Genomic DNA, 144,179 nt, shown 5'->3' with positions numbered 1-144,179 from the left:
TGATTCCTTCTTGTGTAGAAAGTAATGTATTCAATCCACTGAAACCTCAGATTTCACTTTGTGTTACTTACGGTAATGTAATTGCCTCATACACTTATACTGGGAAAAAAATCATACATATCATTTGTTTGTTTTAATAAATACATATATATGTATATTGCATTTTCAAGGGTGCCAAACTATTACTAACTAAATTTATGTTTGGTGGACTGACAGTGCAGGTCACTGTTCATTTTCAGCTGCAGAGACATATTTGTGTGCTCACGTCATGATTAGATAAGAAAATATATCAATAATATTCTTTATATTCAAAATACAAACTGCCATATGGAGCTTCTAAGTTCTGCATTACTTCATTCAGAAAATTAATGGAAATTTTCCCACTCTGGTATTTTGAAAAAGATGTTTTGATTTGATAGCATTGTAAACAATGGCCAAGCCCATGAGCTACTTATTGCTCTCCTATTTTGTTGCCGCACAGGAATTTGATGTTAAGGCATCTCTAGACCTAAGTTACTGATTGATTATACAGCAATTTAGCCAGTCCCCATCCAGTTTGATAATTACCCTGACTATCTAACTGTGGTCAGGCCATCACTTGTCTGAGCAATAGGTTCATTTCTTAGCGCTAGGCTTTAATGTGTGTTGCTTTCTGCATTCTTGTTTCTGCTGTTTTCAACTTCTGCTTGTATCTGACTATGCTTATTTACTGCCTTCCCTGACCCCTTGTCTGTTCCTGATATTGCTTGTCGATATGTACCACTCCCTCATCAGATGGCATCTGCACAGCTGGGTCTGAACACCAAAACTTGGGGCTCCCACCAGTAAAGTTCATCATGCAGGGTGCTGTGGTGGAGATCTTGGTGCATGTGCTTAAACTTCGTACCTGTACCCTTTTAAGAGTTCACATCCTTTCCAACATTCAGATAGCACAGAGGATCCACTATTGAGTCTGTTCTTGACTGATTGGCAGGAACAGTTCTTTTGCTATATATATGCATTATAAGGAAAACGTACTTATAACAAAGACAAACATTTTTTTCAAAAAAAGTGCAAAGTTAAGAAGGTATTACCAAAACGTTTCCCACCAAAAAAAATTACAATGCTCCCAAAGAAGTCTCTATGTGGATAGGCTTAAGACCTGCCTGCATAGACTCAAATACTCTATTGATCCAAGCAATATGTCAATTAATGAGCCATTGAGCCAAGCATACCAATAATGTGGATATTTGGGCTCCAGTGGTGCTGCTAGGTGGTTTGTCACAAAGCTGAGCTGATGTAGCTTAGATTTATTTTATTTCAATTAATACTTGTAAGGTACTATAATAGAAAGTAATTCTATTGTGTTAGCTATATTAAAATGCATATAAAGTAAATACGTTAAAATAACATAAACATATTACTGATTTCTACGTGCAATTGACAGACTTTCTAATTTGCTAATATATAAAACATAAACGTCTGTTATTTGGCCTGACTTCTAATGAGCTCCTAGAAGATTCACTGACTACTGCAGGGTTAAATTAAACAAATGTAATACACTTTGCTTTGGGGGGTTGATAAAAGCAGAAGTAACTGGTATGTGATGTTCGAAGCAGAAACCAAAATCCCTGTGGGCACCAGTGGGCTGAAGTTGACATATCTTGCAAAAGATTAAATAAAAAAGAAAAATATTCCACATACTTGTACTACAAATGCTTATACATTTTGACAGGATACCTGAAAGAAAAAGTAATCATGGAAATCCTGTTACAATAGTTCTTAACAGACAAAATACCGTAGGAAAACATTGGGTGGTTGAGGGCATGTAAGCTTCAAGATGCCGGTTTCAGAAGGTAAGTTTATATAAAATATAGATATAAATTATACAGTAACTAACAATTCAGCAAATGTAACTAACTTTTCACAACTGCAAAAGTAATTCCAGGTGATAAATAAAAGAAATGTAATGCAAATAAAATGTAATAATAAATGCAGTCAGAATGTGAGAAAACTAATATAACCTCAAGAAACATCTAAACATTGAATTTTTTAAAATGTAATAATAACTAAAGTCAGAATGTGAGAAAAGTAATAGGTAACCTCAAGAAATTTTTTAAACATTTCTGCTGGGAAGGGGGGGATTATATCCTGCATGGCATAATGTTACTTAGATGTTGTTCAATGCTTTATACATAGATTTCATAACAAACAAAAAATAGGAGTAATTTCCACATTTTGCTAAATGTTATGTTTGAATGGCACTGCAGAATATTTAATAAAGTATATGTAAACACAGTGACAAACATTTCAAACTTTTTCAAAAGGTAGTTTCAACATTTTTCTTGGGCTTTCATTGAAATAACACCTGGTGATCAGGCCATATATATATATATATATATATATATATATATATATATATATAATTTTCATATTTTTTAGGGTGTTTAGCTTATGTTTCCCATTTTCAGGTCCTTCTTTAGGCACTTCCTGGTTTAGAGTAACAACACTTTATCCATATCGGGAAAAGGGCTTCTGATGGACACTACAAGGAGCTGACAAAACACACATTATACAGGTATGGTCCCCACCTGTTAGCTGGGAAATACAATTTAGCTATTAGTGGAGGGCATTCATGTAGAAAGGGAATGGCTGCACAGAGACTTTGGGAAATTTTTAAACAGTGGTCTAGCATAATAAATGTGATTCTGTTCTCGGGACCTTAAGCAAGCTCATGATAACCAATATTCTGACATACATGACTATACTTTTATATACAATTTATATGTATTAATAAATGTTATTATGACAAGTGCTAATATTTGTTTGTGAATATTCCATAGTCAGCTGTTAACAATTATGCAAAAAACCTTAAACTTGTGAGGTTATTGTACATTGTTGGATTTAAGGTATTATTGCCTTCTGCTCTGGTTCTGCTCTAGTTGGCTTTTCAAATGTTGGACAAAGAGATACCCATAGATCAATGTTTCTCAATCAGGGTTCTTCCACAGGTTGCTGCGAGTTCCTTGAGCAATGAGCAATTTTGCCTCTCATGCCAGTTTACAGATACCAATGATCTTTTTGACTATCTGTAAGGATGGCATTCTTCTTACTAAGCAGGAATGTAACATGAATTGTTCCTTTTGATCACCATGCTAATGTATTATGAGCTGTGGATACACAGAAGTAACTATAGCAGGGGTTCCATGAAGACCTGAAAGTTATTTCAAGGGTTCCCTCTTGTGTTAAAGGTCAAAAAACACTGCTATAGACTATCCCATACTAGTCCAATGCACACGCCCTCTAAAAAACTACAATGTGATACAAAGATTTTTGTATTAGCATTCTTTGCATATTTACCACTCGTGTCATTGTACTTTAACATTCTGTAGTTTGTAATAATTATAATACCAGTGATTCTCAACCCCTCTTAGTAGTTTATAATGGAGCAATTGTTATGAGGGAAATTGCACAAAATGGCATTACTACAGTGATATGCATCCAAATAGAATGGATAATAGTGGGTTATTGCAGTAATTGAATTTCGGCCAATGCCTGTGTTTTCAATAAAGAAGAAATTATTCCTGATAATTTGCAGCACTGCCATCCAGAATTCAGTCATAGCCATGGTTTTATCTAAATAATTTGCATATTTTTTTAGGGTGTTTGGCTTATGTTTCCCAGTGCAGAAACATACAGGTAGTGAACTGCACCTGCATCATCAAAAATGGACCTAAATCTATTTATTCTGTTTGTAGATACATTATTGGCATTAGATTGTAAGCTTTCTCACAGCAAGGACTGTAAAAGGGTATATTGGCACACTATGGATAATAAAATATTAAAGCTAGATTGGACCTTGAAATTTGTGAAATACTTTACTTGCTTAGTATTTCAGTTTTTATATATTTATTGCTGGCATCCTTAGTGCAACACAGACAAATTTGTAGGTCATCTGATAGTATGTGAACCTCAATTTGAAATGGATAGAGATTCAAAAATCACAACCACTGCAGACTCCTGATAATAGAAAGGCCCACATTTTATCACATGATTAACAAACCTGGAATCCAATATTTGAAAAGAGTGGACCAAAGAACGATACTGGTCATTTTTCAGCTACAAAGTTAAGCTTTTCCCCGACTACAGCTTCCAATGCACAATGTGAGAAGCTGATGTCAAATTACCCTTTGAGATGCTCTCTGATTTCATGGTGTAATGGATTATATAATATTTTGGTTATTGCATATATTAAGAAAATTATCAAATTTTTGCATAGATGCTCTAGTGGCAATAGATAACTTTGCTCACCATTAGTTTATTGTAATAAAAAGTGCACAAGGTAAATGTATCCATGCACCCTTACCAAATTCAACCCTGCACAAAAAACAAGCCATGACCAAGTCTGGCTTCCTAGTTTACTGCTTTGTGTTTGTGTTCTTTCCAAAATTTGTAGCCACCTGTCACTTGCAATGGGGCACCAGTTTCATTAACAACTGCCTTAGAATGTAATTCCCTGCACTTTGTAAAGGTTTCCTTTTGCTTCCAGCTGCATCTTTGTTGAAGAAAGGGCAAATCTACCCATCAGGACACAAGCACAAATTAATTTAGCTGAGAAGGTGTGAAATCTTTACTATAACTATCTTTAAAAATGGCTGTACATACACTTTATAGTTCATGTCATGTAACTGGTAATAATGATCTAAAATTATTATTAATTATACCAACACATAATCAATTAAACAAGACAAACATGGATTACTATGCTAATGATTAATATATTACAGTGTTCAGCCAGTATAACAGTTTTATACAAAAAAAAACAACTCATACATAAGACTCAAATTGAGCCATTCTCAGTTGTAGGCGGAGGAGGTACAAAGTGCACCACTGCCTTTGAATCTGATATGTTTATGCTTACTATATGTGACCTAAACAAACAATGAATAAGGTGTTAAAATCCATGTCACAACATTGGAAATTGTTTTTGTGCATTGTCAGTCTACTAAACATAACAAGCTAAAAGCATATTATCATCCATGAAAAAGGCATATCCTAAAACCATTGTTCATAGTCTGATCATTTTCCAACTGTATCAAATCTATTTGTACGCTGCTTTGTGTGCAGTCAACATCGTTGTTGTCTTTAAGTTTCACACATCCTTTACTTGCCTTCCAAAAGGAGAAAGAACAGACTGCCCCGGTATAATTTGTTCTGGCAATTACTGCACAGCTCCTACTGTGAGGGAAGCCTCTGCTTGCTGATGCATAAAACCACCCAGCCATCCAGGGTCCAAACAAAAGCAGTCTTCTTTTCGGTGTGTGTAGTGAAGCATGTATTGACATATTGGCTGGGGTACCAGCCCATTACAATCCTAGTGGAGGACAAAAAGAGATATAGAAACTGAAAGACGTAAAATGGAATCTGACAAGTCATGTGGATGAGCTGTTTTGACTACCTGGTCACATAATTCATCACAACATCTTTGGTCTGGTGGGTTTTTTAGGCTTTTCTCAAATAGGAGATGATTCACTTTTGCAAGACATTCTCAGTAATGTGAAACTATTTCTTTAGAAAGTCGAAGAAAGAAATGCCAGAGCCTCTGTATTACAAGGATTATTGAAAGCGTACTGAACTGTGTAAAAATAAAAACAAGAAATAAATAGCTAGTCCTGAGTGACAACTAACTTTTGTGCCTGTTCATTTTCGTGACCACTGGCACATGATGTACCGTTTATTGTTCAATTCAAATTTTTAACTCCTACAATATTTATTCATAGGCTTGTTAAAAGTAGTTCAAACATGCCTCAGTAAAGGGCATTGAATGCTTTATAACTTGTTCAAACTATGCAAAGAAATAGAAAACTCCCACTATGTGGATTTCCAAGGTATACTGCTTTACTTATCTGACTGCGACCTAAGATCCAATCTAAGTGCACACAAAGGACAACCAATCAAAACATCTAAATGACTGGGTGCCTTCCTGAATGACTGTATTTGAATAGAAGGGTGCCTGATAAAAAATGGAGGGCAGTATGACGTCTAAACACAGATGGAAAATGCCCTAAAGCTACGTACACGTGTGAGATTTTTATCGCCCGATAATCGGCATCGGCCAATTATCGGGCGAAAATCTGCCGTGTGTACAGTCGGTGTCGTCCATCGTCCGGACGACCGACCTGCCGGATCCACGGACGATGGACGACAGCCGATCGTAATGAAAGTGAAGGGGAGAGCGCGCAGCAGGGTGCCGCTCCGTCGCTCTCCCCCTCCCCTCTCCATAGAGCATGAACGGTGCTGTATGTACAGCATCATTCATGCATCTTGCAGCCCCTTGTCGTTGGAAAGGATCGTGAAAGATCCTTTCCAACGACAAAAATTGGCAGTGTGTACGCAGCTTTACTCTCTGGGTAAGTATAAAATGTTCTTTCAGAACACTATGGGCTCTATTTATAAAAGAAGGAATTTGACATTCCCTTAACCATTTATTACTGCCATTGAAACCCATGGAACTGGAAGTTTCCCACCAGGGAATATTTGAGGGAATGTCAGATTCCCTGTTTTTTAAATAAAGCCCTAAGTGTTTATTTACATGTACATGTTGCTGTATACATAATTCATGTTGAGCTGCCATTCACTTTAAATGGCACCCCAACACAATGCCTTATGCCTTAATAAACACATATTAATGTGAAACATAATGCATGCTAACACAGGTACATTAATGTCCTGCATAAACCTAAATGCCCTAAATGTTAGTGGCTATCAGTTGGAAATATACTAATTTGTAAGCAAACAATATGGAGCAATAGTAAAGGCCATCAAAAGGCCACCACCAAAAGTCATGCCACTCTACACAACCCTGACACCCTATTTCTATGCTAAAATGTTCCCAAAATGAAAAGTACCGGTACCTACAAGCAACAAACTTTTGCCTGGTACAATATCCTGAAAATGTAATTTTCCACACACAGCACTGTCTTATTATATAAACTTTTACTGAACTAGTACACTGTCAGAATATATTTTACCATCGAATTAATAGTACCAGACAATTTGTTGGTATTTGCAAAAGAACATTCAAGGCTTACAATATATGGAAAGTATGTGGTTATTACTGTGGCCTGTATTTCTGTTATTATAAGCCACTGTTGCCTGTCAATGCACATAGACCCCTGACTTTTACTAAGGTATACTCCTCAGTGCTGGAGGGACATGCAACGCCACAGCGCTCAACAGTTACAGCAAGACAAAATAATTTCTGACAATGCCCCCATTTTGCTATCCTTCTATGTTTTGTGGCCGTGGGCAACATTATTCTTTTTTCTAAGATATATCATAATTCCATAGGACTATTGTGAGTTTTCAGATGAACTAATCATAAGTACTTATCACGCATTGCTTTGAAATACGTTATTAGCAACTTACTGTCAGAGACAGAAGAAACATAAATTTGTTTTCAGATGTAACAAAATAACAGAATAGCAATAAACACCACAATCAATACCAAATTACATGAATTCATAGTCACAATAAAAAATAAACATGGTCATCAAACACAACATAAAAGAAATATAATATTATATTTTGCCATTTTCCAAAATTCTAGAACTTTGTTAAATCCCATTTTAACTTTAAGTTTGTTTCCCTAAGAAAGCAGCCAGTGGGCACTGCCAATATGTAGTAGTTGTTATCTGTAAGAAAACAGAGGTCTCTCTGCACATGTCCCTAAAATATATTGAAAAAATGACAATTTAATATAATCAATAAATGACAGGGACAGTGAGGCTAGGGAGGAAAGGGCTAGATCAGTGTTCTATGGTGCCTTAGGGTTCCTCAAGAGGTTGCTAGGAGTTCCTTAAGCAATGAGAAGTTTGTGCTACTCATCATCATTTTAATTTTAAGTTTTAAGAATTTTAAGATCATTTTAAGTGACACCAATGATCTTTTTGGCTTTTTGTAGTAGTGACATTCTTCTTACTGGCCAGAAATGTCTAAGGCATTCTTCCCAACGACCACCATGTACTGTGAGCTATGGATATAGTAATTATAGCAGGAATTTGTTTAAGATCTGAGCGTTATTTCAAGAGTTCTCCATGCTTAAAAAAAGTCATGATAGGGTGGTGTAGATGATGCTGAATGTGCATCAGCCAGGAAATTAGGTGGACTTTATCTAACTTGCTGCACATTCTAATGCACACTAACAGAAGCTTACAGTGTGTAAGCAAAGTGATTTCAGTACAGGCAACTGTGCAAAATGGAGATTCTCTGGTTCTGCTTTAATAATTATTTGGTTGAATCTATACTAGGGCAAGCAAAAGAGTATGTAACACCAAAAATACAGTTGAAAATATAAAATCTAATATACTGAATAAGAGTGATACAGTGAAAAAATGCTAGTAGTCGGCAAAAAGAGAGCAAGTACCCTACTTGTAGCTTACTTGTTCTCTATTAGGACAGAATATTGATATCAGATGGTCTACCAAACCACTCATTATTTTGCAGGAGCACTTTTGAACATTGTGAACACATATTGCTCTCCCACCATGGAGATTACCAAAATCTTGTTGTACCTAATGGGGTGCATATGAACTAAACATGACCATTGTACCCCAAGTCCACCAGCATTCCATGGCAAAGCATTATCCAAAGGTGGACCATATGTGGACATCATGCTGCCCCAACCACTCTTGAATGGTAATACAATTAGCTACAACTTTTATGACAAATAACAATTTTTAATCAAAACTAACTAGACTGTGTTAACATATGCAGCATGTTGTTTGCGTGATATGCAAGAATACTTTTCTATTTTACAAGCCACCAAACATGGTTTCATGCTTCCTGAACACCACTTCATTCTGTAGTTCTCTTGATATAGTCAAAGATCCAGAGGTGGACAGAAGAGGAAACACAAAAAAGAAAAAGCCTAACATACTCTGTAAAGTTTATAACTAACCTAACTAACCCTTTTGCCCTAAGCTCCAGCCCACGGACATAATTATAGTAAATATGTTGCTGATATAGGCAGCAACGGGTCCATTTTACCATCAAGCATTACTGTTTTTGAAACAATGTTCCTTTTTGTAGATATCCCAGTCTTAAATCACACCCAAGTGCTGAAGGGCATATGAGCATGGCAGGGGACCTCATCATTTCTGCACTTTGACATACCAGCCTACACACCTCATGCCTTTTCTGAGAAGGAAGGGGAGCTTATTCTTCCTTTTCTCATTTTGAAGGTATAACTTTTGGCTGCATTCTGATTCTAATGTGTAATCAGCAGCATGAGGTTGTATGGACTATCTACTTAGCTGTATATAGTGAACATAAACTCCTTTCCTTTTTCAAGTTGTAAAACAAATAAATGGATCCCACATATCTAATGTAATTTTATTTTAAGACCAGCAAGTTGCATGGAAACGCTGAGAACAAACAGCACACTGCAGAATCATCTATGTATCAGATTATTTTATAGACTTGAGATGAGCAAGAAAATACATTCCTCTTGTGTAAAAGAAGCCACTAATTACGAAATATAATTAATTGGTGGTATATTAAATACTGCACAGCAAACAAAACCATCATGTTTCTTCTCCCTAGAGCTCCAATTTCAGAAAAGAATAGCACAGAGAGATATCCTTGTGTCCTTGTGACTCATCAGAATTAAAGATCCAATAAGTTTCCTGAATATAACTTGCTGCTCAGATGGCAGGGATGTACATTCATCTACAATATAATATCTCTACAATTAGTAAACTGCCAGCAATCTAAAGCAAACAAAAAAATGTAACTAGCTGCTGCTAATAATGACAGCATTCTCCAGGAGTACTGTAATTCCTAATTAATAATGATTTAAAAGGCCAGCCCAGATGCATTGTTTATTTGCATAAAAGGATATGCGACATTAAAAGACTGGAGCCTCTAATTAGGTACAGAGAGCATCCAATTAATCTCAGAAATATAAAGAAAGGTTACAGGGCTCGCTTATATCTACAGTTTATATGCATGTTGTTTGTCAGCCTAATGAAACAAGCTACCTGAAGCAAGACAGTCCAAAGAGAATTTGTAAACTGTCCTCTTTATTTGATTTTAAGTCTCCACAAGAATATGTACAACATGGTCTTTGATAAATATATAATTCATTTAAATATGAGAAGATTGAGACAATTTTGCCTTTTTTATCATAATGGAGCACAGTGAATGCATCCTGAGATTTTCACTTGTGAATGACTTCTTACATAAGTCTCAGAGGGCTTGCTCAGTGATTTAGATAGGAGGGGTTGGGATGCAAGAGGAGAGAGAATAGCAGATTGAGGCACAGATGCTGATTGGTGTGTCTTTTTGAAATTCTCTTGTTCAGTTCTCAGTGAAAGTTGCTTGCCCCCACAAGTGACAATTCAAGTTTTCCTCATTTAGGAGACTGAAGAACAGCACAGTTGTTTTACAATAATGACAAGGTTTACATCACAGGAACCTTAAGTGGACTAAGCAAGACTTGATAGAAAAAAATCTGGACCAAAGGAGAAACAGAGGTATGTCCTTATTAACATTTGTATGTCATTGGTGTTATATATAAAGCTGTTAAATCTTTTGATTAAAAAGTCACTTATGTCAATAGACATATATGGAGATTGGAATGTATATATTTTAATGTCATGACACATAGGTTGTTTAAAAATATATGAAAACAAAAGATTTTAAAATATATACATAATACTACTGAATTTTGATAAACTTTCTTCTCTTTAAAGTTATCATTAGCACAAACTGACAAACATGAAAGTGTGCAAAATTTAACAATTCTCCTTAGCTATGCATGCAAAAAAAATCCCAATGACCCAGAACTTTTGTTGTGTCATGGTCATTTGTCTTTTAGTTGTGTAATGTAATGCATGCCACGTACAATTGATCAATAAGCATATGTAGTGAATATTCATGCTTACTATGGTCCATTAACACAATAATGACAAATTATTTTCCAATAGAATACTATAATTGTAGAACATTAACTACATGCTGTATATGTTTGTCACTTAGAGATTTAATACGTCTTTTGGGGTGAATTTTGGATGTGTTCATCATTTGGAGGAAAGATCTGTACTCCCATTTTTGTAGCTCAAATGTACATGCAATTTTTGCAAATACAATGCAAAGTTAAGGTAATTAAAATGCATCCATCATTGACCTGTATGTAGTAAACTTAATGGTTGAACTTTGCATATCATCACTTTTTTCTGTACTGCCTGGGTCTATAATGGGGTTAGGGGCTCGAAAATTGCTGTAAAACTTTCTACTGAACTTTCAAAGCTGGAATGTAAATGTATGACTTAACAATCTGAGGACAAACTGAACTTCCACTTAAAATAAGTAATGTGCTGGCAAGTCATGGACAAATGATGCTAAGCTGACTTTATTAATACCTAGATTACTATGCATCCCTGACTTATTTAATAAGACGTTAAGGAGACTTCTCGCCACATTTTTTCCTTGGGTTTAATTTCCTTCTCACCTTTTGTGACAGTATGATGGAAAAGGTTGTTCCAGCTATCTTTACCAAGTCTGAATAATGAGGCTGATTGTTTTCTATTCATGTACACATAATGTCGATTTACCATGCTGAAAGGGGAGAAAACACTTCTTCTGAAATACTAATTGGGATTAGAAATGTTGCATTGCTGGAGGGAATGTTATAGAGCAGACTTCCCACTTACATTACACCCTATTACTTTGGAGATACAAATATTGTAGAGTGGAAATGCTCTTTATGTGTGCACTGTACTTAAATCAAATAAGCACTTCATTACTTTCTTTTATGTATATATGTGCTTTTGACTATGAACCCAAGCTCCAAGGCAGAAATTAATGAGAAATCATTTCTTCACTCCTATGCAGAATTTCAGTTTATTAATTGGATTCATTTCAAATAGCTGCGGGGAAATTGCGATGGGTGTCTGTTTTGTATTTTCCACTCACTCCCTAACAAGGTATCAATGAGGTTGTCCCTTTTCATTTGCAAAAGCAGAGGACCCAACTGAATACAGTACAAAGCAGCAGTGCTGTTGGCAGTGTGAATAGAGGAGCAATGGGTACTTGCTAGGGGTGATCATGTCACAGCATCTCTTTGAAGCAGATCCACTGTTCTAAAACCGGCTTGTAGAATAGAGAGGGGAACACATCAAGTTTCCATGCCAAGTGCCCATTCACACACTGCTGCCTCTGCTGAGCTCTCACACACAACTTAGAGAGTGATTTTTTTTCCTACAGAACAAAGACTTTGGAGACTCTAGTGCTTTGAAAAAGAAAGGGACTGTTCCTTGTGTTGCTATATTGGGACAAAGAAACAGAGGATTCTACACATATACTCTGAATTTCAAATCTGGCAATGTAAAAATGCTAATGCGATAAACCTTTCATCTATTTTAAATTTAATTTCTCCTACACCACATTTCTTGTCAAGATTAGTCTAGTCTTTTTCTAAGAATAATTACCCAGAGATGCTAATGCTTTCCAGTGCTACTTCATAGAGTTGTGCCATGTAGCTACTTGCTGCCCTAGAGGAAAGAATTCGATATAAGAAGACCAAGGCATTCATGTATCTTACCAGCTTTGTCAATGAAATATATTGGAAATACATTTTGCATATACCGTTAAACTATAATATATATTATATGCCACTCCAAAATCAGTGGCTTTTTTATTGGGTTTTTTAGAGTTTTTTATAGAGTTAAGGTATGTTGCTTTTACATCTCATGATGGAAACATGTCACTTCAAAAGCTTGTTGCAACTCCCAGAATGATTTGGCTTAACATTTTCAAGGATGCTGAATTCTAGTAGACTAAAGCTACGTACACACTTCCAATTATTATCGTTGGTAAACGAACGACGAACGATCCTGCACGATATCTGCGAACGATCGTATAGCACCGATCCTGTACATACAGATAACGACACGATCGTTCGTAGATATTGTACACACAATAGATGCGATTGTTTGAGCGATACAGGAAGTGACGTGCACGACAGGAAGTGAACGAACGTTCGTTCATCACGCATGCTCAGACCATGGACGATCAATGAACAATCGTACACACGAACGATGGTCAACGATCGTCGTCCAATCCGATCCGCCTGTCCGGTCGTTCATTTCCAACGACTTTCCTCGTTCGTCGGCGTCGTTGGTTACTTTTTTTACGAACGATTTTTGCCCAATCGATCGCTCGTCGTTCGTTCGTCGTTCATTTTGAACGATAAAAATTGGAAGTGTGTACGCAGCTTAAGTTGGCTGTTTGGAAACAGTGTTACCAGCAAAAGATTACAATGATATCCGACCCCTATAAAATATTAGGTGAGTGGGGTATCATTGGAGCTTACATTTGAAACTACACTTTTTGATTCATGTCTCTTTTAAAAGACGAGAGTAAATTACATTTTGATTGCAATTTCAAGTGTAGACAGTAAAATTAGTTGTCTAATGGCATAAAGTTTGTCTTGCAACTGTGTCTCTAACATAGTAATGTGGTATGTAAAGTAAACCATTATGCACTGCAAGGAACTCATTGTATCTCTAATTGTGCACAGGGAGCAACAGTAAGGTCTTGTTAAAATGTTCAATACATTCCCCCAAAGTCTTTGAAAAGCTTGTAGCCAGAGTTGAAAAGCTCCCTAAAGTCGTTTTAGTACATTCTATTCCAGTTTGAGGATATTAACAAACTTTTTAATGAAAGTATTGGATGTCACTTTAAATAAGTAGCCTACAGATGGGCTTGAAACTTGTCAAAAGCCTTTAACAGTTTTAAAGTGCCAACCAGCACTGCCAAATGTTATGTTACCATACCCAAACTGGAACTGAAGGGTACATTAAAGTCTCATAGAAAGTTTTTTGAAGCTGGCTAAACACTTTGCTAATGCTTGGTAAAGTCTACTGTATATACTGATCTGAATCCCCAGCGAACAAGACTTTACTTCCAATAAATATCCATAGGCTCCCTTATGATGATATTTAATTCCACTCTATTGTAGGGAGAGGAGACGCTTGGGTTAATTTACAAAAGGGCATATAAAGCAAAACAACAATGGTCAGATGTACCCTATGCAATACGGTGATAAATCAGACTGCTGTTATCATGAAGTCCTGGCCTATACAACTAAGCACTTCACCCCTTGAAATTAGAAATGGACTCTGACCAGTCAACTAATACAGTCGGTTTTAGTGAACCTTCATGGAAATGGCAGAGATGCCGGTCCACCGGCCTGGGTCTGCCATAAAACAATCCTGGTGTGTGAACTGAATAATGGGACATGCCATGGGGTGACATCACATTTTCCTTTGGATGCTAGACAAGCATTTATTTTAAATCAGTGTAATATAGTGACTTTGTTGATACAGAAATTGGAATATTACGTATTCATTAGAAGAAAAATTCTGTAATATCTTGGATTTACAGTATAGGTAGCATCCTATTAGCAAACCCATAATCCACTGCTGGTTATTCAACTCAGAAGAGATAATTCCTTTTTAAGCCACTTTATACAGTTTTATTTGAGGATTATGGATGTAGCTCTTGTAGAGGCATGGTTAAAATATTGTTAATTGTCACAGTTTAACACTTTTCTTGGTTGTATTAACCATAATCCTCTTATCAAAATACTTTAAACAGCAATACTACCAAAACACATCATTTGGACTATTTTATAATGTAAATGCAGTACTGCTGACAAAACAGCACCTTTGCAATGTTCATAAATCATCACAGTATGTGTTCCATCAGCTGCAATGTTTTCCCATTTTGCCTAGAAATCCTAAATTATTAGTAGTCACAGGTTTAATTTGATTTTTTTTTCACTTACTTTCAGAAAATGTATAGTTTAATAAACATATTATTAATTTGACCTGAAAATATTTAAAAACTGGAAAAGGTGTCAGGTGTGTCTTATATGACTATTTAAACATGGCATGTTAATCTAGATAAAATTTGCTTATAGTCACCTTTTAAATTTCATCTTATTTCCAATGCAGGCTGAAAATGAAAGGCACCATCCCTTCCATTTATTTTCTTCCTGAACAGCAAATATATAATACTGCTTTTTATATACATTTTCTATAGTGAAAACCAAGTGATTAATGATTGCCAGTGTGTGGTATGGAAATACACATAACTTGGTTACAGAGACCACCAGCCTGACTGAGTTCATAGAGGTCTTCACGCTGCCTTAAAGAGCCAAAAGCCACATTTGTACCTTTTGAAACAGTTCTATTCACTTTCAGAGAGCTACCGTGAGATTGGGGTTTTGTCTGGACAGTTAAACTAAAAAGCAGTAATTTGTCCCATAGCCGTCGTTAACACACTATTTCATGCTTTCTCTAAGAGGAGGTTCTGGTAATTTTTGGTAATGTTGGCCTGGTTTTGTATCTGTGTTCATTATTAAACTGATATAAACATATGACAAAAAGATTATATACTGTTCACTAAGCAAAGCAAATTGTAACTCTTCACGGAATAATATGCTTATCTTAGTAAATTTGGTGAAAATGAATCTTAGATAGGCGTACCAATCTACCAATTTTTTTTTATTTACAAAGTGGTTCCCATAATTTGAAAGCTACATTTGTATCCTTCTACATGGAAGTAGGATCTGTTGCCATACCAAAAAAAAGTCTGAAAAAATAGGGTTCTTCTGACACCAATCACATTATCCGACTTGCTTGTTCCATGTTTGTTTGAAAAAAAGCTCACATTAATCAACTCAAAATAAAAAATCTGGTGTTAACACAGATGCCTCCTGTATCGTTTTGTACTACTCATGCTGGATTACTAAATGTCCAGCACAAACAATAGTTTTTTTTTTTTTTTTGTTCTAATAGGTTACATTGGGTGCTTCCCATTCATCCTACCCCCTTCTCTCTCAATAAAACAAAGTCTGCCTACTTTCCCTCTAAACATTCATTAGCAATCATTTTGGTTGACAAGTGTTTGCTTTAGAATATATCTGGCCCTGCTTCAGCTAAGTAGCAAAGAAACCCTTTTCCAAGATTAGGTGCTCTGTTCAAAGATGATGCTCAACAGGAAGTTCTGAGCAACTGCTCTACTTTTGTTCCACTTTTTTTAATTAAAGCCACAAAGTTTTAGCAAAGACTTTATTCCTTTACTGTAGGTATCTTTGGATATTGTTAAGTAATAAAATTAGAAGTTACGTTTCATTAAAATACACATCTAAACGTGTTTAAGTAGGTGAAATGTTTGCAGATATTAACTATTCCTGTAATCGTCCAGCTTGGCATTGTCTATTTAACATTTATTGACTCCTTGTTGGTAGGGGAAGAGATTCATCACATTAGGAAAGCTTTGGACAGACGAGGACACCAGGAAAAGTCAACAACTGAATATACCTTTAGAAACCTCTATCTCTGGTTGTACTAACCTTGGCAAAATCAAGAGCAGATTTGTTTAAAGTGAAGTGATAGCACACTCTGACAATTGTTACAGGAACATATTTCCCCATAGAGTGGGCAGGGATTAGTTTCTGTTATAAAGTTTTTATTGCTTTCTGTGTCCCTTTTAGGGGTATTCATTCTTTATTTGTGCAGGTGATCACAGTCGACAGGACTGGTAAGAAAAGTAGAGAAAATCGAACATTTTAAACTGTCACACAAACAGGCAAAGTGTACATTCTTTATGGCAACATTGTCTAAGAGGGATATTTACTTCTAAAATGCTTACTCCTTTTTTATGTTGTTTCTAGAGGTCAGGAAATAAAGTAAAAACATTTATTGGCCCACAGATTACAAACAAGAATCTTGACATTTAATATATCAAAAATTAAAATAAAAAGTTTAACTTTAACTTTTAATATTGAAGAATATACACCCAAGTAGAAAATTATGTTAAAGTTGCTTCAGCCCCAGTATTGTTTTGCACTCTACAGCATTTTCAACAGTTCACCCTCTGACTTCAGCATTTGATCTTTCTTTCTTTTGATCAACTTAGCTTTAGAAACCCATCATTTGATCTTAAAATAATGAATGATAAAAGAAAAAACATAACTTAGTCAAAAGTATGAAGTACAGATTCCAGCACATAAAGACGGGGGCTGGCATTCGTAGTAGAATTAACCTTTTTTTACTTTCTCAAAGATTTTTTTTTTTTTAATTTAAGCCGTGGTATCATCATCAATCATATACCTTCCAATCAGTAAAGCCTCTATTTCTATTTTATATATTTACATATTCACATTAATGTGTCACAAACCTAGTATACACATACCACTATTTTCTGATGATCTGGAGAAATGAGCCTCATTTACAAAGGGGCGTTATACGGTGCCTTTTTTCATGTATTTTCTATGTAGTATTTAGTGTATCAACCCCCATTAAAATAATCCTAAATGAATGAAATGCAAGGGAATATTATCATGTGGGGGACAGGGACGAAAAAAGTTTTTTTTTTAAGAAGGCAGACAAGAAACGTTTGCTGTTAAAATTAGTGTTTGTACCAGCATATTATTTTCCAGGACTGCCTTGGTCTTAGAAAATACAACATTCACAGTGAGCTTGCAATTGAAAAAAATATACATAGCAGTATATGACAAAGTGAATTTTTACTTTGCAGGGGATTTTTTCATTTAGCTTATCACATGAGATGAAGCTTTACTGACTTCAATCATTCAATCATGTGTATCAAAAATCATGTTGACTTGCATTTCCTTCTTTATATTTTGGTATTCTTTACAAATACCTTTTTACTAGGATAAATTGAATTGTTATATTAAGGTGACAGTTTGCTTTGCAAAGTGAACACCCTAAACTTTTTTAGTAAATTATGCTCAGAGTGTTTGACAAAGGCACTGCCTAGCGAGTAATGTTCAGTACTCCATTTTTGATCCTTCCTGGGTGGGATTCTTTAAATGCTCCTTATAAATGCTATTTGATAACAGTTTGTTATTTATAAATTACTAAAAAGTAGCACGGATATCAATACTTATAGGTGTTGTTGATGCAAGTAGACTTTCTTCTGGTGTTTACAAAGCTTCATGTCCTCCTTTTAAATTACAAAATTTTTTAAAAACAGGATACAACTAGAAAACAGGATGTAAAATATAAAGGGACATCTTTGATGATGCAGTAGTCAGGTCTGAGAATGATATTTATGTGCAACACGAGTCATTTCTTTTGTGAATGGCATCAGGAGGTTCTACACGGATCAGCATGGAACTGTAGGTGTGAAAGTGTGATGGCAGAAACTACTGTGTGCTAGAACTGTTTATGGTTGGCCAAATATGAAGAACCATATTGTTAACTGCTACACAAATTTCAAGACATGCTCCTAGCAACCAGTGAGACCAATACAGGCATCTGTAGAGGATAGGGACACTTTTAGTTGAGTTCTACACTTACACAATTAAAAACGTTTTGGGGCGCTTTATATCTCCTCCTATTGCAGACGGAGTATTCCTACTTTCCCGGCTTCAGCACACTCTTTTTACCTAGTTTAGTATTTGTTCCCTGGATATGGACATTAGCCTTTTGGCCCCATATGTACAACACAGGCCTAGACCTTTATATACAAGCCTCAGTATATATGCAGATATTTTATGCTAGTGCTTACTTGATAAAGTGGATTGTGTTCCAGGAAATTTGTTATATTAATATAATAATATCTGTGCAAATGCTTTCTTGGGAAATACACACCAACAAATAGATCTGATCTCCTTTATCTATTTTGTATTTCAGCCACCACACTATTTGCACCCTTATACAGTGATTCAGCCGGACAACTTAGTAATACTCTTGGAGTCCCAGATAGGATTATCAGCTAGACAGACAGAGCCTTCAAGACTGCACATTATTTTACTTCTTTGAAATATCTCATCAGTTCCCATATTTGTGGTGTGTAGTAGAGACTTGCCAACAATCACTAGTATTTGTATAACATTCTGTGTATAATAAGTACTGTAATCAACCAATGACTATATTTAGTATTTATTTCCATAACTTTGATTTTCCAGTACAGTTTTGAGTCTAACTGGTTGCCGTGGGGCAACACAGACAGACACACATTGATAAATGGGGCCAACTGTGAGCTTTTACATTTATGTATCATGCCACAGAGCAAATTGATAGGCAGAGATCAACAGCACAATGCTGTTTTAAACATTTTACAGCTCAGTTGATTGTTTTTACCACACTTAGCAATAGCACGGAATGCACCATACTGAGATGTGAGACTAGGTATCAGCAGGTAAGCAAGAGCATCAAGAGCTGGAAATGTATTTTAAAGAGTCGATGTGACAAAAAATTGCAAAATATTATTGATCAGCACATTGCCTGGTTCTCTGTACTTGTCACCACTGTGTCAAGTGACGCACAGATGCTAAAAATGCTTTTTTGTGAACTATGGCTTTTTAATAATATATGCTTTCACATGCCGGGCCATTGTAACTATCTTCTGGTCTACATTAGTTGCATTGATTTTACAGGGTTCTGACGGCAAGTTTAGAAGTTCATGTTAATACGTTTAGTGGTTTTCCAAAATGTAAATGCTAGAAAAATAATTGTAAATATGTGTAAAAGAGAGTTTAATTAATTTAAAAGCCTCCCAAATAATTTAGATTTATCCTACTTATACAATCAGTGTTTTCTAATTAGTAAAATTTTAGTGCCATGGTTGTATTTATTATCACTGCTTAGTCCTGATTCTGTTCCCAGCAAATCAACATCCCTTCTTGCCTATCCACATTGGTCACACACATCCTATTAATTTCCAGCTCTGCACTTTTCTCATTGACATAGGCAATTCTTCTGACCTCTTAATCCAAGAAATAGAACCATCCAGTCTGCTAGTTAAATCAACATGCTCCTTAGTACCGGCCAGTGGTAACAGTGCCAACTTTCACTGTAGCAAGCCTATTCCCTCATTAGTAGGGATGAGCACCTCTGGCATTCTCACAAAACTTTCCTCAAACTTCTGATGTGTCTGCGAAATTTCGGCAAACTGATTTTGTGGACCTATCAGAAGTTCCAGGAAATCATTACAGGAGGATTACTAGGGCTGCATTTATTCATTCAGCCCTGGAAATCCTCCTGTGTGCGATCCACGGCACTAGAGGTTAAATGGGGACAAGTCTCCCCATTCAAAACCTCTAGTGCTCTCTGATTGGCTGAGGAAAGGAAAATCCTGATGACACTTGGCATGACCATCTGTATTTTTTTACCAGCTGTGGATATCACAAATGTGAAATTGCAGGAATACAATTAATAGACAAGGGCAGAATACTGTTATCGCATAATGGAAGATTCTTTTATATCAACCCTTTATAGAGAGAATGTACTTCTTCACTGCACAATATACAATGGGCCTGATTTGGTAAAGTTATCCAAGACTGGAGAAGATATTTTTAAGAAATCCATTCCAGTTTGCTGGATCACACAGATTCGCCCATAAGAGTCTATCTTCTTTAGTCTTGAGGAACTTTAAATAATCAGGCCCTATGTATATCATAAAAGAAAAGTCTGAATGTATGTTTGTATGACCTCTAGCTTTTAGCTTTACAGATATAAAAGAAATACATTTGCATTTATCAGCTGAAGTGTTTCTATTTCATTGCTGTTTATCACATTAAGGAGGTGTTAATAATTGCTTACAACTGGGTATTGGTACTATTGTTTAAAATAATACAGACAGTACTTATTACAAAGAATAACTCACATTTAATGTAATTTCCCCCTAAAAGTATAGAAATAGGCACATCCTTAATGAAACGAGGCCTAAAGCTGTAGGACATGAATATCCGTATCTATTTTGTAAATCCACTTACAGTATGCCGATTTATAGAACAAATGTGTGCGTCTTTTTAGCAACGTGTTCCTTATTTGTATTTTAAACCCTGTGAGTCCTTGCCTTTGTAGGTCTCAAAAGACATTCATGCATAATAACTATATTACTTCTGACATTGCCTTAGACATTGCTTGCAAAAATTATGACGATCATGTTAACTACACAGCACAGGAGACTAAAAAGTTCATCTTTCAGTGTGAACAAAATTACATCTGCCACTTGATTTCTTCTGAATAATGAACCAGTAACTGGCCCATTTGAATCTATATTCCTTTAATGACAAAACACACTATAAGTAGCTTAGACACAGAATACACTTGCATAGTTGCAAACAAACATAAACTTGCAGGGATTTTTGTGCTTCCTGCTGAGCTGGTTTATTCAAGCGTCATTTACGAAATTCTTCTTTGAAACACAAAGTAATTTTTTTCAATACTAAAAAGATAAAATGATTTAGGCTATGTACACACGTGCAATAATTGTTGTTGGAAAGGATCTTTTATGATCCTTTCCAAAGACAAACGACTTCACGTTGCATGAACGAGCGCTGCACATACAGCACCATTCTGCTCCCCCCACTGCACTCTCTCCCCATTCACTTTCATTACAATTGTTCCTCGCCCGTCGTCCGCGGATCCACCAGGACGGTCATTGGGATGGCGAGCGTTGTACACAAGCCAGATTCTTGCCCAATATCAGCTCTGAGGCGATTATCGGACGCGAATTATTCGACGTCTTTACGTAGCCTAAGTAAAGTAAATATAAAATATTTATTAAGAAACTTTGTGTTAACATTTTGGGTAAGCAGATGAGCATAAATTATTATTGAACTTGAGAGAAGCTACCGTATGGATGTCAAAATATTTTTCTATATTTAGTTTTTTGATTCAGAACAGTGGGTAGCCAATAATTAGGCGTCATGCATAGTGGAGGCAACAGAGCACCTCTTGTTTAATTATCTTCCCTTTCCTTTTTCTTCCCTGTTGTGCATAAAGAATGGGAACACATAAGGACCTGACCTAAATTTTTGGAAATACCTGAAAGAAAACTATTTTTTTCCACTTGCTACTGATTTCTGGAAATCCAAAATTGTTTTTCAGTCTACATAAAACAGTCATAGGTCTAAAATGTAGGTGACATCACTAAATTCTCTTAATTCACTAAAGTATGTTTAAGCAGCCCAGAACCCTACATCCTAGGATTCTCCAAAATGCAAATGTCAATCTTCCCATGCAGTCAAGACCCATCTGTCTCTTCCTGACTTATGGCCCCTTTCAAATGGCTCATCATTATGGCAGGCTTAATGTGAGGGCGAGGACCAGCTCTACACAGAATGCCCCATCAAATTTGCACCACAATTTAGGAATTTAGGCAGTTTGGAATGTGGAGGTACCACTATCTGTATTATAGTTCTGTGCACATTTTGAAGAGCTTTATATCAACATCAGTAAAATGACTGAACCTGAAGAGTACGTACGGTCATTGTATAGGACCAGTATCATTTCAACCCTCATGAAAAAAATAGTGAATGGAATATACATTAAGAATTTTTAACAGAAGGAGGTGAAGGGTACAATACATACAAATGCACTGCTTATCAGGGACCCTGAGGCTAGCTCTCACATAGAGAAATAGACGTGTTTGAAAACCTAAAAGAACATGCCTACATAAGTCACAGTTGCATAATTTTCCAAATGAAAGTCTATACCAATATAAGAGTCTATTTCCAATTATTTGTTTAAAAACTTGCATTTGTATACTTTTTTTAGTAGTACACATATGCATGTGATTTCTGTATGTTGTTTCTGGAGAATACATTTTCTGTTTATTTGTGCCATAGCATGCATTAGCCAGGTAGTATTTTTTTTTAAAGTGTAGGAAAACTTTTTAAAGAAAATAATAATGTGTATATATGGATATATATATGGATATATTTACTAAAGGGGTAAAGTCTATACACTTAGCGAAGATAACTTTTAGTTTGCAAAGTAAATTCCACTAGTCATATTCTTGGGTATGCAAAATAAGCACAGCTTCACATTATTCATTAACATTAACGTTGCAGTACTTTGCTAAATTACTAGTCCTTACTACCACTGAATCATCCACATAGGTTTACTTTGTAAACCTAAATTACTTTTTATATATAACACTATGAATTTTGGAAATCAGACTAAGAAACACAAAGATGTTGAACCAATTGAGTTTTTCTCCATTTCTCCAAATTTTGTTATGCAATCTCAATGAGGAATAGACAGGTGCAGGGCACAGACCTCCACGCCCCTTGGTTCACTATAAACACCACATTGTATTGGGAGGGATATTATGTTCCATTCAGACTCCCAGAAAAGGTCAAAGGTTCAATGAACACCAGTACATGTTCCCAGTTTTTTAAACTCTTATACAAAGAAACTAATCCACAACATTATTATCTTTACCCACTACCCCAAATCTGCACAACAAAAGCAAGTTTTCTTTTTTTTTAGAATCTTGTCAGTTAATGTGATGCAGAAACTCACTGCATTGTCTTAAATGAATAACAATGAATTCAGCAAAATGTATAACGCCTGTGGTATAGCCTGTCTTCCTTTATTAGACCTACATTGAATTTACTTAAGTGTGACTTTTTCCCAAATGCAAGACAAACAACCATTTAATTATTCTTTGTTAATTACATGTAACTAGAACAGTGTAATGTGATATTGATTTTATGAATCATCTCGAAGGGAATGATTTACTAAAGGAAAAGAATGCTCATTTAGCCCAACTGAAGCTTGGGTGACTTCAAATACCCATTCAAGTCTAAGGACATTTTTAATAAGATATTTAACAAGATCTCCCTTGCACATGATTGTGTGATTAAAGTGACCACAGCTTCATTAGGACATTTGAACATGGAACTACTATTTGTCACTCTTACTGCTAATGAATGGCTTGGATTGCTGCCAATATATTGTATTCTTCTGTAACAATTTCATGAAAGATGACTGACCTTGAAATATACACCAGTGTGACTGAGTGAGCTAGCAGCTTTCAGATTGGACTGTATAACAAGCAGAGAAAAAAAGTAATGTTGTTTGTAAACTTTTTTTGGGGAGCATTATAGAAAAAAGTGCCCTCTCCAAAGTACCCCCTTTCCTTTAAATGGCAATCATACCCGTAATGTGCGTCAAAGGTAGCAATGCCTACACACTGTATAAAAGGCGCAGCAAAGCCCAGGTTTGCTCCTGGTTTGATTTACAAAATGTTTTCTTTCCACATTTCCAGCCTGAGCTGTAGCCCACAGAGGTAAACACACCAGGGCTGATAACATCGCTTTGAATTTCAGTGTAAACCTTTGCGAAATGTACATACACGTATTTATTCTGACATACACTTTTAAATGTAAACATCCTAAAGTACACATTTATGCTCTTGAAAGGTACCAAATAGATTAATTGTAAGCAAGTAAAACAATATATTGTGTAAATGATCTAATTGCTCAGTGATGCTTGTAAGTATTAATTAAAAATGTAGTTGTTTAAGGCTATGAAATCATGTAGCATATATACTCAAAAAATCAGTAAGCATTGGAAGCTGAAACGTAATATATGTTAAACATTAAGTGGTTCAAACAACTAGGATAAGTGGAGATCTAGAATTGGATGTATCCATTTATCACCAATTTTCTGCTTTGCTGGTGTGACGCACATAATTCAAACGCATAGACGCCATAAGTGAGCTGTAGCCATTATAGGTCAATGTCTGAAGACGGCTCAGCATGTGGGTGGGAATTCTCTAGCTGAACTGTACAAAAAGTCACTAATAGATAATGCCCACAGTACAATGCTTTCCCTGTCCCAGCACTGTGACATGCAAATAACTTGATTGCCTAATTTAAATCAAAGAAATAGCTACACGCAGCATGTCATTGTTAAAGTAACTGCACTGAAAGCCAAGTTCTGTGCTATTATATGTTGTCCCAACACTGCAACATTTGTATGACCAGAATGGAGAAAATGCCCAAGCATCCTTTCTGTTCAACTTTGCCACAACATACTTAGATGCCCGTTCTTCAATGAATACTTTCATTGTTGCTTTTTCTCTTTACTTATCGCTAATGGTCTAAAACCCAACTCTAGCCAAAACATTTTTATTTTGAAAGGTTGGATTTCTCTACATTTTCTATTTATTTGGTGGATGTAAAAAATAACCCCATGGCTGGATGGATGGAAAGATTGGAAGTTCTTTGTGTTCCAGATACTAGTACACATAGACTACTGCTTCAAGAGGGGTTAAAAAAAACTGAAAAGCCCCCTTTCAGGCATCTTGTTCTTTTGTGCTACTTTTGTCCCAGGATCAGTGTGTGAAAAGCTTTATTCTCAACCTTTGTGCCCCGTGTGTAAAGCAGGCACATTTCACCTTCCTTTGCTTTCAAATAAATAAGATGTCCATTTAAATGAAAACACTAAGTAGCCTGGGGCATTGCTTATCTGAAAAATATGTAATAAAAAAGCTATTACAAAACCCCAATGTGTTCGTCTATTTTAAGTATTTCATATGTAATTCCAAAAAGGGCCAAAGGAGCCAAAGGTGAATGAGTTGCAAGTTACAGAGACAAGCAATGCACAGACTTACATGACCTGGGCCACCACCAATAAAACTAATGGTGTGCTGTGTGCTCCTTAACACTGTGCTTCTTAACACTGGGCACCTGTATTTCTAGATGGAATTCCATATTTCTGGGCCCCACACTTGAAGTACTCATTGATGTTGAAGGCCTGTTAGTATGGGCTTGCAAAACATAATATGTGGAACATGGATGGAAATAGTAATAGAACCATTGGGCTTAATATAATAAAAGCGCAATCAGTTATCATAGAGACTGTGATTGCAAAGTGAACAGGCTTTAGTAAATCAGGTCCATTGTGTTTCTTTAGTATCAGTGAAGGAAAATACATTGTAAAGGTGTGTTGATGGGTAGATGACTATTCAGTGGTGTAGCTGGAGAATACTGTGTTTATTTCTGAAAATAGTAATTCTATAATAATGCTTATATATAATTTTGTAGTAGTAAGCACTCCACTTGTCACGTCTGGTGTTGAATCCTTTCATCAAACAAATTATGCTTTGCATACTTATTTACATACTTTAGCACGCTCTGTTTTTCATAGCTGTGAAATGCTTAGAGATTGAAAAGGAAAGAAAAGTTAGTATATTCGATTTTTTTTTTGTTAGATGCATGCAAGCTGTTCACTTGCTATCATAAATTTAAGGTAGAAAGACCCTACAAAAGGTATTATCATGGAATTGTCAGATCATAAATAAACAGTGCTGCAATTGCTTATGGGAGCCAGATGGAATGAGGACAAGGGAGAAAGACAAAGGAAAGAAGAGGGTCTTTAAATAGAGCAGCTTGAGCACTAATGTTATAAAAGATGTTCGGAGTGTTTTGACAGAGTAACTTGAGTGCAATGCCACCTCATTAAGTCCCACAAAACTGTGAAAGAGAAAGTTTTTGTGCTCAATAGCACAGAGTGAGGTCACCAGCTAATCTGACTTCATGACAACAAAAGACACTTGACTGATGAGAAAGCTCCCTCCACTGGATGTAGACATTCCTTTACCTAAACTGAACATTCAGCCCGAAGAAAGACAATCTGTTCGTCTGACCGGCACATACATCACACAATGGCATGTGACTATCAAACCCCCAATCTTCCATGTGTATCACATAATGATTAACTGACCATTGAAATCCTTGGCTATGTCACATTAGCAGCACCTCTATGCTTTTCTATAAAACTGCAAAATACCCGTGACAGTTGAATGCCTCAGCCAGCGTAAAATAATAATTAAGGTCAGTGATGATACAGATTTTCCTTAAAAATAACTATGTGCAACTGTGTGGCAACAAAATATATATTTAGAAAAAGAAAAAAAGCATCTGTCCTTGGAAATTGCTTGGTAGGTATTCTATTTTCTGGAAGGCAATGCTTATATTCAGCAGTTTCAAAGGGCTTCTCAGATCATAAATACTGTATTTTTGAAAGCTTGCTGTTAACTACAGCAAATCAATAACACAGTGGAACCCTGTTGTAATCAAAGTGGCCAAAGTGAAGTAACCCTCCCCACTAACTACAACCCCCAATGTTTCTGTGTTCATAGATACTTTGTTATATATAAGAAGATAAGAGATCCCTTTGTTCCTAAACACACTGTTCATATTTTATTATCATGCTGCCTTTGCAAAGAATCCAGCAAAATGTAGCAGAAAATATTATTCCAACTGAAGACATCATATTAACTTTCTGTTCTTTTTTTCCCCACTGCCTAGGAATCCGCTGTTAGAACAACTATCAAAGACTAAATCAAGATCAAAGATATTTTTACTACTTCTTATATTTATTTTACATCACGGATTACACAACTTTTTTTTTAAGTAATAAGAAAAGAATAAAAAATGCAACATTTGACGAACTATGCCCAGCAAGGGTTGTATATCTATTACATGGTGCTGTTGGATTTTGCAGCTGGATTTGGAATTCCAAGTCAGCTGATGAATCAAATGGATGAAAAAGCAGAGAACAAACCATTCCCACATCATCGACTGAAAAGAAGCTGGGTATGGAACCAGTTCTTTGTTCTGGAAGAATATACAGGAACAGACCCTCTGTACGTTGGCAAGGTAAGATGCTTAATATAGCATGAGACGTAAATGATGTAGAATTGGCAACATAGTAATGGAAAACAAAGAGGATGCTATATATATTTAACCATCCTGGCGGGGGTGTTCTGAAAGTTTTGCTTATTACATTGAAAGAGATATTAAAGTGTATCTCTAGTTCTAATGTTTTTTCTTTCTTTCTGTTGTTTTCTTTACTAAAACAAAATGCAACTAAAACAAATGAAGAAGAAAAAGTTGTGTCTACAGATGCATTTTAACATTTATGTTACACCTTGTATTATCAATTGCCCTTGCATGCATAGCATAGCAAATATGGATAGTAGATAGTTAAAGGAGTTAAAGGTTAGATCCATTATCAGTTTATTTATCTATTGATGTCTTTGACCCATTGGAAAACTTTTTTTTAGACATTTTCCTTTTTTTTCCAATTGTAACAACACTTCAAAGAGTAACTGGACAAATTTTCAAAGCAAAGGGACCCTTTTAGAGAATTTTACCTACTCCAACTTTACCTACTCAAATATATTGTCCTTTGTAACTCTCCTAAAGTGAATAGTTGGGAGGAGAGTTCTCTATATGGACCATTTATATATTTATACAGGGTGATCATATCCCCCCTTTAAACGTCTCTTCTCAAGGGAGAATAGATTCAGTTCAGCTAATCTCACCTCATAGCTGAGCTCCTCCATTCCTTTTATTCGTTCAGTCATTTACTGCATATTCCAGATGTGGTCTGACCAATGCTTTGTACAGGGGCAGGATAATGTCTCCATCCCTGCAGTCTATTCCTCTTTTAATACAGGAAAGTACGTTGCTAGCTTTAGATATTGCAGCTTGGCATTGCACACTATTATTAAGTTTATGATCTACCAGAATCCCCAGACCCTTTCCCATTTCTGACCTCCCCAAACGTATTCCCCGTAGACAGTATGAAGCATGCATGTTGTTACCGCCCAAGTGCATAACTTTACATTTATTAATATTAAATGTCATTTGCCACTTGGCTGCCCAATCAGGGCAGGTCTGACAGTACATCCAGGCAAGTCTGACAGTACATCCAGGTCCGCTTGTAGAATATAGACATCATGTATGGACTTAACTCCATTACATAGTTTGGTGTCATCTGCAAACACAGAAATGGTACTTTTATTCTCAAACTCTATATCATTTATAAAGATGTTAAAGAGTAAAGGTCCCAACACTGAACCCTGGGGTACACCACTAATAACCTTAGACCATTCGGAGTATGAATCATTATTTACTACTCTCTGGATGCGGTCTTTAAGCCAGTTCTCTATCCATTTACAGATTGATGTTTCTAAAGGTATTGACCCTAACTTGCATATTAACCGTCTGTAGGGTAGTGTGTCAAAGGCTTTAGCAAAGCTCAAGTACACTATATTAACTGCTATTCCACTGTCTACCTGTTTACTTACTTCCTTAAAAATTGGTTATTTGTCATTTTCTGTTTTAGTGAGACCAGTCACAAGGTCAATTAGGGGAGTAAATCACTCTTTAAGTCAGGGCAGAATTGTTAAGTTCTTCAGATAAGGAATCTTTAGTCAGGGCAAATGTCTACTGCCCCAGCTGGATATTTTGTTCATCTTAGAAGTGGTCCAGACAGGTTGATATTAAAAAATAAGATGAATAGAAGGCACAGAGAATTTGCTTATTTATGCAATAATAAGAATATCAAAATGTATTATGGATTGGTCTTTTCATGTTGAAAGCTTACTGCAGACCTCAAAACATGTAATACAATAGACAAGAATATCTGAAAGACTGTGTCTAGCTATATTCATTGATATATGTGAGGGTGTGGCACAATTACCGGCATTTATCACAGTTTCTAATATGCTATGACATCAGATGTTGCGTAGAAAGCAATATCCGGTGTTGTAGCATGCATTTCTGTCTATTTTATGCATTGTTCTATTCAGTGTAATGAATAGTGTCAGCATCCTAACAGACAGCCAAATGCATTGTCATGAGTTGCAGTATAATGTACATCACTGCATGTTCTTAAAGTGGGAATAAGGCCTAAATGGCAGCACACAAGGAGGTACAGCTTTTACAACTTTATATGTACTACAAGCCAAAATTCCACTTATGATTTTATATGATTTTATGTCCACTTTAAAGTCGGTTGTAGTGGTCCCCAGCTACCCCATACTTATTCATCAGGGTGAAGGGGCAGATATCTAAGGGCCATATAATAAAGGGGCATCCAGATTCCAAATAAGCTCTACACCCTCAGACTTCCACAACATAGAATTCATGTTATGGGGAAGAGACCCTCTTTCCCAACGATGGCCCTTGCCACCATTGGGAACAGGTGGGGAGTCTGGTTTATGTCAAAAAGAGCTACACACATTTTCCCCTTTCCTTCCTTGGCAAACCAGATTCTAGAGGACCTTTTATGGATAGTAGTGGGGGCACACATGATTACTACCCCATTTCCTTTATTTGTTTCAGACGGAATGACTAACTTTTGTCACAGAACTGAAGCCAAACACCATACTTACACTCCCTTACTACAAGTCACAGTATGTCATGATTAGCAGAGCAGTGAGTTGTGGTGTTATTCACTTTAAATTGCACCACAGTGCACCTTTATACAGCACAACAAACAAAGAAGAACCATGCAATAAACAAATATATACAAGTGAGATGCACTAAAAATGAAGTGCATGTTAACATCCAAATTACGGCACTATAATGTGTGTATAGCACTGTGGTTTGAAGTTTAAAACCCCAGCAGATGATTTGATTCTCTGGATTCAGTAAGTCTTCCTATTTCTCAAACTTAAAGTTTGTGCTTGTTCAGGATCCTAATAGAAACATTGAAGCTTACCATTAGGTTTATAAAGATATATAAAGACAAACATTCTTTATAACTTATGTACTTCTAGACATTTGAATGTAATTCTCCAAGCAAAGTACACATTTAGGTGTTAGTTTTGCTCCAATGGGGCAAATACGTCATTATACAAAGAGTTTATACAATATGCTATGGTATGCAGTCAGTATAGTTTCAGGCTATTTGTTTGTGACAGTTGCTAATTACTATCATGCCAATTTCAAACTAGTGAAATGGCAGTGTACTTCCTCTTGTAATAATGAAGATGCTTCCTGCGGAGAAGGATTAATTTGTTAGCTTACGTTAAGAAAGCTGTGTTTTTTTTTTCTGAGTGCATAAATTAATGATGGAATTCTACTTCTTGTTTCTTAGTGACTTGTTTAGAATTGGATCTTAATCATTACAACAGACTAATTAAATCCTTCACTTAATAAGCCACACACCACACAAGGGAGCATTGTTCACTGTGTATTTTCAAGTGACTACTTAAAATGAATCCAGAAAAAAAATTGGATAGGCCTCATCTTTGCACCTGCTGCTTCATTCTATTGCAATAATAAAATAGCGTAGAACCTTTCTTTGCAGGCTTCATTTTATAAATCATTACTTGAATGCTACTTCTTTTTGGATGAATATTTTGTCAAAAATTTTGAACAAAAATGTGTTTGAAAAGGTTATGCATCTAAATAAATATCTGTTATCAAAAAGCCACATGCGTTTTTTTACAATAAAACAATAAGAAAACAATGTAAATATCTACTTTTATTGCAAGGTCATTTAACATAACTATCTCCCTATTTTTCTCCCAAGGTCCCCTCCACCTCTGCTTGTGATACTTTGGCAACATCACCATCTCCCCCACAGGTGCTTTATACAGACATAGTAGGGGAAGCCACAGTGCACAAGTAGACTTGGTGGTGGTGATCCTTTAATGAATCAAAAGCTCTTAGGATTGTCCTAGGACCCAGAACTCTCTTTAGACTTGTGTAGGGAAGTCAAGGAAAGGTTCAGATTTCGCCTCTTACTTTTTAGTTTTCTGAATTGTTCAAAGCGGTGATGGGCATTGGAAGTTCAGAGGTGCAAGTTAAGGCTGCCTATAGTGCCTCCTATAATGTGAAAATGTTACTTTAGTGTAGAAAACCTTCTACAGGTTTGCTTTAATCTGATTAAAAAGGTCAATTTTCTTTTTCATTTTTCAGCTTCACTCAGACATGGATGAGGGTGATGGCTCAATCAAATATATTCTGTCTGGTGATGGGGCAGGAACCATGTTTACTATTGATGACACTACAGGTGACATTCACGCAATACAGCGACTGGATCGGGAAGAGAGGGCTCAATATACTCTCAGGGCCCAGGCACTGGACAGAAGAACTGAGAGACCTATGGAGCCAGAATCAGAATTTATCATTAAAATTCAAGATATTAATGACAATGAACCAAAATTCCTTGATGGACCATACACAGCTTCTGTACCAGAAATGTCCCCAGTTGGTATGTAAATATAAAGCCTGGACTGCATTACATTTTTGAAATGTTATAGTGTATAAAATAGATGTGCGCATAAGTATACGCAACAAAAAACAAATAAAGCTATGTGTGTGAGATGGTGAGATGTGTGATTATATAATTCATATGGCCATTGTGTAGCTGTTTGTCTGTAGCTTCCTTCTTTGAATGTCACATAGTCACTATTGACCTCCCATTTGCTAAATTCACATATAAGAATAAATGAGATACTGTGCAGTGTACACATTTGGCCTTTAAAACAGGTATTCTGTACAACACCTTGCTTATATACACAGTGTATTTATCAATCTTATTGCATTCACAGTTAGTCTTGTTTATTTTTGGGTTTTAGTTAAGTCTCTTTGCAAATGTATTTTTGGTTTTGTTGGATGAGGAAGTGACCTAGTAGCATGAATGCAAATGGTGGATATAAGGATCCAAAGAGTATCATGTTGTTTTGGGATATTATATTGATTTTTCCATCCAACTTAGCAATTACATCCAACACATCCCAATCTATCTGTACAAGGTATATATAGATAAAATGACCACAGATGTATATAATCATACATTATTTGGAAATTTTATTTCTTTTACAAACAATTAGTTAACAAATCTACAAAAAACCCAATTGTAACTGTATGTACAATGTTTGAGATTGGCCCCATTTTTTATTTTATTATGTTTCTGCGGTTCTAAAAAAAAGAAGTGTGCTTAAACCTCTACAACACATTGGATGTTCATGCTTTCATAAAAGAAAATTTGTAATACTTTCACCTGAAAGAAATACTTTCTGCTAGAAGGGGTGGCTAAATTGCTAGCAATACAGATTTTTAATGTTTGGGGCCAGCTAGGGAGTATTTCCATAGGGTTTAGTGGAATACTCTCTTGTATGACACATTCCACTGGTAATGTGTCTCTAGAGGCATGCTCACCCAAATGACATGATTCTTACCACTCCTTAACCACCAATAACCAAGTAATTAAAGTGCTGAGAGCCCAAGTGTGATGTTTCTAACATATTTAGTAGGTAGAAATATATAATACACATATATACAACATATAGAACATCCTACAATACATAGCTTTGTACACATATCAATGATGTTCATAATGAAAGCCAGTTTGTCTTTTGTTTTGTTTGGAAAAAGATAGATCATACCGATTAGAATATTTGCACCAGCAAGTCATTTTAAATTTTGAAATAAAAATGTGCTTACCAATATGGAAAATGAGCTACAGTACACAATCAATCAGGGAGTAGTTTTAGCAAGTTCTATAGATTATTTTAAGAAAAAGCTGGATGTTTTTCTAGAAGCACAGAATATAACTGGGTGTTAAGGATTTAAAGTAAAGATAACAGAGACTGTTGATCCAGGGAACATCCGATTGCCTCATGGAATCAGGAAGGAAGTTGGAGCAAATTGGACCATGTTTTTTTTTTTTTTTTGCCTTCCTCTGGACCAACTATGTCCATAGGGTTTTTAACGGGGATATGTTTATTTCCCTAGTAGTTGAACTTCTTGGACTTATGACTTTTTTCAACCTAACCTACAATGTAACTATGTAACTCCTCAGAATAACAGTGTTAAGATCCAGTTTCTGGCCAACCAAAATCAACTTGCAATTTATGTAATGTGAAACATCAGTATTAGGAGTTTCATCTTTTTTATACTTCATACTATCAATGCAGCTTTAGAATTTAACAAAGTTTCCACATTTTAACAAAGTAAACAATACACTTAAAAAAATAGAACATCTATTAGAGTTCCCAAAACATGTTGCCAGTGTTCATTTATTTTGTATTGTGCTAGTTTCTAGTGCTTTAATGTTATTTTACCATTTTTACACAATGTCTTCATATGAAATGTTTTTTAAACAAAAGATTTAGAAAAAATAGGCGCAATTGTATAACAACAAATAGCCAATTTGTGTTCGTTTGCAATGTATTTGTAATTTGTGCAGTCTAACTGATTGATCATATTCAGATAAACCACCTATCATTTTTATTCCGAATATAGAAATAAATGTAACTGAATAAAGTATGAAGACCTTTCTTATACTCCATCTTCCTATAGAGAGACAGTTTAAACTTCACTACTTACAATGCTTCCATTTCAGAGAACAATTTGGCAATTACACATTAGGGTGTACCTACTGAAGCAAATGTCTTTGACCTCAACCTCAATGACAAGTGCGCAATCTTTCCCTAAAAATACATACATCAGTAAGGATTTGTACAAATTGGATGGGTCATAAAATTGAAAATTGCTTTTTAAAACTACTCCTATTACCATTAGGTAGATAAACTGTCCCACATTCACCAAACATTGATATATTATTATATTTAAGTGTCATGATCCACTAAAAAAGTAGACACTCTACGAATGACTAATAAAGTAGTCATTTTTATACACTCCAATTGCATGCAAAGAAATCGAATTTATTGATCCTCCTGCAAATCACTGGATGTTTAAAAAAAAAAAAAAAACCTATTTAGATAAGGAAAAATGTTTTTTAAGAAATTCAACTTATTGAAATGATTCCATCACTGGGACAGTGATGTAAATAGTGCCAGAATAGCATAGCTGGAAAGTGTGCACATTAGTCTCTGTCAATCTCTAACTCTAGCAGTAGCATCATATAATAATTGCTGGGAATATATTGATTTTAATTAGCATTCCTAGCTGGATTTATGGGGAGGTAATTAAAAGCCAAACTGTAGGATGATAAGATGATTAGCAACATCAGGAAATAAGCAGCAACTTTGCCCACAGTAAAAAGCAAAGTTAGGTGTTAATTGGAGAAGAATAATTTTCTATACTGGGTTTTAAATGTAAAATATCAGTAATTTAACAATAAGATTTTATAATGGCTCATGTGTGCTATTAATCTGTCATTCAAGAAAAGTGTGCCTGCACACAAATGTTCATATTGTAAGCTTTAGATGTTTTATGGTCTTTATCAAATTGCATCTGCTATTCTGTTAAAAAGAAATTGCATGTTACATTTTTATGTCTTAAGAAGTCAAAAAGTCTAATATAAGTTTTCTATGGGTGATAAGTCATCTGCCCCCTGTAAAATATATTACCTATTTATTACCAAGTAATTACCAAGTCCCTGCTGTTCATGGAAGTAAAGATAATTATTGATCTTTTTTTAAAAAATGAGGAATGATTAAAAATAATTGTGACAAGAAAATAAACTAATAGGAAAATAAAGGTAAATGATAGGCAAATCATTTAGAGGTATGCATCACCAATTGCAATTAAATTTATCCTAAATGCTCCAATAATTTTTACACTACTAACCCCACCAACAATAAGGACAAATTGGCCTTGTTTAAATTAAAATTACAATCTGAGAGATGGGTGGGTGGTCTATATTCAAACAGAATAGAACTTGAAAGGTCTACCCATTGAGTTGCAGAAATGCAGCAAGTTAGGCAAACACTGAATTCTAAATTCTAGAAGGTCAACAGATAATTCTCTGTACTTGCAGCAAATTTAAATAGACGGTGGAGAAATTTGTGTTTTTTCCAAAGATTACTCCACTTCTTAATTTTTTCGTCCAGAAATACACTAGTTATAGGTGTTAGAACTACAAGTGGTACACTTACAAACAGAAATATTGATTTTGGTACAATAGTTACTAAATAGGTGGTATAAGAAAAGGTGTGTATATGGGAGCTTCTTAAAAACCCATTTTGCACCTCAAAATTCAGGATCCAGGGCTTTTCATAGAATACTTCACTATAGACAATAAAGATTACTGCTCTGTACAGATCTAACTTACTTGTGGAAATGTTGAACAAGTCACAATACAACAAACTTATCAGATTTAGAGAATGTGTATTCATTGTCATGATATTTACATAATGCAGGTCCATATATTTCTTCATGTGAGCATAAAGCTGTAAAGTTGTCACCAGTATCTCATGGATGGGACATGTGGCAGGAAGCTTCATTATAATAACAATAAAAGACTATTTACATTCATAACACAACTAGACCAGGAAAGAGAGTGATATAGTGAAATTAAAGAGATTCTCAGCATAGAGAACAGGTGGCTAAAACAGCCATCATATTGGCTATGAATAGTAAATCCAATATGTAAAGGGACAGGGAAACATTAATAGCCTTGTGCTGCTTATCTCTTAGAATTGTTTCTTCATTATATTGTTGGGATACATTAGTGAAATGGAAGATGTGCCTGGCAATTAATCTTTCACTGACAGGTGGTTAAACAGTTAGTGTTGTTGTCATTATGCAAACTTTGAAAGCTTTTTTTATTATTGGAGAATCTAAATTAGTTTTTCAGATCTTAATTTAAAAAGGTCACTGTTTTCTTTTTTTTTATTTTGTTAGGTACCTCTATTATCCAAGTGTCAGCAACAGATGCAGATGATCCAACCTATGGAAGTAGCGCAAGGGTAGTGTACAGTATTCTGCAAGGGCAGCCATACTTTTCTGTGGACTCCAAAACAGGTATTATGATGTTATTTTAAATTAAATTACTTATTTTGTTTCCAATGGATAGGATAGTTTTTCTTGTAGATTTTTTTTAATATTGTAGAACAAGAAACTCTTGTTTATAAACATATTTATAATGATAGATTTGATGAACGATGGCCACATTGGAATTTGGTATCAATATTATTTTTAAATATTTTAGCAAACTAGGATTTAGCTTTATTATAGATATTTTCTGTTAATCTTGTTATCCAATAGGAAGTGCTCTTCTCAACTTTCACATTGCTATCTTATTGTACTTACTGAAAACTTATCTCACATAAGTGGCACCGTCATGGCAAACTTTCCTCCAACACCACTTGATCATCAGTTCAATATCTGTTCAATAATCTTTACATAAATTGTAAGCCATCAGCCTGGAATTTAGCTTTAAAAAAGCAGATTTGTTTAATTGATTTCAAATTGCAGATTCTCTTCTTGTCACATATTGCCACACATTTGGCACACTTGGCACCCAATGTAACCAGTGATCTGGGTAATTTTCTTGTCTTTTAATATTGCAGAACCTATCAATTTATAGTCTTGATTTTTTTTTCTTTGTGGCCAGCTTTTGCATCTCCTCACTTATCTTTGTATTCTGGTTACACTATATTAACCAATGTAGTCTGGAGACTGACAAGTGTGCATAGATTATGAACATGTCTTACATTTCTAGACTCCACTACATGTCAGTCATTGTCAAAGCTGGTGGCAGAAGCTTGAAAGAAGAGCATGCTGAAAGCAATGTCACATGAGATGCTCTGACTACTGCCCTTTAAAATCTAAATCCTGTATAAGATCACTCACTGTCATATTAGCTTTGCAAGTGAAAGTACTTACACACACATACGACATAAAAAAAATAAAACAATGTAAAAGAAATTATCATAAGCAAAATGACAAGTTCTTGTTACTGAATTTAAAACTGTGAAAAGCCATTGATGAGTGGTTTTTATGGATGACTACATTCAAGAGGATATAGGAATACAGGACATAGATGTTTTGGTTTAGAAGATATGCAGCACTTGAGTTCTAAGACATATGTTTAATGTCTTTTTATGCCCATGTTACTGGCGTGCTGAGCTAGTGTCCTTTTATGTTGTACATCTAGTATATAGTTTAAAAGGTTTTATGTTGCTCAGTTTGTTTTGTCCCCAGAGTTTATTGTTCATGTCCACTTTAGCTCCCTATAATATGATATTCTCTAAATGATGATTTCATTCTAACCTATTATCTACTTTATCTGGTATGCTTGTTTGTGGCTATTTCTTTGTCTAAAAGAAAAGAAAAGTCCATATAATTTGCAGCCCACTATCCTCTATTATCATCAAAGTCTTCCATATCATTTATTCTGCTTCTCACTATTGTTTTCTTCCTCTTTCCCTAATTACTTCCCTGCCAATACATCCTACTAGCAGTCCTTTATCTATAATTATCCAAGTCCCACTATCCCTCGTGTAATCCATCTTTTAGTCTATACTCTAATTCTATAAGGAAGCAGAGCTGCACTGTCATTATCTCAAATTATAGTAAGTGTTCAAACACAACTGTTCACTTTTATGATATATTCTGTTTTTTTTGTAGATTTGACTTCAAAGAGAACATTACCATTTTCCTAATAAACGTCGGTAGATATATACATTCATACATTAGGCAATGGATACAATCATTATATCATACCTGACCACAAAATGAAACATGCTAGGGTCATGGGAAGCTTCCACATGAGTTTGAATATTTGTTTTGGCCCTATTTTGTTTTTACAGTTTTATTGAAACCCTTTGCTACAGAAACAAAACATTTCAGTAATATAACCATGACATAACATACAACAAAAAATGCTGTACCCCCTATCTAAAGTCAGTCATTGAGCTCCAGTTAAGTGAATTTTCCCTCAGTTTTCTGAGGCCTAAATGAAGCAATTATTTGTCTCCTTTTCTCAGTGTTCAGACTGCTGTGTTTTCATCTTTGATTATGACGCATATATGCTGTGGTCTCATTTCCATATGTTTTTGCAACATTTATTTCTGTCTAGAGTTGAATTACATTTTTTCCAAGATCTTATATTAATATGAGTCAGACCACTGTGTAAAGTATTCTAACAACAATGATGTTAACGTCTAGACTGGGTGATCCAGCGAACCTGGAACGGATCTGTTCCAGAATTAAAAACATTTACCAACTAACCACTACCAGGCTTGCTGGATCACCCAGATTCTCCAATGAATCTCTGTCTTTTCCATTCCTGCTGAGCTTTAATAAATCAGGCTCAATGTTTCATACTAACTGAACCACCTTTTCACAATTTGAGCACTATGAATCTTGTTGCCATCATTCCATCAGGGCAAAAAATCCATCAAAGGAAAAACCTGGCCATTTAATATATTAAATTGGTGAGCTGACCCTATTATTTTACATACCCTGGCTGAACCTAGATCTGACCAACTGAAGCAACCCCAGATCGATACACTGCCCCCATAGGCTGGGGACTTTTATTTTGCCCAGGCAGTAAAAGAACTGTATGTATATTAAAACCCAACCATGAATACATGTACAGTGCAAAATCGCTTTACAAAATAAGAACTTTTTATTGTGTCTGTATATTCAACCACCAACTAATGTGTTGCTTTAAAACTCACACAGATGTCTTTAATCCTTAAAAACAGTTTTTTAGTATTTTTTTTTTAAAAAACATAAACATTAGAGTCTAAATATTGAGTACAACATATGATTTTATAATTGGTGATTTCAGCAATTAAATTGTATTTATGCAATGGAATTTAAAACTATCATTTCATTAATGAATTACCAAAGCATTCAGAGAATACAACTCTCCTGTGTGGTTATTCTGCAATGTTATTTTAGATACATATGGAGAATTAACACGCTTTGTTCTCTGGTACCATGGAAACACAGCTCGCTCTTTGTCAAAGCAGATGCATATCAAGATTAGTAAATCTGGTTTACATATTTTTTTCAACTTCACCCAGACTGACTAATGTGATTGTGACCTATGTAGGAAGCAGAATAAACACTAAACTTCTTTTTTTGTTGATTAAGCTCAACCATCCAATTTATCACTTTAAACCATTATGGGTGTCATAAGACTGTTCAACTGGCCCAACCGTCTATTTTCACAAGCCAACCCTCTTTAGCAAATACCCTGAATCTTGACCAAACTACTGAACTAAAAGAAGCATTTTTTCTTGGTAAGTAGATGGTTTGAAGCCTTTAGACATTGTACCTAAAGGTTTTACCATGAAACAGTGTGTACAGTGGACCTTTACAAAACATTTCCAAAATTTGTAGCCAGCTTCAAGGCCAAAAAAAAACCCTTCAGCTCTAGTGTGATGGATAAACACAGATCTTATGGGAGCACTGACCAGGGGTGTAGTAGGGCCAGCACGCTGTGCCCTCACTTTTTTCCGGAATGTGCATGCGTGCCCACTTTTATTTTGCCCCACACCGGCCAGAGCAGCGGACCATGTCCCCCGTACGGATCACAGGCTCAGGGCAGTGGGCAGGTTGTCTCTCTAAACATAACCCACACACTCTCCCAAGTGGGCAGGTTCTGGTATCATGACGTCACTTTGGAGAAAGTTTCTTCCCCCTTGATTGACATAAACGCAGGGGTGTAGTGGGGGGGTACGTTTCCATAACAATGATGCGCATGCACGCTCGCCATTGAAAGTACCGTGCCACCTCTTCATGTAAATTCACAAATTGCCTTGATAAAAGCTGCTTCGGTAGAAACACCAAGACCTTTAAAATATTGTAGAAAGACAAACAAGGTGTAAGGTTTCGATTCCCTATTAAAATCAGACAACCGATGTGCAGCCACCTTTTGCAGGAGCTTTTCTTTGAATCCACTGGTATTAGGTATCGTATGGTAGAACACCATTTCTCCAGAGAAGGGTGAGCTAAGCCTGATAAGTTGTCCAAGATTGCTGCCATGGGTAACCAAATCCAAACATTAAAACCTAGGAATTGAGCAGAAATTTAGTTAGGAGTGCAAAAAATTGAAGGTAGCCAGAAAACTAGTGAGCTGAGAACAAATGAAAAAAACAATATTTAGGATCAACAGAGTCCAATAGGACATATATTGGATATAGGAATGTATTGGATAGGGACGAGGTAATGAACACTGGCAGGGTCTAGGTGGACTAATAGCAAACCAGCAAAAGGATTTGGGCAATGTAAAGATTAGAGAACAAGGAGCAAACCGGAAACACACCATTGTCCCAAACAGCAACAAGAAATGAGCACGATAACTTGAAGCACACCTTAATGGGTTTTATTATATGGACCAATGAATAAACATGCATGTTGTATCGCTCATAAATGGGTCTTTTTTCAAAGCATTGGCAAAGTCCTTAGCTTTAAATGGACTTGTGAAGCTAGACCACAAACTGGATAAGTCAACTAGATTTAGGATCACACATTATCACATAAATTAATTATTGTAGTGTATTTCACATAGTTAAAATACCAGAACACACAGATATATCAACAGCAAATCCAGATACTAATAGGGATGTAAGGACACAACATAGATAAATCCACAGCGGTAGGTGGCATTTTCTGATTGATATGTATTATATATATCATTTTTTTTTTTGCTTCTATATTTGTGAAAAACAATCTTTTTAATGTAATCATTTGATACTTCAAAAACTGAACTGCTGAGTATCTAGGAGATTGTGGATTTGGAATATTCAGTAACTTGTGTTACAGTAACTCTTAGTAAGGTAGGCCATAATGCCAAAAAAGCCCTCTGCTAACATTATTCAAAGTAAAACTTATTTTAGAATACTGGTCAGGACCATGTTAATCATTATTAAAATCCCTATAGATAGGGTTGGTGCTTAATGCCTAGTTTGAAAGCAAGTTCCGCAGGGTATATTTAAGTATACTGTGTTTCCCTGCTGCTCTGTCCACAGTAAGATGCTGCTGATATCCCTACGAAGGGCACTTGTGCCCACATACTATAATAGTTTTTTTTTTACTGGGACTCTGGCCATAGATCACAAAGTGTGGTTGCATAGTTAAAATTCCAGCGTATGCTTTTTTATTTATATCAGCTGCCAAGCTTCAATTTTAGACAAGCTTAAACATAAAACATAACACATTTCATGTATATATATATATATATATATATATATATATATATATATATATACTCCTAGCCACTACTTTGTTTTCTAGTATTGAGCTGTGATGATACATACTGTAAATGCCTTCTTTTTTTAAACCTGTAATTTATTAGGACTTTTAAGTTCCTTTCCACCCCGCTCTTCTTGAGTTTATGAGTTTTTCTGACTTTGTACTCCCAAGGGGCAAATATATAGGTAATGTAATATATTTATATCCAGCAAGGATAATGGTACATTAAAGCTGAATGCAAGGCAAATGAAATAGATCTAAATTAACACAGCTAGGCACTGATTGAATAATGTTAGATGTATAGCAATGACCTTTGACATTTAAAATGAAAGCCTACAAAATGTTTAGCTATTTTCTGATAAACTAATATTTTTTACTATGATTTTGGTAAATTAATTTATAGACTAATGTTGCCTGTTTATTATTGGCTTTTGTCCTTTAAGCATAAAGGTTTTACAGACAAGTGCACTTCACCGCTCAGACATTCTGCTCTTATCACATCATGATGAAATCTAATTGAAATTCTCTACAGCCCAGGATGTCAGTGCAGGAACTAGTTTCATGTGCTTGTACAAAACAAAAGTAGACGTTCCAAAAAATCCTGATCTTAGGGGAAATATCCTATGAAGAGGTCAGGCCCATGATAGTTTTTTCAGGAAGAGCAAATATTTCTCTGCAGTTTCAGTGCATATCAAGCAAACTCTGCATTAATAAGGAAAGCACAGAAAATCTTGCAAGAAGCATTGCTGCCATCTTTTGGCAGTTTTTGGTAGTGTTGTTCCATTTCTATAATAAGAAGGGCTAGAATTTATTTGTGAAACTTGCACTAATTTGTGCAGTGCTAGCAGTTTCAGAACCGATAGATATTTTTCAGCTTATGATGTGAAATGTCCATATGAGTGTATTGCAGTATACTTAAATATACAGTACTTTGAGCTGCTTAATTGAACATAGTGCAGAAATTATATTGATAGTGTAGATTTAGCATCTGGCCAATTACATCTGGCTCTCTAAATGGCATGTTTAATGCCATATGGAAGGATATCAAGAGTATTTCTGCAGGATATTTCTTGCAGTGTTGCCAACTTCTACCTTCTTCGCTCCCAACAAAAGACACTCTTTAATTTAAAAGTTAAATTAGTTTTTCCTTATGCCATTTTGTAGGCAAGTTGTGACACTGCTTTTCTCCTACAGGCATAATTAGAACAGCGTTAACAAACATGGACCGAGAAGCAAGAGAATATTACGAAGTCATTATCCAGGCCAAAGATATGGGTGGACAGCTGGGGGGATTAGCTGGAACAACCACTGTTAATATCACTCTCAGTGATGTGAATGACAATCCTCCAAGATTTCCTCAAAGTAAGTCATCATCATCATCATCATGAAAGGTTTGAGTGCTGCTCTGCTTTGTTCGCCAAACAGTTTAAACAGCTGTATCAAGAAGAATAATGAAAGAATAACTTTTTTTCTGTCATCCGTTTTAAATTGTGTTAGTTTAAGAAGTGCCAAACTTTTTGGTATGCTAACAGCCTGCAGCATAAAGCTGTAATCAACAAGTACTTGTGTGTTGAATAAATCTAAGGACCATTTCAGACCCATAGTGAACTGTAGTAATGTGCCACAGGCTCAGCTGCAGTCCCAAGCAGCTGGGAACCATTTTTTGCACTCCCAGCATCCCTACATTGGTTTCTGAAAGTGTCATATCAATTTTGGCTGTGTGGTAGCTTTTGAAAGATTCGCACCATAGCCGCAACCACGTGCCACTGTGATACAGTGGGGCGATTTGCACAGCAGTTTGTCTTGCACCCGGGAGGGCCCAACTGTATGGTTTTCACCGCAGGTATGAAATGACTGTAGAATTTACTTTAAATTAAGATAAGTGTAAAGAAAATAAATGTAAAGTATAAAACATATCAGACTTGGAATATATTTTAATCAAGGATTGTTCTATTAATTAATTGTTTGTACAAAAGAACACCTATTTATATCTATGAAAGACGGAGAAATCAGGCAACCCAAGAACCCCAATTGCTCCCAATGAACAGCCAGATTCTGACCATTAGACAAGTTTATCATCAACTTTCATCTAACCATTGGGTGCACCTTAGATTATTGTGATTAGGAACTCCAAGATAACACCAGTTCTACTGGAACCCGACCATTGTCCTACCCTATTGGTATAAATTTCACAATCTGATGAAACCGTCATTATTATTTAAAAAACCTGTATGCTTTGTGGCCTTAAAAGACACTGGATATACTTAAGTCTGAAACTGAAGTACACAAAACCACAAACTCTAAAAAGGTCATTTTCAAAAAACATAAAAATCATAAAAGGGTAATAATACCATAAACTACATTTTTGTAGGTACTCATAGGGACCTAAGTGTTCTTTGTATTGACATTTGAAACAATGCAGGGAAAGTACATTAGTCTGAACTGTGAGCATCAGTGCTGATGTTTTCAAGTTTGAGTATGATAATGGAAAGGATCAAGCAAAGTTCATTAATGATGATAACCATAAAAACTATTTATTAAAATAGGATCTCTCCTTGCTACACAGGGATTAGCCCAGATATGCAGGCAACCAAGGACACACTCATGCAACACATGTCTTGTCCTTGGGGATGAGCGAGATTTTAAAACTTGATCTCACTGCAAATTCGTACATTCTCGCCTACCGAAATTTTAGGCAAGAATGACAGGTGTAAATTCGCCGATCGAGGTTGAATTTTAAATAAAATTTAAAAAAACTCTGTTTTTTACAACAGTGTGCGATCCACGGCACTAGAGGTTAATTAACCTCTAGTGCCGGGGATCTTCTAAATGAATGCGACTGTGGCCACATTCATTGTGAACAGTGTGCCCCGGGGACTGCAAACAGGAGGATTCCCAGGGAATCCTGTGAATCTCTTGTGAATCCTACTGTCATAATTTCTTCGATCTTACGATGGTTTCGCAAAATTGGTTCGCCGAAATTTCACGGACGTTCGAGGAAATTTTAGCGAGAATGTCAGAGGCTTATCCTTACTTGTCATACATCCCATTTGACTGCCTGTGAGACAGGGAGGAAGACAGTATATGGAGGGCTGACAAAGCTGCTGAGTACTGGGAGGAGAACATAAGTAAAATTCATTTATCACTAGTCCTAATTTTTTTCATTTGAAATACCCCTATATGTTAATAAATAAATTTAATTACAGTCATCATTACGCATAGTTAAAAACATTATTTCTTTGGAGGCTACTATTTCTTTTTTGAGTTCAAACTCATTATGAAGCCTTGTTCATGCACGTGTGTTAATATTTTATTTTTAATTTCCATCAGAACACTACCAAATGAATGTTTTGGAATCAGCCCCTGTGAACTCTACAGTTGGAAGGGTCCTAGCAATGGACCAGGATGAAGGTGTTAATGCAGAAATGAAGTACACCATCATAGATGGAGATGGTCTCGATATGTTTGATGTATCAACAGATGCTACATACCAAGTTGGAGTTATCACAGTAAAAAAGGTAAAACAGAAATTTATTTTAAAAATGAATCATACCCCATATCACATAAACCATGGGCTCTTGGTTTGCCAAATATTCCCTTGTGGGAATTTTCCAGGTCCATGGCAGTAATTGATTCCCACGAGGGAATGTCAGATTCTCTGTTTTATAAATAGAGCCCCAATTCTTTTATTTTAGTTTATTAATAATATTATTACATTTTAGAAATTGCTCTAAACGTATCCATTGGCTTACCTTATAAAAGTAACGAAGGAGTGCTTGATTTCAGCATAAAGGTTCATTAAAATAGGACACATAAATAAACAACTATATTTTAAAAAAAAGATGAAACAAATACAGAAACAACTGCTTCATCCATTTTCTATGTTGTTAGTTTTGCATGAATTCAGCATAGGGAATGCCACGTGCAGTTGAATATGCTACTTTACTGACTAACTGAGAAATTAAATGTGGCAGTTTGTATTTTTTTTATTTTAGCACCTTTTCTATGATTGACAACATTCTCCATGTGGAGAATGTAAATTTAATAGAAATGAGAGTAAAATGCTAACTAGGACCCAAGAGAGGAGCCTCCTGTCACAAATGCTTATTTAAAGATACATTATTTAATGCTATTAAACAAAATGTGTAATTCATGTTCTAAATGCCAACCACTACAACTAGGTTACTGTAAAATATCATTTATAATATTTTATCTGCTATTGAACAGATATGTTACTTTATTTTTTGGCAAATACATGGGGTTGTTTTCTTTGATAACATGTAACTACTAATATGTTACTACACACCAGTGGGCATTATGTTTTTGGTTAGAGGTGAGCAGGTCTAAGGTTTTAAATCCAATAACATTCTTAGCAAATTCTCTGTAGAAGAGGTAACGAGTGAGGTATTGCTGTTATTCAGAGACCACTGACCACCTACGGAGTGGTTCGTTGAACAGAAAAGTCTAAGTTCACCTTACAACTGTGTGGGACAACTTTTGTTCTTGAAACACTACTGGTATCTCAGCTATTTATTGGATCTGATTTAATTAAATTATAGCTCTCCAAGACTGGAGAAGATGGACTATCATGGGAGAACCTGGGAGATCAAAAAAACTGGAAATGGATTTTCTAAAATCATTTGCTATTAGCTATTGGCAAACTTTTTCAATTCTAGACCAGACTTATTCTAGGTTTCCTTAATCACCTAGTTTCTTTCATGATAGTCTATCTTCTCTTTTCTTGGAGAGCTTTATTTAAACAGGCCTATTGTATAAAAAAAAAATAAGCAGGAGAATAAGCAGGAGAATCAGGCTTCATAGTGCTTTTTTTGAAGGACCATTATGGTGAAATACAAATTAAAATTGGACTGAAGCCAAAACTGTTTTCTTTTATGAGTAGGGAATTATTTTCTATCAATGTCCAATTAAAGAGTTTTTCCCTCGCTTCCTGTCCTGTAGATTCAACATAAATTGAAGAAAATCTCTCCAAAATAAAGTTTAGAATTGTATCTTCTATTAAGTGTCAGTGGAGAACTGCAGACAGGTATTCCCCCTGGCAGTAACACCTCTATATGAACCTCCAAGGGCTTTGTACACATCACTAACTAAACTAAATTTGGTTTGGAAAAATTTTATTACAAAACAAGGACTGATGATGTAAAATCATCCCTTATATAAATTTATATATATAATCATCCCTTAGTATAGAATATACACTATTCGGTTAATTGAACAAGTCCCCAGTAGAATTGGGCAGTTTGAATTCCTTGTAACAGTGTAAATTTAAAACATTAGTTCATAAATAACTTTGTTTGAAGTGGGTCCCAATTTTTTCCATCATTTAAGGTTGCATAATATATTTTCCCAATGTTTTATATAATTCTTATTTTAGAATGTGTTATATATTTGCCTAGAGCTGGTTTCCTTGTAATTGGAAAGTGTGATTTCATAAACATGTTGTTTCCGGTAGGAAGGCTCTTTGATTGCTGTTTATATGTTTTAGAGATACAGTGCAGATTAACTGCCTACTGTTAGACTGATTTAATCAATACTTGCCTTTGCTTAACACACATTTTCCACTCTAGTCTTCTATAAACAGTAATAAAAAGAGCATGGAATATTTATAAACTAGTAAAACTCATGCATTTTTTAATTGGAGCTTGAAGATCCACAAATGTTTATAATGATTAGAACGCACTGTGTTAGATTAGGCAGATGGAGAATTGCTCCTGCACACAGTGTATGTGTAACTAAAGCATTATATGTGATAATAATAGTGACAAATATAAATAGTACTTGATTAACCAACAGTAAAACCAAAGACATGTATACTATGCTGCTCGATCTAAGCACAAAGTGGCAAACAGTAACGACGTGGTATATCATAGATGTCACTGGATGAATGTTTAAAAATAAACTGTGGTTAAAATGTTTGATGTGTTGAATTTAGGAGAAACGGAAGACTTGATGAAACCACATTTTGCCTTTTTGTCATTGCGCTCTAGCAGAAAAGGTTTTATAAGCAGGACATCTAATTATTTTATTTTTCATGACCCGTAAAGTAGCAAAACCCATAAAAAACAAGTAATATATTGCTGCTTACCAATACTTAGATGTGCTAGCTGTAATTGATTTTTCAAAAATGTTGTCTTTTAAATTTAATCTGATGACCCTTCCATTAAAACATGTACTTTCCAAGGTGACAATGATTGGTCTTGCAGATGATCTTTTCTAATATTGACTTGAACATGCTTTGTTCTGTGGAGGTGGTCATCTTAGTAGAAGCATGGTTATGTCAGAGCTTCTAGTAAAGGGAGCAGTACAGTAATGACAGTAATGAGTAGAAATTTGAGGCAGCATTGTCCTCGACCTCACATTTAAGATATATATCTATGAGGCTAAAGACATAGAAAGGTGGTGGATAGAAAGTAACTTTTATAGACAACTAAAACCATCATTGGAGTCTAAGTGGCATTAACCCCAGAACTAAATAGGCATCATAAAACCTCTAGAGCAGTGTTTTTTGAACTGTTTATCATGAGGGAACCCCTTGGGATATGTTTCAGGTCCTCAGAATACTATATCAACAACCCACAGTACATTAGTCTGGTGGTCAGTAGGAAGAATTCCTAAATAAATACATTACTGATCAATGGGAAGAATTGATACCCTAACATTGGTATCAAACTGTCCTGTAACTCAAACTCTCATTGTTTATTTCCCTAAGAACCCCTAGCAACCTCTTCAAGAACCCTCCTAGGGTTGCATAAAACCCTGGTTGAGAAAAAGTGCTCCGGTGAAACCCTGGTTGAGAATGGCTGGTTTGGACAGTGGACACACTCACATATCAGGAAAAGCTCAGTTAATTTTCAGGAAGAATTCAAAACAAAACATTTTTATTTAGGTACATTTAACATTTCTAGATGTTTTCTGTAACTGAAACCTTCAACTTTTGAGTTCAAATTCATTTTATGCAAACAAATGACATTGAACCACACAGATTACAATGTGTAAAGTATTGAATATTAAAACCCAGGCACTAACTCAAAGCTACACATGAGGGATGTTACATCTTCTAACTTAAGTTTTACTATCCTATGTTTTAATAAAGTCAACACCAGTATTGATTCAAATCTATTTACAATACATATTATTTTTTAGCCACTTGACTTTGAAAGCAAGAAAAGCTACACACTAAGGATCGAAGGTTCCAATCCACACATCGAAGTGCGCTTTTTTAATTTAGGACCATTTCGTGATACAACCACCGTGCACATTAGTGTAGAAGATGTTGATGAAGCACCAGTGTTTGAATCAAGCCATTATTTTGTAGAAGTCTCAGAAAATGTTGATATTGGGACAACAATACAAATTGTGGCTGCAAAGGACCCAGATGCAACAAATAACTCAGTCAGGTGAGGTGCACTTATGATTTATTGCATTTTTTTGCAATCATTGTATTGTATGTATTGAAAGAAAAGTATTGATTGGCTTAGAACATCAATTTTTTTATTTTTACACTGGTATGATATTTGTATGTATACCTAATAGTATATTGATTGCATGGAAGAATAGACTCTTACTTGTATTATTATTTCTGTTCCCTTTTTATATTGCTTATTTGTTGTTGGGTGTGTGTTAACATGTGGGCTACATACCTAAAAAAAAAAGGTAATGTCAATTATAGAATGGTAACCTCCCTAGCGGTTCATTTCTTTCCGGTTTTATATGTCTTAAAGCGGTACATTGTTTTTCATGAAAATGTATTTTACAGTATAATATAATAGTATGTGTATAATTAATTTTGAAACACAAAATCATGTAAAAATAATAAATTGAATAAATTAAAAAATCTATATATTTAAAAAAAAAACATTTAAAATTTTTTTTATTTTTTTTTAGAAATACATAATATACTCATACTATTATATATACTGTAAAATAAATGTACTTGAAAACAATGTACTGCTTTTACAGATATAAATACAATGTATTGCATTCAATACAGTTATTTTGTATTGAATGCAATACAAATGGATTTTAAATTTCCCGCCCCACCGGCAACGTACACACGCATCGACGTCACCGGGAACTCCCTCCGGTGACACATCGGATGCAGAAGCAGGAAGAAGGACGAAGAAAAAAGACAGAGATTGCGGCGATGGACGACACAGGACACCGGCGGATCAGGTAAGGCTCTATTTACTATTACCTCCCATAGGATTACCTACCCCGAGTGTGACTCGGGGTTACCACTTTTAGCAAATTTTTTCTACCCCGAGTGGCACTCGGGATTACCTCTAGGGAGGTTAAAGTAAAACATAAATATAGCACATAATTTATTAGCTTTGTATGCAGCTATTTGTATATATGCAAAGTTTTGTGGCAAGGAAGTACCAAATGAGTTTTACTTGTTTGATGTGTTTCTGCCATCCTCCTTCTTAGAATACTCTTAACTGGCTGCTTTTGGTTTCAGCGTTTTCATTAAAACAAAAAAAAGTTGAAAAATTAGAAAAGCAGGGTCAAGTTAAGATTTTTTGTCTATATGCGCTACATTTCAGTGTCTTAGGAAACAGCAGTGGCATTGAAATAGCATTTTCAGCAATTGCAGCCTTCACATTCTCTTACTAAAAGTTGCACTGATTAGAAAATAGTGTGATGTAGAATAGGTTCTGTTTGGTGATAGGGTAACTCTGGAAAGAGGAACCATATGATTATTCATCCAGAAGATTATGTTAAAGCTCTGTATACACTGAACAGTATAACATCCTTTTTTGATACTATATTAGCCAGATTTGTAATAACAGGGCAGCTTCCTGCTATAAGTAGTGTATGTGAACCATTCAGGTGGATATGTGCCATTCAGGTGGATACCCACTTCCTGCTTTCAGAGTTTGGCAGTGGGAGTCAGACACTTTCCAGCTGAACAGTGGATAGACTGACCTTTACTGTGCCATTGTGCCATTTCTTTACATCTAATAGATACTTCCATTAGAAGACAAGCCAAAAGTTCAGTACGTGATGGAGAAATGACTCTTAAAAGATCACAGAAGATAATAAACAGAGGTTCCTATATTTCTCCACCAGTAACCCATGCTATCCAGGACAGAAAATGAGAGGAATCCTCTTCATTAGACACACACAAAAAAATACAATTTGACTGAGATTTTTAGTCCAGTAAAATAGTTAAAATTTGCTGAATTCAATCTCAGGGATCAATTATTTCCCCGACATAAGTCAACCATATCCTAATCAACTGTATGCAGGGAAGCTTTAATTAAAAGAAATGCACAGCACATCAAAATAGGATCATTACAGTTATATCACAACCTGTGTGTTCCAGGCTGTACACTTCATATTCTGCATTGGTAAATGTGATATTTAGCTTCAGAAATAATGATGATTCCTCTGTGGTTTGCAGAAGCAAAATAACATAGGTTCAAGGGAAAAAATAGAGAATTCATAAAAAGGTATTGCTTCTGCAGCTTGCCAGTAGTTATTAATACAGCACAATAATCATAATCTCATTACTAGGATAATCGAAATTAGAACATGTTGAGAAAAAATATCCAAGAAATGATTTATGCAAATGATCTGGAAAATAGCACGTATCTTTCAAATATCACACACAAATTAAACCATGCAAAGAGCTAAATACAAGGACTTGTAATTTTCTGGAGCCAGTTTTTTTTTTTGGTTATCTAGTCACCCTTTAGCCAGCTCCTTGACTTATTGCAGACCTACTGAATACCTTGCAAAGAGAAAGAAAACAAAGGTATTCATCTGCAGCTGATGGCAGGGGACATACTTTTATGCTCAAGATTCGATTCCTTAATTAGGAGGATGAACTGTGAGAATTTTTTAAACATTTTTTTATTTTTGAATAACCTAGAATTAATTTATGTAAATAAAACTTGTACTAGCATATCTTCAATAAAGGGAATTCCTATGGGTTGCTTTGTGTATTTTGAGTGGTGGGGCATTGTGAACTCGAGGCTAACATATACAGTACATACCCAGATAAAATGCATGCTGTATATGGAAGCAGTTTTATCTATCCAAGGATTTGTTTTTTTAGCTACATAGTCCTGGGAGTTACACAGCTCGGCCACACAGCATAGCCAAAAATCAGTATCATCAGTGGGCAATTTCATGGCCTGTATAAATAAAAAAATTCAAAATACTGGCTGCTCTATGCTAGTTTTCAGAAATACGGACTATATGTAATATAGTAAACATGTTTTGCAGGTATTCTATTGACAGGAATAGTGATCCTGGGCGATATTTCTATGTTGACATTACTACAGGAGCATTGATGACAGCGAGGCCTTTGGATAGGGAAGAGATATCATGGCATAATATCACTATTTTAGCAATGGAAATGAGTAAGTAAAATATGTGTATGAATGCTTTTTACTTTTTCCACATCTATCCAAAACTAGAAAAAAAAGTTTTGTGTTTATTTAGCATTTTTTTTTTTTTTTTTTTTTTTTTTTTTTTTTTTTTTTTTTTTTTTTTTTTTAATTTTAGCTTGTCAAAACTGATCTAGTCTTTTTTTTGTTTCTGAAAGTTTGGTAACAGTAACTTCAGTACATAAATTTGGCCAAAGTCATCTTATTTCATGTGTTATACACTTGTCACCCCACAAATGTAGGACCCCCTTTACTGGCCTAAAGTGTAACTAGGTAATTTTGAATTTTTTGGTCATTTGTAATTTTTGGTTTAATGGTAGGAATGTCTCTGTATGCCATAAAAGCTTTCTCCTGTCTGCTAGAAATATTTTCTGATTGCACAACTCAGAGTAAGATGCCTGGGAACTTCTGTGAACATTTGCAAAAGTTATCTTTTGATGGCCAACACAAAAGAAACAAGAATCTAAGACAGATGGCAATATGTTGTGCAGTTCCACCTTAATATAAACATCTCATCAATTAAATTGTAGCCCCTAAAATTATCCTTAACCCTTGGAATAAACTGGGTGATTAGCCGTCACTTCTATGTGCACAGGCAACACCTTTGCAGGAACAAGCAACCACCCATTACTCATTATTTACCCTGTGGATAAGTTCTAGAATTATCTGTGACCCTACTACACTGGTATAAAAACCACATTGGTAAAAAAAAAATATACAATAAAAAATACAATAAAACATGTCTATTATTAATTTTCTAAATAAATTGATATGTTGTATTTATGTTAGCTGTACCTTGTTAGCCCTACTCCAAGGAAGTTTTCATTCTCATAAACTGATTGGGAACTGTGATTGGTAATGCATTGTTAATATGTCATTAAAATTTCTATCATTTTTTCCTTCATCATGGTACATAAATACTGTAAATAGATAGTCTTAATGCAAAAATTCTAAAGGTATATTACACTTTTACCTGTATACAAGGAGCCCAAAGTATACCACTGACGGCCTCTCACACCAGAAAGCCTGGTTTTAAGAAAATGTTTGGTAACTAGTTATATAGCAAACAGAAGTTTAACCAAACTATTTGATTTATGATTGCAAAGCACTGCATAGACTATCCTTATTTGCAGTATTTACTAGATTCATTAGTATGGTTGGGTGCTCTTGTTGCCTAGAATTACTTTTTATCTACCTTTATTATACTGAGCCAAGGACATTACTAAGATTCTTATTTGTTTCATATTTTTAGACAATCCGGCACAGATTGGAAGTGTCCCTGTTACAATAAAAGTACTAGATGTCAATGACAATGCTCCAGTATTCACAAAATTCTATGAAACATTCATGTGTGAAAATGCAAAAGCTGGACAGGTAAAAATGGGTATTTCCTATAATATTTCTTTTGTTGCCAAAAGCTCATTACAGACTCTACTGACCCATAAAAAGAGCATTTTGGGGGATACTGTGCAAAATGTAGTTTACTCTGCATATGGTTATATTGTTAAAGCTAAACTACAGACCGAAATGAAAAATCCACATCCAAGATTTTTGTTCATTAAAAATCTTTAAAGAAGTCATTACGTGACATGCACTATACAGGAGTGCCTCCTTAGCCTTTCCTAGTAGAAATAGCAGAGTAATCTGATTGACCTAGGCTAATTTCAGAAGTGCAATTGACTTCTCATACTCCCAACTGCTTCCATCCAACAGAATGTACAAAGTTGTAGATGCTTCTTTTCAATTCTTTCTAGTTCAAGTGAAAATCAGAATTGTATAGAAGCTCTGGTGGGTAGCTTTAGGCCAGCCTAAATAAAAATGCCAAAAAATTATAAAAACAAATACACACATACCACATTACTTAATTCTATAAATTCACAGCTATTCATATGCAAAGAAAAAAGTAAAGATCTTTTTTAGATCAGAAAGCAAGGCAATTTAGATGCCAGACTTTATAATGTGCTTTAGTTTAGACATAGGACTGATTTTGTGTCTCATCCTAACCCTATAAAAGCCCCATGACTCCATTATCCAAAGGCAGCTATGTCAACTTGATAATTTAAAAATTGTGCAAATAAAAGCAGCAAAAAAGTAGAAAATGTGGTGATATCAAAAACAAAATATATGATCAAATAAACCATGCAGCAAAAAAATCAAGTGCACCAGTTTAATGGTAATGTGAAAATCATCAATCCAGTCGAAACCAAGTTAAATGGAGGCAGTTTGTGCAATTTGTTTACAATAAAAACAACCAGCAGTAAAAGCATATTAAAAAGAAAAAAAAGTGCGCTGCTCCTAAAAAACAAAGCCTTGTCTATTATATTAGAGACCCTGGATTCCTATATGAAGCAACCCTTCATTGATGGTAGAATAAATGATTCATGAACTTCTGCAAACAAGAAGCTTTAATTGACTTACCTAAATTTAATGTTGTATTTCCCCATGACCTTCCAATGACTGTTCATTTATCTCTGAATTATGAATGTCTTTTATGTATTATATACTTCAAACAGCTTAAACTTCTGTAACAAAGAAACCTAATAGAGTTCAGTTATCAGTTATTTCACCTGCTCTGTTCTTTATTTGCATTTTAGCTGATTCAGACTGTGAGTGCAGTAGACCAAGATGATCCTCAAGAAGGCCAGCAAATATCGTACAGCCTGCCTCCAGAAGGAGCCAACAACCCAAATTTTACATTGAGGGATAACCAGGGTATCTATATTGTACATTTTCTTAAATGTAACTAGTGGGAAAACTATCTTGGGTTAATGTTTTAACAGCTTGCTGTCTATGTATAATAAAATTAGCAGCGGTCCAGACCCTCCTATTTCTCACAGTCTGTTAGTTTTAGTACTTAGATCATTTTGGGCACTCTTGTGATGAAATAAAGCTGTCATTGGACAGTAAAATCTCAGGGCTCTTGATCATTAGTTCCTGACCAGTGGCATTTTTCATCTTGAGTGTTTAATTTAAAATGTTCTAGATTTTTTGTTAGTGTTTACAGGTAGTCCGCAGGTTAAGGACATCTGACATACGGATGACTCCTAGATATGAATTGGGCTTCCCTGCTCTCTTGTGTGCAGGACAGAGGCTTGGAGGGGGGAGGGGTGGTTTGCATGGCTTGCAGAAGCTATCTTTTGCTAAACACAGCTGAGACTGGGCTCTTCTGCAGCCTCTTGTAACTCTGTATTGACTCTTTAATGCATTTGTTTTTTGCTTTGTTTGTGATTAACTCACAGTGAGGATTTTATACAGTAAGTGCCACCACGCTGCCTAATATTATGTGGAAACAAACATCTCTCCTAATTGCATTCATTAAAATAATGTAAATGTTCCAACTTACATACAAGTTCAACTTAAAAACAAACCCACAGTCTCTAGCTCATATGTAACCTGGGGACTACCTGTATAGTGTTGTATATATAGTATTTGTTAACAAAGGGCTGTATATAGTGCTTGTATCTATAGTGTTATGTTTGTACAGTCTTAGCGTGTGATATATATTTTCCTTGTATGATCCTCAATACATCCTTGATGTGGTAGATCTTATGAATGCAAAGAATGCCTACTGGTGTTGTTTTGGTTATTAAAATTAGCAAAAAAAAACATACTAAAGCTTGACCTGTGCTGTCAGATGCCATTTTGGTAGGAGATAAGAGTGAAGGCTTTCTTTGGATCTTTTAGGCTTCCTTTTTGCTAATTTTAATACACATAGAAGGAAATTTAAAGGAGATTATGAAAACAGAGAAAATCTTTAAGTTATTACACAAATAGGGATTATTCAAAATGCTTTCTGACCACTAGGTTAAAATAATGGTCAGGGGATCTGGCGAGTAAGAGTTATATTTTTATTATGACAAATGTAGTCTTTAACATCCCTGATTATCTATTTACGAAAAAGGAAACAAATTAAGCATATCTACTAAGACAGTGAAAGCACCAATGTTTAAGGAATTTCATTCACAATATACTAACTGTCAGAATTGTACGATGTGCTTATTTATGTTACTATTTTCGAAAAATGCTAAATGTTGTTCTTGTGTAAACAAACATTATACAATAGTTTCAGGCACTAATTAACATTTCTTTGTATCCATACAGATAACACTGCTTGGATCTTAACCAGAAAATCTGGCTTCAAGCAATCTGAACAGAGCATGTATTACATCCCTATTGTAGTATTAGACAATGGAAGGCCCATGCTGAGCAGTACTGGTACTCTAACTATACAAGTTTGCAGCTGTGATGAAGATGGTGACATAATGTCCTGCAGTGCTGAACCATACACATTACCCATAAGCCTCAGCAGAGGGGCATTGATTGCTATTCTTGCATGCATATTTGTGTTACTAGGTAAGATAATACTGCAATAAAATACTACCATGAACTAAAATACATTAAGAGACTGTGTTGGGTGTCCATACCGGTGTCATACATATCCTGGCAAGACAACCCTATGGGCATTTTTTAAAGGGTTAATTGCTGAAAGCTTTTTATGGGTTACCTACTAGGTAATGAAAAGAGCAAATAATAAATGCATAAATAAAACCCTAGGGGGTCTATTTATAAGAAAAGTGAATAAACATTAAACACTATGTGATAGAGAACCTTTCAGGTCTATGTTTTTTAATGACACTGAATGTATGGTGAATGTGGGATTAACTGCTTTAGAAAAAGACCCCTAAGATCTCCTGCCATGTACAAAAAAAAAAAAATCAGTGATTTCTGCCATTTACGATTTTATTTTTTTCCCTTTCTTAATAAATGTTTAAAAATTAAAAAATCTTGGATGTATTTAGTCACGTTCATTCTATTGATTTGAATGTTAGTCAGCCACATTTTGTCCCCTAGGTATATACTTGAGTCAAAGCGTTTTCCTGTATTTTAATTTAAAAATATCTTGGTGATAAACCCACAAGAAAGACCCATTTTCACCCCCTGTATTTTCAAAGTGCTACAAGCATTTATTAAACTGTAATATCAGGTCATGTCCCATAGGCCTAACTAGTCTTACATTCCTATACATATTCAGCCAGGAGAAGTGTGCTTTGTTTTAAAGGCCACATATCCTTTTAAATAAACCAGACATCACAGGAACATGTGGCTGCAATTGCTGAGCTGGTTGCCTGCAGTATTTAGTATCTAGTATTCACAAGGAAAGAAAATAAATGAAGTCATAATGTAGTCTGAAATGCTAGTCACATACTTGGTGCAGATCAGTGAATCTGTAAAATCACAATAGCAATTTCAGAAATAGAGGTCAGCATTGTTTCTGTTTTACAAGTTTACTTTAGAGGAACATGTCTTTGACAGGGTGTGTGAAATATAAATATTTGGTCAATTCCTTTCCAAATAATATACGTGAAAAAATACTGTACTATATCTATGTGCACATAATGGTTCTAAGAAAAAGGAACTATTACTTATGAGACTATTGTTCTGTTGCAGTGTTGGTGCTACTCATCCTATCAATGAGAAGACACAGAAAACAACCATACACTATTGATGAAGAAGACAACGTCCATGAAAACATTGTTAGATATGATGATGAAGGAGGAGGAGAAGAAGACACCGAGGCTTTTGATATTACAGCATTGTGGAATCCAAGGGAGGTCCATGTTGGAAAAAGCAGACAAGACATGCAGCCAGAGATTGAAAGTTTGTCCCGCTATGTGCCTCAGACATGTATGGTGGACAATAATGTTCACAGCTACATGTTGGCTAAGCTCTATGAAGCAGACACAGACATTTGCGCACCTCCTTTTGACTCTCTTCAAACGTATATGTTTGAGGGAGAAGGCTCAGTGGCTCAATCTTTAAGCTCCCTACAGTCTTTTAGCACAGACTCTGATCAGAGTTATGATTATCTTACTGACTGGGGTCCACGGTTCAAAAAGCTTGCCGAGATGTATGGAGCCAAGGACTGCAATTCACCTTTGTGATGGCAAAAAAAAGAATTGAGTCACTTTATGCAGGGCATTGAGCCCCACTTCAATCTGGATCCATTTAATTTGGGATTTCAAATGAACATAAACATAAATGGAAAACCAAGAATGGTGAAATTACTAAACATGGATGATAACTCATGATGTCCTAATCTTGTTCTGGATCAGCTTTATTTGGTCTACATGTACAAAAACACACTGGATATTGTTTAGAATCTAAAGAAGTCTACTTATTTCTTGGATTCAAAGGACCTTTCAATCCCAGAGTGTTACTACATATATTTTTATACAACAGCAACATTTACAATTCCTGTCAAATACATGAAAAGGCAAATAAGCAAAAGAAAATATTGTTTTACACTTAATTTATAAATGTGCATTACTTAAAAATGTCAAAAATGTGTATGAACAAAAAAAAAAAAGAATAACACTGTTTAATCTATTTCTTTGACCGATGTTTGATCTCATAGTCTTCTCTGTATGAGCACTGGAAGCTTATGTATTTTCAGATCAAACATAATAATACTAATATCCTTGTTATTAGTTTTATGTGTTTTATCCTTTCTAACTTTATAGTGGCACTTGCTAAATTAAAATTGGTTGTGTCACTGTCACGTGCCAAATGCTGTTATTACATTTTATACATGAAAGCCAAAAAACATAATTTAGGACCTAACCCCAATAAGATGTTCTTTTTTGTGAACAATATCGTTCCTGATGTCACCATGCAAATTGGCACCCAACTTGGCTATAGTGGCTACAGCTGATCGAGCTGATTTAGGTTCTTTGTGTGGCCTCTTTTGGAGGTATATTTAAAAACAATTTGCATATTGATTTATTCAATGAAATGTCCTATTTAATCTTTTTCTGTATGTATTTAAAATGTTTGTATTTAAAATGTTTTAGGTAGACATAAGCGAACTACTTTACGGATATATTGGTTTAATAGTAGGTGTCATTCTCAGTTCATCCACTAGGATGGGGGTTTATTTATCTGCTGGGTTTATTTTTATTCACAATGGATTAAACCAGTGGCCACCAACCTTTTCGGACCTACAGACCACTAAATGCACGGAATCTGGACCACGCATGCGCGGGGAGCTGTGTGTCACTCAAAGGGGAAGACACCCCATAGTGATGTCATGATACCAGGACCTGCCCACTCTCCCATCACAGGTCTGAGCCTGCGATGGGAGAGTGGGCGGGTTTTGTCCAGATACACAACCCTCCCACCACCCTGAGCCTGTGATGGGAGAGTGGGCTGATTCTGTCCATACGGGGGACATGGTCCACGGCTCTGGCCAGTGCACCCCCCCTTCCCCCGCGGGATCCATCTCCTGACCCTACTCGGCGTACACCGGCCTAGAGCCGCGCACCACCAAATTTTCTCGCACCACCGGTTGGCGACCACTGGATTAAATACTGTACAAATAAATACAGTAAACGCTAAACCAAGCACTTTTGTAGAACCAACCACCATGCAAATTGTTCATAAATAAACCTCTACTGCTCATGTCACAAATGAGCATGTCAGAACCAATGGAAAATTTCTATCAGCTCCCATTTAAATTCTCTCCCTGCAATGGGAGTTGTTGTCTTTCTGTGATTTTCTTATTTTATGTAGCAAAAAAGTTAACATTTACACAACTGTTTGTGTTGAGTGTTGGAGAACTTCATATTGCATCAACTCCACTTTACTATTAAAGCAACATAGGTAAAGGTTTAAAACAAGATCCAGAGTTTTATTAAGTCTGGAGTTCTTCTTAAGGTATATTTACACTACCAGCATTTTAAACGGCTTTCTTTATGTTATTTGAAATGTTTACATCAGAGCTGACCAAGTATTTCCTTAAAGGGGGCCACATTTCTGTAATTAGTATGATTTGTGTGGCCTGATACTAATGAAATTATTAAATATGTAATCAAGCAATTTTTTTCAGGGAAACTGGGAGCTCCAAAAAGCTTTGGAGGGCTGATTTCAGCTTACCAGTTGGGCAGCCCTGTACTTGATAAATAATTGTAGTATCCCAGAAAGGAATATCACGTTTTGTACATTTGTCAATAATTTTGGTAATGAAATATGATGTACTGATCAGCCAGTACTTTAGCACTTCTTTAATAAAAAGTTGTACCTACAGATATTGCTTATGTTTTATTGTGTAAGTTTGGTCCACTGCTAATGTTTCAGTTTTCAGCACACTTCCAAGGTCTGCATCAAATGTTATCCATGTCTACATTTTCCTATTAATGAGTGGCTCCTGAATTTTGCACAGAACAAGTCTCTACACCATTGTGAGTCATGTGAGTTTGAGGGTGTGTGAAGGCCTTTGTTGCCCTGGACTTAAAGTGGGTTAAATAATCATGGCCATTTTTCAAACCCTTACCAGAGTGAAACTGGATCAGTGGGGGATGGCACCAGTGATATGGGGAATATTGCTGCTGGAGCAAGTTTTTTATTTTAACCGATGCTGGGTAATATCATTTTTGATTGACTACCCTAGCTTGACTTAAGCATTGTTCTCTGCTTATCTCACAGTGTACAATAGCATGTAACTATTTTTTCACTATTATAAAAAAAATCCAAATGAGCATAGGTCAAGAATACCCACAAATACTAACATAGTCAACAGTGTTGTAATGTGAATATGTAAACTCTCTTCCTACAATAATTCAACCAAAATCTTTATTGGAGGGTAATTGGAGGGTGTGTTGACCACTTCTCAAGCTATCTTGAATCACCCACCCAGATCACAAATATATCTTCTACCCTTGTGATAAGTTTTAGATTTTTAGGATTGGTTACCCTATTAATTACCTTTCCACCACAGATCTTCCTCCACCTGCCAGAGACATGATGTCTCTGCTCCCCTGATTGCTCTTGCAGCCCTGTAGTATGTGTTCTTGGATAGAGATTTTCTATCTCTATCTCTGTCCTGCGGCTGTGCTCATCATGAATAAAAGCAGTTGTGGGAATCATCCTGTGATGATTCTCACGGCTGCATTCATTCATCAATGCAGCTGCGGGACAGGGGGAGTACCGCGGCTGCATTGACGAATGCAGCCGTGAGAACCCTGTGCGTGATCCCATCCCCGAGCACAGGAGGATTCCTACGGCTGCCGCGGTACTCCTCCTGCAATGATTTCCTCAATATTCCGATGGCTCTGCAAAATCGGTTTGCCGTAATTTCGCGGACCCATCAGAAGTTCGAGGAAATTTTTGGGAGAATGTCAAAGGCATTCTCGCTCATCCCTAGAATTTACTCTTCTGCATCCTGGCAATGGAATGGACAATAGGTAATGTGGTATTGATGATAATAAAAATGTGCAAAAGAGAATAAAAATCATAGAACTACAGAATGAGTCCTACAAATGACTACACTATGGGCCTGATTTAATAAATCTCTCCAAGACTGAAAAAGATAGGCTATCATGGGAAAACCTGGGTGAAAAAGCAAACCTAAAATGGATTTCCTAAAATTGTTTGCTTTTATTTGACAAATGTTTCAATCCTGGTCCAAATCTATTCTAGATTTAATAGAATACCCAGGTTTATCCTATCGTCTCCAGTCTTTGGGAGCTTGTTAAATCAGACCCCCTATGTGTTTACTGACTAATCTGATCAAGTAGCTTGGTAAGACTGCAACTTTGTATACTGATATAAAAATAAAATGTGTGTTTATGATTGTTGAAACAAGTAAAGCTAAGCAGAGAGTGACTATAAGATGTTTCTTTGCAATGAGAAATTAAACATGCAAACAGCTACAATATTACCTTACTATTATAGTACAAGTTAGAGTTTCTAGTATGATAACATTATTTTCTAGTAAGTAATTTCTGGTGTTTAGCACTAGGGGGCACTAGATGTTTAAAGCATATCATAAAATGCAATTCAGCTTGCCTAATAGTTTTCAATATTTTATTTTAATCATTTTCAATTTTCAATTTTTTTCAAAATAAAAACCAACTATGTAAACAAAATCACCAAAATCTTATATAATCTTTCAAATATGAATTAGATAGGGTAGTGATATGACTTTTTTTTTCATTAGAAAAGCCAAGACATTCAAGTTTATGTAAACCCAATCACTAAAATTGTAAATAAGTTACATATAATTTACATTGGGTAGTTCTATGACTGTTTTTAAGTTAGAAAAGCCAATAAAGTTGATGTAAACCCGGTAACCAAATTTTCATATAAGCATTAACATGCTAATATAGGTTCAGATTTTCAGTTGTTTTAGTCCTGCAGCTTGCATTGAAAATATTAAAGGTTATGATGCAAGCATTTCTACTTATAGAATGACAACATTTGGTTCTTGTCTCCCAGATGTCCGACTGTAATATGGTCTGTAATGGGGGTTTCAACACACATTAGATATAAATGTTTTCACCCTGTAGAAGAAGGTGCTGAAAAAAAAGCTACAGAGCTACTCATCATCAATGAAACACAATACAACACAAAACACAAAACAATTGTTTGTGTTACAAGTTTTATTCTGCAAACTAAATTCCAAGGTCAAAAAGATCTAAGGTTCTGTAAAGTGCTTTTTCAGTAAATGTCTAAAATAGAAGTACAGGTATGGGTTTTAAAATTAAATTCTTGAACTAGTCTTTAACAAAAGATAAGGCATTATGTCACTGCTATACCTATACAAAGCTATACTGGCAGGTTATCATTGTTACAACAATGCAAGCATTAATCTAAATTGCAAAGTGATGCACTCTCTTTACTAACAGCTTTAGTTACTATTACACTTACATGACACCATAATGACAGGTTTGGTTTGCTGACAGCTAAATTCACCAATGATTGTCATAATGACATGTCTGTTCTAGGTTTCTTACTCACTGATATACCCGCCTTATATGCCAATGACTGGCACCTATAATGGCAGTAACTTATGGCTCAGCAAGATGCCATAATGACAGACAGTTAGGGATAAATAAATTAAACTTATCTGGTAAAAGTTCAAAACTTGACAATTTTTTATGCAGTTAAGATACATGCAGGTAAAGTGTTTCAGGACCAAGAGAACCATCAAGTTACCACTTAGTCTGTGCAGGAGGAATAAACATTTGGAAATATTCCTAATGAATAGACTAGCCAGTATAGAAGCATTTACAAGATTAGTTTGGCACTCCTCCTGTTTTGAGCATTTTGGTAGGACTGGGTGACTCTGTAAATTTACCTTTCTGACCTGAGTCAGTGAGCTTCAAGGGCTGCCTAGTTGCCTTAACCATTGAAGTCTTAGGCTGCATACACACTTCTAATAATAATGGTTGGAAATGAACAACGAACGACCGATCGGCAGAAAATTGTTCACAAAAAAGGTGACCAACGATGTCAACAAAAGAGGAGTGCCGTTGGAAATGAACGACCATGCGGCGGATCTGATTGGCCTACGATCGTTCACAATCTATCGTGTGTACGGTCGTTCAGTGATCGTGCATGTTTCTGCAATACACTTTCTCCTTTACATGTCACTCCCTGCATTGTTCAAACAATTGTATCTAGCGTGTGTACACTATTGGTGGATTATATTCGAATGATCGTATCATTACAGCATGTACAAAATTGTGCAAAATGCGATCGTTCAAATATAATTGTGCATAATTGTTGATCGGTTGCAATTGTTCGTTTTCTAACAATAATTATTGGAAGTGTGTACCTAGTTTTAAGGCAGAACTAATAGGACAAAGAAAAAAACAAATGGGACTGTTAATGTCTCTTCTGCAATAAAATAAACTTACCTGGCTGAATCTAATCATTTAGGTAAACTTATGTCTCCTCATTAGGACACATCTTCATCTGGTCTATTCCAAATTTGGGATTATTGGTTACCTTGATTGGCCAGGTTGGAATGATGTAAGTTCCATTCATGCACATAGAAGGTAATTCATTCCTGGTAGCCAGCCATTCCAGGATTATAAGGAAGATTGTGAACAGACAGGTAAGTTTGTTTTAGAAAAAGAGATATATCATGTCCCTTCTGCAGTAAAGACTCTTCCTGGCTGTAGATAATATGGTTTAGTTCTGCTTTAGGTTCCAGTGTCTTTTTAATACCTGCTTCAATCAGTAGATTATCTTTATTGGAAATTTAAATGACTAATAGGCAAAGATGATACAGAATGACATATGCTCTGCCAGCCTCATTTTCTAACACACCTGAATAATGCATCAATAAAATGTCCTCTTTATTAGCCACACCAGAGAATAACACTCTTACATGATGCCATAATCCTAGGTCTTTATAACTGGCACCATCACTTTCTGATTCACCGGTATCACTTGACTGAACACATAATGACCAGGTATTGATAAATCAATAGTCACATAAATAAAATGTAAAAACTGGCCTGGTCCTGAAAAAAGACACAACACAGAAAGGTTTGACACAAGGATTAGAGAGCCTACTTTATTAAACATCTCCAAGACTGGAGAAGATAGACTATCATGGGTGATCCTAAGTGATCCAGGAAACCTGGAATAGATTTCCTAAAAAATATTTGCTATTAGTTGATAAAGGTTTTTTTTTTCCTGAACCAGTTCAATGCCAGGTTTGCTGGATCACCAAGGCTCTTCCATGATAGTCTGTCTTCGGCAGTCTTTGAGAGCTTTAATAAATCAAGTACAGTATTTTTATTTTTAGTCATATGACCATTGACCAAAGCCATTTTAAATTGCAAAAATATTTATCTTGATTCTAGTGCTTCATAAATTGATCCTATTCTCACCCCGCTTGCTTGCAGGGTGATAAAGTGAGGGTGTTTGTAGAATGAACCAACTTTGGCCTAGGTATACACACATTATCTTAGCTTGGTATTGTGATTTTTTAAAACCCTTAGGTATGTTTGAATCCTAGTAACCTCTAAAAGGGTAAATGCCAACCCTGACAAATTTATCAAAATTGAAAAATAGAGCAAACAGAGGGTTTTTTTTTTGGCAAATTCAGTATTGTAATATTAATACATTCTCAAAATACAAAACAGATTCAAAATTGTACATTAACTAATTCAATAGTACAGTAGTCAATGTATTTTGGCTTTTGCCAAAACTGACACGTTTCGCTGGTCATAGGCTTCTTCAGGGGTGGTCATACAAGGGTTGGTACATTGAGAAAGTGCTATGAATGCTATTCTATTGATACCACATCATTGACTATGCATAGTTGTATATATTTGTTGTTCATAGCACCTTCTCAGTGTACTACCCTTATACGCCTGAAGAAGCCTATAACCGACGAAACGCGTCGAGTATCACGGTCGTACGCTTGCGACTCTGTGATCTATTTTCATGACTATTGTATCAATGGGATTGTCTAATTGACTCATGTTCTGTTTGAGTTGCAAAATACATTGAATACTGTACTGAATTTGAATTTAATTTTTTCATGTACTATTTTAAACCTGAATTGTAATTTGAGAATTTATCAATAATACAATACTGAATTTGTCAAAATAAAACCTCTGTTTGCACTATTTCTCCATTTTGTTTCAGCTAGTAACCTTTGAAGGAGGAGGAGTGAGGGAGCATGTGCATGGAGGGTAATTCATCCTCGCACAAAGTCATGAAAGCATGTACACTATGTTATACATGTGTATTTTGTACTTTGTATATGAGAAATAATTTAACAAATCATGTGACAAGTGAATTCTTGTTTATTTCAGCTGTACATGATCTAATAATATATATAATATTAAAAGAATGTTTATACAACATATTGCCCCTTGGACTTACAGTATGTATCTTCTGCAATAAATACTCCCTGCTTGTATTTAAGGTCCCTCTTTCAATATAACTGCAACAAAATTAAACCATATAATGGCCACTTCCTAATTTAGTCACACACTCACTAAAAAGAACTCTTCTGTTACATAATGATATCACAGGATTTATGATATATAGAAAACTGGTATACAGAATCCTTTTACACTCAGCTTTTATTCCATCACAATATTCATGGTGGCTCACAGCAATTTTAGCTTGGATCTCCAATTTCAGAGCAGTCTTCGAATCTGTTATTATATATAGTTATTTTTTGATGTAACACTGCAGAGATTTTGTCCAGGAACATACAGTATATCTAATATACAATATCTATTGGTGTTTAGCTAACTGCAACTTTTAAAGTGTATCCCAATGTTCTGTCTTTTTTTTCTTTCTATTTGACAGTGTGTTTGATTAAGGTGCTTGGTCAAAACTTTGTTTATGTTTCTAATAGAGTAGGGAAAGGTTTGAACCTTTGTCATGTTTTTTCTGCTTTTTGTGGCTCTATTGGAGAGATTTTAGTTTTCCATGCCAAGCAGACAAAAGTGAAAAAAAGTCTACATCAGCGGCACAGTAATAAAAAGTTAAAAGCAGTTTTCGGCCTTTTTCTACTCCACTAAAAAAATATTTCAGTCTGTATTGATGTTAGAGAATTACAGTTGTCACCAAGATAGAAAGTGAAGGAATATCTCTATTACAGAACCCCAAACAGCAATATAAACCTAGTTCTAATCCTTACTCAATCTATCCAAAGCTAAAACAAAGAAAATGCTTTGACCGTACATCAAATGAACACCCTTCAATATAAAAAATAAAAAGAACACCATATTTGATAAAAGTTGACAGTGCAATTAGCTAAATATGTGTTGTTTTTGGAAATACAATAGGAACACAACCCAATAAAAGTAGTGCCTAATTAAAAATAAAATAACAAATCCAGCTTTTTAGTGGAATACCTTAAACGTGCTATTAGGGAAAAAAGAACATAGGAACTTATAAAAAGAGGCACCCAGCAAAGATTCCCAATGTTATTGTCCTTCATGGTTATATACATTTTTTGTTTGTTTTGTTTCTGTTTTTATTAATTCATACTTTCTATTTGTTTTCATTGTACTATCTGCTTGTGTTTTTTACATATGCAAATTTATCAGACGTCAATGTTGCCTGGTATAGGAATTGATATACTTCTAAGATACATTTCTGTTAATTTGTACCTGGCCTAATGCCTTTGCAAAAGAGATAACAATAAAACCTATGGACACAAAAAAGCATATGCTTGATACAAACTAGAAACAGAATACTTAATTATTTGTCACAGACAAAAATGCAAATAAGGAGGTTTTGCTGAAAGGGACATTACATTAACCCCATAAAGAAAAATTTAGGCATCCGCCTTACAGGTAAAATGACGGAAGGGAAGCAGTAATGTTATAGCTTCTACTGTAATGCAATGCCCTTAGAGACCTAGATAAACCACACTGAAGACCATTCCTTAGTTCATGTCGGAAGAACTGTATGATATTAAAGAGAAAACAACCAAAAAAATATATTTAGCAATTTGACAGTTGCTCCAGTGCTCTATTTTGATACAGGTAATTATCCAGTCTTAGTATGGAATGAAGGGCAAAGTAAAAGTCTACCTACAAAAAGTGTTACAAGACATAATTATAATAGACACTTTCCTGTTCTGCTCTACTTTGTGTGTTTGTGTGACACTGGGTACCAATTTCCATCAGAATTTGGCAAACGATAGCTCTTTTCATTTAAGGGACATATTATTGGTATACACCCTCCACATTTTGTAATGTAATTAATTATACACCAAAAATGTCCACAAAATAATATATGTATTATTTCTCATGCTCTCTAAGTGTTTATTACCATCACATTTTTAAAACCTGAACAAAGTATATAATGCCAAAGTTTGGTCACTAAAAAAAGTATAATTGCAAAGCTAAATCTGCTAAGATTTTACTTTTTAAAAAAATCTCATTATATCCATATAATCTGTGAGACTACAAAATTGTTGATCACTTTGAAAATGTTGTGTCAGTTAAATAGGTCAAACTATAATTATCTGTTGCTTTAAATGTGATCGATTCATGAGCTCTAATTTTTGTCTGCTTTATAATGGCTAGAAAATTAGTTACCACAATAGTTGGTGTAGCTCACTCACATACTTGAGTTGAAAGACATTTCAAGGTTTAGCATTTCTTTGCCTAATACAGGTAATTCTAATTAAAATCGAGATAGCATGTAACCAAGATAATTCATTCCCTTGCTTGTCTCAGTATTACGTAAAAAAAGAGTGAAAAGTTATTTTCCGTTTTTGCACTTTGATGCCGATCTAGTTTTTGCAATCAAACAACATGATTACAAGATGTTCTTGCATAAAAAATGGCCATAGACAGAGGTTGGTGTTACAGCTTACTCTCAATTAAAAGGGTATATAGTACAGCCATGCCCATAAAATATTGCAGGGGAAACTAACTAAAATAGACATTTTAAATTAATCAGATTTTGTGTATTGTGGCATTATTAATATAAAAAACATGTATTAAACTGACACAACACTGACACTAATTGTTTTGTTGAATTCACAACATTGTACCATATACCAGTTTTGTACATTTAAAGCAGACCATACAATATATGAGAGGGTTCTGAGAAGTTCCTGGCTTTGCCCAGAAAGAAGAGAGGCAGAGTTATGAAATAAAACATTTATTCAACATATTCCCCCCTGAGACTGATGTACTTGGTACAGCGTAGTTGTAGCTTTTCTAGACCGTTCAAATAAAAGTTCTTTGGTTGGGCCACAAACCAGCTCTCAGCAGCATCCTTGATGTCAGAAATGTCCTCAAAACTTTGCCCCTTTAGTTGTTTCTTCAAATACGGGAACAGATAATAGTCCGAAGGGGCCAGGTCAGGTGAGTAGGTGGGATGGTGGACCAATTGGAAACCCAGGGTGTTGAATTTGGCAGCCACAACATTGGAGGTGCATTGTCCTGCAAAAAAAGGATCCCTTTGGTCAACTTTCCACGGCGTTTTGTCTTAATTGTCTCCTTCAGCTGGTCCAGGAGGTTAGCATAATAATGTCAAGTGGTACTAGAGCCCTGAGGTAGGTAGTCCTCCAACAGAATACCGTCTTTGTCCCAGAAAACGAACACCATGACTTTTTTGGCCGATTTCTGGGTTCAGAACTTCTTTAGCCGCGGGGACCCACTGTGGCGTCATTCCCTTCACTGTTCCTTGCTTTCAGAATCAAAGATGTGGAGCCAGGTTTCATCCTCAGTCACTAACCTAGCCAAAAAGTCCTTTTCAGCTTCAAAATAAGCCAAAACAGCTTTGGATCCTTCAACTCAGTCCTTCTTCTGTTCACTGTTCAAACATTTCGGCACCCCCTTCACTGAAAGCTTGCGCATGTCTAGGATGCTGGTGATAACAAACCCAACACGCTCCCGTGAGATGTCAAGTATCTGGGCTATCTTTTTTGAGGATACTGGCCGGTCCTCAATAATCAGCTCATGGACAGCATCGCAGGTTGCCAGGTCAGTTGAGGTTGAGGGGCGCCCACTGCGGGGCTCATCTTCAACGGTGAAATGCCCAGTCTTGAAATGAGATATCCAGGTTTTGACAGTGTTGTAGGAAGGACACTTCTCCCCCAGTGTTTGTGACACCAGTGTGAATATCTTTTGCTGACTTTCTCTGGAGAAACAAAAACGTCACGACAACCCGTAACTCCAACGATGTGAAACTTGCTTGTCCCTCTGCAATCACAGCTTCTCACTAAAAGAAAAAACAGTTTTAGGAATTGCAAAAACCTGATATTTGCAGAGTTACATACTAAGATATTAGGCTGTCATATGCCCCCACACTCATTTTTCTACTTCATCTGGAAGGGGGGAAAGCCAGGAATTTCTCAGCACCCCCTCGTACAATTTGTGTGCAATCAAGTAGATTGTGTAATCACATATGATATGAGTTCCAACATTTCAAATCAAATCAATCAGTAAGACATTTGCACTCCATATTTGCATGTAGATGTCAGTAAAATTACACAACAACGTAACTTACGTGTTAAGAGTTAGAATAATTAATTTAATTGCCTCCCTTGAATGAGCTTACATATATTCTGCCATGTCAAAACATATTAATTACATGGCTTTATTATCTCTAAATACATAAGAGAATTAAGGGTCAATGTTTGTATGTAAAACTATAATAGCTTTCCTATGAAACTTTATCTATTTTTACAGAAGTTATTGCACCTTTTCAACCACATTGTTCAGAGTGATCTAAAAGCCACTGCAAAAAATAATAAATATCAGTAGCAAATGTATAGGTCTGTAGGTAGCCATCTGTTTACAGATGGAATTATTCAAATATTGCCTACAATGCAGAGCAAAAACTTGCCTATGAACAGGATGCAAGCTTTTTGGGTTACACTACTATGGAAATTGCCCCGTAAAGCTGCAGAGCTGAAACAAACATCACAGGCCCTGTAAGGCCAAAAAAATGGTTGCCATATCTGTGCAGAAATGTGGGAAATTAGGTGTTACATTTAAATTTACATATGGCAGTTACGGTACATACTCAAATATAATCCGGTCCAAATTAAAAAACAAAGGTAATTTCTTTTATCAGGAAAACTACACTGACTTGAGTATAAACGTAGGGTACAAAATATGTCCATCACTGGTCATTTTCAAACATCAATAAAACAAATGTAAATAAATACATCCATGGTGTGTTGTTTTTACATTTATTGAAAACAGGCAAAAAAGGGTCTGTGTACCCTTCTTCCTTTTTTTACGGGTTAAACTATTTTGCACATTTGAGCTGGTTATGATGAGTCACTTGTTTTTAAATGATCATTTGATCAATCAGGAAGGCTTTTTTTATGTTGCTGGCAAGGCCATTTTATGGGGTGATCAAGGGAACATGTCAGATTTTTTGCATTTCATGCTATTGTAATTTTTCAAATGTTAGAAGTTGGATGTGAAATTATGTCCATTGCCATAAATTGACATTTTAATGATAAGTTATGTTTCAAGCTCACAGTTCAATTGACATTCAAGTATAAGGACGATGGACAAGTCATTAAACCATGGAGGTCAATGAGTATGTCAAAATAATGTCCCTTGTGGGTTGATCTGTGCAAAAATGGTCATATGCACAAAATATTCTTCTCTACATAATAAACAAAGTGCAAAATATATGCAGGTTGGTTGTAAAATTGCTGCAATGGCTATACAAGGCTCTCATTTTTACAATTTTTACATTTTTTTTAACAATAATGCCTGAAAATCTAACTAACAATGCTTGACAATTTTTTCCAAAAATAGTCCATTTTAGTAGGGTGGATTTAACTTTATTTTCTTACTTATCATATCAATGATCTTCCATTTGTAATATGTGCAGCCATACCTCTGTGATGCATTAGAGCTTACAGCTTGAGCAAAGGTCATCAACATGTCCTTTTACTGTGTGGGATTAAGAAACTGTCCTCATACCACACAATTCTGTATATTGTTCAACAGTGTGTCCAGCAGGATCAAGTTCTCTTGTAGGGTCCAGTTTGTATTCTACTTTTGGCTAGTCTGGCTTCCATGACCTTTTCATCATATTATTGCTAAGGAGAAAACAAAGATTTCGGAGACAACGGGGAGCCACCCAGAATTTTCAGCACCTTGTGATTTTGCTTTAGTTTTAGAGCAAATTACTGGCAAAAGAAAGTTGAATCCGGAGGTATATTTCGATACCTTTTAGAAATTCAATAATAACATTTTTCTAAACACAGTTTACATGTATTTGTACTTTGCAAACAAGTTATTTAGTTCTATCTTTAGCTGTGAACATTTCCAAACAAAGAAAGATTCTGGGCAGTTTACTGATGATTGGGCATTGCAAATATTTTGCTCTGGTTTATTTTTAATTGTGGACATTTCCAAAAGCCAAAATTGTGATTAGAAATCAAACAACATTCCCTTAACTCATGTGGATGTGAACAGTTATGCTAAATATCTGGCTCATCAATATCTGACCATAAATGAAGATCAATTTAGGTCAGTTTGGAACCATGAGTAATTATAAAGCTTAGCCAGTTTCATCATGCAATTGTGTTGAACCCAACAAACAGGAATAAAAACATTCAATGAGGTCACCAATCAGTTATTAGGGTTTTGGGGCTGCGATCAGTAAGAACATTTTCCAAGCTCACAAAGAATTATAATCCTTAATAAATGGTCATAGGAATAATTGTAAACATCACATTAAACCCACAAAAAATGTTATTCTGTTTTGTTTGTGTATGAATAAATGTATTCAAAGAAAGTTGTTAATTGTTGCATTTAGTATTTACCAAGTGGATCTGTTAGTTAAAGCTGCACATTTGTTAGTCAGTTACTGTAGAATGATAATGTAGAGGTGTAAAGGACAGGTTAGGTTAGATGTATTGTTACAAATAAGGACAAACCCATAATTCTTCTGCAATAAGCCACTTTAGCATTTGGGTTACTCACATGACCCTGATTTCAATTTAAAATATAGGTGGAGGTGTCTGCTTACTGTCTTCTCCGATTTCCTTGTTAGAACAAATAGTTAAGACACACTTCTGGCAGCCCTGTGCTTTTGTTCTACATGTTCTTGCACGTCATTGTTTTTTTTTTTCTTTCTTGCAAAGTGAATTTATGTTTATGGGTCCTCACCTTAACAAAGATTTTGGTAGAAGACAGAGAAGGTGAATTTCGGGGGGGTTCTTTATCCAATATAGAGTTATTTTAGGTTGCCTAGCCCTAGCCTGATTCGAAAAATGTAATTATTAAGGAAAGGATAGAAGACAGAATGGCTTTTGGTAGGCGGTATTAACAAAAAAAAAGCGTTTTAATGACTGATTAATGTAGACCTATTGATAACATAGAACTACTAAACTAGATACAAATCAAAACATTTAAAACAAAAAAATACAGGGGAGTTTCTTAGCTTATACCGCGTTTACAGTATCACACGAGTATGCTACAATGATGTCTCAAGTTCCTGATGCGTTGTGCCCTTAGGCTTCTTCAGGGGATAGTTGAGATCAAAGAACTGTTGGTGACAACAACATACAAATCAAAAAACAAAACATGGATTAACATGGAATCCTTTAGTGTTAATTTTTTTTCTTACATAAGAAAAATGAAATTTACTAAACACAACTGGATGGTATCTCATAAATACACACATACATTATTTACAATGGTTGATATTAATATAGTCTATTCACTTACTTACTAGCGTAGTGGCTGAAATAAAAGGGCACATGGGGGGATAGCTATGTCATGGTACCCAAGCAGTGTCACTTTAAAAACCCCTGGAAATTGACAAAATTAGTGATTATACATGTTGGTTTTATTAATATTTTACTCTAATCTAGCTTAAACCAACTACTCAGTTATGTTTATAGTAAAATTCATTTTTCATATGTAAGAAAAAGAGTACCACTATAGGATTCTATGTTGATTAATTTATTGTTGTTACCAACCTAATACCCAATCTAAATCCCTATAGATCCCAAGTTTTACCTTATAGCTTTTTATCCAGTTTGGGGATTTACAGTGTGCCTTTTGAAATTATAATGTAAAATTCCCACTTTCAGGAATCTAGCAATAGTGATACTTTTTCTGGTTCGCCAGGCATTCTAGTCTTCAGCTGTTGTAAAGGCTAGCTTTCCAAATTTTTGGTCGAGCCTCTATCAATGTGAATCCCTTTTTTTTACCTTTACATAGTAATGAAAATAAAAATTCTTAATACTGAGAATGTAGGTTCACTGTGAACTTCCTGGTTCTTGGGTGAGAATCTACAGACATTGGCCCATAGGGCTCTCTGATTAGATATCCTGTTAGTAGAGATGCAGGAATAATTAAAACTGGCTGTAAAATTTGAGAGATTTGCAACTAATACACACCTTACCAAGGCTAAAAAATATTAGTTGTTTTTGTTTGTGTGGTTTTTGCTTAACTGTCAGTATAACACTATCACAATTTATTATAGCTCTGGTACAATGATAACCCCATATAAAGAACTGCATAGAATAAGGCTTACCAATATTTGGTTTAAAATCCTAGCTTACTACCATATCTTGGTATGACTCTTTTAACTACTGGGAAAAAATGTTTATTTTGCTGAAGTCCTTGATTGCTGCTTTTTTTCCGGCATGGCTCACTAAATCACTTAGCCAGCTGAACCTACCCTAACTCTGGTCTGGACTAGTAAAAAAATATTTCTGAACCCTTAGCAGTAGCCATATGTGCCATTTATGGTAAGTGAACAGCACTATTAATAGGAGCAGCATGTAAGGGGAAGTATTGGACTGGTAAAGACGCAGGCCGCTGCTTGTGTGTGAGAGCAGCGGTCCAAGTCTCCAGCATGCTGCCCGCTGGGGTATTTTAACCCTTTCCTCAGGACTTTGTATCCATAAATATGCATGTTTATTGCTGTATTTATATCAATTGGTATTTTAACCCACATTGCCTTTCTACTTTCCTATAAAAATTTGAGTCGGCCCAGCCATCTATCGATGTCTGTAAATGCATTAGGACTCAAAGAAAAGCAAAAAGCAAATCTTTTTCTGAAACTAAGCAGACTGATTCATTACCTCTTCGTCACTAACAAAGTGAACAATAATGCTATGAATATTTAAAATATTTACTTTATTAAAGGTTTATAAATGACATTTCATCTTTATATTGCAATCTTAAAGAAGAAAAGTTCATCACTGAGCATCTAATTAAAGGTTGAATAAAGCTGGAGAGACATTTATAGTTCAGTTAAATAAAATATATGGCCACTGACTGCAGTACTAATCACTCACTTTGAATACATTTTAATGTGCAGACATTTTACATTATAGAATGTGCTAATGACAATGTTAATATCTGCGTTTAAATGATGAACAATAATTTTAATTTCACTGATTTTTTAATGCTTCATATTGTCATTATACATATGCTCTTTCTAAAGAATTCATCAACCTAATATATTAAAATAATCATGAGTTTTAAATGTAGTGTCAGGACAGATTATATCATAACTCTTTTTGATGCTTGTAAAAAGGAAAAGGAGGATGCATAGTGTACATGTCCCGAAAGTCATGCTGTTTTTGGGCCATAAACACAAAGGCATTGGCACTGGACTAAAAAGTAGCACAATAATAGATTCAGAGCATTTAACAAAATTATAGCTGTTTTCTTGATGACCTTAAAGCTTTACTGAACTTTAAGGCTGTATCATCTAAATACATTTCATGTGATTGCAAAGTCTTAAACTTTGTTTGCAGCCACAACATGAATAAAGAGTAGAATGTACTGTAGAGTTTTCTGTGTGGAAGTTATGGTCTCTCGGAAGAGGTCCAGCATGACCATTATTCTTATTAGAGCTTTACTGATTTATGAGATTTAGCTTTGATTCAGTAGAGGATTGAGTGAAAGAAAAATTTCTGTTTCCCTATGTTTTTCTTGAAAGCTGTACCATTACTATATCTCTACTAGTTTAAATAATCACACAAATCTTAGAGAATAAAAAGATATTTATTAACAGATAAAAGAATAACACGTATGCGATAAATATTTAGGAGAAGCTACAAATTGGCTACAAAGACAAAGTAAAATAATACATTATCAGGGAGAGACTGGGGTCTGTTGTCGCTTTTATTATAGCCAGGACCCCATATGACATTCAGCCACACCTATGTGTCCTCCCAACCCCACTTCCCAAAATCCACTAATTTATATGTGCTGGTTTTCTCCAGTAGATGTGACTGCCGCACTGGAAGTCCCCTGACTCAGCTGACCAGCTAGTCCAGGCTCCTATGGGGTTCATCAGATACAACCTGCTAACTAACACCTGGTATGGCTTGATCTTCCTGCTTATCGAAATGTTATCATCCGTTCTGCTTCCTTGGTTCCAACCCTCAGCTGGAGTCATTCTGCTAGTTTCCCTGAGAGATATTTCGAAGTCAACCCCCACCAAGGCTCGAAAACTGTCATAGTGAAGACATCGGGCTTGATCTATTAAAGCTCTTCAAGACTGCAGAGGATACACTTTCATCAGTGAAGCTGGGTGACACACCAAACCTGAAATGGATTTGGTCCACGACTAAAAACATTTGCTGACAAATAGCAAATTATATTTTAAAAATCCATTCCAGGTTTGCTGGATCACCCAGCTTCATTGATGAAATTGATGAAATTGTATTTTTTTCCAGTCTTGTAGAACTTTAATAAATCAGGCCCATCATCTAAAATGAATTATGTATATATGTTTTGTCTTTATACAACTAATGTTGAGCACTGTTTTTATCACTGTTTTTATGCAGAGAGGAAGGGTCCTTGTCTGTGGAATGCTGGATAGGCATTTTTACTCAGGATGTGGCTTATAAACTGTAAGACCTGGTATGCATTTTGTATTGATGCACTTTGAATACATAGGTAGATTTAAGTTGAAAGTTTGGCATTTAGGTTGACCTGTACTTTCACTCAAATGGCCTTAATATCAAGTCCTCCTAACCAACATGCTGCCATGGGAAGTGATAGTTAAAAGGACACATGTTACACTCCCTCAACTTGTAGTACAGATCAAATGTCACTAAACTGATTATCATTAGACTTGAGCCAGAACAGCTGAGAACATTAGTAAAAGTCAGTAAAGACTTGATATGAAGCAAACGAGGAGTTCTTCTTCCTAAAATGTCTAAACCTCCCCTCATTGCTTACCTTAAATGCATAGCCTACCCACTACTGCATATACTTATGTCAAAATTCCCCAAGTCCTACATTGCTTGGTCCAAATATTCAAAAGGAAAGCCCAGCAACTGCATTTCAGTTGGATGAGGAGGCTTTCATTGAAGCAGCGCTTCGCAACGTTTTTAATGGGGAATCCTTGCAATAACTTTCAGGTTTTCAGGAAACCACTTCTATATTTACTATATCCACACCTTTCAGAATATTACAGGCATATCCAACGTCTGGTCCGAGAGTTGATCAACTACCTTGCAATTATCGTTCTGCTACTCGGCGGGCATAATTGGCAGGACGGGAGTCCCCATGTGTGCACAGAGAATTCCTACGTCATTATAGTAGGCGTGGTCTGTGTAGGTCCCGCGCAGACCATGCCCACACTGACCCTGGATAGTGGTCCGCCCCAACACATTTCCACCTTACCAAATATGGGCCTCTTTGTAAAAAGTTTGGACACTCCTGGTATATTAGATTGGTGGTCAGTAGGAAGACTACTAGTAGAGAATGTCTCTTACATTCAGTGTCACCAAGTGATCAGTGCTCACAATTCCCCAGCAACCTCTGGAGGAACCCTGCTTAGGAAACACTGCATTAGAGAATGAAGTTCAGTTTGTGTATACATCAGGGTGCCTAGGTGCAAGAATTAAAAGATTTTGCAGCCAAGATGCGCTACCTCAGAATGTACAAAGAACACTGAGTAGCAAAAGCTTAGGAAGGTATAAACAATTAGAAATATGTTCCAGTCTGGGACAGGTAGCACTCTGTAGTTATAGTCTTTGTCTGGGAGATAGCTATCACAGGTAAAATAGCACTCATATAGTCTTAGACTTTATTGGGCAGATTTCCTATCACCTCCTTTGGGGTAAAACAACCAGTGCCACATTAGTGCATGTCTTTGCAAGCCAACAAGTCAACCTAGGTAAGAAAAGTCAACAAAAAACGCCTGATCAAGGGAGCAGAACTAAATATGCACACGCTCAAAATATTCTCTACATATCTTGTCCTTGTAGTACAAAGAAAAGGAAAGCAAACACAGATGGCAATTAAATCTGAGGTACTAATTTTTATTTATTGTAATAATAAAACTACAAACTTTTGCCTGCCATTTTGCCTTAAAAATTATAATAATATTATTAGAAGAGCTGGCTGTAGCTTCAAGTAGCTTTTTAGCAGCAGGTTTAATGAGCTTAAGCCTGCTGAAAGCTTGTTTGTAGTTAGCATTAAAAGCTAACATTAAACAGCGTCCATGGTTTTAACGCCTTATGGTGCTCTCCTATTTTATAAAAAAAAATACATGAAAAACAAATTCATAGACCAACAGCAAATGTGACCTAATGCACAAATATTATAAAAAATAATTGAAATGTTAAATACATTTTTAAAATACATTTGTCAATCATTTTTTACACAAGTCCTGCATCAGTATTTAACAGGTCTGCTATTACTGTTATAAATCAGAGAACCCCCCTTTGTGCTTTTGTAATGTGGTTGAGTTATGATTCAATGATAATACCATGCTGTGTTCACTTCATGATGACATGATACCCACACTGTGGTAAGTGATCTGTCATATCTTTCTTTAAAAGTTGTGATTGCTATCCCACTATAAGCTTGCTAAATGTCCTAAATTTTACCCTAACCCCTTTCTAACTGGTGACTTGAAAAAAAAAAACAATACTAAATAGTAACATACAAACAATCATGACATTTTGTAGAATACTTGGGCAAAAATGTGGAAAATCCTTACAATTTGCTATGTTTGTTATGGTTCCAGAACCCTCATGAACTTGTTAAGAAAAATGAAAAAATTACCAAAAACCTATTCCTTTCAACCCAAATACAATATCAAAAGTCATTACATTAGCAAGTCAGGACTCCTTTTCACTTATCCCTATTTTTCACTATTTGCAGGAGCAAGTACATTTAAAAAACCTATTAGGTAATCATTGTGACACTTTCATTGTAATTTCATACACTATGTATTTAGACAAATGTTAAACTGCAACTAAAGCTTGCTGAATTTTTTATCTGTTGGTGGAGCCAAAGTCTCAAGAATGATACACTCCTCTATTAATAGAATATAGCAATCTGTATTTCTTGCTACTGAAATTATAATGTTTTGCTGGTGCTCTAGGCTGTAAATATTGCATACAGACTGATTCATTATTGGCATTAACTCCAATTCATAGGCTCATGCTCGATTTAAGATGCAAAAGAGTATTTATTTTTAGAAATGCTGACAAAACACTTAGCTTGCTTCATAAAATAACACATTTTGGTAAAATGCACACAGTAAAAAAGACATATTAGTTTTGCTTGTTCTAGATTTGTATTTACTTATATATTATATATATTTATATATATACTTTAAATGCCTCTGTAAATCACTGTATATATTTTAGTCCTGATAACAGTGGTTTAGATATATATTTGTCTTTCCTAACTTGAAAGTAACACATTTACAGAAAAATGTACCTTGCAAGCCTATTTGCAGTGTTTTTCAAATCCTTACCAATTACATTCAGAAGATATTGACATAGGCCAGGTCCGTCTACTTGCTCAATTTGTTGTTTATCAGAGAAAAGGGTCTGCTTTATTCAAATCACAGAAATATTCTTGTTTGAAATTAGAAATATTCCAACAACAGTAAGCCTTTAGACTGGCAGAACTCAGTAAGTCTCTCACAGGCGATTAATCAGTCAGTGTAGTAAATAGTTTTTCCAAAGCCCACCTATACCTATACTCCCTGTGTGGAGTTCTGGAAAAGCTAGTAAACTAATTATAGTTTAAGATTCCAATGCGGAAAGATATGCTGCAGATTACAATGGAAAGATATTGATTAACAAAACTAAGTTTTTGTAAATCCCAAAAATCAATTGTTTTTAAGTCAAAAACTAACATTGAGCAATTTTTTTAATTTTCGCTGACTTCTAACTCCAGCTAAATTATCTTTCCAGCGATCACTAGAACTGGGCTTTTTCTCTCACTATATCAGGCATTTTCTCTCCCTTATGACCAACAGTGGGCAGTTTTTCCTCTCAATGATCAGAGGTCATTTTGGTTCTTGGGGACCACTGACTTCAGGGCATTCCCACCACCCATCTACCCTCACCCAAAACAAAAACATACATACTGATCACAGGTCTTTTTTCTGCATCAAAAGAAGTGGGGCATCTCTTTCCCCACAGACCAGCAATGCAGGGTGCCTTATGATACAGATATACTGTTGCTCGTTGCATTGTCCTGGTTGTTACACTTTGAGTGTTGTGTAGCACATTACATAGTCCTAAACCCTTCACTCAATAGGTTATGTTGCATATTGCACTATCCTTATTGCTGCACTCTGTACTTTGGGCCTGATTTATTAAAGCTCATGTAGGCTCAGACTCCAATGAGCCATATCCCATTAAATTACTCCCAAAAATCAGTGCATTTTACCTAGACCCAGTTTTGGTGCACTGCCTTTTTCTTTGTTCCAAAGTCAGGAGATATGACACTAAAACACAGATCATACAACAAATATGATCTGTGCACTATTAGTATCAGAAGCCAGATGGGTATTGCTTTATAAAACATCTAACAGCAATCTCTGAAGCGGAAAATTACTGTGACCTGTCACCTGATATGAACTTTCATCTGATTGGAATCGGTATTGCTAATTTTCTTCCATATCAAACTGTGTTTTCTGAAATGTCAGTATGATTTGGTAGGAGGAAGTAGCAAACACTATAAAATCTTTTGCAATGCTGTAATCAAATATTAACAAAATCCTGTACTGAGAAAGTAGTAAAAAGGTGCTATGGGATTGTAATAGCAAATTGAGGTTGGGGGTGTATGTGGTAAGGGCATTGGCACACTTAATAATTATAATAACAAAATAGCGTCAACATATTACGCAGAGCTGTACATTAAATAGAGGTTGCAAATGACACAAACAGTCAGACACAAACAGTGACACAGGAGGAGAGGAGCCTGCCCCAAAGAGCTCACAATCTAGAAGATCTAATGTATTTATCTAATCTATTATTAAAGGTAACACAGACAGTTCATGGCTACTATTGTGTAACAATACTGCAACCCAGACTGATCCACCACAATTCATAAATTTCAACCTGTCATAGCTATAAAAAAACAGAGTATACAAAGAAAACAATATTGTCAATGTGTAACAAGTGCATATTAATGTTGAAGATCCAGTGGTTGCCAAGCCTTCTTTACAATGATTTGTCCTTCAAAACGTTTTAATTCACAATTCTAACATATAATATATAAAATATGATTTTATTTGCCGTTCAATGTGTTATAGCGGCTTAGTGATTTAGGTATACTGTAGCTTTGATGGTGTCATTATAGTTTGCCAAATGGTGTTTATGAAACCTATGCTGTAAAACACATGGGCTTTTGTTGCTGACATTCCATGCAAAATACTATTTGCCTTGCTGATATGTACTTTCTACTAACAGACCCTCAACAAACTATACAATTCAATTCTGACTTCATTCTTACTTTATTTCTTGCATGCTTTTTTTTTTTTTTTTTTTTAGTGTTTTAGAAAGTAACAAAGCCAGAGCCACTAGGTCTAGGCATTGTATAGAACATACAAGTAATGGCAACCCACATATTTCTGTTAGTACATGTGTCCTTCAGTACCAGGTTTCTATTCAATTCACACATTCTCTAGATCTTGTGCACATAGGTGTTGTTTCCCTGAATTTGATATGCATCTGAAACAACAGTTTTGGGGGCTGCATTTTACATTTTGTGCCTTACATTTCTTTAGGTTCACCGGATTCTATTAAAATTCATTTGGATGCAGCCTATTCACACTAAATGCTTCATTTTTTAATTAAACTCACATGCTTGAGTGGTGTTGTGTTCCATTGGAAAAGGCCTGGCTGAACATGAAAACCTGACATGCAAGCCCCCTATAGGTTCAGGGTCAGAATATTATGTTAAAACTTTATAAATATGGAAAAAAAATATAATCCAATTTTCTTTTTCATTACTGATACACATTACCTAAGGGGTGTGGAAAATTGTCAAGCCAATGACCCAAGGGGCCAGCCTCCAAAGTAGGTAGAATAAAAAATAACACCTTTAGATTGAAAGGATACTGTCACAGATATATTTCAGAGTCTGACCACATAGATAAGCAAATGCAACAGTCCAACAGTAATGATGTCTTGTAGGAAGTGGTGCCAACTCATCTTTGAGGTGATGCTGATAGTAAACATTTTCACCTAGTAATGGCATTTTTCTCCATAAAACTATAACTATTTTCAGATATAGTATAGTAAGTTTTTACAAGTTTACAATTACATTTTTTATAACTTTAATGCTATAGTTTCAGTTAAAATTCAAATGTTGATTTTGCCTGGAGAGGACAAAATAAAAAGCTATACGCGGGGGGGGGGGGGGGGGGGGCCGGAAAAGAAACGGGACTGTCCTCCGTGTGGCTGAATCGCGAGTGGAGGGGGTTTGATTAAGGTCAGTGCTTGTTCCCTCATCCCTCGCCAGTCAGTAGCCAGTCGGATGCCTCTGTGATGTGCAAGACACCAATGGAATCATTACAAATGATTCAGATGGCTTTCAAAGAAAAAACTCTGAATCGGAAAAAAAGTTCTCGAATGGTTTTCGCACTTCAAAAAAGGAAATTTAAGCTTCGAGAATGAACCCCATTCTGGATGCCCTTCAAGCAGCCGGCACAATGAGAACATTAAAAAAATCCATGAAAAAATCAATGAAGACCGCTGTTACACAATAGACGAGTTGTCAGAGGCTACAGGAGTGACATGGTGCTTAGTGCAACACATTTTGACAGAATAACTGGGCTTTAAGCGTGTTTCAGCTAAATTTGCCCCTCGTCTGCTAACAGATGTCCAGCAGAACACTCGACTCAGTGTGCAAAGACTTAAAAATTGAGCTTGAACGTGACCCAGACTTCTTGTCCAGGGTCATAACAGGTGACAAGAGTTGGTGTTATAGGTATGACTCTGAAACAAAACAAGCATCAAGCCAGTAGAAGAATCCTGGTTTACCAAGGCTCAAAAAAGCCAGACAGGTGAGATTGAATGTGAAAAAGATGCTAATTTGCTTCTTTGACATTACAGGCATTGTGCACAAGGAATGTGTTCCAAGGGGTCAGACAGTCAACCAAGAATCTGGGGGTCTTAAGATGGCTGAGAGAGAGTGCGGAGGACAAGACCAGAATTGTGGCAGTTGCACTACTTGCTCCATCATGGAAATGCCCCGGCACGCACAGAGTTGCAAATTCGCCAGTTTATGACAAGTAAGGGCATGACACTCGTGCCCCACACCCCTTACTCACCGGACTTGGCCCCCTGTGAATTTTTCTTCAAAGTGAAAAGGCACTTGAAAGGATGCCGATTTACCAATGTCGAGGATGTGATCGCTGCTACGACGACAGCGCTAAATAGCATCCCAGTTGAGGACTTCCAAAAATGTTTTGATCAGTGGAAAAGGAGATTAGACAAGTGTTTGTCTTCCAATGGGCAGTGTGAATCTTTATTGGGCATGAAGGAGACTAGTAAATTGTTTAAAATATTTTAAATAAAATAATTGCTATTGTAAATTGTACGTTTTTTGGGGTCCTCCCTGGTATCTACCTGGAAGTTGGCGCTCTTATCTGCTTTATGATGTGGTTGGGCCCTCTCCATCCTCACATACAATGCAGGACTGCTGGAAAGCCTGTGATTATTATTATTATTATATAGCGCCAACATATTACGCAGCGCTGTACATTAAATAGGGATTGTAAATGACAGACTAATACAGACAGTGATACAGGAGGAGAGGACAGGGTCCCCCGATTAGCTTACAATCTAGTAGGTGGGGGAATTTCACACACAATAGGATGGGAGATATGTAGTAGTGGGAAGTAGTGATGGTTTCAAACGACAGAAGAAGACGGGTAGGCAAGTTTGAAAAAATGGGTTTTGAGCGCTCTTTTAAATGAGCAGAAAGTAGGAGCAAGCCGAATAGGACGAGGAAGACCATTCCAAAGAGTTGGGGCAGCTCTAAAGAAGTCTTGTATCCGTGCCTGTGATGAGGTTAGGATGTGATCAATCCAATAGCAAAAAGAACCACCTTCAAAAGAGTGGAGGGTGCTTGATGGAGCAAAAAAGAGTACCGTAAATATAGCTGTTTGTTTCGTTGGTCAAAATGAGCATTTAACATTTATGTGTGTGAGTAAGAATTACCCACTACAAAGGTCATTTTTGCAACTGCCCATGGTTTGGCATTAATGAGTTTTTCTTCAAAATCTTAATTCTGCATATAGCTTTTACAACAGGATGCATCAGTGACTTTCTCAGCCCAGAACTCCTGCTATGACTAAATTTCAAATATATCAAGTAAACAATATGTATATTAGATTTACCCTATGGAAAATAAAGTATTTTTAGAATTTTTTTACACTACTGAATATTTATGTAAAAAAAAAAAAGCTTCCCCTTAGCACGATAACTAAAACTGTTACTTTGTCATGGCGGCCAATTTCATTATGTTCTTATAAATGTGTGTAAATAAATAGAAAACAAAGCACACTAAAGTAAGCCTGTATAAAGCTGGATTTTTACAAATTGCTGTCTTTAGAAATGTATTGAATTTTTAGGCTATCAACTAGCAGCGCTTCTATAGGATTTATTTGCCGCTAGTCTTTATAAGCTGGCGCCTGTTACATAGTAAATTAATGATTAACTTGGCTTTCTATGAGAATTACAATGGTGTAAGCACAATTTCTCCCTTGTGTTAATGCAGACATTGTTACAAGATGAATTCCTGTCACAAATAATTGCAGCAGTGACTTACTGTATGAGGGACACATTCACGGCAATTAGTTTTACAGCATGTGCTCAATGACTTTGATTATGGACCTAAGCTATTTTTGTACAAATATGCTTAGAGGTATGTTTCAGCATTTGAGCATGGTGTAAAAGAATGTGCTCTTCTTCGCTTAGCAAGAAATGGTAACTGTCTGCTAATGCGAATTAAAAAATTACAAATACTTACAAATACTTTAGCAATGAATGGTATATAAACGGCAGTTAAAAAACACAAGCAAACATGTGTTTGTTATTATCTCATCTGGAGCATCATACACTAGTCTGTACTATATTTAGGTTTAATTCACACTTTTGTGTTTTTGCTCAATATGTTTTTTATTACAAAAAATGAAAACGCATGGATTAAGACATGCCGTGATGCACATCAAGGCATCATGAGGCATGTTGACCTGCATTGATGTGCATTATGACATGCGTTGACATTCAGTGCAAAGTCTATTACAAAGTGTGTTGAATTGAGTTTTGATGCCTTTCCATTGATTGCAATGGAAAATATATCAGGAAGAAAAACATGTAGGTATAAATCCAGCCTTAAAGAAAAACTAAACCCTTACTTGAAAAAAAAATAATAATTGCTGCCATGTAATTGACTTATTAGGTATTTGCCCTAGCAGTTGAGCAGGTGTACCTAATGAAATGGCCAGTGAGTTTATACATGATTCTTATAAATGTAGTCATTGTATCTATAGGAAGATTTCCTGTGAAATGGTAGAGAGATTCCTTAATGGTTCCCTTTCACACATAACCACAGCCATGTGATTGGTTTTTTTCCAAAGTAAATTTTCACAACACTAAGAAGTTTTATTTTAGTTGAATAATAATATTTTAAAGCATTGCTAATAATAGCAGACTTAGTTATGTGTACCAATAGTGTATACCAGTGGTGCCCAACCTTTTTTCATCTGGGGGTCGCTGTTGACATTGAGATAAAACTCACGGGCCACAATGCAAACAAACATTAAAGATGTATGTTTAAAACTAGAGTAGTTTTAATTTAAAATTTAATTGAAATGTTTCTATTTTCCATAACGCACATTCACCAAATAAAAGAAATGACAAATTAGAAATTTCTGCACTCACCATATGATGCTCATTTTATTAATGAAAAGTACACAACTAAATCCATCATACAGTGCTGGCTGGTCATATATTGTTCCCCACTCACCATTCTTGTACCAAAGAGCAACAACTACACCATACAATGCGTCCTGTCAGTTATAGGGGGCCACTAACTTTCTTTGTACCCCAAAATCTCTGCAGTGGATAATTTCAGAGAAATGCAATTCATGCGACAGCCAAGAGGTACATGTTTTTACTTCTAAATCTTCATGTCCCTACATTACTCCCATTCCTAAGAAAAGGTAAGTGGCCAGATATGTGTGAGTATGGTAAGAGAGGTATAGTTTTCATATCTTGTGATGTGCTGTAGTGACACAATTTAGGGGGGTTTAGCCAAATGTGTCCTGCACTTGGTTACATTTCTCTTTTTTAACTGAGAAATTGGGGTTCATAGAGAGTAAGGGAATAGCTATGTGTAACAGGGTAATGTGATATGATGGGTAAAAAAAAATTAAATGGGGGGGGGGGGACAAAAGGCATTTCCTACTGGCTCTACATTTCTAGTTGCAAACATCCCTGTTTTAGAGAAATTGAAGGTCACAAAAAGTAGGTGGTCAGCTATGTGTAACAGGCACCCCACCAGCTGCTAAGTTGGTCACACTGCAGCATCTGCAGATTTGATTAAAGGCGGCAGTAAGCGCTACTGAGCGTCAACCCTAGGTAGGGTTCTATGGCATGAGGAAGGGGTAACCGCACCGCAATCTCACCAGCGGTCTAAACAAGCTTGTGAACAAGCACGTATATACTTGGGGCACCACAGGACAGAGTGAATTGACAGTACCCTAATGCTCATTGCCATGAGAGTGGCCCCCAGAGGGTCCCAAACATGCAAACTAAATTTACCGACCCTGGTTTTAAAATAGCATCGCCCCTAATGTGAAAATATCCCTGGTTGGTATTAGGATTTTATGCTTGTGACCCCGTATCTGGCAACTTGTTATGCTTAAATGAAATTTGGTTTAGTAACAGTTCTCAGGGTCCCATGTGTACCCTGAAAATATCACATTTCTATGACACTCAGTGCATGAGATATGCAGATTTATACATGGGGATAATGTCAGCGCAAAAGACACAGACACAGCTCTCATGCTGCTGCTGCATGAGGGGTGGGATTATCTCAGTACAAGGTGGGCAGAGAGCTGCCACAGCTGATTGCCAGGTCTATAGTACACGCCCACTCTCAGGGGCTAACACTGAGCATGCTCAGGAAGCTCCCTCTCCTGGCAGCACAATCTCATATAGTACATAGGAGGGGTGCAAGCCTGGTGTCAACCCCTACAATTTAGGGATACTAGTGCTGCATTGTTAGGCCAACTAATAACTTAAAGCAGAAAGAAGAGGAGGAAGCAAGCTCCTTTTTTTACCAACCACCTACAGCTAAATGGGCATTTAACATTGGAAAAGTGGGGATAGCCCACTACAAGAGCAGTTTTACATTATTTCTGGAGTTTAGCTTTAAAGCAGGAAGCCAAAAACATTCCCCTAGTAAAGCTAATAGTAGTCACCCACATATACCGTAATTGGAATTGGTATCATTTGTTAGCAAATGTAGTTGAACATGATTGAGTGTAGTGAAAGCCTTTACAAATATATCCACCTTATAATAAGGAAACTGGACATATATATGTATACTTACACAATTATATTTTCATTCTATATATCTAAGATTTTTTTCACTGTTAAATGTTCTATTTAGGGCACATTCTACCCTGTCGTATTTCATATAATATATGAGGCAGTGCCAATAATAAATCACATCATGGACTGTAATTTAATGAATTAAAAAATGGCTCTTAAATTAAGCAAAATACTAACAATACAGGTGCACCAAAATGTAAGAAAGCATAGCTTCATACATTGGTTGGGTTAATATGAATCTATGACAGATATATGAAGTTAAGTTTACAGTTGTTTTACTTTTTACCAGTTTAATTCTGGATTAACATAGAATATCAATTTGCTAACTGTATATGTATAATTTGTAAAAGAAAAGCTTAATCTTCATAAAATACTCTCATGGGTAATATATAAATAGCAACACTAATAATTATAACAACAAAGTGATGGAACGATTAGAAACAATACTTCCATGAAGATAAAACTAATTTCCATTCTAATTGTTGTCATTAATATATGTAAATTGGTTTCTTCTTAGTATGTTGGATAATTGGATTTGAGATATATCCCACATGGGATTCCCTGAAGAAGCGGACGTAGAGATCACCTACTTCAGATTATGGAGAAAACATTTTCTAACAGTACATCACCATCTAGACTGTGCTTTCATTTTACGTATTCTATAGCAAAGATTTACCAGGACACGTTGCAGGTGCCAGTATACAGTTGCAGGTTTGCTTAATGTCATTAGTGATCTTTGCTACATAGTAGATAAACTTACTAACCACTGCACTCTTGCACTAAAACACAAACTGACAGCATTTTGTAAGTCTTGACAACCTCTTGACACAAAAATATGTTTTGTAAAAAAAAATATTAAAGGCTATGATAATTACAACAACCCCACTATCAAAGGTGATTTCCAAGAATGACCAAAAGTTACCCCCAAATCTACCCTCTCCCTCTAGAGAATCTCTCAGCATTCTTTCTTTTACCTAGTTCTAGCAGCAAGAAACAGCATGCTGCTTCCCAAGCCCCGTGCTAGAACTAGAAGAACTGCTCACATCAGGAGGCATTGGTAAGTAACATGGTTCCATCCTACATAGGGGAGTAGTTTAATTCTCATATTAATGTGAAGGATGATCTATTTGGTTTTGAATCATTCCTAGAGTACTCTGCAGAAAATAACATTTAGGCTTTGGACTCCCTAACTGATTTTAAACACTTCCAATTGAATGGGACTTCAATTCCCATAATGTAATGTGAATAATTTATAGAAAGCTGGAGAGAGTGTGATCTATTCAACAGATTGGGCTGGCTCCTGGCTAACTTTACCATAGGTAGGTATCCAATAAAAAATATCACTCATGAGTATGGGAACTGTGTACAGAACAGAATATCACGGACATCTCTTAGTACCTTTATAGTGAGCCTTATTCTGCAGAGGTTGACAAACAAGAGGGGAGGTGGCTTTTTAGGGTTCATATTTCTGCCATCCCTAGCACAAGGGGATACGACCTTTTTAAATGGTAAGAATAACCCAGACCTCAGGTTATCATAATATCCCCCAAACCTATCTACCAGGGCTGCATGGTTTCACTACAGGTTTTTAAAAACTTTTGTCCTCTGATTTGAACCTCTTTCTTCTAACTGTATTTCTATCTCCACCTATTGGAAATTAGTGAGTTTACTATCTTAAAAGGATAAGTATCCCTAATGTCCTTCTAAAGACCAGGATATAAAGAGCTTTCTCAGATTATGGATAATACACTTACTCTTTTCTTCCAAAGTTTATTTGGCTTTGTGCTGTTGTAAGGTGTAAGAATTATTGTTTCTATAAAAATGGGCCAGATGGAGTTCCAATTCTTAAAGCAAAGATTTCCATAAAGACATATGTAGTAGATGGCACCATTGTCAATTCCCCTTTGAAGATACTAGTTACTTTTCAACAGTAACAGTAGTGCTACTCTGACCAAACCACTGATCAAGGTCTTAACTTCTGGACTTATCTGTAAAATTGGAGTCAAGTCAGACATCCTTTTTCCATACTAATTTCAGAACACAGAGTTAAAGCAAGAGGGTACACATAAAAGCTGAAAAGGAAATAGTATTGGCAGCCTCCCTGTCCCAATTTGGTATAACTTCATCAGGACGAATTGTAAATGGATGGTATGGTTTACTGAACTTTAACTAAGGGTAGAAATGTGCTACATGAATAATCCAAGTAATACACTAATCTGCTAGATTAATTGCTATTAATGGGTTATATATGGCCACCACATCTTCACATATCTACCTTTCCATACTTTTCATAATCAATAAAATACATTTCTGAAATCGGATAAAATAGAGCAACTCAATGTATTTGTTTTGTCTTTCTGCAGATAGCAGAAGATGATTTAAAACAAAAGGAGTAACATTTTTAAGTCCTAGCAGAAATGCATGGAAAAATACTGTGTAAAGAACATTAGTGTCAGCAGGGGCACAGAGCATGTGTGGCAAAACAGAAATCTCATCATTACTGGCACTTAACATGCAGCTATTTTAATAGAGTCCTCAATGTGCAGACTATTTGATTGCATTAAATCAAAGCATAGTTTTGAATGACCGGAGGCTAAAGGAATTTTTTATCATGATGAAAATACATCACTGCTGGCTTTTGATAGCTATTGTTTATTCTTCCTGTTGATTAGAACTGACGGGATGCTTTACAAATTGTGTAAAATGGAAATACAGACATTTTATTTTGTTACCTATCAGGTATTTTAGATCAAATAATAGCAAAACCAATGGATTAATAATGATCAATCAATAGAGTGGCTGACTGATCATGTATTCATTTGCAAATTTTAATTGTATTTTCGTCTGATTTTTAAGAATCGTGTAATGAATGAATTCATAAACAGTGTTATTCTCTGTACAAAAGTAAAAAATACATTTTTTTAAAAATTACATCACTGTTCTTCATAGTCACTTTTCTTTGCAATGCATTTTTCCTGGCGTCCTACCAACTTTTTAATGCCATAAGCGGATCCAACATCTTTCCTGCAAAACTCTTCAACAGTTATTCTTTTCCAGGGCTAGTTTTTCATTCCTTGTAGTCAAGGCTGTAGCTGGATGTCTGGAGTGTTCTTCATCTGTCACACTAGTACGGCCATTCTGGAACATTTCAATCCTTTCATAGATGACTCTATCAGACAGAACTTTATCCCCATACTAAGCACCCATGTGGAGATGAATTTGTGCTCCCAACACATCTTCTGGCCACAAAAAAGCATATGAGAGAATGTTGTTTCTCTTTGATGCATTTTATAAGTTTTGCAGCCATCTTCACCACAGTGTGACAACTCTTACTAAACTGCAAGGTCAAGCAGCTTGCCAGGAAAAACTAGTCACATGACTCTTTCAGCCATGACCAATTACTATTCCTCCTGCCCTTATGGTTTCCACCTCGTATATACATTCACTGGCCAATTTATTAGGTACATCTTGTTAGTATCAGGTTGGACCCACTATTGCCTTCCGAACTGCTTTAATTCTTCATAACACAGATTCATCCAGATGTTCTACGGGAATTTTGGTTCATATTTTTATGATAGCATCAGGCAGTTGTTGTAGATTCGTTGGCTGCACATCTATGTTGTGTGCCTCCCATTCCGCCGTCTGCCCTATTGGATTCAGATCTGGTAACTGTGGAGGACATTTGAGTACAGTGATCTCACTGTCATGTTCAATTTAAAAAGATTTGAGCTTTGTGACATGATGTGTTCTTCTGCTTAGTCATCAGAAGATGGGTACACTATGGTCATAAAGGGATGGATATGGCCAGCAACAAATAATAAAGTAGACTGTGGCATTGTTATGCTGTGTGACAGTAAACTATCCCTCACACCATTATACCATCATCACAAGTCTAAACCACTGATGTTGATATAAGGCAGGGTGGCTCCATGCATTCACGTTGTTGATGCCAAATTCTTGCAGATGTTGCCGCAGAAATCAAGATTCATTAGACAAGGTACAAACACTATCTAAAAAAAACATAATTCAAGGTAAATGTAAGTTATATATCATTTTTTAATTAGTCTACAATTTTACTGTTGTTCTACATTAAGAGAAAGACTGACTACCTTAAAATCAAAGGCTTCAGAAATATGTGGTTTGGGTTGTAAGCTGTTTCAAAATCTTTAGTGGCTAAGAAAACTTTTGGTACTGCTATCTTGAATAATTTATAATGTTTATTTGCATAGCAATGTATTTTGTACTTACATTGAAGATATTTCTAGCTGTAGAAGGTTGAGCATGACCATACTTAATCTGTGAAAGCTGTGCTATAAGAGTACAGTTATACAGCGGGAATGTTCAATTATTTAGGTGTATGTTTTGATGCAGCACTTCACTGTATAATTTAAATGTCATTCAAGTGCTTCCTGATAAACATGGTTTTGATCTTTGCAGTCATCATTTTTCAAGCACATACAACATAAGAAGTATGAAAGAAGTATTTTTACTTATTTATCGAACCAAAAAGATACCCTAAATTTAGATTCATCTAAGGACTTATGCCTGATTACTGTGCTTTTTATTTGTATTTTACTTTTTGTTTTCATGAGTTGATTATCAGGAATAAAAAATTATCACTGAACAATCTTATTGATAATTATTCTTCACAGTTTAGGTTAAGTTGATAAGGTCCTCTTAGCACTATGATCAAATTCAGCAATGGATCTCATTCTTTTCCTTTTTATTCTTCTGCCTGAAAATGTATCAACAATCACCTCCCTATGGGAGTCACTGGGGCAATAAAAAAAAAATGTAGGATTTATTTTCTTCTTTCCATTTCCATAAATCTGAATGTTTTGTGTAAAGCTACGTACACACTTCCAATTTTTATCGTTGGTAAACGAACGACGAACGATCCTGCACGATATCTGCGAACGATCGTATGGCACCGATCCTGTACCTACAGATAATGACACGATCGTTCAAAGATATTGTACACATGATAGATGCGATCGTTTGAACGATACAGGAAGTGACGTGCACCACAGGAAGTTAGAGAACGTTCGTTCACCGCGCATGCTCAGACCATGGACGATCACTGAACGACCGTACACACGATAGATGGTCAACGATCGTCGTCCAATCCGATCCGCCGGTCCGGTCGTTCATTTCCAACGACTATCCTCGTTCGTTGGCGTCGTTGGTTACTTTTTTTTACGAACGATTTTTGGCCAATCGGTCGTTCGTTCGTCATTCATTTCCAACGATAAAAATTGGAAGTGTGTACGCAGCTTAACACTCTGTGCACTTCCAGTCTGTTGGGTTGACAAAGTGGGCAAGGTTACTTTACATCTGAATTACAGTTTAAAGAGGTAATGTGGACAGGCTTTGGTTGTTCATATATTAATATATCTTAAACAAGCAGTAACCAATCATTAAACAAGTAATTCCTGACCACTGTAGCTACAGATCTGGGAAAATAATTTATCTAAAAATTACAGCAAAAAACACTCAGCAGAAAACTGACCCTCCCACTAAAAGGCACAACTTCCTTCCAACTTTCTAATGCCTACTGTAAATAAAGGAGAAGGCCCAACAGTAGAAGGGACAGAACAGAGTGCTTGGGCCAGACTTGAACAACTGTTCTTGTGATTTGTGAGGGTTATTTGTTCCACATTGTCTGCAGCTACAGAGGTCAGGGATTGCTTAAGATAATTGCAAGTCCATAGCCTAATGACAGTGAGTGATATTTCACATTAATTACAAATGATAATAATAAAATTTGTGTGCAGCAAATGCCCCTTCAAACCAATTATTACTTTGGAAATTTCACTGAAAAGACAAAACTGAATGGCAAAAACTCCAATAAAGTTGTTATATTTTTTGAAAGATCATAAAGGCTACCATTGCTGAAGTCATAGTAAAAATGCTAATTGCCTGGATATAACCTGAAACAAGCATACAACTGTATGACAAGATGTGAAGCATATAGCTCAGGGGTCGGCAAACTCCGGCCTTTAGGCCAGATACAGCCTAGCCGGTAGTTCGTTCCAGACTAACGCCTGCCAGGGGCCATAAAACTCTGCCGACCCCTGATATAGCTGAACACCTGAGCTCTTTAGGCTTTCTGGGTCAGTAATTCTGAAGGCATTAAAGGAAAAGGATCAAAACAATAACCAGAAAAGCAGTGCTTTATAGAACCTGGTTAGCAATGGCAAAAGGCACCCTTTAATTGATTCATTAAATGGATATACAAGCTTTTAGGGCACTGCTGTTTACTCAACAATGAAATTCTAAAATAATTTGCAAAGTTCCTGTTTTAACCTCTGGTTTTGGCATTGTTAATGTTGGAAATTCTATCAGGCCTATATTGACCTGAATATGTTACTTTCTTTTTTAAGTTCTCATCAGAAACAAAAATAGTCAGATTCCTTAATGTAAGAACATTTAAGTTACATTGGTCTCTGCAGACACCTGTTTTACAATCAGGGCCAGATTTCTGAAAAGGCCACCCAAGCCATGACCTAGGGTGGCATGGCCACTAGTAGATGGACTCAGACCTTATAACTGTATGATTTTGGCAGGTACAGACTGTTCAATCTCTGTATCAGCTAGGAGTCGCTGTAAGTGGTAACTGCACTCGTGAGCTGATTTCGTCTTTTGTTTTATAACAATCAACTGTGGATGATAATAAGCAGTAATTTCTTCTATATTCTCCACCCTAGATTATATTATATCCTGATTTATTAAAAATTTGTTTTTAAATTACAGTTAGGGAATATGTTCAGGCTTGCTTAGGATCCAGCAATCCTGCGCAGTTCCCATCTCATTCACTAGAATCACTGTTCTTAAACAACCAGCATACGTACATTTGACGGGTTGGCGGCAGTCTGCAGTACTGAATCCCTCACTGCCACCCTCATTAGTTCTCTATGGGGCTGTCGAGGTAGGTTCCCTGACATGAAGAAGCTGAAACTAAACTGTAACCTCACTGTCATTATGAACATATCCTTAAGAGCTTTCTTTAAAAGCACAAGGTAGCAGGCCTTGGGGGAATACAAAAGTACAAATCCGGCCCGGCTTACAATGAAAAACAATAATCTCCTTAACATGCAAGGGGCATAGAGAGGTCAGAAAAAGTTTGGAGAAAACCATGTCTTTTATGGAAAACAAACTATATTCACATGAGCATAGTAGAAAGACTACAACATTTTTTAATACTAGTAACATTTTTTCCAAAAACTCAATACTGAGGAGGTTAACCATTAAGGAATTTCTTTGGAAACCCAACAGTTAAATTACTTTTCAGAAATTTCTAAATATAAATGAAAACATGCGTCAACATCTTTTGCATTAAATTGACATTTTCATCAAAGGATGGTGTGCTAAATCGTGCGGACAATGTGAACATATATGAAAGCTTAACCGCATAATGGTTTTTTCATGTAATCGCTGAAAGAATGTAAAATGCAGCTATAATCCAGCGGTTTTATGGGAAGCTTTGCCAGGACAACCCTTAATCTTACTTAACCACAAATGTGTAAAAAGTAGTGTTCTACTATTTAAAGCTAAATATCCCTAAAAACGGCATGGACATTTTTTTTTTAAATAAACTAAAATATACACCTTTGATACTAACACAGTGTACTGAATAGTTTATTGTAATATAAACAATTTTAATTAAGGTGTGTAATAAGGTCTTTATATTTTTTTTTAATTTTTTATTCAAAATTAGGCGTTTTCAATGCTCTACGATCAACCATAGCTTTTTAGATGATCATAACATTTTTATTTATTAGTTGCTACAGTTCTGCATCTTAATATGCTATTTTTCTCCTTTTGATCCAGCCATTGAGAGCATTCATATCAGAATTGAGGGCCCTGCTTAGCTCTGCAGCTGATCTTGCATTAGGAAAATATTGAAAATATAAAAGAGCAATGGTCAAGCACCATAGCACAGTACTTAGCCTCTCTTTGGTCATATGGGCTAAACTAAATTAGGACAACTTTAGTGATCCATCAAACCTGGAATAAATCTGGTCCACGATTGAAAACATTTGTCAAATAATAGCAAATTAGTTTTAAGATATCAATTCCAGGTTTGCTAGATCACCCAGATTCTCTTACAATACTTATTAATTACCTTTTGCAATATTGGAGAGCTTTAATAAATCAGCAGCAGAATTTTGAGTAAAGTTTCAGGTTCCATAGACATCAGGGCTGCATAAGTGTCTTGGCCCCCTTTCCTTTTTGGTCATTCATAAAATAAGACCTGTGGCATTTTTTCTTCTGTCAAGAGTAGAAAACGGTTCTAACCCGTCAGTTTTTTGGGTGAGACTTCCCAATCTGCATGCAATGAAAACCTTCCATAGCAAGGGAAAGTTTCTTCTTAAACAGAAGTCATCAGAGCAGGTAGATATGTCCTTCACTTCCTGTTGCTGTAACTGATTGAAAAGTTTGGATTTCCCATCACCTTTTATACTCCAGACCAGGGTCACCAGGAGAAATCTACTAGGTGAATTTTTCCATCATTTTTATAAAATAAACTGGTGTTTATACCCTTCCATAATATATGGAAAACCCTTGTTTTTTAATAAAGAAAAACATTGTTTTTAAATAAAATATAACTTCTACCAATTCTCCTTGCACGTGCTCTTCTTTTTTTCTTTTTTTTTTACACTTCATAGTTAAAGGGCTTGTCCTATCTTTATCTTGAGGGCAATATCGTTAGGAATCTTTTTTTCAATATACTAAAACTGAAAGATATGATATGCTACATATATTCTGAATGTAGGTAGGTACTTTGCAATAATACATGTTTACCTTGCCCCGTGGGATCACTTGTGGTAAATGGTGATTCACACTGGCTAAATGAATCATACATGCATCATTTAAATTCTGACCTGTTTTGCAGTCATGACATTGTGAGCAGTTTATTTGCATGATTGCTGAATGCAGCAAGATCATACTTGAGTACTTAGTGGAGAAGAAAACTAGAATTTAATTGCTAGAATTACAAATAAAACACATTTGCTCTTTAAATACATCCAGAGATACTTAATGATTTCCACTGATTACATGAGTGCATTCCAACATTAAAATATTAATTCATGGTTTCTGGTAGAAAAGACAGTGAATTAAACAGGCATCTGAGACCTTTTCCTGCAACTAAAATGCAGACAAGCTGGATATAAGGAAAGCAAAATTTACACTGGCCAAAACCAACAGCACAAGGACAGAGAAAGAACAGTAGAAGTGATTTAAGCAAAGTTGCTGGTTGTTGGTATTTCTAGATATGTTAATGTGTTTGATTTAAAAAAAATACTTGTTAAGGTTCATGCAAAAGAGTGCCAAGGTTCCTAGGTCATTTAAAAACATTACATGCACTGACCAACACATTTTCCATTTTTCACAGATTTCATATTTTTTTATCACTCTCCTTTTGTGTTTAATTTGGTGAAACCTTGACACATATCTGGATTTCACATTCATTTTAAAGTTCCATTTTAGTACTGGGAATCCCACTGGGAATCATTTGGAGCGCAGCTGAAGCCCAGAGGCCCTGCTACATTATTCTGATTCCATTCGAGATATGCGGCAGATGGTGCATGCATGACCTGAATTATGAACAGTTTTACTTCTCTCATTTACTAAGCATTATAAATAAACAAACAAGATATACAAGCTAAATGGAAGAATTTATTAACAAATAACAGGTGAACAAAACAATGTTTATCTGAGCATACCCTGAAACATATACAAAAGCTCTACATGCGTAATTAATAGAGGTTAGCCTCTAGCACAACGCTTGAAAAATGAACACGTGCTATAGAGCAAACTGTATGGCATTACACAACGTCAACACTCTTTGTCTTGCAGTTTGCGCTAGATCACTATTCATTCCTTTAAATAAGGTTTTATTTTTACAGAGTTATTTCACATCAAGCAGTTTTTCAAAAGTATAAAGAAATTTACAGAAGCCTGCAAATGGAAGGTTTTTGTTAGACTGGCTGGTTGAATATGGTCACAATTTAATATATGGTGACCATTTAAAAAAAGAACAAAAACAAACAAACAATACACAGAGACCTACCTGTAAAGAAAAAAAAAGTAATAATTACCTGCCCCCGCTAAAACTGCTGATCCTGGAGAGGTATCTTTCAAGTAGATGCTTCAGCCTTCATGTCACTTCTGAGTAAGTCAGCTTTCCCAATCCTTTCTGAGCTCCATGGTACCTTCCACTGATACCTGCGTCACTAATGTGCTCTCTAGTGACTTCAAGGTTGGTGGATGAAGCCAAAGAGATCATGAGACCAGGCATCCATCACCCCCAGAAGTGGTGGAAGATTTTTAGTAAGTTGATCCCATCATCATGACAATAAAGGTCAGATATCTATATAGTCTCTAAGATATTGAACAAATACATAACTCAGTGTTACTGAGTTAATACAGCATAAAGAAACACATATGGATCACAATATACTAGAAAAATATTATAATCAGCAAAAAAGAGGTAGTAGCAGTATCCTTAAAGGAACCCACTGGATAAAAATATGGCAGCTTACTAAGTTGGCAACATTTAAGAGTAAAGCAATGATGTAAATGAGAACCCTAAAGCCTGTACCTTCAAAATCAAACCACCAATATCCATAAATTGTACTGTAATTGGTTCGTTTTAGGAGGACTGCAACCACTACCACAACTGCCCCTATTTCCTTGTCTTTCAACATTGATTTTAAGTGACTGAAACTCAGTAGAAGACATTTTCAGTTTAGTTCACCAAGGTAGAGTTGTTAATGACATTTGATTAGAAAACTATTTTTAAAAAAATCTAAATGTGCTCAGACATTTTACAATTTCCTAGATCTAATAATTATTTCTGCAATGGGCAACATCCCACACCATTCTTTTATCATTCTCTAAGGGATAAGCTGGCACCAGGGCTGTCTGTAGGTAGTTAAACTGAGCCTTCCTGGCCCATTACAATAACCTAAAATGGTTATAAAAAGTGTCCAAAGACTGGTGATATTAAATAATTATCTTTATGGCAAAAAAAGGTTTATTCTACAAGACAGCCTTTAGGCAGCTTGGACCCTACATTTACAGCAAGTTTACAGGACATAACTTGCACAGGGTTGATTTGCATGCAGCTCCGACTCCATGGCCCTGCGCCAAACATTGCACTGTAGGGATGCAGGGGACTGTGGGGAGGTGGGATTGTTTGTACTCTGTTCCTAAGCACAAGCCAGGAGTCATTTCTTGGGCCGTGGGAGAACGCAGGGAAATTTAGCAAATAAGCAATTCAGAGAAATTTAGAAATTTGGGTGTTAAAGTAAATTTGTTTCCTTCCCCAATACAGAAAGCCTTAGCTGAAAGATGCACCTTTAGTATTGCACTACAATGGCATATGCCCCACAAATCTTTCTTAGAACTCTTAGAAAAACACAGCACCAGAAATCTTTTATTTTACAGGCTTCTTAGGAATCTTAGTTGAGTTTATTGTAAGAAAATGTAATACTGTGTTTACACTTAAATGAACTCTATACAAGGCAAATACATATGCGACCGTATGTTCAATTACTCTAACATCTTAAGTATTTACAGAAGAATAGATGCTTGCGTAAATTAATAAAAAAGCAACAGTAAATATGATACACTTATGAAAAGATTGGCACATTTTGTTACAGCTGTAAATATTCTGAAATAATCAAATGTGGCAGATTTAAAAAAATGAAAAATGTAATGTTGACAGATCTTCTTGTATTTTTTAACCCACAACTTTAATCATATTTTATCGATGGACTAACTTCACAAGGACAATGGCATACAAAATAAAAGCATAATAATTACTAATCATCCACCCACAAACTATCATCTTGTTTTTTTGCCATTACATTTCAAAACTATAACCTTTGATACCCATCACACATTTCTTTTAACGGTCAGATGGGTTTTAAAGGTAAAATAGAGAGGCAAAAGACATCCAAAAATGTTTAATACATATATATTGGCTTAGGAATGTGAAATTTTACAAAATTAAAATTAACTATTATCATGGAATGAAGGTTCAGAAGGAGAGGAAGCCAATCCTGCAGTGATAAGGTTAGGAAATACCACTAGAGTGGTTGCCGAGCCTCTCCTATAATCATGGAATGCATTTTTTGAAAAAAATAAAAAGTTTTACATTTTTACAACAGAATATTACATCATTCTGATTCACTGAATATGGACTTTATATTTCTTAGCCTTCTTGCCAATTAATACGAAGTGCAATGGTCCACCAAGCATAATACTTCAGTATATTGTTACTATCATCTTTATTGCACGAAGATTTGTTTTCTTCATCCCTGATCATCATGTGTTAGACATGTACCACCATGCTTTATTTGCACCACACAGATAAGCCTAAACCCTTCACCTTACATATAGTACATTCAGCCTCATCTGTTATATAGGCACCTGAAATGCAGGATATTGATAATAGGTGACAATCAATAGAAGGTAGTACAATATTCAATGTACCATAAAACATTATGTTTTTATAACAGCCATGTCAGTAAAAGGAGACCTGAGATGTATGCAGATACATATTATTGATGTACTAAGTAAAATAACAGATTGTTTTGATATCTGCTTGGTTCCAATTATTTTGCCATCATTATCTCTATTTTTTTTTCCATTTTACCATATTACTAGAGATTTGCTAATCATTTATGTTGAACTAAATCTCAAGAAAAAAAAGCTGCTTCTTCAATGTCTGTTGGATATGTCCATACCACAATGAGCTAAGAAGTCATTGTACTAACCTACAGTCAAATGTACCACACAAAGTCCTGTTTAAGAAGGAATGATGACTGTGCATGCAATCTTCATTAACTCTAACCAGACTGTTAGAGGGGAAAGCTGGGGCATCTCGTTCTTGTGCCCCAAAACTCCAGAAGTTACAAGTTCCCACCCTTGTTGATATTTGTTTCATAATACAATGCTCCTGTGTGTGTTTGCTTCAATTTTAATATATATGTGGCAGAAAGCATACGAAGAAATCATTTCAACCACATGAAATGACAGTGAAGCGCTTAGAGATACAAGACATGTTGTGCAGGACAATTCCAAGAAGAAAGACCAAAACACAAGCTACCAAAATGACAGTGCAAACTCCAGACCAGGTGGAACTTTTCACTACACCCCTTCTTTCATGTTCCTCCTCTGCAATATCCTGTGCCAATGTTCCTTGCAGGGGTTGCTGTTCCATTGGCATGGTCACCACTGTGACTGGTTTTTGCTGATTTGCTGGAAGTAATCTGCAACCTATATCACCAGGCAACAGAGCCCTTTCTTTGGTGACAGGAAGTGGCCACATATAGCATCCATTACTTGGCAATTTAATAAAGACTGGGGTGTTTTCTGAAGTGTGCGGAATTGCAATGACTGCAACTACATCTGGATCATCAGGTAGTTGTGACACCGAATATCCAGGAGGTAACCTTGTAACACCTCGGCACCAAGGACATCTAAGGTCTTTCTGGCTAGCCCTCATTTGCTGCAGGCAAACTGAACAGCAAGTATGCTTACAATCAAGTAATTTTGGCCTTCTTCGAGGACTATAATAATTAAAACAAATTTGGCACTCTAACAAGGAATCCTGGGACAGAGTTTCCATGGTTGACTTGGCTTTATTCCTCAGCGTATTAGGATTACGTGAAAAATCGTGCTTTCACTAAGACACTTTGCACTTATGTTAAGGGATCACGTGAGACATTCAAAATCTTCAGAATCTAGAAGAAAGCACAAACAAATAAAGTTAGTATTTTGTTTCAGGTTTATATTTTACAGTAACTCATCTGATTGATCAATCCTTGTATCTTCCGTTATACCAAAAGCTGTTTCAGCACTGATAATCAGTAAAAAAAAATCTAGAATACTAGTAGCAGCACTCTTAGGGCTCCATTTATAAAACAGGGAATCCGACATTCCCTCAAAAATTCCCAGGATGAGAATCAACTACTACAATTAAGACACATGGACCTGGATGATTCTCCACCAGGGAATGTTTGGGGGAATGTCGGATTCCTTGCTTTATAGAGTGCTAAGTATTCATTTTACTTTAGAAATTCATGTCCTTCTTTTTCCCCGTATGGGATACTGCCGCTCCAGCCAAACACTGCTAACAATTTAATTTGATGGCATTACATACTCCAGATCATGAATAGCAACAAATACAAACAAATCATTACTTTCATCCTTTGAATATCATGGGTGCAACGTGGTTCACTTGCATTTACCCTAAAAATTGGTAGGTATTTTGCTGCATCCTAAAGAGGATCTAACCTGGAAGAAGGCAAGATTAAAAGGTAGTAAAGTTTTGGAATCATTGCATCTAAGGCTTTGTACACATGTAAGATGGTTCTCCGATAATCGGCTAAGGGTTCTTTTGGGATGAGAATCTGGTTTGTGTGCCACACACGTCGTCTGTAAGACCGTTCTGGTGGATCCACGGATGACCAACGAGGAACGATCGTAATGAAAGTGAAAGGGAAAGAGCACAGTGGGGTGCTGCTCCGTCGTTCTTCACTCTTCATAGAGCAGAGCAGTGCTGTATGTACAGCACTCGTTCATGCCTCGTGCAGTCACTTGTCATTGGAAAAGATTGTGAAAGAACCTTTCCAACGACAAACATTGCACATGTGTACGTAGGCCTAGTCTATCATTTCCTTGGTTTACTATTCTTTACAAATATTTTCAATTAGGTTTTGAGACAACAATAAAGAAAAAAAGAAGGACAATTATAACAAAGATATAACATTATAGTACAAAAGGAGGTATGTTCATTTCTGAGGGATTCAATGAATCTCTGAAGCCTAATAAAACAGAATATCACCAGCAAGTTCTGTGCCTCTGCCCCTGGGTTTTCTCCTAGCTTGAAATGTCAAGTGTAACTACTTCCATCCACATGAAATACAAAGCACTGAGTATTTGAACTGCTACCTTGTGATTTCAAGAAAATTCAAATGATTTAACATGAACTGGTTATTGTTTAGTGGTGATATTTTTCCACATAACATTATTCTCTTGAGTAACTGCACACAAGCACCCTGCAGTCAACATCTCTTTGTTTGCAGTAATGGATTTATAAACACAAAGGAAAATCAGTCATATAGATCTGTAATTGCGTGCCATAACACATAGCCAGAGATATACAGGAAACATCTGGGGCAAGGTTTACTTGCACATCTTGTAAGGCAGAAACATTTGGCTCTAGAAGGAATCTAAACCTCTTTATCTCAGTTTTAGATAATGAACTTACAAGAAAATATCAAAGCTCAGAATAGTAATGCTCAAGAAGAGGAAGATGCTGTTTTTGCACACTACTCTAAATCAGTCTCTATTTTAAGGTGGAAATTCAACTAAGAACTGTAAAACATTCTAAGCAGGCAAACTAGGTATTGTAGAAGAGACATAACTGTCCGTTTGCAATCTTGACTTGTTATCTTCTCTGTAAACTATTATGAAATCCAAACTTTTACTATTGTCATCAGTTCATATGCCAGACTACTGCCAAAAAGGAGAAGGACCCGCTAGGGGGTGCACTGGCCAGAGCTGCGGACCATGTCCCACCCATGGACACAACCCACCCACTCTCCCATCATGACGTCACTATAGGGGAAGTTTTTTTCCCTTTTGAGTGACACACGGCACATGACACATGGACATGCGGGGTCCGTATTCTGTGCATTTAGTGGTCTGTAGGTCCGAAAAGGTTGGCAACTACTGACCTAAAGGTTTGTAAGGAATTGCTATGTTAATTTTAAAGTGACCGGGGGTGTCTCTCTAGTTTGAAGTATGGTGCTGAATGTGCCCTGCCTCACGTATGATGTCTCGGCAAATACACCAGCTTGATGTTCAGGTGTTGCAAGCATGCATGGGCAAAAGTGAGATGGCACATATAACACTCTCCCAAGATGGGTGAAGCAACTACACTGCTTGTGTGCAATCCAACTGAAACCTTTGGTGTAGAACTTTTGCTTCTTTCCTGCACGCTTTACAGATGTATGAAAAGTGAGGACAAATAATTGTTAGATTTGGGGACATAATATAGGAAGAATATTTAAAGGGATACTGTAGTAAAATTGTTGATTAGCTCATTATAGTGATGGCAATGACTATTTTCATATTTTCTTTATTTGACAACAACATTACTCTTTTCTTCTTCCTCTTTTTTTATGCAGAATGATTTATCCCATTTTACGTTTTTTGAATATTAAACGAATGCTTGCTGAAGTACACTCCCAGAACCCTGCCAGCATATGGATCAGTTACACAACCTATGGGAAAATTATATTTCTTAGTAGTTTCCTCTATTGAGCAGTCAGTGTGCTATAAAATTGTCCAGGGCTTGTGACTCTAAATCTGTAATACTGGAAAAACTCATTTCCATACTAGAATAACTTTCTTGTTTGATCACTGACTATTCACATTCATTCTCTCTGTTAATTAGCTGGTTGACAGAATTTATAGGCAGAGGGTCAACTTTCAAAACACCATTTATTACAACCGAACATAAAAACGGATACAGAACATGCACATCAAGACTTAATTAAATATCAAAAGCAGTTATAAAAATGGCATGATACATGTATGCAGAATTCTAAATACCAAGTGAGCAAACCAACCATGATAAATGTTATGAAAAGAGTAATTTAAACAACAAATCTAGAGTTTAAGTTTGTTCTAATAAAGTTTCAGATTGCAGGTATAGAGCATTTATGAGGCTAAGAGGCCAGAGAAATCAGATTTATTTGAATTTACTTTTTTTTTCCCCTGGCATAGTGATTAACTACAGTTGTCATATAAACACTATAGGAAAAAAACAAAAAAAAACTCCAAACATAAGAAAGTGGACATTCCTTTTTTATTGGTATATTAGAAATTATATAAACAAAATCGCATAGAAGGTATAAACCATCCCTGAAACTTGAGTAGCTGCAAGACAATCTGTAGTCTATACAGGCATCTTGCAAAAGACTTTCCATTAAAATGAGTGGAGACTATAGTAGGCATGCTTCCGTACAACATTTAGGAATACTAAAGATTTTATCCAAAGGTTGTACAGCACCAGGTGGTTAAAGAACTCTGGACAGGGTAATAGTGAACAAGTGAACAAATGTTGTTCCAGTTAAGAATCCTGGTAAATTAAGTGAACTTCCCCTAATGTTTTCTGGAGAAAATACTTTTGTTTCTTGTTAGAGCTCTTTAAAATAGACTTGTTTCCAGATGTTGCATACTCTGAACAAGCACTTTGAAACGAGTCCTCATTTACCTCTGTAGCGTAGGCATTGTGGTGAAATTCACCTTTAACATTCACAACAGAGGCACAGAAATCCTATCTATTCCCATTACAGTATCTGACAGCCCTAATAAAACAAACAGCAGGTGTTTAGAAACTGTTGGACACTGACTAGAACCAACTTTTGATTGTGATATTTGCAAATAAATTACTAAATTGTACAAGAAGCCAGAAATATCAGACATTACTGCAATGTATGCGCTGGTCCCCCAACATTAGATATCTTGTACGGTAGATCAGTATATGACCAATGCGTGCATTGCACAGAAACACAAAGACCTAGTGATGATGTTGTTGGGTGCAAAATAAGGCATGTAAAGAAAACAAAGGTTTAATTGGTAATAGGGGGCTAAAAGAAGGAGGATCCAGCAAGTACTTCCCAATTAGGAAAGAATGTGACTAGTTTCCTTCCTTCCATGTTACAATGCTGGGGTATAGTGATTTGTTAAATCAGGCATCCAATGCTGTTCCATGGGGGAAGGCAAGAGTTCCTAGCTCTGTGCAAGTCCAGATATGGGGCTTGTACAGGATTACGTCTCCAATAAAAGGGCATGAGATAATGCACGTTGTATGATCTGCATAGCCTAATAGGAGCAAAAACTCATTCACTGTTTCTACAATGTCCCTAACTCATTGTCTCCAACAGGAAGACATCTATCTACCACTGGTGGGGGATATTCTTCAGCACTTCCACCAGCAAGGCAGCATTGTCTCTCTTTTGGCCAACGAGTGATACCTTAAAAACCAGTACGTGCTTTTCTTTGGAAAGGTAAGTTGTTACAGGATTGCTAGTAGTGGCACAGGGGGTTGCAGAGTTAGAGTGCCTGTAGGTGCCCTCTTCATGTCTGCCCTTATAAACTTCCTAGCTGGGCATTAGACAATATCCTCTCCCAGAGCACAGCAAAAGAACCCAGTCATAAAAAATCTTTTTTTTCTGTCCCAATTTAAAGTAGTAGGCAGCTAGTTAAGTTACATGGTGGGTTAGCTTCTGAGGGTCTATGCTGATGTCTGATGTGAATGTAGGATTCTGATGTAAAGAGGGGCTACGGACACTAGCCAATGCAGCAAAATGCAAAAGGAAACTAACAATCTTGCTGAAAAGGTTCCACAACACTGATTTTCACTATTTGTTAAATAACATACTGTAAAATGAATTTCCTTCACCATCCAGAAATTCTTACTCAGCACAACAGAGAAATAAGACTAGAGTTTAACATAAGTGTGTCAGATATTTTTTGAACAGTTACAAGACTGTCAATGTTATACCAAAGAGTTACTTATTAGATTGAAGCAGACATTACTTTTTGACAGGGTATTGTTATTAAGAAAAAAATCATTGCCATTTTATAGAACATGAACTATAAATTAGTTTCCCAGCAAATTCTGTTTGTTATACGGAGAAAATGCAACAGACTAGTGTTATAAGTACTAGTACACTATTAATGCATTATTTTTTAGTGAATTAAAATGTATGATACACACAGAGCTAAGCAAATAAAATAGAATATCTGAAAGGAAAACCTAATAATGCACTGAACGGCTTTTATGGTACAACAATATCATTAATAGATCAATAAAGAATTTTCAGTTGTGTTCCAAGGTGCATAAACGTGTGGTGGATTGGACAACCAAAGAATGTCAACGTGCAAGAGTATTAATGTAGCAATTCTCAAGTATAAAAATTATATATAAGTAAATTATAGATCCAAGGTACTTAAAGAAAGTGATGATTCAGGATCCCACCGCGACTACTGAGAATGCCCAAACTGCACTACACTACAGTGAAAGAGCTACAGAGCAATTAATTATTTGATATAACGTGAGCCTATGCCACAATCCTTGTACCCATCAGACTCCTAAAAACCTAAGCACTTCATATTTTTTAAAAATGACATTTTTGCACACTTTAGGAACACTTTGAAACAAACGTAAAATAGAAATTCGATAAAATAGTCAGGGACTGAACACAGTGATCTGGAGTAAGTAATATACTTGAGTACGGGGTCATTAGTGTATGAAACCCAGAAGTACAGGGGTTAGGAGTATGTAACACATTATGTGCAGGGGTTGGATGTGTGTATCAAATATAATGCATGGGTTCCGAGGTATGTAAGGCACACAGTGCAGAAGTCAGGGACATGTAATGCACATAGTGGAGGGTATGTAACAGAGAGTGCAGCGATCAGGAAGTATGTCCTTGACTTTAACTAAATATATATTTCCTCTCTATGCCAATGTTTTCCCCCAGGTAAAACTCCCCCTTCATCTAAGCATAAACTTCCTTAGTTTTCCTTGTATTCCTTGTCCCCTCAACACATACTACTAACATCCTCCAAGAGTTGTGATTCCATAACTTCTGCCAGGGGTTGCAACATAACACAATTGCAAGCTTACATAAATAAAAGATAGGGAAAATATTTCCAATATGTTGTAAGCAACAGAATTTTGTAGCAAATAAAAAATATATAGCATATAGCTATTTATTCCATGGCTATGTTGTATTTTCCAGAAATACATTCTATGGTTAAACAAAATAAGAACATAATTGTGTTATAACTGCTCTATTGTCAACAGCTGCATATAACAAAGTCATTCCTACTAAACAAAAACATACAGTTAATGTAGAATTTAGAAACTCTTTGGATTACAAAGTATTCATGGCTGGAATACATATTTCAACAGAGATATGTCTTATAAATATATATATATATATATATATATATATATATATATATATATACACATACACATACACACACACACATACACACACACACATATATATATATATATATATATATATATATATATACATACATATATAAATATAAATATAAATATATATATTGTATGCTTTAGTGTCCTACCTAAAAATATACCCACAGGTATACTAAAACAGACATCTCTAATATATCAATCAGGTATTTCAGATACTCTAGTGTAACATGAAAGATGTGGGGCACGTAGGTCTGGAATATCAGGAACAATAATAATCAATCATTTTTTTTTTATTCTGGTAGAATGAAGAACAGTTAATAATAAGCTTTTACTGTTGACTTCATTTGCTTGCCTTGTGTTACACAAATCTCAGGGGGTCAGTCACAATCAGCAATATAAACCTGGCTAAATCCTTCCCATTAGTTTAAAAGTGAAAAATAAGTTTGTGACTATGTCCAACTTTAACAATGTAGAGCTACCATATCAGGAGAATTGGATCTGACAGCAAAACAAGAAAAAAAAACTTGGTTTGGTCCTATTACATGCATATGCAATACATTCATCATTTTTCTAGGCATGCTCCTTTCTTTGGTCTAGATCAGGAGTCAGCAACCGGCCGCAGAGAAGGGGGAATCTACCCTGGAATTAAATCTACCAGGGGGAGTGTACAAATTGGGCGTGTACAATGACGTTATCCTCAGGAAAGTTTCACAGCTGTGCTTATGTATGAATGCTGCATCTCATGTTCTGCAGCCTTACATCCCAGTACAAACCTCCATATCTCCTAAACAGTATGTCCTACCAACTTAACATTTTTGGGGTACACAGGGGACCCTCATAGCTAGTAGTGCATCTCCAAATGCATCTCCCCACCCTTAACAACTTTCAAAATATTGGGGTCATAATTATAAAAAAAAATCAAAATTGAACATTTGGGCTGATGTTTTAAAAGTAAGTGTCTAGAAGCCCGAATTAAACATACATATTATGGACCCCCGGGGCGACTTACATAGCAAAGAGCAAACCCCAAATTTTTACCTACCTGTCACAAAACTAGAAATGTCATACTACACTACCCTCTCCCCTGTACAAAACCAAAAATGTAGGTGCAAGTGGGGGACACCTGTGGCTAACAGCCCCTTAAATTTCATCATTAGGCCATTGTCAGAACATAAAGAACTCTGCCCATCAAAAAAATCTACCCTGTTACACATTTCTGGAGGCTTCTAGCACCTCAACCCCAATTTCTCTGAAACAGGGCTACAGGTGAACAAATCTAGAGTATTCTGTTGTTGTAACAGGTAAAATTAAAAAAAGATTAAAACTTTTGAAAGTTTATAAGCTGTGTTATGGTTTGGGGCTCCAGACTATTTTTCTTTAGTGGAAGACAGGGAAAAATGGCTCTTGGTTGTCGACCCCTGGTCTAGATACTATGTGCATGGGCCTCTTCCCTAAAAGCGGCCTTCTTCACAATGACTGTCCTCACATGTGTCTGTTTTAAAACAACATTCCTTATCTGACACCCTATCTTACCATAGCACTAAAGTGCATTTATCAAACAATAGTTTTGATAGTATCTGGGTAATGTTTGGAGGGTAGGTATTAAAAAATGATGGAACTTGTTCGATTTTTAAACCTGCACTGGATCCAATCATTCTCTTGACTACATGAAATAGAAGATTTATCCGTGAAGACTTTTTATTACAAAACCTGCTCTGGCTTTAATCCTACCATTATACTTCTATCAGTGGGGTTCCTCGTTTTTGCCCCTGTAGTCTCCTACCTGCAGGTCTCTACCACTCATGACACCTCATTCACAGTTTCAATGTCTTGGCTCACTTTTCACATTTTCGTGAAACCTTCTCTACATATAGACTTTCCATCATGATTTAGCAGCATTTATTGTTCTGGCCCTTGCAGTCTCCTACTCCTGTTCTCTACCAGGTGGCTCTACAGTTATGAAAAAAATTTCTACATTAAAGTAAATGCAGAATATATCCAGACAGGATGCACAATGTGAATTACAAGTTTTATAAGGTCCCAGTTTATACAACAATATCTGGAACATAATACATTTCTCTTTATAAATTGCTAATGTAACTAATTGATTGGTAAGGTTTATTGCACTATGCACTTGGCTCATTGCTCAGTTTTTGAAATAAGCCAGAGTCTATTGTTTTCAATTAGTCTGATAAGACTAACAGACCTAAAATAGGAAACAAGGACAGTAAAAAAAAAAACAATCACAAAGCAACATTAACAGGAAAAATGCATAATTTGGATAATGCCAAATATTGTTGATCCACATACTTTTAATAGTTTCATAAAAATTTAAAACAGAAACATCTTTTAAAACAGGAATACACAGTTCCGAAAAGGTGCAAGCCTTTTTTAATACCTTCATATTGCAATATATCTAACCACTTGCTAAAAGTACTTGAATAAGCAAAAGCTACAAGGAGAATTATTAGGTAGCTAAAACATGCTACTAAAAATGCTAGTAATTAATCATTAGGTATAGCAAATCATCATTACACAAAATGACTCCAATGATTTCTTATGGAGAAAGCTAGACAAGTGGCATGGAGTAGAAATCATTCACAAATGTTCATACTGCTGTATTTGAGAAGTTTTTACTGGTCCAGCAGGCCTGAAGCAACGGGATAGGCGAAGGGCCTCATGACAGGGGGAGTATTGAAGGCCGAATAAGAGGGGTGAAAAGTTCAAGAGGAGCCATGTGGAAGTGAAGGAGAAAAATGCGAAGTAAGAGAAGGGGGGTTAAAAGTTCAAAAGAAAAAAAACTGGAGGGTTGAGAAGGTGAAGACACATCGTGCAAGGATGTTAAGAAAGAGGTTATTAGTTCAAAAAAAAAAAAAAACAAGAAGAATATAAGAAAAAGGATTGGAGGATAGGGTGAAGGGGTGGTTAGAGTCATGGGTTTAAAAAGCAGGGTTTTCTGGGGTGGGAGCAGAACCTTGAAAATTTTGCTGTTGAACTGCATTCCCACCCTCCCTCCCTATTGTAAGGAAGGTGTAGGGTTATTGTCACAGCAGCAGGGCCGGGGCAGGTTTTTTGTTGTTCGGGTCCATGGAAGTTAGGGGGGGGATAATGTAAATATAGAGGAGATGGGGACACGAAAAAGTTTTGGTTTGGGACAGTAAGGTTGGCCTTGCATGACACTTGGTTGTTGTGGAGGCTAAGTTGGAGTATGGGGATCCGCTAATTGTCCCCGAGGCGGGGTATGAGCGCCTGGGGGCCTGGCAGGGGATCGGTGACAGCTGGATTACTAAGGAAGATTGGTGACTTTCATGGACCTGTATGAAGAATTGTTCCTGTTAACTCTAAAAATATGGTTACTACAAAAGGTTGTTGTGTTAAAAAACATGGTGTTAATAAAGGGGGCTGCTGTGGCCAATTATTTCTACCAAAGAATGTGTAATGGTTTTTTCTTTTCTTTGTTGTGAGCGGTTTTGGGGAATGGCGTGAATTAATTGGTTATGGCAGAAGAGGACTTCTCATGCTGTACCCTGGTCATGCATTGTACATAAGTATGGACATAGCATAAAACCACATCACCTGGTGTGCAGAAAAAGGGCAAATAAAATCAAATTTAAATATTAACTAAACAAATAAAACCGAAACTACTGTCCCTTAATAATTAATCTTCAGTACTAGAATTATAGGAACTGTACAATGCACATACAATAACAATAAAAAAAAAAAAAAAACACAAATTGAAACTATGCCAGCAAAAAAACTACATCCAGTGTTAAGAAGAATTTAAAAATGAGAACACTCACAAAAATGCCCAAGACGATACTCCTGAACTTGCCTAAAAATAGCAATGAAGTGGGGATTCAATGAGCTCCATTTTTAAAACAGGGAATCTAACATTCCCTCAAACATTCCCTTGTGGGAATCAATTACAGCCATTTAAACACATGGACCTGGAAGATTCCAATGAGGGAATGTTGGATTCCCTATTTTATAAATAGAGCCCATGAGTTTCTGCCAAAAAAGCAATACATAATGACAAATGCCAGTAACCATCTATAATTCCTTTTTCTCAAGAAAAAGCAGATGTATGTTCTATTTAAAACGCTCATCAGAAATGAAGATAAATGTACAGAGGTGCTGGAACTTGAATGTTAAATTTTAATGTTCACTGATGAATTATAATCCTTAAGGATCATTAATGCTCATGCTAATCAGGTCACCCTATGGGCCTGATTTATTAAAGCTCTTCAATACTGGAGAAAATACACTTTCATCAGTGAACCTAGGTGATCCAACAAACCTCTCCAAATCCGTCCAGGTATGCTGGATCACCCAGGTTCACTGATGAAAGTGTGTCTTCTCCAGTTTCGAAGAGCTTTATTAAATCAGGCTCTATGTAGGGGTCTGTAATCTCAGAATACAAAACAGTCGCCAACAAAGCATTTGGTACCACACTAATTTTCAGGAGCCCAAAAGGGCTGCTGTGCATTAACCTATTTGGCAGACATTTGTTTTCTAAAAAAGGCACAAGTGAACACTATTCTGGCTCCTGGGTATATAAACAAGTCCTAAAATGGTGCATTTTTATTAAAAAAAATTTAAAAATGTTATTGTACTCTCTTCCACCGCCACTGCCAAGATTCCTAATCCTGAAAATGTTTTAGGCCGTTCACAGCAAATTGAGCCATATGCGGAGATATTTATAATGCTTTGAAAAGGAGTGTGGAGAGTGACTCTCAAAGCATGGAGGGGATTATTAATAATACATGCACACAAAAACAAAAGTGCTGACTATAGCAACAAATATAATATCAGGGAAATTTTTTTCACAGCTATAGCAAATTCACTAGTGGAACATGATGTAACTGTAACTTTGTAACTGTGCAAATATCAGGGCTTTGTGATTCCTAAAACAGTTTTTTCTTTTTGTGAGAAGCTGTGATGGCAGAGGCACAAGCAGGTTTCACATCGTTGGAGTTACGGGCCGTAATGAAGTTTTTGTTTCTCCAGGGAAAGTCAGCAAAGGACATTCACACTGAGATGTCACAAACACTGGGGGAGAGGTGTCCTTCCATTCCCTGGAGAAACAAAAACTTTATGACGGCCCATAACTCCAATGATGTGAAGCTTGTGCCTCTGCCATCACAACTCACTAAAAGAAATTTTCTTTTCTTTATTTTCTATTTCATTTGGAAGGGCGCAAAGCCAGGAACTTCTCAGCACCTCTAGTACAGTATATATCCTGACTTCCTCTATGCCTCCTGAAAAGTGAATAAATGAAAAGAACTTTACCCTTTATTCCTTCATGTCATCGAGTAAAGCAATGAAAGTATGAACGGGGACAAAGAACTAGGTTATAAATATTTGGATTGGAATGATTATTTCCAACTTTGTTTAGTATCACACATTTCCCATATTGAGCAATTGTTATTCAGACTTTATACTTGGCAAACAATGTAAGTTTAAAAAATCTTTAAAAAAGAAATAACCATACCAACTGTGAAGCATTGATGAAGCTGAGCTAAGTTGAGTTATGTTTTAGGTCTGCTTAACTGTGTCCTGATCAGGAACAAAAATTAAATCCTAAAACATCAAATCAAGACATTCTGTGGCAAATACTGCCTTAGGCGAGAAAGTTCTGTCTGCCACATAGGTCATGGATCCTGTAACAAGACAACTAAAAATACAAAGCTAAACCCACCTCAGAATGGCTATGTACAAAACATTGAGCAATTCTGAGGTGGCCTTGTATGAGCTCTGGTTTTAATATTATTGATTATCTTCAGAAAGATCTGAAAGTGTCAACTTAAAAAAACTCCCTTGAAACCCAACACGGAAGGAGCAGTTTGGTAGGTCTAACTACCTGTTGACAGAAGCAGAGGTCTCACTAACAGGTACAGGATTTGTTTGTTTACAGTGATTGCCTCTGGAGGCTGTGCAACAAATTATATTAAGGCAGCCTTTCTCAACCCAATTGCCCAGGAGAAATACTTGAATAAACTTCTAGGTCTTGAGAAACTCTTTAAATCCATTCCCTTGGGGTCAATAGGAAAATAATAGTCTCTTAAATTAGTGGCAATTGTAAAGAATACTCCCTGTAGTGATGGATAGAATAACACCTTCAGAAACACCAAAAACCATCATTGTCATGCAGCTGTCTTTACCTTACCAGAACTTTGCAGTCACCATCAAATAGGCGGTCAATCAGCCACCAACCCCTAGCAACCTCTGGCAGAACCCTGTTTGTGAATCACTGGGTTAAGAGTTCTAATTATTTTGGTTTATGGCATTTTCATTTGTGTTAACATTTGAAATTTTTTTTTGGATCTAATGTCTGATTTTTGGTATATATAGAAAAAGCAATGAGAAGTGCCAATTATTTTTGTCATTTTAAATTTTGGGTTTTTCTTTTTTGTGGAAGGGTAGCTACCGATTTGTCCACATTTGTGTGTGGTGTGTTGGACACCATTTTTAGAACTAGTGACAGACTATAGGCCTGATTTATTAAAGCTCTCCAAGGCTGGAGAGGATACACTTTCATCAGAGAAGCTGGGTGATCCCGCAAACCTGGAATTAGTTAGCAAATGTTTTCAATCCTGGACCAGATCCATTTTAGGTTTGCTGGATTACCCAGCTTCATTGATGAGAGTGTATTCTCTCCAGCCTTGGAAAACTTTAAAAAATCAGGGCCTATATTTCAAGCCTTTTATCATTTTTTGGGCTAATCCTAGCTAAAAAAGATAATGCACTGAATGTATACAGTCTCCCATACAGCAGTCAGTCATTTCTAAAATGTTTTTGTTATTTTTGTAATCATATATGAAAATATATATGCATGCCTATACTATATTATATAACCAAAAATAACACTCTAGAAACAAAATTTTTAGAGGGTTTGTGTACTCAGCTTTCTATCCTAAAGTGAGACTCAGTATAAAAATTTTAAAAATGTGAAGAGGCAAGCTTTTTATTGCATATTATGCCACCATGCAATAAAAAATTATTTGCAGACCTGGAATGGATTGCTTTAAAGCCGTTTGCTATTTGCTAGCAAATGTTTTGAATCCTGGACCAGATCCAATCCGGGTTTGCTGGATCACCCAGCTTCACTGATGAAAGTGGATTCTCTCCTGCCTTGGAGAGCTTTAATAAATCAGGGCCTATGGGTGGATTTACCAAATAAGTAGAGTGATAGCATTGAGGTGCTGGGGGGGATCTTTCAGGTCAGCTGTGAGGTCATACAGACAGGCACAGTGGGAACCAGACGGTGCATTTCATACTGCAAGCATCTCCTTAGGAACACACATCATGTACCCTAAAATGTATTCCGCATTACAGCTACATGAATGCAATACTTATATACGCAATACTTATATACACAAACAAACAATTACCACTGATCAACGATTATGCACAACTATATTTGAACGATTGTATTTTGCACAATTCTGTACATGCTGTAACGATACGAACGTTCAAATATAATCCACCAATAGTGTACACACGCTAGATACAATCGTTTGAACAATGCAGGGAGTGACATGTAAAGGAGAAAGTGTATTGCAGAAACATGCACGATCACTGAAGACCGTACACACGATAGATAGTGACCGATCGTCGGCCAATCAGATCTGCCGTGATGGTCGTTCATTTCCAACAACAATCCTTGTTCGTCGGTCACCTTTTTTGTGAACAATTTTGGGCCGATTGGTCGTTCGTTACCAACGATAATTATTGGAAGTGTGTACGCAGCTTTAGATGGGAACCCTTTCCAAAAATTTTAGCAAGCAGTTGCAAAGTGGTTGAAAGAGATCTTAGGGTCAGCAGAAGACTCATGTACCATTGTAACATTCGGCAATAAAACTGCAAGCACACCACAACTGCTTACTAGAGAATTACAGCAGAAGCTCATGGATGCAAGTCAATAATTCTGTCTCACCACCTCCGAATGGGAACTGTCAACTGTCCATCTGCAGTTATGTACACAGGGGTACCCGGTTGCTTTTTTTTATTATTGTTTATTTTTTGTGAGGAAACAAAAACAAACAATAGCATACATAAAATTATACAGACCTAAAGTTAAAAAGTACAATAGTTACAGAGCTTCTTTTTCAGAAACAACAAATAACTTTGAAAAAGTTTAGAGAAAAAACAGGGGTAAATTAGATCTCAATCCAAGGGTCATTAGGTAACATCGGAGAGCATACATGTCTGATCAAATGAGGATACAATGAGTTCTTTGGTAATCCCAGGTAAGGTTGCCATGTAAGACTCCCCTACTGCAAAGAAGGGGTCAGCCTTCAGTTCTTCATCCAAAGATGCTTTTACCCAGTCCATTTAAAATACATGTTGTAATTTCTCCAAGAAAAGACCTAGGGTGGGAGGGTCCTGACTTATCCACTTGTGCAATATTGACTTTTTGGCCACCTGTGATATAATTGACAAAAGTTTCACATTTCCTTTGGCAATACATATTCCCTGAAAAGACAGAGTTCCAAACATGGCCTAGGTTGGGGTTAGTGGTAAATAGTTTACCAAATAACGTAAAGCTTATGATACTACCAGCCTCCAGAAACATTTGATCTTGGGGCATTTCCATACCATGTGAAATAGATCAGCTTCATAGTCAAGTACTGGGGGGATACAAGTCACCATCTAATAGGAGCAGAGGGGAGAGATATATGGACCATGGAAAAGTTTCTGTCATCTCTCTATACAATGAGGACGTAGCCACTCTCCATGCTTTTCTAAAGTGTCATCAGGAGTTCTATTCGGAAAGTGTTTAGCCCATCTACTCTATGGGCAGTCTGTACCTTTCATACACATCTGCTATTGCCTATCTTCCTGAGTTTGGTGCTGACAACAGCTTATCTAGCGGGTTATCCCAATCTCTGGCTGAAAAACCATGGACAATGGTTGTCACCTAGGTTCTGATCTGAAGATAAATAAAGATTTCTGCCCCCCAAGAATAGGTACAATGTGGATGGGAAATTGTTTTTTTAGTTCAACTGTTTACAAAACATTTACCTCTCAAAGACAGAGATCTTGGCTGGCACTATCAGATGGCCAACGTAACATAGCTAGGAAGTCTGGGTTCCCCCACAATGGTAACAAGAGAGAGGAGTGGCTATTGAGTTGGAACCAATTTTTAGTTTTATGTCATACATACCAGCAAGAGTACAAAAGGAGATTTTCAAGGAATTGTAGAACATAAATTAAAATAAGATGGGGTAACAGTTGTTGATCCAAGTCTGAGTTACCACCCCAAATAAAGGATCTAAAAATTTTGCAAAGATTCTGTAATACTTTAAGCTTCAGGATAATAGATAACATTTATAAGGTGTAATAAATTTTGGTAAACACAATCATTCTGATGAGGCTTATTCAACCAAGACATGGAACTGTTAAATGAGACATTTCAAAAGCTGATTTTTCACGGATATAGGAGGGAGAGCATACAACCAGTAAGAAGGGTACAAACTCCTCGAAATAAGCTTGATACAAAAAAAATAAATAAAAAGTGAAAGTTTCCTAACATGGGACAACATTAGAGCCTAACTACTAGAGACTGGCAAGAATCCGTTGTGATTGCTAAAAGTCTAGAGTCCTGTTTGCTAAGGAAATCATAACCAGTTGAAACGGAAGCAAAATGACCTTTTAGAGTGTTCCTGTTACATACATAATGTTGTCTGTGTTCATGGCAATAGAACAAAATGGATAGCATGTGTGTATGCATATTGGTAGAACCCCATATGTCTTTTATTGTTTTCCTGTAACTGTAAATAGTATGTACTTGCATCATTTTTTATTAAAAGAACAATAATTTACTACTAGCTGAGTGCCTTGGACTTGCAAGATTTCGGATAAACAGTTAGCCGAGAAAGAAAAAAATCAGAGCAAATGGAGCTCCTGGCTGGGATTTGCATAGAATTTGTAGTGAAATCCAATTGGAACTGATCCGTTTTTACAGTGTAGCCTACTGCTTTTGCTAAGTGAAATTGTGTTTAAACTGTTCAGGAAATGCCAAAGAGCTCTGAACTACTTCAGCAGCATGTTTCAAAGGTATTGCCTATTTCATACTCCTCTAATACTAAAGCACCCAACCCAGGCCCAATGGCAGGTGATTTTCCAAAGACATAAAAAGCAGAGGCTGACTCACCCCCTTACCTATAAATAAAATATCACTTTTGGGTAGACTGGCCTTTTAACATTCTTATTGTACATGTAAATACATGTAATACATGCATTTTATTATTCTCTATTTGAGCTCCGTATAGCCATCATTTGGCCTGAAATATGTTAAGGTTAGTGTCTGGGGCTAAGGATATCAATCTTTACAGAAGTACTCCCTTAAGATATAAATCTAAAAAATATCTGCCAACAGAAACAGCAGTCGTACATGTCAGTAGGTTGCACTGTGGCTTGCGTCACTAAGTAGAGAACTATATGTCGTATTACAAATGCGCTGTACTCAAACAACATGGAAAGTACTGATATTTTTCTATAGAAGGTAATTCTAAGTATTAAGCTCAATGTTTACACAAAACAGCTGACAGTCTAAACAAATGGAACATGGCATGCTTTTTTCCAGACACACCCAAGTCTACATGAAATGTATTTACTGATAATATCGATGTTGTTCCCATAATTAACAATGACATTTAGTAAATCAGCCTGATTATGTACTTATGTAGAAAGCAATAGGAACAGTCGCACTAGCCAGCTGAAAAAAAAAATATTTATCCTGACAATGAAACAACTCTGGAACTGCAAATTGTAACCTATACGTATAAGTAAATGCTTCAGAAAAAAAACATTCTCATAGTGTTTGGTGGATATTCACACAAGAACACGAGGAAGTCTAGGTTACTAAATGTCATAATTGATTAATTCACCTGCATTCCTGAGAGGTAATCCCCAAAATTACTCGGGGAATGCCTTTGCTGGCCTCTCCTCCCTGGACTGGCTGTGATGTTGACACTCTTTGTTCAATATTTTGAGTCACTAACACAGTGGCTAACATTTCTAACCTCCATACTTATTCCAGGTCAGTGATTTGAGGCATGGAATGTAGTGGCCCAACACCCCAGCCATCAGGTGGTCAGCAATGGCAGCCCCATGTGTCCCTTATGACTGGTTTACTATAGACCGGTGAATTAAAACTTTATCTGCCACAGGGAAACAATAGCAGGAAAGTGACTCATTTTATTTTAGAGTGCCCCAGAAGCAACCAAAGGCATTACAATATCCCAATACAAACTATAACTAGAAAATCTGAGACTGGCTTTATATTTTTCTCATTTGTCTTTCACCCTGAATTGGTTGATGAGACCAAGCGCCACACTGATAAGCCAATCAGAAGTAACAAGGGCCAGCACCAACCTTCCAAATTAAGTCAGTGTTTGCATATTAGAGTGCCCTAGGCTTAAGTGCTTTAAAGTACCTTCCCATAAAAAAAGCAAAACATATATGTTACAGTAAACATTTTACTCCATGTATGGCGCAATTTATTCCATTCCTTTAAGCAAAACAGTAATCTGGTAAAAATACCACAGGAATTAAAAGCAAATGTGCACTGGCCATATGAGCTGCCATTGCTGATCTATTAAAAATGTAATTCTTATCTGGTAGGCTGATTCACCGATTTCAATACTTTCTAAATCACTGGCCCTGAACAAGTGTCCAGATCATGAGTTCTAATCTCACATTTATTTCCCATTCATTCAGCTGCCAGTTGTATAGAACGTACTCTAGCCAGCGAGAGCCAGGCAACTGCATTTTCAGAAGGTAAGCAATTGTCACCTACATCTTTATCTCAGTACACACTTCCTTTAATTAAACTTTCTTCTTTGATACAACATATTTCAATCCCATATTTACACTACGTATCCTAATCATTCTTCAAGAAGTGCATATCAGACCCCATGAGGAGACCTGTAACTATTCAGATAAATACAAAATAAAAAGATAATAAAGTATATAGCTTCATATTGCTTCTTAGTATATTTTTGACTGCCCTAAGATCAGAACTCACTGCTTATATTGCATAGGAGTCTCTGCAGCTGACTTAGCAAAATTAATTGCACATTTCTACATCCTATTTCACAAACCAGCAGCATTTAAATAATCCCTGTGTCAATTAAGCAGACCTGTACGTCAGATGTAGCTAATGATCCACCACCAATACATATTTTGGCACTACATAGTAGTTGAATGGAGGAGAACAATGCATTCATAGCTATTCTTGCAAGAATTCTCTACTGAATAATATTATTTATTATTAGTTAGTTGAAGCTGTGCATTACTGTTATTTGTTTATAAACACTTGACAAGATTAGGAAAGTGTGATGCAGAACTCCATGGATTAGTTATAACAAGTATGTTTTGTTTCTTCAGTCTTCTTAGTACTGCAGTTTAGTAGTACATACAGAATATCTGGCATGGTGAACAAATTAGCACTATATACTAAGGTGTCAGCCTTGGCAGAGATGCTGGTGCCAACTGGTAATTAAATCAGATTTACCCATAGATAACCTTAGGGAAATTGAATAACAGGTATCACTACAGGTTAAAGTTAAAGTAACCCATGGAAAAGCGTATTAAGTCAATCTGAGCGTTGTTCATACACACCTCTGTATGCAGCAGATGGAAAATGCACAGATAATTTCATGCATAGCAAACAGACCCTGTGATGTTTTCCAGATGTGTGCAGCACAGGATTGCCTTTTTCCAAATTCCCAGCCAAATCCCACATTCTTTAACTATGAGATCATGCATAGACTCGCTCTCTCTCCCGTGTTTTAAGTAAAACACCCAGCCTTATAGGAAAACATACAAAAGAGAATTAAACACCACTGAGGTTTCTTTGTTTCTAATAAACACAGCAAATGATCCCATCTTCCAGATGATGCAGCAATGTAGCCATGCAGGATACTGATCTAGAAGGACATTCCTTGAAGGGTCTGGCTGCCTAGGCATTGTTTCCCAGGGATTTTCAATAGACAGTACCTGCTTGTGTCCATGCTCCCCAGCTCCTGCATGATGATATCAGCTGCCAGTGTTCAGGGTTGTGCAGGCAGGAGGAGACAAGCAGGAAGCAGTAAGAGTGCTTTGTTCTGCTTGCAGTGAATCAGACAGCAAACCCAATCACAACATCCTCCCCACTATTCACCCTCTTTACTCTGAAAGTGATCCCAACCTTATTGAAAATGCAGCAATGCTATGCCCAGCTTTTATTCAGCTGCCTATTAGCAAACATTAGCACTCTGACTGTGACTTAAACATATAAAGTCTGTTTTACAGGCTGATTGTGTTTAATGGGAGTAGAACACAAAGAATACAGCAAGCCCATTCAGGATTATGCTGCAGAGGTAGCATTGTATAGCTCCATTCTGCACAGGGGATAGGCAATCTGAACAGCATGTAATAGAGGAGCCCATGATAACCTATAACTGACAATGCAGGAGGGCTGTCAGCATGAGTACAGATAAATGCCTTACACTTTCCTAGTGCTCTATTATATGATTGTGATGACATCTGTAGCAGACTGAACAAACTCATGTATGATGATTTCTATACAGAAGACATTACATCTGCTTTACACTACTAAACACTGCAAATCCCAGAGGTGCAGAAGTCCTGGCTAGTTTATAGAAAGCAACTGGCTGCCAGTCCCTGCAAGGTGACAAGGTGCCAGCTACTGGATGGCAATGACTTACAAGTCTCTGCAGGGAAATATCCATTAGTGCATGTTAGACAATCCACTGCAAATCCCAAAACAAGGGTCCTGATGCCAGCCAAAGGTAACATGCAAATCAGCGATCTACTGGGATGCAAATCGTAATACAGACATAGTATACCTGTGCAGGGGGTGCTGTGATGACAGGTGATGGGGAGACACTCACCTGATATTGGGGATCCCTGGCTGCTGCTCCCCAATACTGCACAGCACTCCACACACTGACAGCTCGCAGCTTTGTGTCTGGGCTGATCCCTTCTTCTCATGCTACAGATAAAGGAGAGGAAGGGGTGTAGCTTTATTTCCCTTCTTCTGAACTTCTGCCAGTTACACACAAGTACATTTTACCTTGATAATCTCCTAGCTGTATGGAGACCTGGTTCATCTGCTACAAGTGGGTGGAATCAGTGAATTCATCAACCACACCCAAAAGAGCAGAAAAACACAATTCCTATTAGAAATACTTCCCCAGCAACATCACATACACTTAAACTTGCATGCATGCTTAGAAATAATTTGCATAGTTTACAGATATAGTTCTTAGGTAGCTACAAACTACTTTACTAGGTACACCCGGTCATTAAAGTGGACATTCCTTAACTGAGCACACATAAATACCAGACATGTCAGCAACAGAGAAATCTTTCACACAAATATGTAAACTGAAATGAGAGTCTTTAGAAAGTTATTTATTTTGGTCTCTCTAGGTTCATATATATATATATATATATATATATATATATATATATGTATACTTATATTTACACACATATATATATATTTATACATATAATGACATGCACTTTTTAGGCAAAATGTCACTTTTTCCACATTTCATTGACCACCATAAAGTCAATCAAATCAATCTGTTAAAGTGGACCTACAGTAAAAAAAAAAAAAAAAAAAAAAACACTAGGAGATAACTGATAACTGTACTAACTGACATGCAATATCTCTTTTGTCAAATAACCAACTCCCTGGCTCCTGGTGGCTATAGTTTAAAGCGTACCTAAACTCACAATTTTCACTTTACATAAAAAGGTAGACAACCCTTTTATGTACAGTAATTCTTTCTGTTTTTTTTTTTTTTTTAAGGCAACACCCTTTTTTTTTATAAAAAAAAAAAAAGGGTGAAGCACCACCCCTAATTCTCGATTGCCTAGGCGGTCGCGAATGAATAGGAGCGCAAAGCCTCTCGGAGCACCGGCCCCGGGACAATGCGGGACCCGATGCAGGACACCCCCAGAGCGATTGGACTGTCCTGTGGAAATGAAGGTAAGTGTATTTTTTTTTTTTTTTGGCCGTTTTGGATTTAGTTCCTCTTTAAGTTCTTTATTACATGGTGTATGCCACACACAGAGCCAGCTGCAGGAGTTATATTGTCCAGTGAGCGAGGCGGCTCAACGTCTCCACAGAAGTCCACCATGAAGCTGGTGTTGAAGATGGCATCACCCTAGGATGCAGCAATGACAGGTTCTGGACCTGTCATAACTGCAGGACTACTATAAGGGCTAAGTATGTGTAATAATTAATTATTGCAAAAGCTTACCACCAAGCAACCAGTTTAGAACTGAACCACCTCTGTTCAGTTTAGATACAGTCTTGAATTCCAATTAGCTTCAGAAGTGGACATGGAGACATCACAGTTGGTGCACAGGCTGCAGCCCCATTTACAGTGAAATAGGTCCGGTGGATGACCTTGGTGATTCACACAAGTATTATTCCAGGTAATTTCTCTCTGTCCATTTCTGAGGCTTAGTAATATTTTGCAAAAGCTTGTAAACCTTGTATTATCTTGGAAAAATTCCCTCTTACCTTCTGTTGTGTATATTGGACTTGACGGGTTAAAAAATTGACTTTAACAATTACCTAATGTAACCTAAAAGAAAAATATTTTATTTATATAATATATTTTTAACATTTATTAACATTTATTATTTTACCTGTCCTAGATATCGCCAACGCTGTCTCCTGAGTGCCCTGGTTCCCTGGACATTTAGTCCTGTAGACACATGTTCTTCCATACATGATGGGCTTCTGTTGCCTCTTCTCTCATACCTTTGCATTTTCTGTAGTCCCTGGCAGAGTATTCATGTTACAATAGCAGAGATCCTATAACTGCATGTCGCCTACATAGAAAAGGAAGGGATAAGTGCTAATTCATCTGGATAGACAGGAATGCTGAAGAGACAGAAAATTTGTGATTCACAGTAAATGTAGCTATTTCATATTTGTTTTTGTCATTTGTGTTTACTAAAACTTTAACACCTACATTCCTCAAATAAAAGTGTAAAAATGCTTTGCCCAAAAATATATTCACCATATCCACCCACGAGGGTTTAGAGTAAAAGCAATATGTTCTATTAAAATCTTTCACTCACATGCATTCCTACATGCATTCCTACATTTTCCTAACTGATGATGTATCTTGCTCTACATTATAAAATGTTCCTGACAGGTATGACCTCCAGCTCTTGTACTCTATTTCAGTTAAATCAGAAATAAAATATATGAATGACAGATCAGTATTATGTTTCGGGAAGTAGGCCACTATATATATATATATATATATATATATATATATATATATATAGTTTACTTTTTAATATTGGAACATTTTATGCATTAAATAACATCTACAAATATACTTGTTTATTAAGAATTATAGACTTGGACAGACATCACAAATGTGGCTCAAATGCTTTTGATCAGATAAAATGTGAGGATGATCAGTTTTATTCCTACACAAAACACTCTCTGCACAGTCCTATAGAGCTAAATGTAGCAATGCTTCCTGAACATACAGTACAGTAACTTGTTTCTTGGAATTTTTTTTATTTCCACATCTATTACCTAAATTACATAAAATAAATATTTTTTTTAAAGTTTATGTTTATTTGCTACTGCAGAATAGCCCACGTTTAGTAGATAAATCGCACCGTTTCATGCTAAGAGATCCAGATGTTTCTTCTCTGAAGATGTTTCTTTGGGCTAGAAACTATTTGGCTGGCGGCCTGTCAACAAAATAATGAAAGCCATCTGGGAAACCGTTAATACACTTCACAGGCACTGCATGGTGGCACTGGAAGTATGGAACGTTGTGTAGTGTCACCAAGAAGATTTTCCCAGAAAACAGGATCCCTGGAGAGAGAAAATGCATTGTGATCTAATGTTGTTGCTTATAAACTGCTTAGAAAGGAGCTGTCATTAGCTTGTGCAACATAGAGTAAAGATGTTTGTTTAGCATAGCCTTGCTGTTTATGATGATTCAATGTGATTAAAGGGCTGTCTGAACTATTCAATCAAACTGTATACTTTAGTAAAGAGATACTGCCCAATACTTAATATTAGTTGGTTGCTAGGGATGAGAGAGAATGCCTCTGACTTTCTCACAAAAAATTCCTCGAACTTCCGATGGTCCGCAAAATTTCAGCGAACCGATTTCACCCTCATTTAACCTCCAGTGCCCGGGGATCGCGCACAGGAGGATTCCCACGGCTGCATTCATGAGAGCAGCCTCTGTAACTCCTCGTGTCAGTGTGAGTCCCGCAGCTGTGTTCATCAATGAATGTCACTGTGGGAATCATCACAAGATGATTCCCACGGCTGCATTCATTCATGATGAGCACAACCTCAGGACTCCTGTGTTCTTGGATAAAGAATCTCTATCCAACAACACATACTACAGGACTGCAAAAGCAATCAGGGGAGGGGAGCTGTCAGCTCCGCTCCCCTGATTGCTCTTGCAGGTCCCAAAATATTTGATCTAAATGGCTGAATTTACACAGGTCGTTCTTGCTTACATGTTCAGTAAGTGAGAACGGCCCGATTCGCCGCAAGATCAAATTTTAAAATTTCGCTCGCTCATCTCTATTGGTTGCTGTATTTTATTTATTTATTTGCTGCTGTGGAGAAAACATTAATTCTTCTTTTCCTGTAGTTTTTGGAGGAAAAGTTTAAGAAGTTTGTAAAGAGTTTGCTAAGAATAACCAGGCACATCCACGTGATTGGGTGACGTGTCCTGTTGTAGATGGGGGAAAAAAGAGTGCAAATCTCACTGTATATTGCATTTTCTTTATCCCAATTGAAGAAGATCAGGCATGCGGAGAAAGAGCAGCCAGAAGCCTCCTGGGATGCATGATGTATGTATCCCAAGAGGCTCGGCACTCCCATTCTCAGAAGGCGAGGGGCTTTACCTCTTTTTTAACACCCCCCCAAAATATAGTAATCTTTACACCTTATATGAAAGAGTTGTCTACCCTTTTATGTAAAGGTAATTTTTTTAGTTTAGGTTCAGTTTAATTGTAAGGTTAGTTGCTGTTAATACTTACTACAGTATCAATTAGAATTGACTGGTTGTTCTGTAAGCACAACAGTGACGAGCAAAGAAATCAAGGTTGAACTTCTTGTATTCTGGGCCATTAGATATGGTAATTTCAAAACAGGAGCTAAAAAAGCTCACTACTAGGTGTGGCCATTAGAGGTTCCTGTGGAATATCAGAGGCATGCAAGGTTCAAAATTATTTGGGCTAATACAGTAGCAAAAAAAAACTAGGAAAAGTTAAGGCTTAGGTAATAAATAGGCCCTCCACTGAAATCATATCAATAAATACATACATAGTTGTGCTCAAGCAGGAGAAGTTCTCTTATAATTAGGTGAGACAAATCAACAACAAAGGATCACAGAATTTTAAGGTGCAACAAACTGAACTGTACTTTTTAACAGATAAGTACCCACAGCAGGGTAAATCCCTTAAGACATTATCCTGCAACCAGATAGATCCATCAGACATCTCTGGCCCAATGCATTCAATGATATGTGAGTAATAAGAGAGCAGATAGATAATAGGCAATGTGGAGGAAAGCATGATTTTCTATTGGTACTGGAAATGTAGTCTTGCATAGGTATGGTGTCCCCTTTAAATTAAAGCTACCAAAAGTGGAGTGATGGGACCTGAATTGTCTTTCTACCACACATATACAAATCAGGTAATTGTTCCAAAACTCATAGCCAGAAAGGGAATTGGTTAAAGGGCACACTAGCAAGCTTCCCTGGTTGGGCATAAACCTCACGCTTTTTAGTAGGGACAAATACAAGCCAAGTCATCAAATACAGTTAGTATGATTTCTTTTTCATGTTCAGGAGTCTGCTTGGGATCTCCAAAGCTTCTGGAAAGATTATCAGCTTTAATATTTTCAGATGCAGACTTTATAATGCAGTTTGTATGCAGTTTTTATAAATGCTACTTGAAATTTGAAGGGTGAGCACAGGACAGAACTACTGTAGGAGGAGCCATATTGTTATGTGCAGGGATGTGCTAGACTAAGAGGGTGTGGAAAACCCATGAGAATCCCTGGGCCTGCTGTTATGCCTTCACATCAACAGGAAAAGCTACTCAGAATGCCACATGGTATATAGGTATGCTAGTGCACAATTGTTCTATATTATCTGGGGACTTCAAAGCATTTCCACTTAAAATGAAACTTAAGTTCTGCTTTAAAGGCAGTTCTTTGTGTAATGTCTGTAAAATTTGTAAAGTCTGCTGATAATGGTGAAATGTGTGTTAGCTGCACAATCTGTGTGCATCATATAGAGACCTATGTCAGAAGTCATGAAGTGTAAATCAGTGGTTAATGACATAATGCTATTTGACAAAAGAAGCGTGCAATGTCTCTTTTGTCAAAAAACTAACTTCCTGGCTCATGGTGGCTTTTTGTTTAAGTCTTAAACTGCATGGCACATGCAAAGTGTAGTTTAGAGCTTGGCTCTGAGCCAGCCACTGGGGTTAATGTATCTCCTGCACATGAGCAAGGGCTACATCATCCAATAAATTACCCGGATTGCCATCTTAACAGTCCACCATGGGGCAAGCTGTGAACATGGAGGCTCCTTAGGATGCGGGACAGGTCCTGGAGTACACAGAATATGTCATAATAGGCAGGTATGCAGTGTAGACTTGACGATTACGGCAGAAGATCACTATCCACCAATGAGATTAGTTCCACTGTATGCATGAGTTAACAAAAAAAAAATACTATTTCATATTGTTTAACACTTCTAGATATCTGTATTTTAACAATTATCTATCATTCAGTAAATCTTTAGGTTAAATGAGCACTCATATACTGCAAAGGTAACACAGGTTTCTTTACAACAAAACATCAAAAGGAAGTAAAGCTGTTACTGGTTTTAAAATAGGTTCTGACTTCCTCAAACACACGTATTTGTAAACACAGTAATAATAACTGCACATTAGGGACACTTTATAGAAAGAGGAAGTGCTAGCTAAATATATTTCCTTGCCTTGAGTTAAAGAAGAATATGTGATAAACTTGTAAACAATTTCCAAAGTTTGTGAAGCCTGATACAAACAAAGCAGATCTGTGCATTCCAGGATAAAACAGGGCTAAACAACTCTTAAAGTGGAACTAAAGTTCCACCAATTTTTAGGAATTAAAGGCCCACTTTTAAAAATGTTAGATCAAGCAGGTCATTATTGAAAAAAGGGAAAGGCGACGTCCCTTTTGCAATAATCCTTCGTACCTGCCTGATTGCACTGTGGAACTGTCAAAAAAGCTGAGCTGGGCATTGGAGTATACCTTGCAATCCTGCCTTGCCCTGCGCTCTCTGGGAATGTTATGTCATCCTGGCCTAGGCAATGAAGATGGCCAAAGATCACAAGGAGAAATTAGGGAAAGAAAAAGATGGTGTTGCCCCGTGACAGAACGAGGATAGGCAAGTATAGAGGGGGTTTCCTTAAGCATGGTCCAGACAGCAACTCATAAATACCTTTTCTTCTGTCTTACAATGCTCCCTTTAACTGCCAGAAGTAAAGAAAATAATACCTATGCAAGCTGCTAGTTGAACTTGAAACTTACACATGGATGAGAACCTTCCCATCACCCTGTATGATAATACTGGTTGCCAGAGTAGACCAACATCAAGGCTGTTACATGGTACTTATCAAAGAATAGAAAACTCACCTTGCCACAGGCAAACCAATTTTTTGTAATGTATATTGCAGCGATCTGGTGGTCTGCAAGAAAATTTTGATGGTCTGTGGCTCTGGCCTGACCCCGCTGGGGGGGGGGGGCACACTGTCCAGGGCCGTGAACCATGTCCTCTGTATGGGCACAACCTGCCCACTCTCCCATCGCAGGCTCAGGGTGGTGGTCTTTGAACACAACCCGCCCACTCTGTGACACACTGCTCCCCACACATGCATGGTCCGTATTCTGTAGATTTAGTGGTCCATGAGGTCCAAAAGGTTGTTGACCACTGGAAAAACAAACAAAGTATAATAAAATATATAAGGGGTCTAATCATAAAGCAGTGCATTTGAAATATACTAAAATATTCCCTGGTGGTCAGTCTTCCAGGTTCATGAGTTTCAATGACAGTAATTGATTCTTCACAAGGAAAGGTTTGAGAGAATATAAGATTCACTTCTTTATAAATAGACCCCAAAGTAGTCCTGATTCTATACAAAATATAACAAAATGGCCTGGACACAGTTGTAGTGTAGTAAATTATTGAATCAGAGTGATTTTCAATATAGTTGTCCTTTTTAATTAGTAACAAACATGTCGCTAATCATGCTATCAGTCCATCAGATTATCTAAATGTAGAAACCTACTTTTTCTGCTGTTTTCTATCATGGCAGGCTCCACACTGAACATGGACCAGAAAAGCAGAAAGTAGTCTGGGGAAATGGAAAGAAAAGAATGGACAAGCATGTTAAATGCAAAGACTATAAGACCATGTCCAAGCATTATTAAAGCTGAATTCCAAGGTCAAGGTCTATCAATGTCTGAGTGCACCATCTGTCACTTTTTGAGTGACAGAGGTCTCAATGAAAGACTCAGTAGGAATCCACTTTTAAAAAAGAACTTTAAAAAGCCAGACTGATATTTTCTAAAATGTGTATTAGGAAGCTACAATTCATCAGAAAGCTCTGCCCCAGTCACAGGTCATTGATCCTCCAAACAGGATAATGACTGAAAACACACAGTTAAAAACACCTATGAATAGATCACTGTTTCCCAACCTTTCTTAGTCGCGGCACATATTTTACAATTAGAAAAATCCCACGGAACACCACCAAAAAGTCAGACACGTAAATTAGCTACCTGCTGCCATCTAGTGGAAGAGTTTTTTTTGGTTCTGCCTATCACTATACATCGCTGGTATAGACAAATGAAGACAAATTTTTTGCAGTAAATAAATCATTTTGGGACCAATTAACTGAAATTGGATAATTTCCCACGGTACACCCGAAGATCTCTCAAGGCACACTAGTGTGCAGCGGAACAGCGGTTGAAAAACACTGGAATAGATAAAAACAAAACACTGGACTAATATGAAGTGGCATTCTATGAACTCCGATTCGAATCCTATTAAGCATCAAATGAAAGAACTGAAACATTAACTCTGCATAAGGCATCCTTCCAACACAGCTAGAGTAGTTTATCCAGGAAGAGTGGGACAAACAACCTGTTGAGATGTGCAGAAGTCTCATTAAGAGCAAAGGAACACTTATTTGCCTAAAAAAAATGAATCGATTGATTTTTGGCCACAACAATTTATTTGTGTTACTACTCACAAATATTCTGTTCAAAAATTCCAAATCAAAACTCTAAAGCAAGATCCATTTTTTGGTAAATAAACAATCAAGGTACCAAATATTTTTGTAATTTTCAACTTTTTTCAATTGCACTTCTTTTTTTTCAGGAGGGGTACCATGTTTGTATACAACTTGTATTTAGCTGGACTAAACAGATTCATTTTATTTTAAAATAAATAAATTAATTGCATGCCATTTATGTTCCAAATATTGGTCTGTCTATATTATAGATCGTTTTAGTGAGATTGAGAATTTATTGCTTCTCTGAGTGCTTAAATACAAACTTCAATTGCTGAATGGGTCGAATTAAAGATAAATTTACTTGCTTACTGAGGTCAGTTCAATATAATCAATTTACGAGAAAAAAAAATCTATTTGTGAAACATGGCATCATCACTTACAGATAGAGACATTAGATTATATAGCTGGGGTCATATGCTTTTGTGATTAATGATCGCTATTTGACCTACCATTGATCCAGCTAAAAATGCTGATAGAATGTTTGATTCCTCCTTTTTTGGACAAACAACAATGTATTTCAATTCACTGGTTAAATGTGATAATTATTGCGAAAGAGTATCTGTATTTGGTGAAGGTTGTGTATTAAAAACTTAGTACATTAGTAATACAAAATGGACTTTATATAGTACAGATTTAAATCTAGGGGTCTAATTTTTAGGCAATTCACCATTCTTAAATAATATAAAATGGCTGGATGTTCATATGTTGGGATGTTTGTAAAATCCCTAATAAAGACATTGGGGCTGATTTATTAAAGCTCTCCAAGGCTGGAGAGAATACACTTTCTCAGTGAGCAAACATAGCATGGATTTTTTCAAGGTAATTTGCTAGCTAATGTTTAATCTTGGACCAGATTCTTCAACCTTGGAGAGCTTTATTAAATCCGGCCCATTATGCAATCAGCTCAACATATACTACATTAACCCCCCTCGCGGTAATCCCGCATGTGGCTTGGGGTTAATTTTTAGTCTCAAAAGCGGTAACCTCAAGCAACAATCGGGGTGGAACTGCCAGGGAGTTATTACCTGGTCCCCACTTTCCCACGGCGTACTCCAGCGCTACTCCAGCGCTTCCGGCATCGCCAGGCTACACAGATGCTGGCTGGCATCTGCGTCCCCAGCGTGTGAACTTTGGGAACGTGAGGCCGGGGGACACAGATGCTGACCGGGCCAGGCAGTGTGAGTTAGCGGCTGGGGGGCGGGACCAGGTGGGAAATTTAACGTTACGTTTACCGTTTTGACATTTAAAAATACTTTTTATTCAGACCGCCAGGGAGTATTAATACTGAACTCAAATGAAAGTCTTTTTGCATCAAGTCTTCCTCCTCCCCAAGCACAGTGCATTATTTATTACATTTGGTTTAAATCATAAAGAAATCAGCAGAAATCTAAACATTTATTATGAAATTTCTTTGGAAAGTCCTGAGGGGGTAATAAGGAGGAAGAGGCAGATTTGTGGGTAGTGGTGGGAAAGTTCTTCTCTTTTAGTTTTAAAGCCCTTGTAGCTGGAGCATTCCCTTCTGCTCTTGCACCACTCTACCACTGCAAGTTTCCCTTCCCCCATGAAGAAAAGACAGAATTATAAATTACACCAGGGAATGTATTTTTTTTGTTGAGTTAGATCTTACACTTGTTTTTTACTCATTTTTGGGTGGTGAATCCAGAAATTACCCCAGTTTTTTGCTATCACATCCAGTTTTTACGATACAGGGTACCCTCCATTTTTTTCAAAAAACATACAAATTTTATATACAATGAAAAAATAATGAAATATTAACTTGAATTATAGCAGGATAAGCAGTTAAGGTAAAAATGTGCTCCTTTAGCTTTTCCTGGAATGTTCAGTGTTAGGACAATCCCGCCGGATGCTCCAACAATAGTCAGCCATCATATGTACATCCCATCTACCCTGATACCGTCCTTCCATGGCCTTCAAATCTTGGTGGAATTGTTCACCTTGCTCATCACTGACTGCACCAAGGTTTTCTGGGGAGATAGAAAGATGGCTGCAGAAAATGCACCTTGACGCTCATATTGCAACCAAGCATTTTGTAGCTCCAAAAATTTCTGGGCAATTTCTGTGTAATGTGTGTTTCCTTGACAATGACTTTGAATGATAACCAAGCATTCTTTTCCACTTGTGACATTGTCCTGATGAAATGTTCATCTTTGATGAGCTGCCGAATCTGTGGACCATCAAAAACACCGGCCTTTATTTTTTCAAATGACAGGCTAGGAAATGCCAAAATGAGGTACTTGAAACAATCTCATTCAGTCAGCAAAGCTTTAACAAACGGCTTCATCAGACCCATTTTATTGTGCAGAGACGGGAATATAATATTCTTATATATCCTATTAACAAGTGGCTCATGTAGAATGTTTGGATCACCTGGTTTTAGGGCAGATCTTGGAGGCCAGTTCCTTTCCACCCAATGCCTCTCACAAGCTCTGCTGACCCACATGCACAGATAACAGGGATATTTGGTGTATCCGCATTGCTGGCCAAGAAGGAAGCATACCATTTTAAGGTCAACACAGATGACCCAATTGTGTTAGTGATATTGCAACAACTCAATGACTCTCTTTATGTCTGCATATTTTTCACAAAGAGAAACTGAATGGCCAATTGGGACTGACCCTATATATTTTAACAATGTGAAGGAGGACACACTTTAAGCTACGCTTTGAGCTATTGATGGACAGTCGCCATTAAACCAGGTATGTTATGCCAATACACAAAGCCACTGTCAGTTCTAAACTACTGCAGAAATGCAATTTCTCTGGTTTGAAAGTAAAATACATTCGTTCTTTTTTCAAGTAAGTTTTTCTCACGCAGTCTTGATGCTAGGAGTTCTGAAGCCTTCTTCAATAATACTTGAATCACGTGCCAAATCAATCAACTCATGCTGATCAAATCCCTTACGAACAGAGTCCTCTTCAATTTCAAACTCTTCATCATTATTGTCACCTAGTTCATCACCATAATCATGTTCTTCAAGAGAGGGTAGTGTAACGAAAACTGGCACTGGGATTTCAACTGAATGAGCCACTGGGCGTATAGACGATGGTACACTAGGATATTCTATGTTACATTTATTTTTCTTGTTATATATTAGTAACAGTCACTGAAATGATCTCCTGGCTCTCTCCAAACCATAGGTATACCAAATGGCACTTATCACGTGTTCCCTTTGTCCACATCCGTAAACCCTCGACATACTGCACACCTTATGGGGGGCCCAAGACTTATCTTGATCACCAAGTTTAACTTTGAAATATGCCAAATAGGCTTGCTCTACAAATGTACTGATGTTTGCCCTTTGACTGGGAATGGTGAAACTGCCAAAGATATAACAAAATGAATCAGGGTTTTTAGGTACTTACGATGAGAAACAGCAGAGCTAGACATGATCAGAATGAAAGGAAATATGTTTGTAAGTAAAAAGAAAATGTGAAAATACATGCCACAGCTTTATTGCTCCTTGTGAGGAAGGTAAATGTGTGGAGAAATTGAAATATTTGTTTATAGCACAGACAAGATTCTCTTTAAGTGTAAAAGAAGAAAAGTAAGGCTATGTACACACGTGCAATAACTGTCGTTGGAAAGGATTATTCACAATCCTTTCCAATGACTAACAACTTCACTTCACGATAACGAGTGCTGTACATACAGCACCGTTCTGCTCCATGGAGAGGGGAGGGGGAGAACAATGAAGCGGCACCCCACTTTGCTCTCTCCCCCTTCACTTCCATTGCGATTGTTTGTCGTCCATCGTCTGTGGATCTGCCAGAATGGTCATTCAGACGATGGACGACAAGCCCTGTATACACGCCAGGTTCTCCTGAGCTGAATATCGGATGAGAACCACTGCACGTGCGTACCCAGCTTAAGGCTAGAGTTCAGCAACAGGATATAAAACTAATCCAATTGTTTGGGAAAAGTTAGAGATACCAATGAAATGGAATTGTGGAGACCATGACCTTACTTCTATATGTAAACCAAAAAAGCTGTTCTTTTTTATATTCTTTCACACAGTCAAAGAACATGATAACCTATATAAAATCTTTAATGAAACTGACTGCAAAACAGCATTTTATCATAGTAGGCAAATACAATGCAAACAAATAGGTAAATAGGTACCAAGGATGTAGAGCACTCTTTCCCAGTTAATACATTTTTTTTGTAGATTTTATTCAACAGTTTCAAAATCCCACAGTCTGAATTAACATTTTTTTCTGTACAGTTATCTGGAGAGTGTTAAAATTGCATTTTCTGTCAGGCTGTGTTATACGTTTGACAAGTACGACTTTTTATCTGCTTTCAGATATGTAGTTCTCTTGACATTATAAATGTACCCTTATGTTCACTGTAGTGCTTGCCTGTCAGATGCTGTCTGGTATTTTGCTAAATATAAATGTGTTTCCTCCTTTTTTTTAATTGTGGATGAAAATAAGAAGACAAATAGAGGAAAGGGCACAAACTGTTGGGTAAAAAGGGGAAGAAATGTAAAATATTAAATAAAAGGGATCCAGTTTGGCACATTAATACTGGCATGGCCTCATATCACCCTGCTTCGGGTCACACATTCTGAAACATCTGTTATATAAAAAAAAACAAAGAAAATAGACTTTTCCAATGATTAGAGTTAAAGTGGTACTTTGGGAAAAAAAACAATGATGCAGTCTGTCACTTGTGATAACAGAACACTTTTTGCTTTTCTAAGTCACTGCTGCAATATAGTTTTATTACTTGTTGATCCCGCTGGAGGGTCTTGTGGTTTTCCACCTCGTGTAAGTGAAAATTATAAGGCGGGGGGCAAACCGTCTTACTCCGATGAGGTTTCATAGATTTTTTTAATGTGGCTTTTTTCCATATTTGTTTAAAATGTGTTGGGTTACAATTTATTTGTTCTTCAGTCCATTTAAACCCACTATACCTAAGACTATGAAAATACTGCTAGTAAAAGCTTATGTACTGCTTTATCTGCTGAATTTGGACTCTGGGCCTGCGTTATCAAGGCTTTCACTGGAAAAGATAAATGATCATTGGTGAACCTGAAATGGATTCAGTCAAGGACTGAAAACATTATCCAAAAAATGATTTTAAAACATCCATTCCGGGTTTGCTGGACCACCCAGGTTCTCCCATGATTGTCTATCTTCTCATGTCTTGGAGAGCTTTAGCAAATCTGGCCCTCCTAGACTAGCAAAAAATAAAGAGAGAGGAACAATATGCATACCTCAAGATGGTAACCACATGGTTAGGTTTGGCTTCTGGACGGTTTCAAGTTTCATATCTTTTTTTCATAAATTGGTAATTGTAGACATTCAGGCCGTGGACTGCTATCCCCAGTTATCCAGGAACTCATTCAGATAAACGGCACCCGACAGCTCCGCTTTCTTGATATGAATCCAAGAACACATACCACAGCTCCGCTAGGGCTACGGAAGCAATCAGGAGCAAAAAGAATTGACAGGCAATTGACACAGGAATTGGAACAGATTTGGACATATAATTATACTCTACAACTCTACCTCCTGCCTTTGGACTGATTTATCCTCTGTCATTTGCAATCCCTATTTAATGTACAGCGCTGCGTAATATGTTGGCGCTATATAAATCCTGTTTAATAATAATAATAATAAAAAGAAAACCCTGATTATGGCTCAAGCCATTCAGCACTAGAGGTGAATGGGGACAAGTCTTCACATTTAAGTCTAGTGCTGAATGTCTAAGAAACCTGTTTCAGAGTGACCTCAGGTGACCGGAAACTACACTTCTCCGGAATCAGCCATTACCTGTTGGTGCCGGATAACCAAGATTCTACTGTAGCTTTTTCCAGAATGACCTTAGGAAAAAAAAATGCATTGAGCTTACTATTAAACCTTACCTTACCTGTTTTGAAATGATTTCTGCACATCATATTCTAATCAATTTTAAGCAATATAAAGTGTCAAAATGGTAGTGAGCAGTGTACTGAATATTTCTGTAGGAGCTAGCCTTTTCTAAAGACTGTTATGACCTTTGAATACCTTAGCAAAGGCATATGCAACAGAGCACATTTGTCATAGTCCAAGGTTGGCATTACATGTCAAGATCTTCAATAAAAACAAGTTTTTATAAACTGAACTTTGAGACCGACTGACTTAATTGCTCTCATTTCAGGAAGGTTAAATATTCCCATAGCAATAGCTTCCAAATGAAAATCACATGATATCTAAATCCCGTGGAGTGTGTAGAGTCATGAACTATGTAAAAGCTGCAAGTTATTCATTACATCTCCTGTCTATGAGCAGAGTTTACACAAATCATCAACACGTTCATTTTATTGTAATATATGATTTAAACCTCAAACGTCAGACTAATAGTAATCTAAAGCTAGCACTTACCAGACTAGGTTGAGATATTACTGTATGGGAACCAGTTAAAATAAATATTTTTAAATAAATAGTTATTCATCACAATAATCAATCAGTACATGTAGGCATTACTATATAATGGTATTATTTTGAGTACAGAAGGGAACCCCTTACTTTCTTTAAACAAAAGCTTCCAATGTAACCTAAGATCCATGAAGCCTAGATCTGATGGCCTCTTGCTGCCATGACTGTTGCAGGCATTACTTATCATTAAAGACTATTGTTTTCATTCAGACAGACCCTGACTCTGAGATTGAATGTGAGAAAAGAGGATCAGCAAGCAGTACACAGCCGTTCCTGTATAGGTAATAAACAAATATGGCTATACAAACTACACATAAAACAATATCCTTACATTATTATTTTCTTTCCCATGGGTGTATCCTAAAAAATATCCGAAAGACTGTAGTTTTATTTAAACAAGTTTTAAAAATAGGATATTTAAATGTGAACTCCAGTCAAACATAAAGGTTTGATACATACACAGGGAATTGTATATATACTTACTGTAGGTCCCAAAAGATTTATATTTTTGTCCATTCATTCTTCAGATCTATTTGGGAGGAAAGAATCATGATTTTTCCTGTAGCAGTTCAGTAACATTTACAGGTGGTTTCCCATCCCTAAGCTTGTGACTGGACAGTGAAGGGAGAAACAGCAGACTGATGAGGTCTACCTATCTCACTTCCTATCAGCATTGCATTGCAGTACAATTCATAAACTTCTTCAGTGATGTTTCTTTCTCCCCCCAGCCTAAGCTGTACATGGACTGATGTAAAGTCAAGTTTAGGTATGTGCACTGTTTGCATTTTTTAAATACATTTAAAGTTGTATTAATGAATACAGATCTGCATTTATTTCAGTCTTAAGTGGCTAAAGTTCAGCTTTAACTTTAATTGGTGGCTAAATGGGACTTGGTATGGAAAACAATATTTATCATCATAATGGGTCATTGCAGGTACGTACAATTCTCCGCAAAGGCAGGTACGAGAAAAAAGAACTAAACCTCTATTATAATAGGAAAATTTAGGGATAGGCATTTTTGCTCATGGCAGACCCACCTACCAAACTGACCCACAAATAGTGCCAGCATGATATCCCTCTTCACTTGTATTCTTATGGTCAAAGTCTTCAGCCACATGATTAGCCCAGTATGGAGGACATAAGTCCTGTGCAAGTGAATGGGCATTGTTTTATCCTGGGACAGAATTGTGCCAAGACTCCACACATAACTGATGTTAAAGCTATGGATATAATTTTGACTTAATAATAAATTCAAATCAGTTCACTGAAAAGGTTTTTCACCAACTTACTAAATGTGATATTTTTATTATGCTCATATTAGAGTAGGATGTTTCAAATATGCATGCACGGATCAAAAAAAATGATGTCTTAACAAAACTTCTATATTTTTTATGATTTTCTGTTTATTCAATTTATTTTGCTACATGCAAATCAAAGCTATGAAGTTATTTTCTTGTTGATGGAATAATGCATCATTTTAATTAAAAACTGTGTTTTAGGAATGAATGCAGACATGTAATTAATGTCACAGTTAAAGCAACATGGTACAGATAGCATTGTCATTAATTACTGAAATAGAATCAGATACATTTTTCAGTGATAAATAACATGAAGATGTCTACAAAATTATCATGCACAATACATAGACTTGCAGAGTACAAATCATGCTGACCACTTGTCAGAGTTAATAGGGCTGTACATAGACAAGAGCAGTGACGTGTAGACGCAATAGTACTGATTTACTATAGGAGTTTAGGCTGTTCCCTAAAGCAGAACTAAACCCCTTTTTAAAAACAGTGCAACCTGTTAGGTCCAAAAAAATCACGTTACCTGTCTGATTGCAATGTTTTCAATAATTTTAACTATGCCCAGTTTAGTTGTTGGTCCCACCATTATTTTCCTTCTTGCCCTCCTGGTTTTGCTCTTCAGTTATCTCGATTGGCCAGGATGATGTAAATCCTGTGCACACGGTCTTATGAAGATCTTATCTTCCAAAGGGCTATTCATTTTTTTCTATTAGATTTTTATCCGATTTAGATACAAAAATGATTTATCAAAGTAAGGCAAGGTTCAGACCTGCTGTAATTCACACACGGCTCCCACTAGCTCGGTCATACACGTCACTACACATATGTGCGCATTTGACAGCAGGCATAGGAATTGAGTCTTCATTTATGTATACTCTCACCTAAGGAAGTGGTTAATTGGTTTGAAGAATTGTTAACTGCCCCACAAACACACTACAAGTCAGAACATTGGTCGATCCAGCAAACCTGGAATGGATCTGGTCCATGATTGAAAACATTTTAACAAATACCAAATGACTTTTAGGAAATACGGTCCAGGTTTGCTGGATCACCCAGCTTTACTGATGAAAGTGTATTCTCTCCAGCCTTGGAGAGCTTCAATAAATCAGACCCATAGCCTCAGTCTTCAGGGGAAGAATTCACGAGCGATTTCGATGTTCACACAATTATCCCAGGTCATTTTGTGTTTATTACTGATAGGAATAAAAAATAAATAGTTACATAAATTAAACATCAACATGTCAATAAAACACACGACTATTTTAAACATTACATTTATAGGTTCATAACCGTTATATTAGGCTTTGCCAGCAATAACAGATGTGGTTCTTTACGATACACAGACTAGTTATTTAAATGTCACTACTTAAAACCTGACTTTTAGTTTCTGACCTTTGTAAAATACGGATCAATAAATTAGTGTAATTATTGGATGGGCAGGATAACATTTCTTTTGAAGAGTTAATATACTTTATTCCCCAGCTTTCAAAGCAGGCTGCAGTCATCTAATGCTGCTATAACAATTTACATGTGCCAAAGCAACCATTGAAAGAAAAGCTGCTGCTTTGTACCTGAAGAATGACAAATTACCATTTCAACAGCTCACCATGCAAAACAGCTGCTAATCTTTATATAGACTCCAAACACTTTTATGGAGCTTTTATTGTAGAAATATATTTATCTCCTGCATTTTATGGACACAAGACATTCCCATAAAACACTTTGCCCTGCTACAGTCAACATATGTGCTACAACTAAAATTATACTTATACTGTCAGTATAATGAGATTTTAAATATTCAAGGTAATGCATATAGTAGGATCTGTGACAAGGGCATAACTGCCACAGACTATGTGACTGCTATAGGTGCCCATTAAAAAGGGGGCCCATTCCATCTACTCGGCATAAAAACCTTTACCTAGTAATAGCAATATACACGCAGTTTAGATGCCACTATGAGTTTGCTATGAAACCACTGCAGTGTTCTGTTACTGACTGTAAAGAAAATGGCTTGGTAATAGATTTGCCTTTAAAGAAGATATAAACCCAAATACGTTTGCTAAAGCACTGTGTATTATAAACAATACAAATTTAGTTGGCATAGTTCTGATGAACCTGTCAGCTTTTTCAATAATGCATTTCATATCTAAATAAGCTCCCAATATATTTCAGATTAACAACCAAAACAACCAACTGCTTCCAGGTGTAGCCTCGCACCTATTCCTTTCTTGGTGGAAATACATTTGTATTATCCAGCGGAAGAATGGCTTGGTTTAATATGTTTGGTTGTTAATCTGTAATATTCTCCTGATGAAGCATGGCACTTGCGAAACGTGTAGAAATGTTATGGGTGCCTTTGAATGCCAAACTTCTGTAACAAAGAAAGAAACTGGACTTTGTATTACACTGCTAACTTTCAAGGTTTTCTTTTAATTGATATGTAATAAATTAGGATTTGTAACCGTAAATTGTAACATGTGATGTGTAATTGTGCCTGAAAAAATCCCTTTTTTTCTGAATGCTTCCTCTCAGCTTCAAATCATTTTTATAGATTGTCACAGTTGTCTTCCTGATAGTGACAATGGTATTATATGCGGTTGGAGTGTGTCTGCATGGTCATTTGTAGTCTCCCTCAGAAGAACATGGGACAGGGTGACAAAACAGGCTACTTAATGGCAGGGTCAACATGTATTATTTTAATGAAAATACCAATAGGATATATTTGCTCATTGTTTTTACTTTTTTTTTACTTTTTACATTTCTTCTTTAATCTTCCTATTGTGAACTCCATGCCTCCTGTGAACTCTTATGTCTCCAGGTATTCCAGTGATCCCCTGCTTTTTCAGTAACTGACTCCAGCTTGTATATGTCTTTGCCTATTCCTGCCTCCCCCATGCTTCTGCTTCTCTTGTTCCCTTGTTCTACAGCCACCAGCAGCCACAGTGTGCTTGAGGACCACAAGCTGTGAGCCCACACTAGTAAAGCCTGTCATCATTCCTAGCAGAATTCTGGACAACACCAGCCAGCTCCTTGGGTTCTATACCGATGTGAGCTATCTAACCGATTATAGGATACCTAGCCAGACTTATTTCTTGTTCCTCTGCTTGACAATCTGAAGTGTGAAGTCATCCAAGGCATGTGGAACCATGGCTGTTCTTGGTGTCCAGTATTCTCAAAAGGCTTGGAGTGAGGTTTGGTGATGATTCTTCTGTTCTTTTCATTGTTAATTTAAAGGAAGCTGTATCAGAGGGATGCAGTGAAAAGAACTACCTGTCCCTGATTTATTCATTTTGTGAATCTGCTTTTTTTCCACCTCTTGTGTTACTTTTTAATTATTAGCCCACTAGTCATTACTAGGACAGGTCTGCCATCCGGAAGTAAAGCCATGCTCATAGTTTACTGCTCCAACACAAAGACAGCATGGAACAAGGAATGTAAAGTTGGTCCTGGAAAAAGATTGGCTACATTTCTTACAGAGTGCTTACATGCAAAGCTGTTGACTAATCTTTTATTTTCCACTTGTCATCAAGGCACTACGTTTACAGTATAGGTCCTCTTCAGCAATCAACCATGCGGTGCAGTAATTCCTACATTTGTGTTTCTGACTGCCATGCTGAATATAAGTAAACCTCTGAAATATCTAGAAGGACTATGCTTGAGAAAGCTAATAGATGTTATTGGAGGAGGGGATTGTTTAGAATCACGCCTAGTGTTTGAATTAGGACACTGGGGGGTAGCATTTTTCATTGGCTGTCAATAGTGGAAAAGGTTTGGAATAGGAAATATAGCACAATTTTTGTGCAATAAATGACATATTTATGCCCCAGAATTTATAATTGTCTAAGGTCTCCACAGTTTAATGAGATGATCAAAGATCTAAAAATAGATAAATTCGTTAAAAAAAAAAAAGAGAGAGAAAAAAAATAAGTTCCAAAATGGCCCGTTTGACATAAAAATACATTCAAACTAAACTCCAACTAAAAGCCATTTTGTGTACTTTTCACACATTACATGTTCCTGTTTCTTCCAGGTTTTCCTGTACCCACCTTTTATTTGTAAAATGAAATGGAATTGTTAAATAAAATGAATCAACATTTGGCTACAAGTCTTAGAGCTGCCACTTAGACTGTAAAGGAACATCTCCACTTAGACAAGTGTGAACATTTGAACTATGCAAATGAGTGAAAATGTTTCACTGAGTAATTTTATTTCTTTTTATCTTCTCTTCAGCATACACATTCGTAAGGAGAGAAAATGTCTTTCTGCAATCCTAATAAAAACCGCAACCAGAAATGATTAACTTTGTTGTGGATGTTGGATAATTGCAATGGAAAATTGTGCTAATTTTTGAAGCTTCATTTATGTATCAGGGCTATTTTCCAACCTTTCAAAGTATTCCTTGTTAGAATTATGTGTCAACCTATTTACTTTTCATGACTGGTGTCATTATATTAAAATAAAATGAATGCCTGTTTACAACAATAATAATTGTACAAAGGGTTAATGCTCATGTACCAGCATGAATTGCGTTAAAGCAATTCATTCAAAATGAATGACCAACAAACATTTTTTTTTGGTTAGTAAGACACAGCGATGCAATATTATTGTGTGTTGCATCACTCTAAAATGGAGATGCATTGCTTTAGCGCAGAATGGAGCCATTTAAAATCATTGGCAGCACAATGCATGTTACTGCGTATTGCAGTAATGCATTTAGTAATGCACACATGACCGCAACATGGAACTGTAAATCCAGCCACAGTGTAGGTCAGGGGTGCCCAACAGGTGAATCCCAATCTACCAGTAGATCGCAAAGGCAATGCGAGTAGATCACGGAGCGCTGCCTTTCAAAAAAAACTCTACTGCGCACAGGAGTTATTAGGTCCAACTTTTTATTGTCGGTAGATCATTTTGAATTGGTCATTTTAAAAGTAGCTTGCAAGCCAAAAAAGTGTGGGCACCCCTGGTGTAGGTAAGTGTGCTACCTAAGAAAGCTCCATTATTATTACAAACTTTACCAGTGTGCAAGCAGAAGCAGAATTGTTTTCCCCATCAATTATATGTGCAGGTAGTTCCCGGATTACACACAAGAAAGGGACTGTAGCTTTGTTCTTAAGTTGAATTTGTACATAAGTCAGAACAGGTACATTATTTTATTAAATGCTATTAGGACAGATGTTTGTCTCAGCATATTATTAGGCAGCATGGTGTCAGTTACTGTATAAAAATCTCACTGTGAGTTAATCACAAACAAAAAAAAAAATCTTTATGGAGCCTAAGCATTCATTAACTTCTGGAGCAAGCTGTACTTTGATATGGAAAAAGGAACAATTGCAGTGTGTCTTGGTCATTAAAGAGTTACAAGAGTTTGCAGAAGTGCTCAGTCCTTAAGATCACCCACAACCTCAGCTGTGTTTAGCAAAAGATTTCTTCTGCAAGTCATGCAAACCGCCCCCTCCCCCCTCCAAGCCTCCATCCTGCACACAGCGAGCAGGGAAGTATCTAGGAGGCATCAGTCCGTATGTCAGATGTCCTAAACCCGGGGACCACAAGTACAGTATACAATGCACAATGTCTTTTTGGGCATTAGGGAGGATATCTGTATGGGCAGAAAGTCCAGTAAAAGATTCTCAGGTTGTGAGGGGGCCTAAAATTTAAATCCATGCCTTAAAATAAATACTATAAATATAAAGTTTATAAGTCTCATGTAAGAGCAGTCTATTTCTTACGCTGTTGTACTGTACTGCATCCCATTTCAAGCTTGTCAGCATCTGGGGATATGTATTCCGATTAGGGCAAGAATAAGCATTGTAACCATTTTATGAACTTGACACATTTTCTGAACACTTCACTGCAAAACTAATGCAGTATGCATATGGGAGTAAGATGGCGAATAACAAATTTTGCATCACAGAATTACATAATTGCATTTTATACCAGATAACCCAAGGAGAGAGAGGATTTGTAATGTTCCACTGGCAGCATTTCTCTGAATAACTAGAATATTCTCTGACAATTTATTGAAAGAAAATCCTTAGTATGTTGATGATTCAACTCTAAATCCTGTACATTCTCTTTAGGCCAGGAACTTTTTAACATTTCTGCTATGAACTTGTTCAGCTGGGCAATAACTTTATTTTTACTCAATATAGATGAAGTATAACATATAGCTTGCATACATCCAAGGCTTTCTATTGATGTTATTGTCTTGCAAAAAGCTATTTTAATTTTTATCCAAAGGCTAATAATATATAACAAAAGAAATGTATTGTTAATGATTAATGCAAGTAAAAAATATTTTAGTGTAGAGAAAAAGTATACATTTTATTTTAAAATTTGTCTCATTTAAAATGACACTAAAATTCTTCTTCTTCTTTAGATTTGTAAGACAAATTTGCAGGGCACAAATTTATCACACTGAATAACTGTGGTGGGTACAGAAATTGTACTTTAAAATGATTGACTTTAATTTAGCGTTGACAGTGATTCTCACCTCTGCTGCAACAAATGGCACTGGATTTGATCTGCAGGCTGCCAATAACTGGGCAGTGCTGTCTTAGATTGACCATTATTTCCTGTGATTCGGGGTCATTTTAGACCTGCGGCTGACCGTTGTGTTCCACCACAGGTTCAACCACAGCCCCAACCACTCCCAAATGAAGAAGAGCATTTGGGAATCATTTTCTGCATGTTTACATGCAATTGCAATGAACCAAGATATGGTTCAACTTTTGGGCCATGCATTTGTTTTTCCTTCTCTGAAGAAAAAAGCACCTTGCATGTTGCACCTGCACGCAATTGTGTTACCTGCAATGTGGTCTGCAGCTCCTGGGATCATAGTAGAAGTTTGCCATGTGCCTTGGAGTGGCTAACTATGTATTTGTTTTCACTACATGTAAAAAAGGAGATAAAAGAGCACTATACTAAATAAATACATGACTGCAGTAACCTGAAAACTG

General features: G+C 36.3%; 2 protein-coding genes across 9 annotated transcripts in view; one reads left to right on the top strand and one right to left on the bottom strand.

Moving 5' to 3' along the window:
• The window catches only part of CDH20 (cadherin 20), a 197,012-nt gene extending 136,994 nt beyond the window's left edge, over positions 1-60,018 (top strand). For 2 of the 3 annotated variants that reach the window (XM_072411837.1, XM_072411836.1), the window contains 11 exons: positions 27,131-27,481; positions 31,541-31,835; positions 36,218-36,337; positions 42,719-42,886; positions 44,855-45,042; positions 48,686-48,939; positions 51,773-51,909; positions 53,189-53,310; positions 54,531-54,648; positions 56,038-56,289; positions 57,385-60,018. In XM_072411837.1, coding sequence (XP_072267938.1) covers positions 27,257-27,481; positions 31,541-31,835; positions 36,218-36,337; positions 42,719-42,886; positions 44,855-45,042; positions 48,686-48,939; positions 51,773-51,909; positions 53,189-53,310; positions 54,531-54,648; positions 56,038-56,289; positions 57,385-57,878 — 2,373 coding nt within the window. In that variant the 5' untranslated portion in view covers positions 27,131-27,256 and the 3' untranslated portion in view covers positions 57,879-60,018. Of the gene's footprint in view, positions 1-10,343; positions 10,515-27,130; positions 27,482-31,540; positions 31,836-36,217; positions 36,338-42,718; positions 42,887-44,854; positions 45,043-48,685; positions 48,940-51,772; positions 51,910-53,188; positions 53,311-54,530; positions 54,649-56,037; positions 56,290-57,384 lie in introns of those variants that run through there. The other variant, XM_072411838.1, reaches the window with a different exon arrangement.
• Positions 60,019-96,707: 36,689 nt separating this feature from the next.
• Positions 96,708-121,191, bottom strand: RNF152 (ring finger protein 152). Of its 6 annotated transcripts, none has more exons than XM_072411831.1 (2): positions 120,947-121,191; positions 96,708-100,803 (listed from the first exon to the last, which is right to left on the bottom strand). In XM_072411831.1, exon 2 carries the CDS (start codon positions 100,686-100,688, stop codon positions 100,077-100,079), a length of 612 nt encoding a protein of 203 aa, XP_072267932.1. In that variant the 5' UTR covers positions 100,689-100,803; positions 120,947-121,191; the 3' UTR covers positions 96,708-100,076. The 6 variants fall into 6 exon arrangements, with proteins under 6 accessions (XP_072267932.1, XP_072267931.1, XP_072267935.1 ...); XM_072411830.1 differs by having other exon boundaries at positions 120,992-121,191; XM_072411834.1 differs by having other exon boundaries at positions 96,708-100,794; positions 120,992-121,191.
• Positions 121,192-144,179: the final 22,988 nt, after the last annotated feature.

The sequence above is a fragment of the Pyxicephalus adspersus genome, chromosome 5, assembly GCF_032062135.1.
Source record: "Pyxicephalus adspersus chromosome 5, UCB_Pads_2.0, whole genome shotgun sequence".
NCBI classification, from domain to species: domain Eukaryota; kingdom Metazoa; phylum Chordata; class Amphibia; order Anura; family Pyxicephalidae; genus Pyxicephalus; species Pyxicephalus adspersus.
This window is presented reverse-complemented; position numbering and strand designations above follow the sequence as displayed.

What these genes read in the sequence shown, in the direction of transcription:
- RNF152 (XM_072411831.1), bottom strand. Translation starts at nt 100,688, where the DNA reads ATGGAAACTCTGTCCCAGGATTCCTTGTTAGAGTGCCAAATTTGTTTT.